This window comes from Durio zibethinus, chromosome 21 (genome assembly GCF_047325235.1).
Source record: "Durio zibethinus cultivar Kanyao isolate XHJ-2024 chromosome 21, ASM4732523v1, whole genome shotgun sequence".
In the NCBI taxonomy this organism is placed as follows: domain Eukaryota; kingdom Viridiplantae; phylum Streptophyta; class Magnoliopsida; order Malvales; family Malvaceae; genus Durio; species Durio zibethinus.
This window is the reverse complement of record NC_143182.1, coordinates 6,634,589-6,777,561: the sequence shown is the minus strand read 5'-3', so window position 1 is coordinate 6,777,561 and position 142,973 is coordinate 6,634,589. Positions and strand designations below refer to the sequence as shown.

Genomic DNA, 142,973 nt, shown 5'->3' with positions numbered 1-142,973 from the left:
TTTATAATTCTTGAAAAGTGGATTGGATTAGATGAAGGTTTGTATATTTATTTGTAATTTTCAAAACAAAAATCTATTATTCTTATTTAAAATTTTAGTCAATTGAATTATTTATTTAAAAATAATTAATAAAAATATGTCATATATCTTAAAATACCATATCAACATGTCACGTGTTATAATTTTATTAAATATTTTCATACGTCACATGTTAGACTAATGATATTAGTCTTATGTGCAAATTGATGAAACGAGTCAAAATTCAAATAACTAATTTAGAATTTTTATATTTTAGATACTAATTCATGAATTTGAATATAGTACAAGTATTAATTGACTAATTATCTACTTTCAAGCACAATGTTGCACATGCAAGTAAAAAGTGTAATAAAGAATTGACAATTAATTTAAATAGTTCATTCATTTCATTTTTTCAGGAAGTGAATTCTTGTATGATTATTATTTAAATTTTAATATTAAAAATATATTTTTTGTATTTTTTAGGTTTCAAATTCTTTAACGTTTATTATTTATGTAACTCTTTCCCTTAAACAATGAATTTTTTTTTTAATATTATTTCCCTTCCTCCTAAATTATTTGGATGTTATTGGCTTTTATGAAATTAAAAAAAAATTACTTAAATGTATTTAATATTAAAATTTTTTTATAAAATTAAAATTTCATGATTTTTAATATTAAAAAGTAAAAAAAAAAATTATAAGATATAATTTTAAAATATAAAAAAAATTTAGATGTTAAAAAGAAAAACATAATTTTTAGACATAAAAAAAAAAGAACAAAAAGAGTATTAAGTAAAACAAATTAAAAATAACATTAGCTTTTGTTAGTGCATAATTTCGTTTGATTGTCACACACCATCCCTTATTCAATCTTTAACGTTTTTATTTAAAGGTATTAATGCATTTGACGGTAACAAATGGACATATATAAAATCTGATATTTTCCTATCCTAGTTTATTTTCAGAGTAGCATTAGTACTTGTTTGGCTTCTTATCCATGAAATTAGTGACGGAAGCATAAGTGGAATGCGTCCAAAGCCAAAGGAAAAAAGAGAAGATAGTGACAAATGACATGTTGCCATGGAAAAAGCCATAAAACTTGTGGATAGAGATAGGGTTAAGATAAGGAATAGGGCTCACACAGCTCACAAATACAAGGACAACCGGCATTCTCATTGCTTCTCCCACCAATAATTATCAGTCCACTTTCCATAATCCAATTGCTCAATACATAAATAATCCCATTGATTATAAACAAAAACATCGATTATTCCTCTCTCATGTTAATAGCATTTCTATATATTTTTAATGATACAGTTATGGTTCGGAGATACCCTTGTACTTTTTCGGATTTTAATATTTTTCAAAGGTGTTTTTTTTTTTTTTTAATATTGTCTTAGAGCATTTAGAATTTTATTCTTTAAATGTTTTTTGTTTTGTACGAAAATCAGACAGTAATTGATAAATATTTTTTTTATCAATTAGACTGATTTTTTTAGGATTTAAATTCAAATATATTTTATAATAAAAATTGGGATCTAAAAAAATTTATAATGTTTATAAAAAAAGAAACTAACGAGATAATAAAAGCATAAACAGCAAAATTTTGATTTTTTGGACTCCGAATGTGCATTACCATTAATTATCAAAGGTATATGGAAGTTGAGATTAAACATGCGGAAATAAAATCATAGTCGAAAACAAGTACAGTTATATTTCAAATTTAACTTAGCCAGTTAGGTACAACGGGACGGTGCCCTTGTTTTTTTGGCTTACAGCTTATGCCATAAGCAAAATAATCCAAAATCCTTTTATTTGGAGTACGACGAAACTAATTATGGGGAAGGGCATTTACCAATGAATTAAAGTAATTTTCAACCAACTTATTTAAAGCTCAAGTAAAGCAATCAACTCTAATCAGATGAATGGGCCCTTGTTTTAGAAAGACAGGTTAGTTGAGACTGTCACTCTAGCATTACGAATTTAAGAGAATTAAATTAATTTCAAAAAATAAGGATTGCGTTATATTGTAGTTGAATTGGATGCAGTAAGGTTTGGATTACTCTCGTCTTGCTAAAAGGATTTTTATGAGTTGCTTACTAAAGTGAGTATTAACTTAATTAAAACATCAATATCAATATCCATTCTAGTTGTATTATAGGAGATATTTGAGAGTTTGTAAGTAAGTTATTGTCATAGATCTAAAAATTTATAGTTAAATTTAATAAATAGATGTAGTCGTCATTAATCTTTTTTATTAAGTGTGATTGATCACTTAAAGAATCTATCATTTTAAGGAATTCATAAGCTTAACGAAAAGTCTATAAAAAAATAAGTTCGGGTCTAGTAATCATAATAGGATTCGAGAGTTCGGCTACATGTGAAGAAAGTTATAGTACCCTCACATATCCATCCGAATGATGGTATTATATTATTTTAAATTTATCCTAAAATCTTGAGTCTAATGGTTTCAAATTTTATGTTAAATATTGAAAATAATTTTTAAGATTCTTTATCAATTTAATAGAATTCTTAAAAAATATTTTTTCACCTCAAGAATATTCAAAAATCCCATTTGATTTTTTGAAGAGGTTCCGTCATCGAAAAAATATTTATTTATTATTTTTTTGTCAAAAATGCATCTAATTATTTCATCATTTGGACCAAACTATAAATATTTTCTATTTTTTAATTTCTAAATTTTTCACAATTTGAGCTTATTTAGAAATTTTTTTTATTATTATCTCTTTTTTTTTTTATTTATAAACTTTTCACCATTTGAGTCAATTTATAAATTTTTTTTTTCAAAATTTCTAAAATTTTCACCATTTCGACTTATTTAGAAATTATTTTTTTAAGAAAATAATATGAAAATTATTTTTATTGAAATTTCATCTAAATTATTCCATCATTTGAGATAAATTTAGAGAAAATTTCTCATATAAAAATTTCTTAAGAATTTATCATTTGAAATTTTTAAGAATCTAATTTTTGAGTAATTATCACATATTTTCAACTAAAATTTTATTAAAAAATAATACAATTACTTATATTGAAACTTCATCTAAATTATTTCACAATTTGGGTCAAATTTAGAAGAAATTTCTCACCTAAAGATTTCTTAAAAATTTACCATTTGAAATTTCTAAGAACCTCATCTTTGGGTAATTTGTATTTAATTTCAAAATTTTTATATTTTTATGTTTTTTTTTTATTTTTTCTGTTTGAAAATAAATATTAATTATTTTTATTGAAACTTTATTTAAATTATTCCACAATTTTGGATAAATTTAAATAAAATTTCTCACCTAAGAATTTTATAAAAATTTACCATTTGAAATTTCTATAAATTTCATCATTGGATAATTATTATTTATTCTCCAAATTTATCTAAATTATTCCACAATTTATGATAAATTTAGATAAAATTTCTTACCTAAGAATTTTATAAAAATTTACTATTTAAAATTTTTATAAATTTTATCATTGGATAATTATTATTTATTCTCCAAATTTATGATAAATTTAGATAAAATTTCTCACCTAAGAATTTTATAAAAATTCATCATTTGAAATTTTTATAAATTTTATCATTGGATAATTATTATTTATTCTCTAAATTTATTTTTTTTCTAAATTTAATAATGAAAAAAATACTAAAAAAGACACATAAAAATAAATAAACAAAATGCTAAAAAAAACCTAAAAATATATAAAAAAATAAAACGGCTCGGTTAAAGCGGCTCAGAACAACTCGGTTGCAGACACAGAAAGCGACTAGAAGGTGCGATTCGGGAGTATGGCTCGGCTCGGCTTAACGATGAGATTCGACTGGAACGCGGGTCATAGATGAGAGTTGACACATGGGTCGGGTCGCCTGCTAGAAAATGCGCGGATCCTGATATTTATTTAGATGCAAAACGACGTCGTTTTCAATGGATATATAAGGCTAAATCTCAACTTTTTCAACATAATTTTTCTTTCCCTCTCTCTTTTCTCATTTGTTTTCTCTCCCATTTTCTCTACAATTCTAGATTTTTGGTTGAATGGTTCATCAAAAACTGGGAAAGATCATCAAAAACTGGAAAAAGTTATTAAAAAATTTAAGTTTTGCTAAAATTTTCATTGGAATCTGAAATTTTTTCAGAAATTTTCAGAAAAAAAAACTTCCAAAATTTCAAAAAAAAAATCTTAAAATTTCTTAAATTGCTCATATCCTTCTAAACACCCTTTTGTTTTGCTTCTGTTTTCTCTACCTCATGTGTTTCTGTTCTGTTCAAGCCTATATTTATAGACTGAATTAAAAGAAAATTTTCGTTTGATTACAAGTCCACAATTTGATGGGATTTCACATATCCCATACTGATTGGGTTCATTCAGGATTTTACCACCAATCGGTATAACCTTTTTTTTTATTTTATTTATTATTCCTTTTTTTTTAAATTTTAATCCTTATTTCTTTAAATAACAATTAAAATAAAATTTTAAAATAACCAATAAAAAAAATTTGGGCCAACTTGCCCCCTATTGAACCAACCCAATGGCTTAGGCTCAAACCCTATTGAACCAGGTCCAATGAGCTTGGACCTAGACTAATTAATATGTCTACAGCTGCCCCTCTTTGTGTATTTCTTGTGTAACAGAAATTATGCAAAGACATAGACACCTTGTAAACGATCATCCCAACACATTCATTTTTTTTTCATTTTTTTTCATTTTTTTTAAACAAAGTTCCTCTAAACATAGACTTAACAACTTTGAAAAAATAAATGCTCATTTCAATAGAGGCACCACACCTTTTGCAAAATAAAAATGCTTATCTAAACAGAGACACCACAACTTCAAAAAAATAAATTGCTCATCTAAATAGAGGCACCATGACTTTGAAAAAATAAATTGCTCCTCTAAATAGAGACACCACAACTTTGAAAAATAAATTGCTCATCTAAACAGAGGCACCACAACTTTGAAAAATAAATTACTCATCTAAATAAAAGGCACCACAAATTTGAAAAATAAGTTACTCCCCTAAATAGAAGCAACTACAACTTTGAAAAATAAATGTTCTTTGACGATCATTTTAAGGCTATTTAACATAAATTAATATATATGTATATATATAGTTGGAGCTTTCAAAAAAAATTTTGGGGATGGCCCTCTCTGGTTCTTGGAGCCATGATCAGCCCCTGCTCCATAGCCTGACATTTTTCTTTTGTGGGTCAAAAGAAACTACCAAGGTTTCCAGTCATCTTTTGCTTTTGCACATTGTAGACTATGGAAATCATTTTGTCCACATTAGGTTTGGATTGGATGTAAATTAAGAGCTCCCCACAATGGAAGAAAAAAAAAGGGGTTCTTATAAAAGTCATTGACAACTTCCTAGACTTTGGAGGCTTTACTAAACTTGCTCAAGTCAAGTGAAAAATATTAGCACTCTAAATATTGCCTTGTCATCTTCTTATTTTGCTTAAAAGAACTGATTCTACTGTTTTAATTTTGCCAATGAATATCAAGCCTGAAAGTCGTAAAGATGCAAATTCTACTCGTTTGATAGTCCTGATAAGATGCCAAATTGATAAGGTATTTTTGGGCTAGATGAAAGCAAGACTTGCTGGAGATTGAACTGATAAACTTATTAAACTTGTGAAAGATAAGGTTAGAGAATGTCAGAGTTAAGATTTTAAAGCGTATACGAAGAAATGGGAAAGAAACACTTGGGAGAAAAGAATAGAGCAATAGAGAGTGGAGTAACTGCATGCTTGTTCTTATGAACTCCCTTTTATGTTTCATGGGTGTTGATGTGGTTGTCTACATAGGTGATGTGTCTACTTTGATGTCATATGTAAGCCATGTTCCGTATTAGATGTGTTATTACTATGATACGAAGTTTATATCCCACAGATAATTTATCATCCTTACACATGATATTCAATGAGTACATTATCCTTAAATGTAAATTAATTTGAGATATGGATTGAACATCCATATAAAATTTAACAGTTCTAGCTAAAAATCTAAATTCACATAAACAGGTTGATGTGTGAGTTGGGTCGCCCGTTAAAAAACATGCAGATCTTGAGATTTATTTAAACGTAAAACGATGTCATTTTCAATGGGTATATAAGACTAAATCTCAGCCTTTTTAGCATAATTCTTTTTCCCCTCTCTCTTTCCTCGTTTATTCTCTTTCCCTTTCTCTCTACAATTCTAAATTTTCAGTTGAATGCTTCACCGAAAACTGGGAAAAACTACCAAAAGTTGGAAAAAATTGTTGACAAATTTAAGTTTTGCTAGAATTTTCTCTGGAATTTGAAATTTTTCATAAATTTTCATAAAATAAACTTCCAAAATTTCAAAAAAAAAAAATCCTACAATTCCTAAAATTGCTCTTATCCTTCTAAACACCCCATTGTTTTGCTTCTAGTTTCTCTACCTCGTGTGTTTCTATTCCGTTCAAGCCTATATTTATAGGCTTAATTATAAAATTTTTTTTTTTTATTATAAGTCCACAATTTATGGGATTTCACATATCCCATACTAATTGAGTCCATCCAGGATTTTGCCACCAATCGACAAAACCTTTTTTTAAAATTTTATTTATTATTCCTTTTTTTTATTTTAATCATTATTTCTTTAAATAACAATTAAAATAAAAATTCAGAATAACCAATAAAAAAAATTTGGGCCAACTTACCACTCGTTGGACCAAGCCTAATGATTTAGATTCAAACCCTATTAGACCAGATCTAATGGATTTGAGCTCAAACTAATTAGAATATCTACAATCATTATTGTATATTTTTCAATATATATGAAGAGAAGGTAATTTTTGAATTGATGTTTCGTTAAAATCAGCTTATGAGATGAATGTGGATTATGAAAGTTTTTAATCTTCTTCGAAGTTTTGTCAGCACTATTATTTTAGAGATGCATGAAGAGTGTAATATCTTATCCTTGTTGCTCTCTCTCTGTAACAAAAAAAAAATGATTCTTTTAAATGTTATGTGGTGCATTTCTAATGATATTAGTTAAGATAATGTTTATAGAAAAATTGCATACATAATGCATTGTTCTAAACAAATTTGGTGAATATAATGTATTAAATAAAAAGCATATCTTATACTAGTAACCATTGTTTATATATATATATATATATCGTTAACCAAAATTTTTATAATTTTACAAAATTGGTCAATTGATATATATATATATATATATTATAACAAATTTAAATAGGTGGTAACAACTACGTTTATTAATGATAAAAAAATAAATGGGATTATTTCCTCTTATAGGAAGTAGGATTTCATCAAATTCTATTAAGTTTGGCTAAGGATGATCATTTATCTCGAAGGTTTTGGAATAATTAAACGAATTCAATTTTAATAAAGCAAAAAGAAATTCCATAAATGTGAAAATGGAAGCCTAAGTGTTTAGTATTTGTTTGCAAATTGCAAATTGGCATGGGAAAGATTACTACAAATGGAGCATATCGGGGAAATAGATAAATATGAAAACAAATTGTTTCAATTAAAAAAAAAAATCAAATGTTTAAGTTGAGTCATTTAAAAATTGTTTTTTTTTTTCCTTAAAAAAGTCATTTTGAAATTGTTCAACAACAAAAAATGGTATAGAAAGTTAATGACATTTTTAATGGTAATATAAATCACATGATTTCTTAGGTTGTCATGAAGTGTAAGGTCCGACATGGCAGAGATTTTGTCCAAATCGATGAAATTATACATGGCAAAGGGACCATTCACCATTAGATGGAGGAGGAAGATTCGGTAAACGCAACAATATCAATTAGCAGATTATGAAAAATATAAAGGAATGGTCCCCATAATTGCAATTAGGCAGGACCCCGAAGGGGACAGATTACATGATAAATACCAAAATCTCGAAAATGGGTTTCAGTTACTATCAAAAGCCAAGGTAATCCTAATTACTAATTTTTATTTTATTTTTGTAGTACTTAAATTAAATTAATAATGAAAAGAGAGAGCAAATACGCCATTTTTGCGTGAAGATGTGGTCATGACCGCAACTGAACTGCGTCCTGTTCGTTTTCATTTCTTCTCCTTTACTCTCAGGTCAGTCTCGTTCAATTAATTAAAGTTTTTGAATTGAACAGAATTCTGTGTCCATTGTAATTTCTATATGGGTCAGTCTAATTTTGTTTAATGGTTTTTGGTATGGTTTATATTTATAAGATTTTAAATTCTGGGTAAGTATTGTTTTTTGGAATTATTTGTGTTTTATTTTTTTAAGAGATAAAACAAAAAGAAATTGGATTTTATTTCTGGGTTTTTTGAGGATTGCTACAACATGGGTTGGTTGAGGTTTTAAGTAGTTATGAAGCTTATTTGCTGATTTGACTCTGTCAAGAAAAACTGGTTTTGATGAGTTCATCTGAGTTTGGTGTTGAGAGTCCTTGTTTGTCTCATCAATCTTATTTTTAAGTGCCCATAATGATACTTGTTTTTAATTAATTAATTTAAATTTGTTTATATCTCTGTTTATGTATCTGTTAACCAGTTTCATTTCCCTGATACAAAGAGTTCTTGTAGAAAACTGATTTTATCTTTTAAAAATGAAGATTCCATGTCTTATAGCTGAATTGAGTCGAGAAGTTTCACAATTTTGTGTCTTTCTAGCACTTAATTTTAACGAGTCACCCCTAGATCTGCTATGTCAAGATGGAAGTCTCACACCATAGATTTGCAAGCATCCATCTTGATCCTTGTATTAACACCTTCAGATATCATAGTTTTCAAATCTTGTTGGAATCAAGTGGTATTAATCCTGTTCCTTTTTACTCTTGTTATCCAGGCTTGAGCATATTAGAGTTTGAAAATTATGAAGTTCAGAAAAGGGAACTTGGTGGAGGTTTTAAGAAAAGAACATGATCCGTGTGGCTCCTGGTTTACTGGTAATATACTTTCATCAGATGGTGACAACTATATTGTTAGGTACAAACTGCTTATGGACCAAGAAAGAAAACAAGTGGTGGAGAAGGTGAAGGGGAAGGATGTTAGACCCCTGCCTCCAAGTGTAAATGGGAAGAGTTGGGCAGTTGGTGATATGGCTGAGGTGTTTGATATTCAGTGTTGGAAGGTGGGAAAGGTCGCAAAGGTGTCAAAGAACAATGATCGATTTGTCATTAAGTTCTTTGGGTCCATCCAACTTAAGGAATTTCATGCATCATGTTTAAGGATTAGGCAGGCTTGGCATGGCAATAAGTGGATGATAATTGGGAAGGTAATGGCTTATATTCATCATCATTCTTTCGCCCTGAGTTCTCTTTTCCTAAATGTTTATCTTTGGAGTTTTATATCAAAAGATCTATTTTCTTTAAATTTAGTAGAGTTCTCTTTCTAGCAAGCATAACTCATGATAAATCCTTTTGAACATATTTGAGAAAAGACCTTCTAACCATATTACTTTCAAATATGTATGAATACATTGTCCTTTACATAGTTTTGAAGTGAAATATTACTTTTACTAATGATTTCATTGCAAAAGCTATTTCAACAGAATAATAAAAATAGAAAACAAGATAGCTATCAAAATGGAAAAAATTACTACTAATTCATTAGTGAGAAAACCCAGAGTGACGTTGCAATTGTTTTTTGTTTTAAAATTTGTGGAAAGGCATTTTCTTGTCAACAGTTTATGAGATCACTAATGATTAGATGCTTTGAATCTCTTAAGAATTTTCCTGGTTGATGATGGTCTGCCAAATACATATACGAGTGATGATCTCTAGAGAAACCTAAGTTCTTTATTTGGCCACTCTATACTTTCAACCGGTAAAAAGTGAACGTTTGATCATTTCATCCAGATCTCTTAGAAGTCAATGGTTAATTTCTATATTCCTATCTATAGAAGTCATTCACAGAAATTACTGGCATTATTGTTAGGATGATATGACTGCCTTTCTTTCTGAATACATTATTTTTGCTCAATGAGCTGTGATGTAAAATCCAACTCTTATCAGTGAGGCCTTGAGGGCAAGTACCATTTGGCTTAGCTGGCTTATTTCAAGAACTGGCTAGGAGAAGTTTATCCTTACTGTTATTGTAATCATAGTAGCTTTTACAAGTTGATATCAGGAGAGAACCTAAGAACAAACTTTGTATAATAAGTCCTCGCAGATGTGTTGATCTGATCCTACCTATATATCTAAACCAGACTAAATGTGATTGCAGGTTGCCAAGGGTAAAGACTTAGCCAACAATTTTACACCAAAAATTCCATACCATGCTGGTGGCTTGCTTTTGAAGACTTCATTACATAGAAGCAAAACTTTACTATCTGGAAGGAAGTATAGAGTGGGACAACATAACGGTGGGGCTGATAATGTCACCATGTGTCTGTGCATGAGAGCCATAAGTAGAGGCCATGCCCATCAATCTGAAGACTGCAATATGGATCCGCTCTTTGGAGGAACCCTCAAGAAAAGGAAATCACCTCCTTGTTCTAGAGGCTGTAATGAAACTCTTAAGGGAGCACTTCCTTTGTTTAAACAGGTAGATGATATTTCTTGCCCACATATAGGGGTTGATGAAAAATTCATTAAGCATTCAACTAACAGGAATAACAGAATGGAAGACAAAACTCCTCACTGTTTATTTGATTCTTCTAGGCCTGTTTGGTCTACTGAAGTTAGTGACCAATGCTCAGTTGCTAGCTGTAGTTATAACGGTGTTGCTAACTATGCTGGCCAAATTTCTCATAAATCATCAGAAAATACACCTGATAATTCTGATGCTGAATCCTCATTCCCTTCTTTGTGTGGCCAAAGAGACTTACGCTTGTCCCCTGTTGACATAGTTGTCGATGTCCATGAACTAGAACTTCATGCTTACAAGTCAACCGTGGAGGCATTGTATGCTTCAGGTCCTTTAACTTGGGAGCAGGAGTCCTTGTTAACAAATCTCCGCCTCTCCCTTAACATTTCAGATGAGGAGCACCTACTCCAGCTGAGACACCTTTTGTCTGCTCAAGTTCTGTGATGTTGTTTATGTCTCTGTTTCTTGCCAAGTGAATGGATTTAATTGGTTTGAGGCTTAACCGCTCAACCATGGAGAGTGTTGAGATCTGTGAGCTATTGCAGCTAAATCTCTTGCAGGTGGCATCTTATGACCTTAACCTTCCGAGTGTGTATAACGTGTAAATTATTTTGAGGAATTGAGTTTTACTTGTTGATGCTTTAGAGCCAATAACAGCAATTCACGTCTCATAAAGGTGATTTGACTGAATAAATTTCTGTATTTGATTTTGTTTTTGTAATATCGATCATATGTAGAAATAACTTTTTCTCATTCTGAGTTTTTGTTATTTCACTCCCAGCTTGCTGATGCCCGTAAGCCTGATGCATATAGAAGTAATCATTACAGTGCTCCAGCTGTGATGCTTTCTTAACTTTCGTGCGAGAGGAAAGCAGCTTCTACTGAAATAACTACATAACTATGAGTTGAAATTGTGAAAGTTAATACCATGGATTTTCATTTCATGAATAGATTTCAGAGATGCATTCATTTACACCCATATCATCGTTTTGCTAATTCCTCACGGTAATTGTATGATTTTGCAAACCCTCTTTTGGCCTTTCATTATTTGGCTCTTATGGAGAGAAATGTAAAATGTGGAAATAACTCGGGGAAGCGGCTACACCCCAAAACGGAAATAGAAGGGCAAAACAAGCACAACCATGATCTGTTTGGAAGCGCTCATATCTGCAGTAGATGATGTATCTGATATACAAATTTCACCCGAACATAAAAAGTAAATTGTACATTCAATTTGAGCTATCCAAAAATTTTGTTATTGCACACTGTGGAAACTGTCAATTGAATATTTGTTAAGATAACTATTTGATATGTAGCATGTTAACATTGTCTGTTATCTAACATATCTTGGCATTAGATTGCTTCAAATCAGAGAATCTGGCATCTGCAACCTTGGGGGTCTTGGGGCCCTTCAAACCATCTATCCCATGATGGGTTTATAGGGCCATGTGTTCTGTAATCAGAATAAACCCAAGATTTAGAGGTAAAAACAACTTTATCTAAAACAGAAAATACGAGAACAACACATGTTGTTGTAATTACACTGGGAGTAGTGGATCAGGTCTTGTCTCCATGCTAAGCAGCAATCTGAGGGCAAAAAAAGACAGATATTAGTCCCAATCAAACCAGTTACCATACAACTTAGGTGCGACAAGCATCATGCCTGACAAACTGACATGTGAGTGCCAATTGTGAGAAGCATAATGACAGATGAATGAGCTAGTAATTAATTAGATCAACAAATCCTGGTCAAGACCACCATCTCAAAAGATTGTTGGTAGAAAGAGAAGGATTTGTGGATCTCCTCTTTCAGGGATTTGGAAAATATAATGATAAATGATAATCTTTTAGATTCCAACACCCTCTCCCTCCTGCCCCTCTTACTTACTACTTTTGCAAGTTCATAGGAAGAAAACTTATTTCTTATACTTACTCCTCACACAACGTTGATACATTATCTGTTCTCTCAAGTTCTTCCATCTCTTCCTGGAAAAAGTACATGAAGAGACAAAGAATAAGACATTATAAACCGTAATATGGTACCTTTCATTAAAACATCATCTTTTTGAATCACTAAATTATGACATTGCTCAAAGTAGAACAAATATCATTGATATAAATGCTGAAATCATCATCGGCCTCAGAAAGCAGTAAAGATGGGCTAAAATGCAACGGGACAAAACCAAAGTCTATAAGCCAATTATATCTACAATTCCATACCAATTAGGCTAGTCATGAATTTTAAAATCTGCAGGCATGCTGGCTAGTTAATAGTTAGGCATTTCTAGGTATGCCTAGTTATAGTACACATAATTTCATATCAAACCAACCTAGAAACAAAGGAGCATTATAAAATTTTGTCCAAAGTAAATGCATGATTGATACTCATAGATTCTATATTCACCTCTATTTCTATGGAGTGGTAATGGATAATGTAATCAAAGGCAAATAGCAACCAACAGAGAGAGGCTTTATGTGGTGCAGGTGCATAACATTGCTAAAAACTTCTTTATTACGATTTTTTTTTTCTACATTAAAATCTTCTTTATTTGACAGGATCAGCAAGTCAAATACTAATTCAACTTTGCCATGATATAGAGACTGCATCAGCACTTTAAGCACTGAATATTGCCTTAATTATTCATAGTAACATATTGGAAGCAATCAAGATTGACGACATTCTGTTTATGGTGTTTATGGTGCCAAAAAGACTAACTCAAGATGATTTCATCAATGAATTTAAGAAAGAAAAAGAAACAAAGAAAGAAAGTTTAGCACATCCCATATAGAGCGGCCATAACATGACTGATCGGGAACTTCGTCCTGCCTCCAAAAGAGACTTCCTAAACATCAGTATACCCTGATGAAAGGAGCATATCTGCGACATCCCTGGCGGATTTTTGCAAGTCCAAGGATTACAATTTTGCAAAAAGATTACAGTTACAGTAGTCCAGCATAACATCCAAAAAATAATGAAAAGCCTATTAAATTGGGATCCCACGTAAGTAGTAAGAAAACTATTAACCACCCAATTTTAAGATCTACCTTGAATCATTTTCCTCCCATTAAATTTGAAGCATAAGATCTTATCTTTCTCTTCCAATGGCTCTAAACCACCACCTCCTTCCGCGACATAGCTCAACTCATCAGTTACATGGATTATCCAAACAATACACAAAAGCTAACAGCTTTGCAAGAAGCCCGAAAATTTTGCTTCCATTTGGATATGGTAATAATAATTTTCTAGAAAAAGAAAAGCTTATGAAAAGTTTACAAAAGGAAAGCAAAATCTGGCCTTTCTTATCCTGGTATATTCCAAGACCTTTCCTCAAGGTTAATTCAGTTCAAGCTCCGCTTTTTTTTTTTTTTTGTATCCTTAAATTTATCAAAATACAAACAAAGTTCTTTTAACTGCATTTCCAAAAAATACACAGAGCAAAAAATAACTGAAAACAAGAACAATCTAAAGGAAAAAGACAAAAAAAAAAAAAAAAAAAACAGAAATATGAAATATGAAAAAAAGATGACCTCAAGGAAACTGGATTCTTGTTCGACACGCTTGAGTTCAGCAAGAATCCGATGCTTGCCTCTGGTATCAGCTGCTGAACCAGCCGCTTGCTGTTCCTCCGCCGACGACGCCGTTTCTGACTCCATTGCTGCTCGCTTGCCTGGCTGCTAGAGGAAAGATTCAAATTCTATGCCAGTTGGTCATTCCAAAACGATGCGGATCATTTCAATATTTCATTTCTTTAATTTATTTTTTTGGAATTTGGAATTTTCATTGCATAATTAAAGTAACCAAGTCTTTTAAACCTGCAGATCTGAAGTTTTCCGTACAAAGCTTTGATCTTTTATTTTATTCGTTGATTTATTTATTTTTTTCCTTTCACTCTGAAAACGGAACAAATAAGCGACTTTTCTTCCTTACTGTTTTCTTCGAAAGCTGTTCTTCTTTTCCTTTCGATTTCTCTGCCGCAATTAAAAAAAATAAGATAAAATAATAAAATAATATTTGTAAAACGGAGAATTTTTCTATTCTCTTTTCTTAGTAACTTGAAAAGACCATTCTAACCTCCTTTCATATCACGCTTCATATTCTTAACGGGGTTTGTTATGTCAAACTGATAATTATTTTAATAATTAATTAATTTTTATTATTTTATTATTTTCAACTAAAGGTTGTTTGATCGGTATAACATCCTTTTTCTTTGTTACTTGAACAAAGAATGAGACAATTTGGTGTCATAGACAATGTCAAGATGTAGAAGTATGATATATATATATATATTTTTGGGACTGTAAATAGCAGAAAAATATTGCTGATATGAATTGAGTAGAAAAATCCAAGCCGAAAGCCGAACAGCAAAAGCAAAGTTTAATGACAAAAAATGATTGCATTCAACAAGAAATTCAAGAGTGAAGATTGGTAAGGTTCTTATTTCTATCGATGAGTGGTGTACACTATCAAATTCATATCTTCCAACCAGTTGCAAGCTATAATTCCTCCTCCCGAAATGTATGTAGTAAGAAACGACAAAAGAACAAAACACTAAGAAAGTGGAAACATTCAGACAAAGCATTGGGTTCCCCACAATATTGTCTTTAATAAGCACCATCAGTTCAAATCAGGCCATTTGTACCTCACCACCTTTTGTGGGTGGTGGGAACTCTTCATAAACAGAATTCAGCTTAGATTCATATTTCTCCCCATCTCCCCACAGTGCATAAGCTTCCTCCCCATGGATTGCATCATCCCCAGTTTGCAATTCGTCCTCAGCTAATCTCAGTGGAACCACCAGATTGATCAAAAAACATATCAAACTAGTCATGATTATGTTGAAGGTCACTACAAATAAGATTCCTAGCAATTGAATTCCCAACTGCTTGAACCCTGCTGTGGTGCGCCCGGTTTGGAATCCGTAGAAAAGACCAATGTAGTGCTCCCAGTCATCTACTAAGTAGAAAAGTCGGTTGAGCTTAGGCACCGCGAACAATCCAGTCAAGATGCCTCCTAGGCTGCCTGCTACCGCGTGCGTGTGGAACACTGCCATGGTGTCATCAACTTGCTTGAGGAGCCATATCCTCTTGTGCAGGACCATCATGGTGTACCATGGGATGCTACCAGACATTATTCCCATCAATATTGCTGCCCAACCTTGCACCACTCCTAACCAACACAAAAAAAAAAAAAAAAAATAAAATTGCTAATGACTGTAAGCATGCATTAGGCAGGATCATAAAATTTGTCCTAGTTAATTATCGAGTTGCACTTAGTTGAATAGGCAGATGATATTCTAGTATAAATAGATATATAATATTGCTATTGATGCATCTATCGCTAATATCGTGAAAATATTACCGTGGTTCGTGGTTTTTACCTGCTGCAGGGGTGATGCAAACTAAACCAGTGATCATGCCCTGTGTGGCTCCAATCACGGAGGGCTTTCCAAAGAAAATAATGTCAAGCATGAGCCATGTCAATAGACTTGTTGCAGTGCAGACGTGGGTGTTAAGGACGGCTAACGATGCATCCGTACTGACAGTATACGGATCACCACCGTTGAAACCAGTCCATCCCATCCAAAGTAGACCAGCCCCTGCCAGCATCAGCAGAATGTTGTTTGGTGGGAACCTCTCCCTGTCCCTGGTCGCTCTTGGTCCAACCTTCACCAATATATAAAACAATTAGACTCGATTACTCAAGTCAAATTTTTTACACAAGTAATCAAGTAGTACTACTATATTACTAGCTTTTTTTATAATTAATCATTGAGTAATTATTATGGTAATTACCCAGTAAGCTGCGGTGAAACCAGCTACACCAGAAGCTAAATGAATAACAAACCCTCCTGAATAATCAATAATGCCATGCTTAGATAGCCACCCATCGGGGCACCAAATACTGTAGGCAGTTACAGTATAGGAAAATGTCAACCACAGTGGCACAAACAACATCCATGCAAGAAAATTCATCCTTCCAAGCAATGCTCCAGCTACCAGAATCAACGTGATAGCTGCAAACACAAACTGGAAGTAGATCATGGTTGCATTCGGTAAATAGCCAAGAAAGGCCTGCTTGATGAGATACTGAGCGTCCAAGGAAACATTGGGCATTCCTAGGAAATGAATGAACTTGTCCCCGAAGGACATTCGGTACCCCCACCCGACCCAACAAACAAGGACCGCGGCAAAGGCGTAAAGGGCCATGAAGGCTGAGTTCACAGCCCATTTCTTTTTCACTATGCTCCCGTACAGGATTACAAGACCTGGAACGCTTTGGAGGCCCACCATGGTAGCTGCAGTAAGCTGCCACGCATTGTCACCTTTGTTCAACCATTCTGGGCTTGCCTCATCAGGGGCCAAGTTCTCCGGCAGAAACATTTGGGTCTGGTTAGGTTTGAGAGCTCGGAGTTTGGTTTTACAGTAATTAATAGATAGATGCAAAGCACAGTCAGGATTGAAGGGAAGAGGGAGAAGCTTATATAGAGCTAGTTCTTAGGAGGAGAGACTTGTAAACTTCTTCTAACATGCCTGGATAACGTCCCCTTTTTTTTATTTTTTTGTAAATTTGTTGTCTTAGCCGGCGCAATTGCGAAAATACATCAATCACCTTAGTGTATTTATCTTTGGGTAAGTTAGTAGACTGTTGCTTTAAGGGCTAAATGTGCCATTTTGAGAGTGATCAGGAGAATAAGATTCATAAAAGTCTTAAAAATAGAAGTTACAATGTGACGTGTTTTTTTTTTTCTAGTTTTTCATGATACGACGGGGAATCCAACGGAAGCAAGGCTGAGCAATGGAATTCTCGACGAGAATTGGTTGGAGCCTAGTTGGGATTTACTAGTATGATACTTTCAAAGAGTCTAGTATATGAGAAACAAATTCATTAGACGTTGTTTTGTGTTTAAAATATTATATTTGCTGCTTTCAATGAACTTTGTCTTATCTGAATTCAGTAACAAATGTTGATCAAAATCCCCCGCCCCCATTTTTCAACAAATCCATGAGAAGTTGAGATACTGAAGGTAAAAACTAAAATGGAAGAAAAGATTGGGACTCTTGAACATTGAAACGAACACTGTTGAGCTGCAAAATCCAGTGATTTTGCCCATTTTTGGGTTCGGAAGTGTGCCTAGTCGTTGATCAATTGTGCTACAACCCTCTTTCCATGTTGTTTTAAAAGTATAATGTCATTACCCGGGTGATAGTATGTGTCAATATTTCTTATGCATTCAATCCAAAACAAAAAAAAAAAAGGGAGCATTTTCTTTAAAATTTCATATACAAAAAGTCTCGTCTTATTCTCCTTTTGAACCCAAAAACTAAAAACGAAAAAGACATCTCCACTATAATACACATTTTCCAGTAGATTATTACCCATAAATAAAGTTTGACTGATTGGTTTCCCTTGCCTTATTACATTATCACACATTTTCCAAAGATGAGGGAAGATGACACCGTACAAGAATTTTCCTGATAAAATGTAGTATTAACGAATGCCATACAAACTCTTTGGGATATATTTTGTGCTTCTTCAATCTCAAAAACAACAAGAACCTACTGTTATTACAAGTGTTAACATTTTTTTTAAATGGATAATCGACGTCTCAAATCTAACCCAACATATAGCCATGAATAATTTAGTTTTACTAAAAAGAAATCTAATTAGCTCTGAAAATTGAAAAAAAAAATAGTATAACTGTTAAAATTTAATCATAAATTTACTTAATATAACTATATAAAAAATAAGACCGAAATAAAAGTATTTTTGATTTGATGGAAAAGGACACCTCAAGAGAAATAGAGAAACGAAGGAGTGGTAGGGTGATAAATAAGAAAAAGAAAAAAAATTTTAAAATTAATTTAAAATTATAATATTTTGCTTCAAATCGAATCAATTTTTTTATTTGATTTAAATTAAATTTAAATATTAAATATATGTTAGATTCGAATTAAATTTTAAATTGAAAGATAAAAAATAAAAAAAAATCAATTGAATTATATATTTTTCTTAATTTTTATATATATTTTAAGTTTTTATAAAATAAAATAAATAATTTTATATCAAATTTTACTTAAATATATTAAAATTTTATATTAAAATAATATATAAATAATTAAATAATAAAAAATTAAAAACTAATAAATCAAATTTAATTAAAATAATAAAATTTAACTCCATTCAAATTAAATAAAATTTTAATTTAAAATCAAATCAAAATTTAAATTTTTATAATATTATATAATATTAAAAAAATCAAATCAAATACCATTTCTATTAGTGTGTGCGGCGGATGGATTGTCCTTGCATTATTCCAAGCTTCATTAATCAATTTAAATTAAATGAGTTAGTCGGAAGAGGCCATGGCCCATGGCCCTTGAGTCCTTGTCTTTCCAGACCCAAACCAATTCTTCGCTACAGAAACGTCTTCCCAAAGAGATAAAAATTGAAATCATGAAAAGGAAGTCTACATTTGTATTATAGTACTTTTTAAGAAACAAAATTGAATGCGTGGTCCTGATTCCTGAGGACTGAGAGACTGTTAGCAATTAAGAGACGAAAGTAAGAGTCCACGATCGACAATAGACATATAGCTGTCTGCTGTCTTCCTTTTATTATTTATTTATGTGTTTGGTTCTCATTTCTCAGCGTTTTAACCATTAATTCCTTGTCACAAATGTCACAAACATAAATACATAATTGAAGCAAAGTAACAAACCCTTAAAAGAAATAAAGCCAATAATTTTATTTCTTTGGACTGAATCCTTCAGAGCCCAGTCCAAATCCAGTGGTGTCGGTTGACACACTCCCTCAACTCAAGTCTTAACCAAATATTATACTTCCTTGGTGCAATCTTGTTCTTATATTTACCCAGCGTTCTTGCAAGCTCATTCTACTCTATGGTCTTGACCTGATTAATAGGCCAACCCCAATCCATAGCCGAACCAACCATTAGATTTGGCTGGTGGGTATTTATCTTGATAGTTGGTAGTTGCCCAAATCTTTCAACTTCAACTAAAGATTGCATCTTTTTAATTTGTGGGTAATTTTGGTTTGCCTAATCTATGGCTTCTTCCATGCTCAATGGAGCAGAAAACTTCACTCTCATGAGAGGGGTAACCCCCAAAAGGATTGGTTTTTTGGGGTCAGGTTTTCATGGCAAACACTTTTCCAGTGTGGGTTTAGTCTCTAGTGCAAGAATCTCCAGGCCAGGAACAACAATGACCACAAAATGCAGCTTATCAGCATCAAGGCCAGCTTCACAACCAAGATTCATACAACACAAAAAGGAGGCTTTTTGGTTCTACAGATTCCTCTCAATTGTTTATGACCATGTGATAAACCCTGGTCATTGGACTGAAGACATGAGAGATGATGCACTTGAGCCAGCTGATCTCAATAACAGGGACATGATAGTCGTAGATGTTGGTGGTGGAACTGGTTTCACTACTTTGGGTATTGTTAAGCATGTGGATGCTAAGAATGTTACAATTCTTGACCAATCTCCGCACCAGCTTGCCAAGGCTAAGCAGAAGGAACCTCTAAAGGAGTGCAAGATAATTGAAGGTGATGCAGAAGATCTCCCCTTTCCTACTGATTATGCGGATAGATATGTGTCTGCTGGCAGGTATATTTTTCCAACCCTTTTGGCGTTATTGGGACTATCTATATATTTGCTTGAAATGCACCAATTATATGTTCTCACAATAAGATGTAAAATTTTTGGTCGTTTTATGGTTGGTTGTTGTGCATGATCGCTTAATTGGTCTTGTCATTATAGATTGCTTTTATTTTTCTTCCCTCTTCGATATGTCTTTGATATGCTGTTGATAATTGACATACTACTGGTATTAAAGCAAATATATAGAAGTAAATATAAGTCCATAATTGTTTTCTTTTCTTTTTCTTTTTTGGTGCTTGCCCCTTTTTGTCAGTAGTCATTAAATTCTACAATTTCCATATTAATGGTTGTAAAAGATATTGTCAATTGGGGCATCCCGGAGTACACTTATAAAAATATGGTAGATTTGCTTATTTGCTAGCTAGTTTGCCTGGATGATTTATTTTGAATTTAAGATGGGAGAACGGGGGAGATAGTAACTTGATAATGTCTCTTACTGGGATTATTCTATCACGTCTTTCAGCATAGAGTACTGGCCAGACCCACAAAGGGGCATCAAGGAAGCATACAGGGTGTTGAAACTAGGAGGAAAAGCCTGCTTAATTGGTCCTGTGTATCCTACTTTTTGGTTGTCTCGCTTCTTTGCAGATGTTTGGATGCTTTTCCCTAAGGAGGAAGAGTACATCGAGTGGTTTCAAAAGGCTGGATTTAAGGATGTACAGCTCAAAAGGATAGGCCCTAAATGGTATCGTGGAGTTCGCCGACATGGGTTAATCATGGGGTGCTCTGTAACCGGTGTTAAGGCTGCATCTGGAGACTCCCCTTTGCAGGTAATCACTCTTTGAAGTGGTCACTGCATCATTTAGTTAATTTTTTTCCTATTGAAATGTTTTTTGTATTCAATGTTACATAAGATGCAGTTATGAGCTCTCTTTTTTGTCCGTGATCACATGTCTGCATGTATTGTATCTCATACATCCATTTTAATGAGCCAAGGATTGAAACCTGGGGTAAGGATACTGTTCATAGTTCCCCTCAAATTTTTTAGGGTTGGCCTTCAGTTTAAGGACTCATAATCATAAGCTACAATTACTGATTGGAACAGCCTGAATTTCCTTTCTCCTAGATTGTTGAAACTCTGGCTCTACCTTTGCTGTTTGCCTAGCATAAACTCACAGTCAGCCATCCATGTATTAATAAATTTACTTTGGTACATAGTCGATATGCTTTTTCTAATATCCCTTGTAACTAACCATCACTCACTCCCCCGCTCCTCTGTTTTTCCTGATATGAATTCATTGTAAGGTACTCTCTGCACGTATGATTGTGCGCCCGTCCAAGTTAGTGAAAAGCGTATCATTTTTCTTTTGATGCTTTGTTAAAATCAACCTTCGCTATTCCAGGTTACTTAATTCTTTTTCCCATGAAGAGTATTAAACTTACAAATTCACTTGAAAACCAAAAATAGTGATAGTAGCCATTTTAGCAATAGCTATTAAAGTGATTCTGACAGTAATTTTAATACATGAATAATGATAAATAGTATGAGGAAAACTTATTAAGGCAGCTCTTAGATATCTAATTTTTAAAATAAATCCCTGTATTTTCATGGCACAGTTTTTAAATGATGCTTGATATAGGGAACAAAAAGAATGCAAAGTTATTCTTCACAGCTATAGAAGTATGGAACGGATTTCATTGGTCCATAAGGTTATCTTATCTTTTAATCTTTAAGGTGCATACATTTTTAACTGATGCTTGATTAATGGAACAGAAAGAATGCAACGTCATCCTTCAGAGCTATAGATGTATGGAACTGATTTCTTTGGTCCATAATCAACTGTTCAGATTTGTTTGTACTTTATTTTGCTCGTTGCTTGGTTCTTTTTTTGCCATAATCAATTCTAGTATAGATTGACGTACATCTTGGTTCATTTCAGGCCCACTCAATTTTTCTGGTACTGTTAAGCTCATGACTGCCTCCAATATAACGGCTGTCATATATTTATTATACGTTTATACTGTCAACATTGAGTCATGGCATGACATATTAAAAAGGAAATCTGACATTTTAATTAAAAATAATTCTTCACCGCAAATTCATGTTGTATCCTTTTGCATTTGAGGCTGACTGGTGAAAATGAATTCATGCAAACAAACTCAAAGTGATCATCATTTAAATCTTTCTTGTATATGATTTAACTTTAGCATTTCATGTGGACATGAGCTCTATTCTGTTGTATTACTCTTAACTCTTTATTTGTTTTTGATTTATCTTTCTTTTTCTAATGACCGGTCTATTCTTGTGCAGCTTGGCCCAAAGGCAGAGGATATATCGAAGCCGGTAAATCCATTTGTATTTCCGTTGCGCTTCATCTTGGGTGCCATGGCAGCAACGTATTATGTATTGGTCCCTATCTACATGTGGGTCAAAGATCAAATTGTACCAGAAGGTCAACCGATCTAAAGAGAGACTGGAGCTGCTGCCCTCCCACTTCCAAGTTGCATATCTTTCTTTACTTATATCGTATGTATGGGCATTCTGCGTTTCTCCAATAAACCTACTTTTATCATCTAATTTACCCTCTTCTTACTCTCTGGTCATCAAGCTTGCTTTCATGTAACAGATTAGCTTTCTGTAACAAAACTAGAGGATAATTGGCAAATGCTTGCGATTGCATTTGCATGGCCATTTTCATTATCCGTTTCCTTGCTATTTCTAAGTGAAGTTGACGATGTAGAATTGTTTCGCTTGTTTAATTTTCATCTCCCAAATTCTTCTGGATTTTAATTTTGTGCATCAAGATTACAATTTTTTTCCTTTTTTGCAGTGGGGTACGGGAGTTTCCTTTGCCTGAAATCATAGTTGCTCTAATTGGTTTGCCGTGTAGTTTCGTTTTTGCCAATCGAAAAGATCAGTGAAAAATTTTCTTGTGCCACACCAAACAGTGACTCGTATTTTTTTCTATCTTTGAACTGCATTTTCAGATAGTTCAAATTTTAGATTTACGCATAGAAGATAACATATTGAAACAAAGTTGACTTATTTGACGTCCGAAGACACTGGAAATCACATTAGAAAACAATTGCACTGCAGATAAGGAATATCAGAGTTTAAAACGTCCTTAGCACAAGGATGGCCAAGTACGCGTCTCTTGCTGTTTCAAATAAGCAACGGAAGTCCAAGCCACCGGTCAAAGAAAACTGGAACTATTTTGCAACTCTAAACCGGCAATCTAATCACATCTGAAATTGGTAACGGCATACAAAACGGCACGCCCTCCCAAACTCTACCCACTTGTGTTGCAAACCAAACACGATCAAGACAACTGGGCATGCTTCTAAGCCTCATCAATTAAATTTAATGAGAGAAGCATGGATTTAATCTGCATAAGACACCAATCCTCTCTGTCCAGAGGGTGAGCTTGATTTTGACACGTTAGGAGATGGAGATTTTCTGTAGCCTTCATTTGGTGGTGAGATATCAGGAGATCTAGAATACGAGGACCCATGACTCCTTGACCTAGAGGACCTGAATCCTGATTTGCTTTTGCGTGGGGAGCGCTGATCATCAATTCGAGGACCAAGACGAGATTTTAACCCCTCGCTTATGGCAGGTCGTTTTTTTTTAGGACTAGGACTTCGAATAGGACTCTGGCTCTGACTACGATCCCTATATCTTCCCCGATAATGAACTGGGCTGCGAGAAAGACTCCTACTCCTACTTCTGCGTTCATATCTACAAATGAAAAGTACATAAATTATTTCCCAGTCCCATACAACATATTAGCTCACAAGAAAATTAAAGAAATTATAGGGGAAAAACAATAATACCAATTGCAAATCTGAAATATTCAAACTTTAGATTATAAATTTAGATAAGCACATGGTTCGTCCCATTTCAACTTGCTTAGTTCATAACTCATAGAATCATATGGATATTAATTTGAGAATTTTCCCTTTTTTTTTTTTTTCTATATTGTTCTTTCCAATTATAACTTTAAAAATAATATCAAAGATAAAGTTAACTAACAATTTGGCTTTCTTTCTAGGATTTTTTTTTTTGAGCTTATAAAATAGTATTACTGCTTTATCTTTTACATTGTGTGATTTACAAGTTTGATGTTAAATTTAGCATTCTTTTCCTCACTGCACCAACTAGTCAATTGACATGGAAATTAATGGAATAAAGATTATTCCTTAATAATTTGTCCCTTTGATGGAAAAATCATACATTATAACCCAAATTTACAAGCAAATATCTAATTCGTCTAAATTAAGTCGATATTTTAGTTCTGAAAGTATTTTTGATTAATTAAAGCTTATATGCAAAATGTAACTACTGGAAAAGGTGTGCATGAATCAAGACAATGATCACTTGATGCAAAACAGATTTGAGCCTTGTGATGAATAATATAGAAAAACAAGTACACAGTGATAGAACAATGGCTGCTTGCATATGACAATTCTACTCAGAATGAATATGTGTAATGCACTGAAAGTAGACAAACTTTACAGTTATGCAAGACAATTTTCACAGGTACACATAGATACACATGAGGGAGAGACAGAGAGAGAACCTGGGAGGACTACGGCCTCTTGGCGGGCTTCTATAACGTCTGCGGGTTGATTGATCAGAATGATTTCTATAGCTAGAATATCTTCACCAAAAAAATGATATTGAGATTCAAAAAAGGGGGGACAGCAGCATAATTTTAGTCAAATTATAGATTACCTATCATGGTTTCTTTCTGGAATATTTTTTCTACCATAATGGTAGGATCTGGGTGGGGAACGCTCAGGAGAAGGTGTCCGGTATCGACGTGCAAAGGAATAGCGGTCAGTGAAGCCACGACCTTTCCTTATGCGCTTTGACCTGCCACCAGGAGATGGACTGCTCGAGGAAATACGCCCTTGGTTAGGTGCAGGGGCTTTCCTTGCAGGACTACTCAAGGGGCTACATGAAGTCCTTCCCTGTTTCTGCCCACCAGATTTTCTGGGAGGGCTTCTAACATCATCCTTGGGAGGACTCTTGCTTTGGCTGCTTCTACGGCTGTTGTTTAGCCTCCGTTTAACGGTTGGACTCACACTCCTGCAAAGCATATGATAAAAGAAACATTGTCAATGAAATTACAAAGTGGATTTAGCAGAGAAACGAAAGTCAAATTGATAAAAATAACCCAAAAATACACAAGCATAGTTAGATAAGAACAGAAACCTTGATCCGTCTAAGCCATCCACATATGTACATTGGTGAGGAGCCTTGTTGCCATGACCATCGTTCAGAAGCTCATCACTTTTTGGCGACAATTCACCTTCTTCATGTGAGTTGTCCTCAGTTACCTTTAACTTATTCCTTTGTAGTCCTGCATTAGCAGCTTTTCCAGAAAGTTGGCTTGGCACATTTTTTGCTACATCTGTAACATCAGTAACATCACAATCTGCGGTTAATAATACCCACAGTATCAATATTAAGAAGCTTGCAGAATCTATTAACAACCCCACTCTCATATAGGCATATTTTTTGTTGCATGTTACCTATACTAATAAATAATACCAGTGGATGACTTGCTGACAACAGTAAGGATTTGGGTAAAAGTGTAACATCCCCATTTAAAGAAGTATGGTGTTGGTCAAAAGCCAATGCGCAAATTCAAGTGCCACTAGACTCATGCATGAGAGTGTGCAGAAAGCTAGACTAAAGAATGAGAAAAAAAAAAAATAGAGCCTAAAACAAGTAAAGAATGAGAAAAATATAGAGGCTAAAACAATAATGAATGGAAATACCAATATTGTTTGGAGATTCATTTTCAACAGGTTTGGTGATATGATTGGTACGAGCAGAAACACGACGAGAACCACCCTTTCCATCATCCCTGCCACTGCTAGTGCTTGTACTCTCACTTTCACTGTCAGTTGAACTATCTGAAGATTCTGAACTCCTGAAATAAAACCACTATCAACAAACATAATAAATAACACGCAGGAAGACAAAATTTTGGAGGATTGTCCTTGAAACCAGGTTTTAATCAAACCATTTGGATTTGCGCTTTGATCTTTTTTCTTGCCGGCTTTTTTTCATGTCTCTTCGCCCATCCTTCCTCTTTTTCCCATGTTGATGCTTGTGTCTTTTTGCTGACCTCCTTCTCCTACTTCTTGTTCCATCACTGGACGAACTTGATTCAGATGCAGAGATATCAGAATCTGAAGAATAGGAATCGGAACCAGAGTCAGAGTCAGAGTCAGAGTCAGAGCTGTATGAATTAGATGAAGAATATCTCCTCTTTCTTGTTTTCCTTCTATCCTTCAAAGACTTTTTGCTTCCTCTAGCTTGCTCGTCGGAACTGTTTGAAGATGGAACTTTCCCTGATTTCTTCCCCTTCCCTGAAAAAATAAACCATAGTGAAAATAACAAATGAAAAGTAGGTAACTGATCCAGAAATCACTACATTAGTACTTAAGACTGCACAGTAATACCCTTTGACTTCCCAACAGCATACTGACTTTTACTTTCAGAGGTTTCACCACAGTCTGATATTTTTACAGATTGGGCAGCCTTTCCATCAGCTGTTCCAACTAGCTCAATTTTCTTCAAAACATCCATTCCCTTAATTACCTTTCCAAAAACAACATGCTTCCTGCAAAGCATTCAGTAAATGAGAAATCCATTGCTAAGCAATATGATATAGAAAAGTTTCATCTTTCCAGTTTTGTCAAGTAAATAACAAATAAGCAAAAGTTAAATACCCATCAAGATGGGGTTGGCGCTTGAAGGTTATAAAGAATTGAGACCCATTTGTGTTTGGACCACTGTTTGCCATAGAGAGAACACCAGGTCCATCATGAGCCAGTTTAAAATTCTCATCTGCAAGGAAACATAAACTTTGATAATTAAATTTCAAACACCTGTCATAAGACACTTAAGTGCTCAAATGCAAAGGCCTACCTGCAAACTTCCCTCCATAAACACTTTCTCCACCAGTGCCTGCAAACCAATTAAAGGTCTTTCCTTACAAGTCTGGGCATACTTTTAGATGTCAAGCAAAGAATCTGCATTCACTTAAACAAATAAAACAAAATTTTAATGCATTGGAAGGCAGGAGCATACCATTTCCCTTTGAAAAGTCACCACCCTGTAGAAACAACATAAAACAGAAAAAAAGGACAACTTTAGTGCTGCCAGGTACATATTTTTAAAGGTAAAATTAAAAGTACCAAGTTTTTTTCTCGAATTTTAGTCACTTTGCAGCCACCCAGACTAACCAGTTCAATCACCAGCAAAAACAAGCACCAAAGTGTTGAAAACAAGGCTCATATGATTAGGTTATAGCACTAAGATCTATCAATTAGCATTCAGCAAAGAAATTACTAAATTAGAGATCTTTGAACATTTTCTAATGATTAAAGGGCAACTAAATTTAAGTCCTAACCTCCCTGTTTCAGGACAAAGGTCATTTCAAAATGTTTATATAAGATTAGACCAAACGATACATGTTTCGCACACAGCAGAGATGAGAAATCAGCATTCTATTGGCAGAAATAAAATATTAGAATAGAAACTGGAAAATCTGAAGCCAACTAAAACTATAACTCCTTAAAACTTAAACATTGCATTAGTAGTAAGACGTCAGTACAAAAAGTAGGAAAAAAAAAGAAGGAAAAATCCGCATAGCAAACATTCCTCAGATTATTAAAACAATTTATAGAAATAATGAGAACATACTTGGGCCATGAATCCTTTGATTATTCGATGAAGAAAAGATCCTTTATAGTGCAAGGGTTTCCCAGTACATTTGCCAATGCCCTTTTCACCTGCAGTTTGACACAGTTCAGAATAATCAAAGCCTGACACAATTGTTTGCAAAGAAAGTTGAAGAAAAAAAAAGGCGAATTTAATTCATCTGGCAGCAAATGCACACAAATAGTTTATAAGATGAAAAACATTGAAGCAAGGCTTTATGTAATTCGTCCTAGTCAAAGAAAAGATTTACAAGTTTATTAAATCATGTATTTGTTAGCTTTATAGGTGAGATGGTAATCTAAGATAGAGGCGAATTGGATCTCTCCAAATTCTTCCCAAACAATGATTTCAAAGTAATTGAATGAAAAATTCAAAACAATATCAAAAAATATGCAAATAACAATAAATTAATAATCTTAAACCAAATGCAAGATAAAGAGATAGGGATAGAGAAATCAAATAAAAGGCACCTACATCTTCTCTTCTTGGTTGTCCACAGCAAGGCTTAAATCCACTAATCTTGAATTGAAATTACAACCTATCTTTTTTTATCTAAGTCTTAAGATAGAAACCTTAGATAGAAACCTTACACTCTCTACTTTCTAGCCTAAGTAGCAACCTCTCAATCCACAAATTCAAGAGGATACCTCACTTCTTGATTACAAAATCACTTAATAAAAATGCAAACCTAAAACACCTCTCAAAGGCTAAGTGTTTGCCTAATAAAATATAAAGAAATTTGACGAATGAATTAACAACAATAATTTGGATACAACAAATACAAAAATATAGACTTTAAAGCTCTAAAACTCTTGATTTCTTTGAGAAAATAAATATATGGCTTGTTTGATCTTGCTCTCTTAATTCATCTAACATTTTTGGTATGTTGGAGTGGCCAACATATAGAAAAATTGAAGAGCTAGCCATTGGGGATGCTTGGGAGAAGAAAATAGCTATTGAAAGCATGAGAAACTAGCCGTTGGAGTTGTTCCAAAGCATACCTGATTGATCCCTTCCATGAGGGGATCGATTAGTTCACTTTTTCTACCCATTTCACACATGGAAAACAAGACCTGATCCTTCCCCAAGGGGATCAATACTGTCAAATCTAGATGGTTATCTCCTGTTTTGCACTCTACTCACTAATTTGATCATATCTTGAGTTATACAAATCCAAATTACAAACTTCCCTGAGGGGATCAATACTGTCAAATCTAGATGGTTATCTCCTATTTTGCACTCCACTCACTAATTTGATCATATCTTGAGTTATACAAATCCAAATTAAAAACTGTTTGAAGATTTAGAAACTAGACTTAAAAAGTTTTCTATCCATATAAAATTCATCACCTAATTTATTGAGTACGAATTATAGTGAATTTTTAAAACTATCCCTTGTGCAGTTTTTAGACAACTGCAAAGTATCTAATAAAAATTCAAAATCTTTTCTTAGAAAATTTGGATTTTGATTTTGTTTGATCAATTAGAAAATAGACTCAAAGAGCTTTTTAACCATATAAAATTCAAATATTAAAGCTTCGTGAATTAATATAGAAAAATAAAACCAGTTCAATGTTGGAAAGCTCAATATGTGTTCAAGCGCCATACCAACTCAATTCCACAACTCAAGGTCATACCAATCTCAATGTCATATAATCATAAAGCAATATACCAATTTCACATGACATCAATTATAAGCCAATTTCAAAGTAATATAGCAAATGACATGATGAAGATGAAATGTATATTTCATTAATATAAACAGCAAATACCAAAGTTTAAGAAAAAAAAATCATACAAAGTGTCAGGATAAATCATTGAGGAGGAGGAGGGTGAGGAAAATGAGGAAAGTGCTGCCCCATTTGTTGTTATGCATTCCAGATGTGTTCAATATTAGCCCTAACTTGTCAAACTTGTGAAACAGCTCATTTTGGGTCATTTCCATGTTTTCCAATCTAAAATTCATATTCCCAACCACTGAGTGTAGATTGTTCATCTAAAGTATAAGCATTTCCAAAGCTCTTTTGAGTGTCAAAAAGTGGGGTAGAAAGTTTCCATTGAGGTGCATCAAGAATATCTGAGATATCATGCTCTTCTCTCTCTTCTTGAATAGCCCAAACTTCAGTTTTTCTAACCTACAAATCAACTGCATTTTGTGTATAGCCCATACTATGCGAAGTATGAGCTCGAAGAATGTTGAATGGATCATTGAACACAATCTCTTTATCACCCTAGTGTTAACTCCCAATTTCTTCAACAGATTATTGATAGCAAACCCATAAACTAAGGTGTTGTCTCTGTTTTGCACTACTCTAATGAGACTACACCTTAGTTTATGATGAGTGATGAGAGTAGTGCAAAACAGAGACTACACCTTAGTTTATGCGTTTGCTATCAGTAATCTATTGAAGAAATTGGGAGTTAACACTAGGGGTGATAAAGAGATTGTGTTCAATGATCTATTTAGCATTCTTGGAGCTCATACTCTGCATAGTATAGGCTATACACAAAATGCAGCTGGTTTGTGGGTTAGAAAAACTGAAGTTGGGCTATGCAAGAAGAGAAAAAGAGCATGATATCTTAGATATTCCTGATGCATCTCAAAGAAAACCTTCTACCCTAACTTTTTACACCTAAAGAGCTTTGTAAATGCTTATAATTCAAATGAACAATCTACACTCAATGGTTGAAAACATGAATTCTAGATTGAAAAACATGAAAATGAGTCAAAATAAGCTGGTTTCACAAGTTTAACAAGTTAGGGCTGATATTGAACACATCCGGAATGCACAACAGCAAATGGGGCAGCACTTTCCTCATTTTCCTTATCCTTATCCTACTCCTCAATAATCCATCGTGATGACATCCCTCAGATGTTTTCTCACATATTTATCTTTTCATGTTTTAATTTTTCCTTAAAAACACTTTACATTATGTTTTCTTCTTAAACTTTAGTATTTGTTGTTTATATTAATAAAATATACATTTAATCTTCATCATGTTATTTGCTATATTATTTTGAAATTGGCTTACAATTTATATCATGTGAAATTGGTATATTGCTTGATGATTATATGACATTGAGATCTGCATGACCTTGAGTTGTGGAATTGAGTTGGTATGGCACTTGAACACATATTGAGTTTCTTATTGCCTTAAATTGATTGCCATCTTACGTTGATTGACTTCATCCTTTTTGCTATGACAAAAATGGTAAGAAAAATTCTTATTTGATTGATGATCTTGATATTGACGGTATGAAGAATTCTTATTTGATGATATTGATATTGATGGTTATATCCTTGTTCTCGGTTCTTTAAAATCTCTTAAAATTTCTTTATGCTTAAATTCATGAGGAGCTTATTTTTAATGGAAAAATGTTTTTTTAAGAAAATTTTTCACTTAGTTTTTTCATATCAAAAAGAAAGAGATTGTTAGCCTTAAATTTATCCTTATTTTGAAATGACAAAACATTAAGCTAAATAAACTTGATCAAGATTTTGAAAAAGATTTATTTAGTACATGTTCTTAAGTTTTATATTTTGATACTAAATAAATAATATGATTTTCAAAGTTTAAACAAACCTTTCTTTATGTTTTCTTATTTGTCAAATCAAAAGTATCTTTAAACATTTTTTTATTTGAGCTTAAATGAAAGTTCAATTGTTGTTTTTAATGTGAACTTATTCATTTTGCACTTAATACATTTTTTATAATATTGATTTTGAGAAAAAGATTAACTTAAGAAAGTTATTTTTATTAAGTGATTTTGTAACCAAGAGTCGAGGTATCCTCTTGAATTTGTGGATTGACAAGTTGCTACTTAGCCTAGAAAGTAAAGAGTGTAAAGTTTCTATCTTAAGCCTTAGAGAGAAAAATATAGAGTTGTAATTTCAATTCAAGATTAGTGGATTGTAGCCTTAGTGTGGACAACCAAGAATTGAGGACGTAGGTACCTTATGGAGAATTACCCAACCTCCATAAATCCTTGTGTTTAATTTTTCTATCCTTATCTCTTTACCTTGCATTTGGTTTAAGATTATCAATTTATTATTATTTACATCATTTTTTGATATTGTTTTTAATTTTCTATTCAATTACTTTGAAATCATTGTTTAGGAAGAATTTGAAGAGATCTAATTCACTCCCTTCTTAGATCACCATCCCACCTATAAAGCTAATAGTATCTATAGAACACAATACAGGAGACATTGTAAGGAAACTATAAAGACCTCAAGCAAATGATTGATAATGTGTTCATCAACACTGATGCACTGTAACAAAAAGATGACAATCAGTGTAAGCCCAAATTCAACAAAACCACGGCAGCCTCACAGATAAATTGTAATCATATAATAAATTTTGAAAATTTTCAGGGATACCTGTACAGAGTGCCCGGAAATTATCAGCTGTCTTGGGAACAACAGCTGCAAAAAGCTGTCAATTTGGGGAAATAAAAAACTTTATCCTTACTGTTAAGTGTTAGTCTCAGCCTTTCAGGTGAGTTCCAAATTTCTTACAGGAAAGAATATAGAAAACAAAAACCAAACAAAATTCAGGTGGTTGGCTTTAGGGTTACCTCAATAACAATTCTTTCCACCGGATCTCCACCAATTGAAACATCTAAGAATACCAAAGGGTTCTTTTTCTTACTCATTTCTCGTCAAACTACAAAATGCCGAAATAACATCTCAAAGTTGGTACATAAACTAGTTTAATAGACTAATACATAACAAAAAGTCCTCCATTTTATGACGTGAGGGGCACATCAAATTTTACTTCATTCTCATATACCAAACATTCACAATCTTCAAGCATTATGCTTTCAATAATTTTGAGATTAACATTGCCCATAGACTTAAAAGGAGCCTTAAAATTTAACGCATTGGAAACTTCCAAGCACATCTTCAGTACCAACAACAAAACTGTTTTTCATTTAGTTAATTACTCTACGAACAAAGAAACACAGATTCAATCGCCAAATACCTAGCAAGCTACAGACGATCTATCTCCTCTAAAACAAACCAATGCTACGTGCCCAACGTTGAAATCTACGAAAGGATACGCATTCACTTCCTCATTTTTATGAAAACAATCTAAATTACAACTAATGTATCGTTTAAGAATTTATTTTAGCGTACCGCGACAAAAAAAAAAAAGGAAACCACAAAACCCTAAACCCTAATTTGACTGTTCAAACTCTTTCTTTTCTGTTTTAGGGGAAAAGAAGCTTGAAATTTAACTAAAATGCTGAACTCGTAATAGAAAAGATATCTATTTACTGTTCAGAATACAAAAAATGGATCGAATTGATACTGAAAAAAAGAAAAAGCCCAGAAAGAAAAAGGTTACATAGATTGAAAAGAGGCAACACGGTGAGACGAGCCGCAACTCGAGTGAGTGAAGCCGAAAATGGCGACGATAATTACTGGTTCGCCGAAGAGAGCGTTAGCGCCCGGCTGGCTGCTCGCTCCTTTGTTGAGAAATTTGACCTAAGTCTAGCACTTAATTTCATTTTGATTTTTTCTTTTTCTTTGTCATTTATCGGGAAATGCCAGTTTCGTAAATATTCTAGATTTAAGTTTGGTCTCTTCTCCTGTCTTTTTCTCGGCTTCATACCAAGAAATTAAAAAATATATATTATTTAATTAATAAAATTTGAATCTAAATTTATTAGATTAAGGCCATATTAGGTTACGGCCACATAACTATAATTACTTCACTTAAGTTCAAACTAAAAAAAAAAATGATAACTATAAAGAGACGTTTGGTTGAAAGGTTCTTTCTTCAAAATTTATTTTTGTAATTTAATTCTTTAATTTGATTTATGAGAACATGATTATTAGAGTTTTTTAAGATTTTCAACAATGTAAAGAAGCATGAAAATAGAAGGAATAAAAACGCTTCCCTTCTTGAGATTTTTTAAGATTTTAAAAAGAAAATAAATTTTTTTCACATTTATTCTCATTTAATTGTATTTTTAAATTATATAAATAATGTTATTTATCTTAAAAAGTAATAATATTTAATAAAATATTATAAAAATAATTTTTTCTTAAAATATTTTAAATAAATATAACATTTTTAATATAATACTATTGAAATTCTCACAAAAAATTATAATTAAAAACATGATTTTTATTGAAGATATAAAAAAATTTATAATTAAATAAAACTAATATTTTTTAAATAAAAACATTATTTCATTAAAAATATGAAAAAAAATTAAAAATTAACAAAAATGAAGTTTTTAAAATTGATAAAATAGTTTTCATTAAAAGGATAATATTTTTAAGATAAAAACACAATATTTGCTATAATGATGAAAAAATATTTTTCAAAATTCAATAAAAATGATATTTTTAATATAAAAATATATAATATTTATTGAAAATATTATGTTTTTAAGATAAAAATATAATTTTTGTTAAAATATAAAATAATATATTTTCCAAGGTAAAAAAATAAAACAACAATTCTAAAATAAAACACGTATTTTTTGTTAAAAATATAAAAATTATAATTTTCAAAATTAAATAAAAAAATATTTTTAAAATAAACATATAGTATTCGATGAAAAAATAACGTTTTTTCAAATAAAAACGTCATCTTTTTTAAAACATAAAAATATAATTTTATTATTCAATAAAAAATACGTTTTTAAATATAAAAACGTAATTTTTGGTAAAAATATAACATTTTTAATATAAAAAATATAACATTTATTGAAAACATTAAAAATATAATATAATATAATATTTTTTTATTTAATATTATTATAAATACTAAAAAAAAATGATTTACTTTTTTTTTTTTCATGCTGATAATATTAAAATAGTAATTAGAATTATAAAATTATATTTGTTAAAAATATAAAAATTTAATTTTAAAATTTATTTAATTTCAACGAAAATAATATATTATTTACGCATTACGTGTTATTCACGTATCAATATTATAAATATTACATGTTATTTATATGTTATAAAATATAATATAATATAATATAATATTTTATTAAGTAATCTTATATTTTTATAAACCAAATACAACATTCTTTTTAAATATCACTTTTCTCAAAATCACTTTTTCTTTAAAAATTTAAGAATCTCTTAACCAAACACACCCTAAAAATAACATTTATTAATCAAATTTGATCTAATCAAATTTGTTTAAATACATTGTATGCCTAAAGAAAAAAAAAAAAAACAATAATACTTTTAATACAGTTTGAATCTTGAATAATTTATCTAGACTCTTTTATTAGCGTTAATTGCGATATAACATATAGTACTGGTATTATATTAATAAATTATATTTTTCATAAGTAGAGTATATAGGAAATTATTAGTATCTTAAAATGTGTTAATCGACTACTTAAAAATGTTTTAAATTAATTAATATTATTTTATAATAATATTTTGTGTTTTTTTTTAATGCATGATATTTGTGTATCAAATATAATAATTGATCATTAATGTGATATTTTTGGTTTCTTATGGTACTATTTTAATATATTAAAAAAATTAATGTGATGTTTTAATATAATAAAAAATTTAATGTGATAATCTCTAGGTATTAGTACTAATAATTTGGACCGAGTTTATCATAAATAGTTAAAAGTTAAAACTTGGTCCAAGCCCACTTATATGCAGCCTCGGTGTGGTCCTGGATGGCGACAGCTTTTGTGGAATGGAAAGGAAGGCTTTAGACCTATATGTATTTTCTTTGAATGAAAGGCCATATTAAAAATAATAGTAAATGTAAAATTTATTATTATAGTAATTATATTAAAATTAATGATAAAATATGTTTGAATAAAAAATAAAAATGTCAGTAAAGTAAAGAATTGAGAAAATAAAATGATAAAAATTAAAATTTTAATTTAATTAATTTTGATATTTTATTTAAAAGATGATATCATGTACATTTAAAATTCAATTTTTAATATTTATAATTAAATTTTTTATTATTAAACAACTGTTTTTTTATAAAAATAAAATAATAATTAAAAGCATTAAATTAAATTTTATATATAATGAAATTTTTAATATATTTTTTATATTTATGGGTTAATAATTAATTAAAAATATACTATAATTATTTTTATATCAATAATAATTTTATTAAAAATTAAAAGTAATGTATCTATAAATAAATATATTAATTTAAAAATATTCTATATTAATAAAAAATTTTAGGCATACTTTATACTTTATTTGATAATTCAAATTATGAAAAAATATTCAACAAAAAACATGAACACATTTTAGAGGGTGCAGGTTGGATGGGGGTAAATATATAAGAGTAAAATTAAAGTAAAAATCAATACGTTGGAATATAATTATCCAATTTCAGATGCAGTGAGCTATCACACTCCTCTCCTTCCTGTGAAAACTAGAGCCAGGATAAGAAAATAAAAACAAATAGTCTAAAATTAAATTGTTTAATAATAAAAAGAAGAAAAAAGAATAAAAAATAGAGCCTTTTGTAAGTTGTATAACGTCTAGAAAGGTATTCTTGTTTGAAACGCGTAATTAAAGAAAGTTAAAAGAAAAAAAAAAGTTGAACAAATAAAAATAGAAAAATCAAAGGAACAAGCTTAGCCTTAACATTAAAGAATTTTTATTTTTCCACCCACATGATAGATGGTGATGGCCGATAGAATTCAATTCTACGATAGTCAGTCCACCAAAACACTTGAAAAAAAGGCTTTTGCGATTCATGATTTGCATAAATTAATCAGACCGCTCCATTGAATGCCCATTATTTCAATCTTTGTAAAGGAAATGGAAATCATCCGTCGAAATGAGATTCTAGAAAAATCTTTATACTATGCTCCCTTTGACTAGAATTAATAGTTGAATTACTTTTTTTTTTAATATATGTTCGAAAATGAAGGAAAAGATAAAACATAACAAAATCATTGAATTAAAAATGTTCGAATATTATTTTTAGAAAAAAAGAATGTTGGAGTATTTTTTTTTATCTTATTATTACTTGATCAAAGATGATTGTGTCCATCTACTTGAATAAAAATAAATGTACTAATTAAGATGAAGTCATGGTCTAGCTGACTTCGAGATGGGATGCCAAGTTCAGGACAAAGAGTTTCGTTGAAAATTTAAACCCCATTTTTGGGAGTTGATTCAAAGCCTCATTAATTTTCTAAAAATTTTCTTGCTTTGAATGGAATTCAAACTCAAGCGTGTTTGACTATTTCCAATCAGTTTGGCTTGCAATTCCTTACCTACTTCTTATTTATGTGTGATATTTTACATATTAGGCAGCACGACAACCTTTAGCATTCTATATTTCTTTGTTTCATATTCATACATCACAGAGAAACCGGCTCCAAATTAAGCTGAAACCAGAATGGCAGATACATTGACAGAAGATCAAGTTGCTGAGTTTCGCGAAGCCTTCTACCTGATTGATAAAGATTCAGATGGTATGTGCTTTAATTTTCTGCTCTTATTTTTTTTTTTCATAGTTAGCAGGATTAAGTTCCCATTTCTTAAGCATCCCCCACTCTTCTTTGAACATATACATTGATCTAAAAATGCAGGTTTCATTACCATGGAAGAGTTGGCATCAGTGATCCAGACATTAGATGGAAACCCTACAAAAGAAGAAGTTCAAGACATGATAAGTGAGGTCGATGTTGAAGGAAATGGGACCATTGATTTTGAAGAATTCTTAAATATTATGACAAGAAAAATGAAGGTAATTAAACCGTTTAATAGAAAAGAGTTAGTGCTCATATTTTCTTCTGTTTATCATGTATGTTTTGCTCATTGTTTTCTTAAGAGTGGAGAATGATGCAAACATGAATCTCACAGGATAATGTGGCCGATGAACTAAAAGAAGCTTTCAAAGTATTCGACAGAGATCAAGATGGATTTATTTCAGCAGATGAGGTAAAAAATAAGCCTGCTAACATTTGGATTAAACGTAATTTCAAATTAACAATTTTAAAATCGGTGCTATTAATGGAAGAAATTGACTGGACTGCCAATTAGATCAAAGTAGGGCTTTGATTCTGTTATTTGTCAACTCATTATCAACTTTCAACACCGTTTTCACTCTTTGTTTCCTCCCCGGTCTTTAATTCCCCAGGGTATGTGAAGTTTGAACGAGTCTTAAAAGTCTAATACTACTTCTCTGACCCAAAATAAAAAAGTTTAATAACATCGGTTTTCTCGCCTATGTTTGCCCTGATTTGATCTCCTCAGTCGTCATATGAGCTTGACAGCACGCAAATATTTGGCTTCACATTGATTTAAAGAGGCTTTTCCGGTTTACTTTTCTCCTACATATGGGAGTGTCTTTAATCACATTCAGAAATGGGCTGGTGCGATGTACTGCACTCCTTTGTCTCAGCAGATGATCTCAACGATCTGCTTCTAAGTTTTGATATATAATATATGGCTGATATTTTCCAAATTGGCCAGAAATTTTTTGTTTTCTTGCCTTTTTTCCCCTCTCATCTGACTACAAATTCATCATTTAAACGTGGGGAAATTAATCTGAATCCATTTACTTAAACACTTGGATTGCAGTTGAGACAAGTAATGATGAATCTGGGAGAAAGACTAACAATGGAAGAAGCAGAACAGATGATCAGAGAAGCCGACTTAGATGGTGATGGACTAGTCAGCTATGAGGAGTTTGCAAGGATGATGATGGCCTTTTGAAAATGAATGCAAACCTCAAACTTAACTCAACTCAACTTGGAATTATTGTTATTATGCACCTTTTTTTTTTTTTCTTTTTCTTTGTTGGACATATTTCCCCCCCTTCATGGGCAGCTTGAGCCGTACTGCAAATAATTGTAAGCATAGTTATTAGAGTACGATCAATGATATACAATTAGACAATTTTCAGATATACAAAAGGAAAAGTGTTAAATTGAACATAATCGACCGATGTTTATATTCGAAACATCGATCAACACCAAGTAAGAGAAACGACATAATTGATATAGGGCAACTTAATATAATAATCGTAAGATGAAAAAATCCAGACAATGCTTAGTGCTTTGAAAAAAAATGCAACTTTGCGGCATATCTTAAATTAATTTGGTGGTCACAAATTTTGACTGGAAAAATTTGGTAAAAGTAAAAATGATTTGAGAAGTTCATCATAATCAAAATAAATGAAAATGAGTTTTGAGGTTGTGGCTACGATTTAATGACTTGTCCCAACACTTAAAAAGGCAAAGTATTTGGTTTATTAACTTTGGGGATGTCATTAAGCACACAAAATTTGGATTCAAATAATTCCTTTAATAGGTTAAAGATTATGATCGAATTGTAGCTGAATGCTCCTCAATTTTATGCTCAATAACTAATATTTCTTTTGAATTGGTAGTTAGAGGGAATTCCGCCGCGCCCTTTTATCACTGGACATCAGGTCTTAATAAGTAGTCGCCACTTCGGTCTTCATCCATCGGTCTGGACGGTGGAAGACATGGACCCTTCCTTACGCCAAAACCTGGAGGGACACTCCAATTCCTCAACAATCTTAAAATTCGACTGCCCCATCCCTTTTGTCCCAAGGCCCAATCTTTGCGGGGCCTTCTGACGACCCCCGTCCAGTCCATACATCTTTTCCTTCACATACCTTCCTTCTTGGGCCGTAGTCCAAAATCATATCTCAATGAGAGGAAGCCCCAGAATTGGGTGCGCCATCACCGCGTCCAACAAGTGTAAAACCCCTTGGTGGCAATCTCTGATTGGCTGGAAATCAATTAAATTAAAGGAGAGAGAGCGCTGCGAAGATCGTTGTTTGATCGCCGCCAAGGAAAAATGTATCAGCTTCGCCAAGGAAAGATGTATTATGCCGTTTTTGGACGCGAGAATTGCAGTGGGGGAGATGGAGGTAAAGATCAAAGTGGTCGGGAGGATGGTGCACGTGGCGTCGATACCGTTGGAAAGCAAGTGGTGCCATTTAATTGGGTTAGATAAGTTGGGAGAATGCGAATTTAGGGTGGCTAATTATAGAGCGAGTCAGTTTCTGGGCTCCGGTGCCCAATTACAGACGTGATATGGCAATGTGGTTGCATAATTTTTGTCGAATTTTGTAGCAGTGACAATTGGGTGTTGTTTCGAATAGGCTGCTAAGCTAAGGTATGTTTAAGTTAAATTTTAATCTGACAATGTACGAGGTTTTATATATTTTTCACTGTTGGATGGGGACTGGGTTGGATATATTTATGTTTCAAATACTTTAAACTCTGATGCCAAACCATTAGATAATGTTGAGGAGATTTTCATAAATTTATGTGCATTTTTCATTAGAAATGCTTTAGCAGACTAATGTTCCTTGCATACTTTTTGTAAGTTCAATGAAATGTTGTTGTCTATGTGGGGTATCTGCAATTTTTAGGTAGATCTAGCTTCCAGGCAATGTGGGATATATTTAGGGAATTACGGTTATGTCTAAGGCTAATCCTTTTTAAATATTCTGCAGGGATTGAAGTGAGAAAGGCATGGTGAAAAAGATTATACCGTTATCGCAACCTATGCTAGTAAAACTTCTCGATAAAAGTATAAACACAGAGGAAGTGCAAAAGAATCTACATTGATGTGGAGACTAACTCAAGACAATCTCAACAGTTTTGTAAATGGTTTGATGTTTGTAATGCATTATGACAGTCTGAGGGACTTTCTGGGGGAAAAATGAATGTTTGATCTGTTATCATGAGTTCTTGACATTCGAATTCAATGGTTTTTGGGTAGTGTATCTGATAGTAAACTAACTTTATAACTATTTTCCTTTTTAGCACCATCACGATATCAACTCTTATTTATTGGTACAATGCACAATAGCACTACTAAATGCTGCAGCCACCTTTCAAACTACTTTCATTGTTATCACTGTATTGCTATTTCATGTTGTCAAGAGTGTGACCCTAGCCATTGGCACTTTATCAGTCACTTCCTCATTATATCCTTTTATTTTGCCGCATTTTTTTTTAATCACTTCACCTCTTAAAAATATTTTTTGTCTCCCTTCTTTCTTTGGTAGATCATAATTGGGTGGAATAGAGAAATCCTTTGGAGGCAGAGGAGCAATGTTGGCTATCCCACAATTCTTTTTGATGGTAATTCAATTTTCCCCTATACTACCATTTGATAATATGAAGACAGTACTTTGATTAAGTTATGATACCATCTTGATTCTTTGAGGTGGTGATCTCCATTCTCCAAGTATTAAATACTATAATACCTTTATATAAATTGATCTAGATGAATCAAGTAATTCCATTTTGTCTATTTTCTGTGTTCTCTACCAATTTCCTTTTCTTTCCTCAATAATGATTATTCTTTAAAAATGCACACACAGGCATACATACATATGCATTATTGTGAGCATTAAGAGGTTTGGCAGTGATATCTGTTCCTTTTATACGACTCTCCTGGGAACTTAGTTGGAAAATGCTAACTAGTTTGAGAAATTGTATTAATTTCAAAATTTTTTAATATATTTTCCGTTTCCCTGTGGCTCAGAACTCATAAGATGAAACATTCTTGCATTATTTCAGAATCGGGGTAGGTTTAGATTCGTTCAACTCATCGAAATGATTATTGGAACTGAAAACACAGGTTTTGTTGCTTGGCTGGGCTTGATGGAAACGTATAAATTACATCATACTAACACTGCACGATTGCCAAATTAGATTCACAAATCACAAGTTTGTTTCTCCCCTCTCTCAACTAGTATTAAAGGAAATTGAGCGCGTAGTTTCTTTCGGTTCTGCTTCGGCCTTTGGGCTTTAAGTAAGTGTACTCGGTTGATCAATATGCTTGCCAATGAATTGGGGCCGAAGGCAGCTTTGTTCGCAGTTGTTAAAATTGAACGTTTCACACAGCAGCCATGCTGTAAATGGTATCTAGTGTGTTATGATGAAAGGTAATTTTAACCTTGAAATGAATTTGAATTGATCATGAAATTAATGGGGCATTTGCAATTGATTTTATGCTTTTACGGTTTCTGGATGAGGGAGAGTTGTGGCAGAACAGTGCCGGTACCATACTCTTTAGACTGCTCTGCCGTCGCTGACTCATTTCGTGATGAAGCGGTGGCATCAGCACGTATAACTAGAGTCTAGAAGATTTATACCCGGTCCTGACCACCAAGAAAAGTCGAAATAACGTAACGCTGGGGTTGCTGGCCAGACTAGAAATCTAACATTGCTTTTGTCAATTGTCGCTCATTGTTATTGAAAGGCTGCTATATGCTATGTTGAAATTTCTAGATGACGAGCGATGGCACTTTAAGGTCATTGTTGTCATGCTTAAATGCTATGCTATACCTCTTTTTTTCACATTATAATGCTTGTCACGTTAAGTTCACTTCTGCATTTATCTTTAATTGCCTTGTTTCTTACGGTCAAATATCATTATCCAATCAATTAAAGACCAAGCTATTAATTATGTCTCTTGCTCTTTTCTTTGCAGATGATAAATTTATTTTTCCGTACAAAAAAACCTAACCGTTATTATTATTCAGCTTTAAAATGGAGAAACCTGTGCCAACTGCACCCAGAAGTTGACAAACTTTTTAGAATAGGATTAAATATGAATGGTACAATTTCTCTGATTTTAATTTAATAGACAGGTTCAGCGTTCCTCGACGAGTTTTATTTAATGAAACAAATGAAAAGAACGAGTTACATTTAATAATTAATTGAAATTATCAAAATAAAAAGGAATATTTTTTTCTATAAAAAGAAGTTATAATTTGAATTGAAGATAAAAAAAAAATTAGGTGTTAGTAATTTGAATTAATATAAATTTTAAGATTAATTATATAAATCAATTAAATTAAAAAATAATAATAATATGTATTCGAGAAATACTATTAATAGGTAAGAAACTTAAAATGTTTTTTTGACTTTGTTGATGAATCGTCGCGTCAATCATTTAAGTTGTGGAATTTTGCACTTGTTACGAATTTAAGAAAATTTTTTTATAATAAAAAATTTTATTCCAAAGTCCGAGCGTAGATATGTAGGTTTCTTCTCTTGCTAACGAGTAATGAGTAAACATTTTGAACAATGCCAACGTACGAAGATGATTATTTTTCAAATTTAAAATTTTTTAAACAAAAAATCGATTAAACCTAATCCCTTATTAATCAGAATGTTTTCCTTATGTATTTTTCTTCTTCCCCTGAGTAATTTTACATAATCTAGATTATTTAGACATGAATCTGAAAAGCATTGATCAGGCTTTTGAGTGGTTTCCAAAGCCACAACGAAAATTTACATATATGTTGTCTTGGCGGAATGGGATGGGGACGGGGCCAACTTTTTCATGCATGCACGTACTTATGAAACTTGCTGGGCGGGTGTAACTGTGTAGCCCGTTGGCTAAGCAGTGAGTGGCAAATATGTGGCCGGTTGTAATTAGATTTTCTGGTTGCTACCCACCTTTTCCACTTTTCAATCTCTTGTTTTTATGCTTTGGTTTTGCACCAACATCCATTAGCAGCGACATGTGGAAAAGGTTCGTCTTAAACACTAACGTTTTTACGTTATAAAAAATACATAGTGTAATTTTTTTACTCTAAAAATAAAATTAAAAGATTATAACTTTGTTGATGGAATCAAAACATTCTTTGCGAATGAGTGTGATAATTTGTCAAAGTAGAATATTAAATAATCATTTGAAATTTAGTATTTTTTCACTCTCAAATAAATCCTTTTAAGAAATGGAACTCTTTCCATTGGTACAATTTTCATAGTGAATTTGGTTCAAATTATACATTATCTAGAACTCATGTTCACCCACGTTAATGTAATGCTGGGGTTTTCAAATTTCAACTCGTAACTCTTAATTTTATGATGGTAGGTCAGAATATTAGAAGAAACAATTTTAAAAAAATGGAGTTTATGAAAATATAAAATCAAAGGTTGATGGGGTCTCACATGTAATTAAAACATCGAATCGAGTGCTACTAGAAAACGTTAAACCAGTACTTACCTTCCAATCCAACTAAATTAATTAATCAAATAAAATATAAAGCTGCTCTTAATGGAATAGTGAAAAAGGGTTTTTCAGTTTTATAATTTGGGGTAATTAAATAAAACACGTCAGATGCAACAGCAGAGCCCAATCCGACATGTTTTCTTCGGCCGATCCATGTCTCGGTAGCAGAAGAGAAGTGGAAAATGCAAGGAAGTTTCACGGGATAGCGATTGATTTGATAAAGATTATCATGTGTTGGAAGTTTACAACATGGTGGGGTCACGGCTACAGACTTCTGACAGCCAGAAAAAACGGGGAAATTTCCTTTTAGTCGCTTTTTGTTCTATATTCAATTGCTTTTAGCCGCCATCACATTAAAAAGGGTCTGAGTCAAACTATTGTCCTTTCCACCGCGTTAAAAAAAAAAAGCCAAAGTAGACGGCGTTTGAATCAAATTTGGACTGACCGATGCCTTGGATTCCAAGGAGTTCTTGCTTTTATATATAAAAAAAAGAGAGAAATCTTTGAAACCTGGTCGGGGCCAGAAAGAAAAGTTAAGAGTGGTGGAATTTTGGGTGGTTAAAGGTTGTAATAAGGGATATAATTGATTAAGTTTGAATTAATATATTATTAAATTTAAATTAAATTTAATATTTGATTTAAAATAAAAATTAAATTATTTAAATTCGTATGATTATATTTGATTAATATATAAAAATAAATTTAATTTTTATATTTGATAAAATTTTAATTATTTGTGTTTTAATTTAAAATATTATATTAATTAAAATAATAAAAATATATATTTAAATATAAAAATTAAATTAAATTTATGAGTTATTCAAATTAAATATAAAAATAATTAAATTTAATTCGATTTATAAATTAAATTATTAAAATTTAAATTCGATTCAATAATAATTAAATTAAATTTAAATTTTATTCTAACCAAACTTAAATAATTTATAAATATTAACATATTATTTATATTTTTAATTGCAATTGCCTAGGAATCCAACCACTTTTATTTACTTGGTTGGAGAAGGTCTTCAGAGTCAAGCCGAAGTCGGTTTGTTTCGTGCTTAAAATATACTTGCTGTGTGTTTGGACTCGGTGCGTCCAGGGAAACAGAGAAAAAAACAACAACGAAAAGACAATAAATAATTGAAAAAAAATGCATAAAATTATTATAGTTTAAAATAATAAAAATATATTAAATTTTTTAATGTTTTACAAATTTTAAATTTTATTGTGTATAAATAAATCATTAATCTTTAATTTACATTCAAATAAACTTTTGATCTTTAATTTCATCCAAATAAATTATTAACTTTTAATTTATATTTAAATAAATTTTTAATATTTACTTTGTATTTAAATAAATTCTTAATATAAATTAATCTTTTGCTTTAAATAAAATTTATTTGGATATAAATCAAAACAAAATAAAATATAAAATAATTCAAATATTTTTTAATATTTTAGCCATTATTATTTTACATTATTATATATCAACTCTATTTAAATCATATTTGGTAATTATGTTCTTAAAAAATTAATTATTTATTACGAAAATCGTTAATGCATCTATTAAAATAAACAATGATTATTTAATTATCTAATATCATGTATATAAATAATTAGCTTTGCTCAATAACGTAGAACAAACGTTTCCTATCGTATACGTAATAACCTTCTAAGTCAGTTTTTGTATTTTCATTTCAAAGGTTTTTTTTTTGGGAATTTCAACCAAAATATATGAAAATATCTTCAATCACACCAGATTGATCAGATTAGTTTTAAACTTTAAACTAACAAAGTTTTAAAGATGTAGTAACTTTCACCATTTGAAGTGAAATTGTTGAATAGAACTGAATCAATAAATCAATCAGAAGATTTTAGCTCAACAAGGTTGATTGAGCTTGAAGTTGTAAAACAAGTTTCTTAAAACACCAAAAGTATGAAATTGAAAATTTTTAAGAACAACATATAATTAAATAAAAATAAATCAATTGAATACAAACAAAATGCTCTTGGATAGCTTGAACAAAATTTATCAAATTTAAAGAACATTGAAAATAAGCTAAACCAAGACTGAAGTTGAGTGTAGTGATAGGTTAAAGTTGTGTCTCTTGCTTGGTGGTTTCCTCCATTTATTCCACGATTTTTGCAACTTCCCAACTGCTTAACTCTCTCGGCCAAAAATTAACCAAAACCGGCTTACTTAAATTAATTCTCCCATAAATCCTCTTAACTAATTCACTGGCTGACTTGAACTAAGTCAGCCGTTATTTAGCTTAAAGAATTTTTTGGTTAATAGAAGTTTAGCGTGAGAAAAGCTTATCTATTTCAGAGTTAAGATATATCGTATATTTTAGAAAAAAATTATATTGAATTTATAAATTATTCGTAAAAAAAAAATTTGCTCGGAATGAGATTTAAATCAAAGCCTTACAAAAGTAGTATTCAAGCTTGTCGTAATGATTTTGAAACTATCAGACGTAAATGAATTTTAAAATCAAAATAAATGAGAGAGTTGTTACCGATTTTTGTTAAGGTGTGATTGATCACCCAAAAGTTTATCTTTTTAATAAAACTATAAAAACGGGTTTAAAGTTTATAAAAAAGATAAATTTTAGTCTACGAAAAATCAGGTTGGGTCCGGGAGTCAGTTACGTGTGGAAAAGGATTAGCACCCTCACAACGCCCATAAATTAGTACCATTTAATTATGTGCTATTTTCGGTGTTTGATAAAAATAGTTTTGACTTGAAATTTAATACTAATTCTCTTCGTTTTTAAAAAATATTTTTGCTAAAATTTTTATTTAAAAATATTGAGAAAATCTTTAAGTTAAAAAATTATCTTAAAATTCTTCAACATTTAGGCATAATTTAAAATAACTTTTTTCACTTAAGATTTAACACAATAATCCTTAAAATGAAATAACATTCTTTATAGAAAATTGTTGGTGACTCTCCAATATCTAGGCAGAGTACCAAGAATTATTTCTTTCAGAATGTTATTTTTATTTTATTTTGTAATATAACAATTTTTTTAAAAAGTATTATTCTGCCTCATCCAATTTTGTCTCCATCAACACCCTCACAGAAGGAATTTTTACCTCAATCGGTAATACAGTTTTCATCCCATACATCAGTGAAAACGGGGTGGCCCCTGTGGAGGTTCGGATTGATGTTCTATAAGCAAGCAAAGCAAAAGGTAACTTTTTATGCCAATCTTTGTATGTGTTCGTCATTTTCTCTAATATTCTCTTGATGTTCTTATTCGCAGCTTCCACTGCACCATTCATTTTTGGGCGATATGATGCTGAATGATGATGCTTGATCTTGAACTGTACACACAATTCTTTCATCATTTTATTGTTCAAATTGCTAGCATTATCTGAGATGATCTTTTTTTAGAGCCCATACCACTATATTATCTCTATTTTTATAAATCTAAACATCACTGATCGTGTAATACTAGCATACGAAGCTACTTCTACCTATTTTGTAAAGTAATCGATTATCACAAAGATAAATCGATGCCCATTTAAAGCTTTTAGGGCTATGAGTCTGATCATATCCATTTCTCACATGAAAAAAGGCCATGGTGGTGCCAAGACGTGCAGCGAGACTGGAGGGGAATAAATTTTATCTACATAAATTTGACATTTGTGACACTTTCTAGCATAACTGATGCAATCATTTTCCATTGTAGACCAGTAGTAACCAGCTCTCATAATCTGTTTGGCCATCATATACCCTTTAGCATGTGTTACACAAATTCTTTCATGTACTTCTTTAAGTATCCTTCTTACTTCCACAGCATTGATGTACCTTAATAAAATTTGATCTCGATTCTTTTTATACAGGACTTCTTCATCAAGCACAAAACTTGCTGCTAATCTTTGAATGATCCTCTTACCATTTTTTGAATCCTGCTATGGGTAATTTTGACACTTAATATATTGTACAATGTCATAGTACCACGATTGTTGATAGACCTCTTCTTTCACATTTGAATAGTGGGCTGGTGAAATTTTTATTTGTACTTTAATGGGCTGAATTCCTATACTATTATTTAACTTGAATATTGCTGCCAAAGTAGCCAAGGCATCAGCAATCTAGTTTTCTTCCCGGGGAACATGCTACAATTGAATCTCTTTAAAACGTTTCCTCAAGCCAGCTATGTGCCTTTGGTATAACACTAGTTTCGAGTCCTGGTCTCCCATTCACTTTTTAGTTGATAAATTACCAAGGCTGAATCCCCATATTCTTCTAGTGTTTCAAAAATTTTTTTAATGGCCATCTGTAACCCCATGACACATGCCTCATATTCAGTGATATTGTTTGTGCAATTGAAATCTAACCTTGCAGTACATGGGTAATAATTTCTTTATGGGGATATTAGCACTGCTTTAATGCCATGCCCCATTATATTGGATGCCCCGTCAAAAAATATTTTTCATACTTCTCTTACAGGCTCTTTATCTTCATCCTGCAAGATTGCCATCAAATCTTCATCTGAAAACTCAAACTTTATAGTTCATAATCTTCTGTAGTTCGATCAGCAAGAAAACCAGTAATAACACTTTTTTTATGGATTTTTGTGTCACATACACAATATCATATTCTGAGAGCATGACCTGCTATCTCATTAGCCTACCTGATAAAGATGATTTTTCAAAAATATACTTGAGGGGATCCAATTTTGATATTAACCATGTCGTATGGTAGAGTATGTATTACCTGAGTCTACGAGTAGTCTAAGCCATGGCACAACATATTTTTTCTATTTGGGGGTACTTGACCTTGTACTCTGTAAACTTTTTACTCAAATAGTATATAGCATGCTCTTTCTTGCAGTTTCATCTCTTTGCCACAATACACATCCTATCAATTTTTCTTGAACCATTAGATATAAAATCAACGGTCTTCTTACAACTGGTGGAACCAACACATTGGTGGGCTTATCAAATACTCTTTAATCTTTTCAAATGCATTTTAGCATTCTTCATCCCATTCACTTGGATTATTTTTGTGAAGCAACCTAAAGATTGGATCATATTTCGAGGTAAGTTGGGATATGAAGCGAGAAGTATAATTCAATCACCCTAAAAAACCTTTCACCTCTCTTTACGTGCGTGGTGCTGACAATTCTTGAATGGCTCAATTTTATCAGAGTCTACTTCTATACCTCTTTTACTGACTATTAACCTTAATAATTTTTTAAATTTAACAATAAAGGTTTCCCTTTCTTGAGACTTAACTATCATATCATCAACATATACCTCTATCTCTTTAAGCATCATATCATGAAAGAAAGTGACCATCACCCTTTGATATATGGCACCAATATTTTTCAGCCCAAAAAGCATGACTTTATAGCAAAATATCTCCCACATTGTCACAAATGTAGTTTTTTCTATATCTTCGTGAGCCATTTTGATATGATTATAGTCAAAGAACCCATCTATGAAGGAAAAAGTAGAGTGTTTAGCAGTGTTATCCATAAGAGTATCAATATGTGGCAATGAAAAATTATCCTTTGGGCTGGCTTTCTTTAAATCATGGTAGTCCACACACATTTTAACTTTTTTATTTTTTTTAAGAACTGGGACTATATTGGCTACCCATTCAGAGTACTTGGCTACTTTTAGGAAGCCAATGTCAAATTACTTTTTTACTTCTTCTTTTATCTTTAGTAACATTTTTAGCTTCATGCGTCTCAATTTTTACTGTACTGGTCGGTATTCTGGTTTTAAAGGTAACTTATGCTCAACCACCTCTGTACTAAGTCTCGACATATCCTGGTAAGACCATACAAATATGTCCATGTACTCTTACAATAAATTCACTAACTTTTTCTTTTCAATCGATGATAGTGAAGTACCGATCATGACTTCTTTCTTATTGTCACCATATCTCAAATTTAATAGGTCAGTTGATTCCTGGTGGGGTTTTATAATTTTCTTCTCTTGTTTCATCCATTTCAACAGATCATGAGGTAAATCATAGTCTTCTGAATCAACATCATTATCAAGCTCGCTAATATGAGTCAAAATTTCAAAATCAAACCCGGTGTTATTGCTTTGATCATCCATAATGTTCATTATTAGAAAACTTGAAAATGGGTATAATCACAAAAAAAAAATATTGATTTTGGCAAGGGCAAAGAGAATAGTAACGAAAGAAAAAAAATGAAAAATATAAAACATGATATAAGTGAAATGCATTGCATTCATCATTTTATTAAGATAATGAAAATAAGCTCATACACTTAACCTCCGCATGTTTTTAGGCAAAAACAATTAAAATTTTTGAGTTAAAGGGTTCAAGGATAACAAAAATGATACACTATTTTTTGAGTCTCTTAAAAAAAAAATTTCTTTATCTTGCTTGACTCTTTCATCTACTTCAACTTGAAATCACGAGAAAGATTCCTTTAATCCCATTACCAGTTCCTTTTGTTCAACTTCTATTGACCCAGGATAGACATGCCCGACAGAACAAAAAGTTTCATACAAATAAAGGAACACCATTTTTCCATCAATCAAATTTTACCCTTTGAGGCATGCCATTCTCTTTTCTTTCTTCTCTAGTATTACATTTCTTTTATCAGCAGCCGTAAGCTTATAGCCTAACCTTCATCTTTTTTTATTTTCAACCGAGCATGGTGCTCTTGTGATTCCTTGTAGAACTTTTTCTAGGCCTTACTCGACTCGCCAACTCTTGCCAGTAGTCTATTTGATCATCATATTCGTAGCTTTTGACAATTGAAGGATCGGTATCCTTGACCCTTCTCTTATATAAGTAGCATTTGCTACTTCAAAAGTTCTGAAAGAACATTTAATCACTTTTTCTACTGCCTCAACGTAGGGAGTTGTTAAGGTCTTTGTTATTAATAAATCCTTATCACCATTCACACAGACTTATTTTTCTTTCATGATAAATTTTACCTTCCGATATAGAGATTAAGGTTTAGCTCCGGTCATGTGAATCTAAGGTCTTTCAAATAGACAACTATATGCAGGAGTTATGTCTATTACTTGAAATATGACATTGAAAGTACCATGATCAATTTGTAATGGGATCTCTATATCACCAATTACCTCTCTTCGTGTCTCGTCAAACGCTCTTACAATCATATGATTATTTCGCATGTGAGAGGGATCCATTGAAAGCTTTGACAATGTCGTCAGAGGCATAACATTAATAGATGATTCGTTGTCAATTAACACTTTGGCCATAATATGGGACTTACATTGACAGTAACATGTAAAGCCTTAACACTACCATATCTTTTCGGAGGGATTTCATCATCATTAAAGGTGATAAAATTCAAGGCTATAATATTTCCAACCATGTGATCTATCTTCTCAACAGAAATGTTATGCTCGACATAAGCTTAGTTGAGCACTTTCAGCAAAGCATTTTTACGCGACTCAAAATTTAATAGTAGCGACAGTAAGAAAATATGAGCTGATAATTTATTTAGCTGATCAACCATACTGTACTCACTGTGTTTGATGATCTTTAAAAACTCACAAGCTTCTTTTTTTAATACTAATTTGTTAACTTTCACTTTCAAGCTTACCACCGGTTGAGAATCTTGGGTTTTTCTTGTGTCTTCTTCTCTTATCATGCTTTTCCCTTTCCTAGCCATTTCTAACATTTTAGGAGTGTAAATTCAATCACTTCAGATCATTCTTCCTATTCTCACTATTTTGACAGTATTTTTTATGCTTGGATTATTCTAGATCATATCAGGCCCTCGCATCACTACATCATAATTGTATCTCCATGGGACTGCTTTGTCGATTTGATAAGAGAATGGACTATAGACATAAATGGTCATTGGTGTCCTAGAAGAGGAGATGGTTTTCTTAATTAGGGGCTCTGATTTCTCATCATAGTAAACAGTGAGAGGTTTGGAGATAAAAAACTTGTCAGGATGCTCGTCACCCACTGTATTCACACTATTTCCATCACATTCGTCATAGAACTCAATGATGGCTTCATCCATTAAGCTATGTAATATTTGTTTAAAGACCTCACAACTTTGGATCGAATGTCTAATTATTTTCCTATGGTATTTAAAAAAATAGTCAGGGTCTTCATGACTTTCGTTATCCAAAAATAATGGTTGAATCATGCCCGTTTCATACAAATAATCGTACACCCATTCAAAAGGGGTCTTCATTTCATCCGTGCATCTTTTGATCTTCACATATTTTCCCTTATCCATTATATTAATTTTTCCTTTAGTGTGATCCGACAAAGGTTTCCACTAATACCTGACTTGAATTTGGTATCAAAAGACAAAAACTCATCATTTATCAAACCTTGCATTTGTGTTTAAGTGCTGTACAATTTTCAGTAGAGTGTTATGTAACTCCGTAATGATAATCGTACTTGGCATTAGGGTTATATCAACTTGGGTAAGGTGGTTTTAATGGTTTCGCATAAGTAAGAGTGACGAGGTGGCTTCTCATTAACTGAAGGTATAAATCGATATAAGACATGAGAATTTAGTCAAAATAAGGTATTTTCTGATTGTTATTATTCTGTGAGTTTTTTTTTATTGCTGTTTGGGTGAGTTGGTCAGATAAATGGTCGAGCTAGAGGTGTAGAGGTATAATTAGATGGTTGAGGGCTAAAACTTGGTCTGGATAGCGGTTGTTGGGGTGCTCGATAATGGTATGGTTATTGAGAGATTTGGTTTGTGGTAGGGTAGTAAGGGGGGTATAGATTATATGGGATAAAAAGATGGTGTAAGGGATTTTTGTGGGTGATAGCATGTGTCTCATGCTCTTTTTTCTTTAAAGTTACTGTCTTCTTTTCAGACCCTTCAATTTTACCACTTTTGATAGCATTTTTTATCATCTCTCTTGAGATTATCATGTCAGAGAAGTTTTTTGTGATATTTCCCATTAATCTGTCATAATACGGGACCTTTAGTGTATTGACGAATAGCATAGTTATCTCTTTTTCAGTCAGTGACGATTGAACATGGGTCGCTGCATCCCTTCATTGATGTGCATATTCCTTGAAGATTTTCATCGAGTTTTTTTTATATTTTGTAATGACAGCCTATCATGGGCTGAATCCAAGACATACTTATATTGATAAGAAAAATTTTGGTCAAGTTTTTTCACGAACAGATCTTGCTTCGATCTAACTGTATATACCATTTAGCTGTTGAACCAGTCAAACTATCTTAGAAACAGTGTATCAATAGTTTATCGTTATAGGTATGACCCGTCATCTTTTTACAAAATATGATAATATGAGCAGAAAGACACTTTATTCCATCGTATTTTTTAAAATCTGAGGTCTTGAATTTTGGTGACATAACCAAGTCAGGTACTAGGCTGAGCTCATTGGCGTCAATAACCATATAAATGTCATTACCTTCAACCGCTTTAAGCATCTCTTCAAGTTGGTCATACTTGTTTTGAATTTTTAAATTTATAACAGGTTTTGACATTTCATTAGACTTCTCTTGTTCATTAAGATTCGGTACCATGATGGGATTGACTGGGATAGGTTTCGAATTAATATTTAAGTGGGTCGGTTGTTGACTTGTAGAATGATTGACATAAGGGTATGGCCGTGCACTTGGTGATTGTATGTGTATACCTCGAGGAACTTGAACTTGCCCTGAGACGAAGTGAATCCCGGAGGGTATAATGACTCTTCCATATTAACCTCATCTCATGTCCTTTATGTGTCAGCAACTTCTTTTCCTTTTATTGAACCAAGCAACAGTTGTCTCAATTCAACCATTTATGCTTCGATGCTTTGTTGTATTTTCATCACTCTTTTTCGTATCTTCTCTTGTGCCTTTTTGACCCTTTCAAATCTGGTTGTATTTTTTTCTTCCATGGCACGAGTCTGAGAACAAGTATTATATCTATACGAAATTGATTGATTTTGATTCTTCAGCTTTGCTATCTTTGAACCTTAGTTTATTAACCATGAATTAGATCGCATGATATAATATCGTTGATATTGTTGTTAGTATTTACAATTATGCATGCATGAAATGAATGAAATGCAAATTAGGGCATTATCTTGGATCGATCAAAACAAAAAGAGACTTTCATTAACCATGTGAGTCTTTATACATCATCCGATCATTTTCACATTAAAGCCATAAAAACATTTAATTTGAGCATATTGCTCCCTAGCTTCATACAAAAAGTGTAATAATCTTTGACTGTGGCTTGGATTGGTACAATTTCTTGTTTCAGTGTTTCTACCTTTTTAACCATATTGCTTGCTTTTCGAACAGCCTTATAGATTTGAGCAGTCAGATGTTCGATATATTGTTACCTCCCTAAACTTTTTACTTTTTACATCTCTCTAGCATCTATCTTTATATTACAAGTGTGAGCCTAATAATCTTCTTTCTCTTACCACTCAGTCAAAATCTTATCTATGTGACTCTGATTGCTTGTCAATTGAAGCTCCAAGCTCATTAATTCATGCTCTAAGGCTTTTTTCTCATTTTGCAAATCGAAGTTTCTGTTTTGTTCCTTCCTTAGTTCAGCTTTTAGCTTCTCACTTTCTCTTTGGTGCTTTGCTACCTTTTCAGAAGCTCCTAAAAGTTTTTTTTTCCATTCATGTTGTTCTTTGGTGAGTGTGGAGATAATTTCTTTATTCTCTCAAGTTCTGTTCTTCCAATATTCCACCATATCTCGTAGTTTTTTCATATCTTTCTTGGATCCTTCAAAGGTTTACTATCCAACTTTAATTTCTTATTTTCTTGATGCAGATTTTACAGATATTCTTTCAATACTTTTCATTTTTTTTATCAATTTTTATATTGCATCATCTTTCATCATTAAATCATATCTCAATTGGTTAACCTGATCCATCATAACCATCTTCTCTTTCTTTAACTTTTTTTTTTAATCTCAAACTCTCGTTGGACGATCTTAAAAGTTGATAATACCGATACTGAAATAGAAGCTGGTAACTTTTCTGAAACATCAGCTGGTAGAGGCCTAATTTCGTTAACTCTTTTCATCCTTCAAGCAAGGTAACTTTTTGTAACATTATCTATAAATCTAGCTGGACTCATTTGGTTGACTTACTTTCATGCTTTGATGATTTCACGAACCCTTTTCACGTAATCGGATGTCTCATAATCGAACTCGAGTGAACTGAATCCATGAGTCATAGGGATAAACTGTCGTGAGTCATATTATCTTTGAACTATAAGGGACGCATAACTCACTGTCCCTTATTTTTCTAACAAAGGTACCCATGACTCATATTCACAACTATACAAGATGATCATCGAAAGCATCCATGGTACCCTCCATGTTACATCCTCGCTAGTGAGCTTCAAAAAGATACCAACCACTGACCTTTTGTCCAATCTTTTCTCTATTTTTTAGCAATAAACTCCTTGATAGGACTAAAATGAATGGAGAATGACTTAAATAATGTTTTTTTTTCTTCAAAAATGGCTTCTGAGCCAGACAAAAAGTAATTGAGCACACCTCATAAATCATCCTTCACTTTTTTTTTGACAAAAATTAAGTGATCTAATAGTCTCTGTCAAAATAGTTGGTTTTTTCTTTTATCTAATTACTCAAAAAAGTCAATCACTGATGATTTTATGTGTCCTAACACCTTAAAAAATATCATCAATCTATACACAGCCAAAACAAACACATTCAATCTCTGATCAGTTTTAATATACTTTTTTATATACTCGAGTAGAAAAGCTTATGGAATGGTCTCAACTCTATTCTTTTCCTTCTTGTGTTTGTCTATCTCTTCAACCTTTACTTGCATAATCTTGGTTAACTTCTTTCTATATCCGATAGTCTTATACTTTTTTTAATAGATCTTATCTTGATTGGTAGACTCTATCCGAAGTAAAGAAAAGTATTCTTCGATCGTGGGGGCCAAGTCTTATTGGTTGAATATAAAGTATCGATAAAATGGATCCTATAATTGTATTACGGCTTTCATCAGCTGTTCATCAACCTTCACTGACATAAGTAGTGCCACATCCTTGAATTTTTTAGAAAAAGATTTTTTTCTCTCTGTTCTTCACTGTTTCCAAATAGCGTCTAATTCTGATATATTATTCTGACTGAGTCCATATGCACTAACTGTGGTAGCACCGATATGTGACCATTTACCAAGCAATCTCCTTCTTTCCCCTAAGTACTTTCTGAGTGGCTCTTGACCTCTAAGTAGCTCTTATACACGGATGACATCCTTTAGGTTTTTTAAAAGTTTTTCTTACTGAAGATTGGTCTAAAATAATACCCTTTAAAAATATGATACCTATATGATGCATGCAACAAAGTTGGAGATAACAAAAGAATTAAACAAATTAATAATGTAAACAAAACAAATAAATAAAAATGAGTAAATGAATGAACAAGTATAACATGCGTCATTACAGAATATACATAGTATCCTAATTTAGGTAATTTTCTCATAAAAGGGACAGCATGGCTCTATTTTAAAGTTGAACCTTACGGCTCACTATATGCCAGGTTAAGATTTACGTGTCTGAAGGTTCTCAGACTATTCCTCACATCATCATCCGTTATAGACTAGTAAGGTTCTCCGATCCTCACCCATTACAGGCTACTAATAAAAATGGTTCAATCTAAGTGAAAGTGTTTCGCTAGTAAATGTGAAGGTTATCACCTCACGAGAGCGTAGCTACTTCACTTCCTTTTAAAAGGGATAGAGCCGGGGTCTAGAGCTCATGCATGAATATGTAAAGTGTGTGCAAAATAATGTATTAATCAAAATGCCATAAACATAAAATTAAAATAAAATAACAACTAACATACAATTTATCTTATTCATTAACGCATATTTTTGTGAAAAATCAAAATAAATGGGATTAAATGAAATGTCAAATAAAAAAAATTAAATCCGACAATTTTTAATAGCGTAATTAAAAGTTTTGGCTTGATTCTCAAATTAAAATCCCTAGTGGAGTCGTCAAGCTGTCATAACGGTTTTGGGATTGCCAGACGTAAAAAAGTTTTAAAATCGAAGCAAATAAGAGAGTCGCCACCAATCTTTGTTAGGGTGTGATTGGCTACCTAAAAGTTTATCTTTTTAATAAAACTATAAAAATGGGTTTAAAGTTTATCAAAAAGATAAATTTTGATTTACGAAAAACCAAGTTGGGTTTGAGAGTCGGTTACGTGTGGGGAAGGATTAGCACCCCAACAAAGCCTATAAATTGGTACCATTTAATTATGCGCTATTTTCGATGTTGGATAAAAATGATTTTAACTTGAAATTTAATACTAATTCCTTTCGTTTTTAAAAAATATTTTTGCTAAAATTTTTATTTATAAATATTGAAAAAATCTTTAAGTTAAAAAATTATTTTAAAATTCTTCAATATTTAGGCAGAATTTAAAATAACTCTTTTCGCTTAAGATTTAACACAACAATCCTTAAAATGCAATAACACTCTTTATAAAAAATTATTGATGACTCTCCAATATCTAGGCAGAGTACCAAGAATTATTTCTTTCAGAATGTTATTTTTATTTTATTTTGTAATATAACAATTTTTTTAAAGTATTATTCTTTTTTTATTATAAAATATTTTTATCATCAAGTAGTAAATAAAAATTAAAGACAGAATAGTACAAATAAATTCTGATAATAACATGCTAACATATGTATGCCAATGAATGTTACGTAGGATGGGATGCAATTTAAAAGTTAGATTCTTAAGTATAATGAGGCCCCGACTTTCCAACATCTAGACAGAGCTTAGGTGCAATTGTTTATATTTAAGATCTCAATTTACTATTATACTTTTTATTTATTAATCTTATTATTAATGCGAGTTAAGAATTCATGTGAAAAAATTTAATGAAGTAAAGTTTCCTAAATACCCCATCATCTAGGCGACATTCGGGAACAAATTGCTTTAAATAAAATTTTCACACGTGTCCTTAGGATTTTTAAGAGGTTTTGAGTAAGGGCTTGAGTAGAGGTTTTGAAGGTTTGGTTTTAAGGTTTAGAAGGTTTTAAGGCTTGAATTTTAGGATATGGAAGGTTTAGGGTTTTGATTTTAGAGTTTAGAGATTTTAGGGTTTGGGTTTTGTGATTTGGGGTTTTGATTTAAGGATTTAGATTTTAAGGATTTTGGATTTTGGGGTTTGGATTTTAGGGGTTTCGAATTTTAGGGGTTTGGATTTAGGGGGTTTTAGATTTTTAGGGGTTTCAGATTTTAGGATTTTGGATTTTAGGAGTTTTAGAAACCTATGGTTTTGGTTTTAAAAATTGAAGTTTCGTTTTTAAGAAAATACGAACATCTTTAAAAATCCCCAATATCTAGGCGGATTTTCAGAGCAAGTTTGATTTTAATGATTTTTGAAATTTAATCAATAATTTCTCATATATCTCTTTTTATGAAAATTTATTAATAATAATTTTCCAACATCTAGGTAAAATTATTTTTAGAAAAATATTTTTATTCCCTCCAACATCTAGGCAAGAAAAATAATAAAAAATAATTATTTTTTGAGCATTTTTAATATATATTTTTAATTATTACTTGTTTTCAAATTTATTATTATTAAAACAATTAAAAATTTATCCTAACAAATTTAAGAACTTATCATGCATAAATATAAAAAATATACTTAAAATAACAAAAATAATAATATATAAAAAATTTAGAAAAAAAGATTTTTAAAAGAAAAAAAATTTTTTTTTACCTAAACTGGACCGGTCAACGATCCAATCAACATTGGTCTGGACCGATCAGGCCGATTCTGCGATTCAGTCAACGATTTCAGCTAGCGATCTACGGTTCGATCCGATTCAGACCTGTTCAATTGGACTGATCAACAGCTATTGGAAGAACGGATCAACGGGTTGGGTTACGTGGATCTAAACTGAGGTTGTTGGTAGGGGTGTGTTTTTTTTTTTGGTATTCTGGTGAGGAGATATCCCGAGAGTTTCAGCTAGCTCTAAAATGAGGGAGAATCGAGTGTTTTATATGATTGAAATAGTGGTTGCGTGTGCTGATGGAGTGAAGAGATTGGACGAGGGGGTGGTATGATGGCTGGGGTAGTGGCAGGCGTGGGTGGCCAGCGGTACCGTGCACGACATCCGCTGGCACCAGCTCTTTCCAGTTTGTTTCTTCTTTTATTTGGATTTTCTGTTTGTCTTCTTTTTTAATTTTTAATTTAATTTTTTTGTTAATTAATTATATTTTTCTAATTATAAAAAATATAAATTCGAACAAAATTCGGTGTCTATAAAGCCTTACAAAATTCTTTTGATTTCTTTTATCATATTGCATAAGGGTCAATATTATTTTGTAATTCTATATACATTAAGTGAAAATGAGATAAATACATAAAAGACAAATTGGGGTGTGATGGAAGATGAATAATTAAATTTCCTTTCTAAAGCTGGCCATTACTTTCTTCCACTCTTGCTACAAGTGTATTTATATGTGTATAAATATATATATATTAATTAATTAATTTGATATTAAATCACGAAACCTGATAGTCAATTAAAAACAAAACTTAAAACAAAAAAAAAGGGTTAGGCAATGAAGTTGAGAGCAACTTATATTCAAACTTCGCTTTAAAGATTTTAAAAAAGAAAAAAAGTTAGTTTCAACTGAGAATCTGAAAGGAGATGAACCTAACCACCTTGTTTAGGGTGGGGGGAAGTTGGGGGGGGGGGGGGGGGAAATGAGGTACGTTTTTATAAAAAAACGACAGTTGGCCGGTGGATGATCACATGTCTGAGAATATAAATCCTTGGGATGCTGTTCCTTCTTACTTTTCCAGTCAGCTTCCGAAAGCTTTTTTTTTTTTTTTTTTTGTGACTTGGAAAACGACAATGCTCCCACCAATTTCGAGTCTCGGTATGTTAATGTATCCTGCATGTAAAGAAATTAGAAAATTCATGGTATTTCCGTGTGTTAACCTATCCTCAAATTTTAAAAGAAAACAAAAAAAAAGAAAAAAAAAACATTTGAAAGTGTTGCTTGTGACTTATGTTGTCATTTTAGTAGTCCAAATTCTTTCCAATTAGAGATTTCGAAATAAATTAGAGGCCTATTGCAAGGTGACTAGCTGAAGAAATGCACCGAATTAATACAAAGCATGTCATAACAGCTTTTGTGAGAAGAAATTTTAAGTAGTTTTGTCTTTGACTAACAAAATCCAACACTGTAAAAGAGATTTTGTAATTTATATATTTTCATCGTATAAAATATTAATAACTTTTATATATACATCATATTTTATAAAAAAAATTATATATTATAATTTTTATGAACATAAAAAAAAAAAAATGTAAAGGAACCTACCAAAGGCAGCTCTTACAGTGTTCTTGATTCATATGATTCATATTATTACTTATTAGAAATAATTAGAAAAAAAGATGTACTAATATTCTTAATAAAGGCGGCTCCCCAAGTCATATTCAGAGTAAAGTATAGTGTATTCACAATTTTCAACAAAGGCTGCTCGAAAAAATGAACTCAATACAAGGGATGTACAAGTTACCATCATGGGAAAATAGTGAAGCCCTTGGAAAATAAGCTACAAACATAGCAAAAAATAATAATAATAATAAATAAAATTCCAAGTATCAATTACCCAATTTTTACTGAGAATTGCTTGAGCTAAGCAATTAAACCTAGTACCGCATAAAAGAAGATACGTGGATCCTGGGTGGAAAGTCTTTCCCCCACGTAAATTAAAAGAGTCAGCGGAATGCCGCGTTTACCCTTAGCTTGGAATTGGATCAGGTTATTATATAGACTAGGAAAGTGCTTACCGCTTTCGTTTTTTTTTTTTTGGTTGCCTACGGATCATCAATCATTCATGATCCAACTACAACGAGCAAAAACATAAACAGGGTACAAATTGCACGGCTTTAAATTAATCAAGAAACTTTTCAAATGACTTTATCTTTATTTTTCACTTGTAATCAAAGTCGAAACCAAAAACATTAAAAAAATAATAATAATAATTTTACTAAAAAAAAGATAAAATATTACTTTTAATGAAATGAAATTTTCTATTATGATAATGCAAAAAAACTTTTAGGGGAGCCATAGCTCCTGCAGCCGCCTAGCTACGCTACTGCTTTTAATATTGTCAAATGATCAATATAAAAGTGAAAATTCAATGTATTTTTTTTATTTGATTTGATTTGATTTGAAGTGTTGTAAAAGATTATGGTGCCTGCTTCCAACAAGGCGACAACGACGTTGGAGTGAAAAAAATTTATATATATATATATTTTTAAGAGTATTATTTACACCCAAAAATTATTCAATACATTTTAAAAGTTTTATTATAAATTTAATTTTTAATAAAATTATTTAAATGTTTATTAATCATTTTTTTTTCACGCTCTCATTTTTTTCTTTTTCTTTTTCTCATAATATCAATAATTCTTTTATTTTCTTATTTCCGGTAATAAATCATATTGTTATCAAAATTTATAATCAAAACTCGTAATATGTCAAAATAAAAAATGAATTTGAAAGAAACAATTGTAACAATAAAAATTTGGATATGATAAATGAATAAATTGATTTTTAAAAATTAATATTTAAAATATTTTAAAAAATTTTAAAAATTTATTTTTGAAAGCTTTTAAAAGCTTTTGGACATTGCAGGAAGAGAATTTTGGAGATATCAATCTTAGTTTTCAAAACCTTTTAAAATTTTTCAAAAGTTCAATTTTAAAAATTTTTATTTTCAAAAACTCTTAAAAGCTTCAAACATTTATTTTTAAAAATTTTTACAAACTTTCTTTCGATTTTAAAGATTTTCATATATTCAATTTTAAAAATTTTTAAAAATTTATTTTTAAAAGTTTTGAATTATACCAAAACAAGATATTTGGATGTTTTGGTAAGTTTTAATTTTAAATGTGAAGTGTAATGACTAAAAATATAAAATTTTGAAAACGATGGGATGTGATGAGTAAATGTCGAAATACAAATAGCAGCCCTCTTTTTCTTATCTTTGAAACTACAAAGAATCTGAAATATCTCTAAGATGATTCGTATACTTGTTTTAAAATATAACATTTATAATTTTAAATTTTAATACCTATAAATTTTTTATCCATAAATTATTATTTCCATTATTAAAAAACCTCTGAAATTTCTATTGAGTTTCATTCGATTGTCAAGTAAATTACGTAGAAATTGACTGAGGCTGAAACTGTCCAATAATATGCCGCTACAGCTAAGGCGGTTTGTTGATCAAACCTTCCAACACCGTATATAAATTAGACATTGCTTCACTTTAGTTGAAAGAAGTTCATTCACAAGAGAAAGTAGTACGGTACTAACTCTCTCCTAAGTCCTAGTAACCTGAAAAACCCTTCAAACAAACCATGTCTAGCAGTGATGATTTTAAACTCTATGATTGTGGCACGTTACTCCTCAACGTCACCACCTCCAGCTTCACTAAAGCTCAAAGGCGTTGGCGCATTGCCTGTGCAGCGATATATTCTGTTCGGGTAATGGTTTCTCTTGCTAAAGAGATGATTTCCAAAAGAGGTAACGAACCAGCCTCTGTGATCTCGTACTCACAACCTTACGTTGTCCTTGATATTGAACCATCGAGCTCTCAACATTGGGGTGAAAACATTTTAACTTCCTCCTTTGCTCCGAAAATTGATAAAAAACAGCTCGTAAATACTGTGAAAGAAAAAGACTTGGTTTCTCTCCGCCAGCTTGGAGGAGTTGAAGGCGTTGCTGCTGCTCTTTGCACAAATCCAGAAAATGGAATCCGGGATGATGATCAAGAGGTTATAAAAAGGCAAGAGATGTTCGGTACCAATACCTACCACAAGCCACCTCCAAAAGGGTTATTATACTTCGTCCTGGATGCTGCCAAAGACACCATAATTCTTATACTCCTGGTATGTGCTGCTCTTTCTCTTGGTTTTGGCATCAAAGAACATGGCGCTGAAGAGGGTTGGTATGAAGGTGGAAGTATTTTTGTTGCAGTCTTTCTTGTGATTGCTGTATCTGCACTCAGTAACTTCAGACAGGAGACTCAATTTGACAAGTTATCAAAAATAAGTAACAACATCAAAGTTGAAGTTGTTAGAGGTGGTCGTCGTCAACAAATATCTATATTTGATCTTGTTGTTGGAGATGTCGTCTTCCTGAAGATAGGAGATCAAATTCCAGCAGATGGGCTCTTCTTGGATGGATATTCACTACAAGTGGACGAATCAAGCATGACGGGCGAGAGTGACCACGTGGAAGTAGATACCACCAGGAACCCATTCCTTTTTTCTGGTTCAAAGGTGGCAGATGGATATGCTCAAATGCTTGTAGCATCCGTGGGAATGGACACTGCATGGGGTGAAATGATGAGCTCAATAACCAGTGATAAAAATGAAAGAACACCACTGCAAGCTCGACTGGACAAACTAACCTCTTCTATCGGGAAGATAGGTCTTGCAGTTGCCTTTCTAGTTCTTGTAGTCTTATTAATTCGTTATTTCACTGGGAATACAAAAGATGACAATGGGAACACGGAGTACATCGGTACCAAGACCGATGTAGACAATATATTAAATGCGGTTGTTCGTATAGTTGCTGCCGCAGTAACTATTGTGGTTGTGGCAATCCCAGAAGGTCTACCACTGGCTGTCACTCTTACACTTGCCTACTCAATGAAGAGAATGATGGCTGATCAGGCAATGGTCAGAAAACTTTCAGCCTGTGAAACAATGGGCTCAGCTACAGTTATTTGTACTGATAAAACTGGCACCTTGACACTAAATCAGATGCAAGTAACCCAGTTTTGGCTCGGCCAAGAGTCCATTGAGGAAGATCTTTCCAACATCATTGACCCAGGTGTTCTTGACTTATTATACCAAGGAGTTGGTTTGAACACAACTGGTAGCGTTTGCAAACCCGTCTCTGGATCGCTACCTGAGTTTTCTGGCAGCCCAACCGAAAAGGCAATTCTCTCGTGGGCTGTCTTACGTTTGGGTATGGATATGGAAAAATTGAAGCAAAAATACAGCATCCTCCATGTTGAAACCTTCAACTCGGAGAAAAAGCGGAGTGGGGTTTCAGTAAGGAAAAGGGCTGATGAAACTATTCACGTACACTGGAAAGGAGCTGCAGAGATGATTGTGGCTATGTGTTCACAATATTACGAGAGTAATGGGATCATCACGTCCATGAATGAAGACAGAAGGAGCAGAATCGAAAAGATAATCCAAAGCATGGCGGCTAGCAGCCTACGATGCATTGCTTTTGCTCATAAGCAAGTTTCAGGAGAAGAAATGGAATATGATGGTGATAGCGGAAAGACTCATCAAAGAATGAACGAAGAGGGTTTAACCTTACTAGGGATAGTTGGTTTGAAGGATCCATGTCGCCAAGAGGTTAAGAAAGCCGTGGAAGCTTGCCAATCTGCAGGGGTGGGCATCAAAATGATCACTGGAGACAATCTTTTCACAGCAAAAGCTATAGCTACAGAGTGCGGAATTCTAGGACCAGATTACCGCGAAGAAAGTGGAGAAGTTGTAGAAGGTATTGAATTTCGAAACTATACACCTGATGAGAGAATGGAGAAGGTAGACAAGATCCGAGTGATGGCAAGGTCCTCTCCGTTTGACAAGCTATTGATGGTACAGTGCTTGAAACAGAAAGGTCATGTTGTCGCGGTCACAGGGGATGGCACTAATGACGCTCCTGCATTAAAAGAAGCCGATATTGGACTTTCAATGGGCATTCAAGGCACTGAGGTGGCCAAGGAGAGCTCAGACATTATCATCTTGGATGACAATTTTAGCTCAGTTGCGACAGTTTTAAGATGGGGAAGATGTGTTTACAACAACATTCAAAAGTTCATTCAATTTCAGCTTACCGTCAATGTTGCAGCTCTTGTAATTAACTTCATTGCAGCAGTTTCTGCTGGTGAGGTTCCCTTGACAGCAGTTCAATTGCTTTGGGTAAACCTCATCATGGACACTTTGGGTGCTCTAGCCCTCGCTACAGATAGGCCAACTAAGGAGCTAATGCAGAAGCCACCTGTCGGTCGAACTGAGCCCCTCATTACTAATATTATGTGGAGGAATCTTTTAGCCCAAGCCCTATACCAGATAGCTGTTCTCTTGATCCTAGAATTTAGGGGTGAATCTATATTCAATGTGTCTGAGAGAGTAAAGGAGACACTGATTTTCAATACTTTCGTTCTGTGTCAAGTTTTTAATGAGTTCAATGCAAGGAAGTTGGAGAAGCAAAATGTTTTCGAAGGCATTCTTACAAACAAATTATTTCTGGGAATTGTGGGGATAACTATCATTCTTCAGGTGGTTATGGTGGAATTTTTAAAGAAGTTTGCAGATACAGAGAAGTTGAAACTATGGCAGTGGGGAGTTTGTATCGTACTTGCAGCTTTCTCATGGCCAATTGCATGGTTCGTGAAGCTCATACCTGTTCCAGACAAACCCTTCTTCAGTTACCTCAAGAGGTCAAGAATCATATTCACAATTGTGAAGCAAGCTATCTACCACAGGAGACCTTCATCCTGCATACTTGGAACTGGATGTGGAATAAGGTAAGACTCAGGACGTGGCTATCAGAATCACAACAGTGGCAAGGCTAACAAAGAAGGACAACAGAGTGAGATCGTAATTCTAGACGTTTTACATTTTTAATCTTGTTTCTTCTTGACCCCTTTTCTTGTCTGCACTATCAATTTTGTTAATAATAAAATATCAAGAAAAAGAAAGATTAGAAATAGAAAACAGAAGAGATCACTCCTGATCGAGCCAAGCATTCCACAAGTAGCTAAGCAACTTTGGAACAAAAAGATTTGTTCACTGTGATAAAGCTCCACAACTTGAATGGTCTACCATTTAGCTCAGTGTCGTCACTCTCTTGGTTGCCAAGACAAAACCAGAAGGGAAGAAGGGATAGGCTCTTCCTGTTTTAACACCTGATTGTCCTAAAGACACCAGGCAAGCTACTGACTTCTTATATAAAATATATGCCTTGGAACCATTGGGTCCCGGATTCAATCTCAACTTATGTTGTTGACTCTAACTTTACCTTGGATTTCTCCAGCTACATGTCGATTGCTAGTTTATTCTTCTTTAAAGATTTATTCGGTTCACTCCTTTGTAAGAGTTTTGACACAGGATGATCTGTGCTAACATTGTACTTCTATTCTCATAAAAAAAGTTCCCCACATGAGTGTCTTCAATTATTCTACTATCAAGCATTTGAAATTTGCAATCTTGTATTCATGTGGTGAAGCTGAGAAGGGAGTAAAACTTTTGTCCCAATTTTCTGTGCACACAAAGAGGAAAAAGTTTGTACTAGTTCCACTTTAAAACTTGGTGGTTTTTCTTATTAAGGGACAAATTATGGTGCATATCTGTTTGATTGCTATGTTTTTTTTTTCTAAAATGATAGTTCTATCCTGGAATATTGAGCATCTATACTATATATCTCTTAGCACTAAGGGAAACAAAAAGCTTCTGTACTTCAATGGAAAAAAATATTGTAATGGCAAACACTGACACATGACATTTCAAATATTAGGCAAAGGAATGTCTAAAGCAGACCAATTGCCACGGTTTAAAGTCCCCAAATAAATACATATGGGCATAGAGCGATCATACAGTGAATTTTCCATTCTCCATTGAAAATCCATGTCCAAATGCTTATGGTCATTGGATGAAGGTTAATAAGGTGGTCCAGCAGCCTAACAACAAGTTCCTTCACAGAAGGTCATGGTGCTAGAGGGGAAGAGTGTATTACCAAAAAAAAAAAAAAAAAAAAAACTTCGTTTTGTCCCATTACAAACTTGGGCAAAATAGACCTCTACTTGTTTGCAGAAGCCGAAGGTTTTTAACAAGGATGCATATTTAGATAGCACAAATCCATATAAACAAAAAGACTCAAATGGATAACTCACACGGTAGGCAAATGAGTCTCAAGAGCAAGAAGCTACAATTTTACCAGGAAAATTGGACATGAAGGAGGAATCTCATGCTTTCGTTGTTTTCTTTATGTGTAAGTTTTAGATTGAATTCAGATTCAATCAAAGTCCAAAGCCACAAACTTCTGAAATTGGTTGCCTGGCAAAAGCAGTAGTTCTCTACACAACCTGGCATGACGTAATTGTGAAATTCAGAACAATATTTGAGAACTTGAATTAAAGCTTTTTTGAATTTATTCATTTCAGGAAAGAGTACTAAAACATGAGAGCTGTCACTGAAAAGATAAACTAATACAACTAAACTATTGAATCCATAAAGGCAAGGATGTTGCAAACAAAATGCCATTGTTACTTTCTCTATTTGGCTTCCTCAAAAATTGTCATAAAGCTAAAGCAAAAGGAAAGAGTAAATAGTGAAAAGCAAAATCGTATCTTGTTAAAAGTGAGCCAATGGCTAATGCAACATCAATTACAACATAAGCGTTCCATGTAGAAGTAAATTTATGCAATTGTTATCCATAAAATTAATTTTTTCATTTTTATCCAAAAATATTATTTGCTTTTTGTATCAAAGTTCACCTTTTGCTTCCATAATCAAAAAGCAAGTAACAAAAGAAACAATCAAATGAAGCATTATATAACAAGTGAATGTAAGACTAAACTAACATTCAAAGAAAACCCAGTAACAACAAAAGCCCAAAAAAGAAATCCCTCAATAGAAAGAATATAAAATCAACCAACAAAAGGAACCATAATTCAAACTAGTTAACAAAACAAACATTCCCATTTACTGTCTTCAGGATTGCTTAGGTTTTTGACAATCAAATAAACACATCCATTTGACAAAACAAAGTTAACAGAAGAGAATAGAATGTCTCCCCGGCTTTCAACAATCTTTACACAAAACTCCTTTTAGTTTTGAACAAAACGGTTATTTAAATCACATTGAAAAAAAAAAAAAAAAAACCTCTGAAACAAATCCATATCAGTAACCTCAAAAACTGGCATTTGACAGTATGGTAATGCAACCTGAAACATGTTAAATCGAAGCACTAAGTCCATCTGTTCATGAGTCTGTGCAATAAAGAAATGGAAACTATAAAAAAAAATCATCCATGGCTTTAAATTGACATTGTAACGATAAAGCAAAGGAAATAAAAAAGGAAGGAAGAACTCATATACCTTTACCGGTAACCATGGATTACTTTGATTTCTTTATTCAATGCAGAGGTCTGTGGAAAATTTAAGCAGCATTTATCTTGATATCTATCCAAGTCTAACAGAGAAAAAGAAAAAGCAAGAACAACCAAGACACAAGGGCGCGGGCCAGTAGCTTAGTGCAGTGGAGTATGGGAAACGGAACCTACTTTTTTTCTTTTTTTTAATTTTATTTTTGAGTCACGATGCTTCCGCGCATTTGTATGTTTAGTGAATGAGCACTTTTTCGAATACTTATTATTGTTCTTTGTCGGTTTATTTGGTTGGTGATGTTTCACTTCTAATTCTTTTACAGTTTAATTATTTAATTATAATAAAAAAAATAATGTAAAATTTCATTAAAATTTTCATAGATATCACATAATATCATAATTTTAAATTATGATTAATTAATTAATTAATTACCCTATAATTATTGTAGATTATATATTTTTAATTTATTTTTTGTCGGACAATAAAAAATAATTTTAATTAAATGAATTCATAAATCAATTTAAGAGATAATATTTAATAAATTTTTAATTTTTAATTTAATATATGTAATCTCTTCTTTTATTTTTTATTATGATTTTTTTACACAAACAAATTATCGAATAATCCTGACTATATGACATACTAATTAATAAAAATAAAAATAATAAATTTGATTAAAAATTAGTTATCGGGTCTTATTTGATTATTGATTCTTTTCTTGTGATTCTTTTCTTGATAAAAGTTATATAGGCTAAAAAAAGCTATTTATATATTTGTAGTTAGAATTTAATCACAATACTTTTTTTTTTGACGTAAATAATTATATAATTATTCTATAATAGTAGGAATGTTTGTTTTACCTATTTTCCTTCATTTTGCAGTTGTATTTATTTATGTCATCATTTACCATTTGCCTTGCTTTCATATGAGCAGGCTTTTATGAATTCCCTGACCTAATTTTTTGGTCCAAAATCTAATACTATTGGGCTTATTGACGGGCGTTTCGTGCAAAGGAGTGGTTCATTTGGAATGAGCTATCTGATCGGCCCAATATCCATACCCTTCATAGGTCTGATTTTCTTGGCAGAAAAGAAAATAAACCAATGATAACCAATGGCCTCATCATTTGTTATCCTTCATAATCATAAAAAAGTTAAAAACCCATGAATTTTTTGTTAATATATATCCATTCATACTACTAAAATATAAGTTTAGTTGAATTTTTCTTATATTTTTTGTTATATACGTTAAAAATTACAATTTAAAAATAAAAAAAAATGAATTGCAGATATTAAAATTCAAATCTTAATTTTATAAATATCATTTCTTAAGATAATTATACGAAACTTATATGAGTCTTGAGTTCTTGCTTTTCCAAACATATAGTATGGCATATTCATATAAAAGATGACAACTTTTGCAATTGCAGTAGCATTTTCTATCATTTAACATCATTTATATATAGCAATATAATAGCTAATTTATATTAATTATTTCGTACTTCTAATAAATAATACTATATGTCTCACACACACGGTTAATATTCTTTCTCAGTACTAATCACTCAGTTATCTTCTAGTGTGAAACATTCATGAAAACCAAACTAATGTTTAGCTTGTCCCCATGAATGTAAACGAAAAAGAAAATGTATAATGACCGTATAAGATTAATTTTGTTGAGACATGGTTCCATTAATGTTAGACTAGCCCAATTCTCATGAGAAGGGACTCAAAGAAGACAAAAAGGCAAATAAATAAATGCCATGTATTAAAAAACTAAATGAAGAGAGGCAGCTGGAAGACTGTTGAAAAGCCTAAAAAGTGTAAGACAGAATCAGATCAGATCATCAGTTTCTGGTACAATGTATATGTTTAGAGATTTGGTGCGTGCTCATAGAATCAGGAAAAGGAATGGGATTCTTGGCCAAATGAAGCTTCCAAACAAGCGGCCAAGGTGTCGAGCCGTAACAAATTCTCATATATAGGGAATCAAGTCTTTTTACTTCTTAAAAAAGGAAAAGTACCCAACCCTGCATCCTTGATCTGGGAAAGGAGTTCATTACCCAAATAGAAATCTATGTTCATTTAATCTGAATTTCACTTTCTAATTTTAATAAATGAAAAAGTGTGCTCTGTTTTTGGAATTTATGCTACTAAGAAATTGAAAAACTAATAATATGTCACGCAGAAAATTTTCAATATTTTGTCCTTGAATGATCTTTTGAACACTTGAAAATTGTAATATTTAATTTATTAGACATTTTTGTTCTCATATCTCTTTTTTTTTATTGAAGGGTTTAGTTACGTTTCTATGATATGAGAACAAAAGGGAAATCAAAAAGAAAAAGCAGTTTCTAACTCAGCATATTCCTTTGAATAAACAAAAACATCCTGAAACATTTTGTTCAAATAGTAAAAAAAAAAAAAAAAAATACTAACGGAGGTTTTTAGTATTAGATTGTGCTTCTCCTTTTAATTAATTAGTTTTATATTCCAAAATGATATGTTGGTAGGGCTAAAACTATACTTTATCAAAGTCAATATACCAAAAACACTTAAAATTATGGTAAAAGCAGTCAATGAAAATTGTCATAGAAAAAAAACAAAAATGAAATGTAGAGGGCTCAATGCATGAAGGGATAAGATGGGATCTCAAAAAGCACCAAACTACGATTTACAGACGAGAGAAACCCTAACACAGTTCAGACGACCCCAAAGAAGAAAAAAAAAAAAGTGAATGGGAATATGATGTGCCACGTATTTGGTCCAGTTGCTTGGCTCAAGACTCCTGATTTTTTTTCTCCCTCTTACAACTGAAATAATGATGGTATCTCATTTCTTTTTAGCAATTTTTTGCTTATCGTGAGAAGCTCACCCAAGTACCCCTCTAGAAGATGTGATTGATACCTGCAACCGGCTGCTGTGGTTGCACCGAGTTGACACTTATGACAGCGAAAAAAGAGATAGTCAAAACCTTGGAAAAGTTACAAAGCAACAAGACTTGAAAGTTGAAACAGAAGGAAATAAACGTGGAAAATGCATGAGGCTGGGATTGAAGACGATCAAATTCTTTAATTTTCACCTATGTGGGAGAAATAGGAATTGAAGCTCTGGGTATTATCAATGAATGCAGTTGAGAGCAGGCTAAGGGTAGTTTTGTTCGTGATCCCAACAGCAGGTGAAGCTACCACATGATCCGATCTATCCTCAACAGAGAAGAAAGTTTAGATCATGCTGGCAGCTTCAACTGCTAGTGGGTGCACCGCTTCGTAGCATATTTTAATCATCCAGCTGATGAGCTCCTCAATCATCAGAGAGAGAAAAAGAGATTCAACTGAGTAATAGTCTGAGAAGGGGAGAGAAATAATGGGATAAATAGAGAGAGAGAGAGAGAGAGAGAGAGAGAGAGAGAGGGATTCGAATGCTTTTGGTGATTTCTTTGTCCATTATATATAATTAAGAGTAGTTCTGATGAAAAAGCTTAAGAAAAAATATATACTAGTATATTAAAACAAATGGGTTGCCTGTGCAGTGGTCCAAAATGAGACAAGATGAATATTATGATAGCTACGCCAATACCATGCAGGCAAGGCGGTGAAAGGTTCCAATATTAAGAGAGGAGGCCTTCTATCAGGTTTGGGTGGTTCACTCTATCCCTCTCATTTTCACCACCCCCCCCCCCCCCCCCCCTTTTTTAAAACAGAAATGGTAAGCACCATTTAGCTTAATCGCGATCATTTACATTGCCTACTCTTCTTTTTTATTTATTAATAATGTAATTGAATATGAATTTATATTTGATATATTACTTTTATTAATGATTAAACATAAATTTTTATTGTCTGGTGAGATAAATGACCTTAAAATATCTTTAATATATTCAAGATTTATCAAAACTTAATTTCCTTTCCAAACCACCGTGAAGATCCGTTTTCTTATACTTAAGCATCTCATAACTCTTAATTATTAACAATATCACGTGACTCTCTCTCTCTCTTCGATCGAATCTTCACCGGTAACTTTGATGGGTACCTTCTTTTCTTCCTTCTAAGCATCCATCCTTTGTTTTGGGGTGAAGACCTTAATTTATAATTCCACCTTCATAAAACATGAGATGCCATTTCATGACCCAAAAGGGAAAAAAAAAGATGCCATTTGCCAGAGGCTCGCTCCTCTTTGCATATAATTGGTGCCAACCACTTTGTAAAGGGATTGAAAAATAAAGAATGTTCAAGAACATAATCTTTGATTAAGCACTTAAGAGTCTAATTAATGAAAGTGAAAAGCAGTGTGATTAAGCTTGTAATGTACTATTTTTAACATTCTGTTTCTTATAATTTGTTTTGATCCCTTTGGCATATAAGTTTAGGCAGAAGGAACCAATAGAGGAATGCCAGAGTCATATCCATACAAAGGTATCTCAATCTGGAACAGGCGATCATATTCCAAAGAAAAGGTTTCTCAGAATTTGGCTCCAATGGGGTGGGAACAAAATCATTAATGACTATTTGTCTACTTTCATTTTTTTATTTATTTTTTATTTGTAAAAAAGTACCTTTTTGCATTTATATATTTGCAATTGTAATATATAACACACTTTCCACATTGATCTAGTACAAAAAATGTTACAAATAAAATTTCATATAAATTTTGCTAACTATATTATTTTTATTATTTGAACTTGAATCCTTTTTTGATTTTCTTAAATTTGTTGAGTTGGAAAGCGTATTCAATGTGATTAGTCGACTGCTAGATTAGATTGCTGTTAACACGTACCGGAAATAGTTTAGATTCCATGGATGATTTAGAAAGGAGGAATCAGCCGACATGGGCCACCTGGTTTTCTTTTTTTTTTTTTTTTTCTTGTTTGTAATAATGATAACTATCTATAGTTTTGACAACATTATTCGAAATGCTACAAGTGTCCATTCATGCTCTTTGTCCTTGAACCCGAAAGAAACATTGAATATTTACAAAGACAGGACGTAACATTACCACTTACACTTGGCTTAACCATCGATCGGCCAGTCCCAATCTCGATTCTCAGAAGGATGATTTTCTGTTTAGCCACAGTAACAATATTTAAGTAATTATAAAAAAAAGGAAGAAAATTCAATCAAATTTGGAAAACCAGGTTTACTTGAGGGGTTTAAGGCATGTTTGATTGGATTGTGAGAGTACAATGACAGACTAATTTGGTTCAGTACCCCCCCCCCCCCCCACAATACATGACTTTACAATCAAATATTTTTGAATTTGCATCTTATATATGTCCTTTCCCACTCAACAGCTTATATGTTTTAATTGTGTTTAATAACCATATAGCTGAACTTTAGAAAGGGTCAATCAGTCCAGCCTCAGGATATTTGTTTTTAAGCCATAATTCATAGCATAAATCGATCAGCAAGCTTTATCCATCCGTTATTATTTTAATGTAATGCTTGGTACAAGTATGATTTGCCGACCATCTAACCAGCCCGTTTCATTACTGAAACATATTGAACAATTGTTAAAACATTCCTAAAGAAAAACATGAAACAAATTAACTTCCTCTGCCCGGCATTCCATCTTTAGGCTATAATAATATTCCATCCCAGAATTTCATTGCCGGATCATCGACCATTACTTTCGACCCAATTACTCGAGTTTTCGTATCATTTTCACAATTGATTCTCAGTGGCCAAATTCGCCCCCTTTAATTCTGCCTTTCTTTCTTTGCTTGTGTGGGAAGCTACAGATTAAAGAAACTAGTGGCCGATACACTAGACATCATTTTATTTACCATTGCATATGATTAAGCAACCGTTTTATTTAGCATTTGACATGCATGTTCCCTACTTGACAAAACGTTCTATACATATACGTTATTAATTTTTTTATTCCGAAGTCACAAAAACACCGTTCAGAACATAGTTAAACTAGAGTTTTAATTTTGAAATCATTGATGGGCGGTGGTGAGTAAGACCAGTTACTTTCCTGATTAGACGTTCCTAAAACCATGCTATTAATGCACTAACCACCATTACTGTCTACAGCCTTTCAGTGATGGTAAAACGAGAGACGCAAAGTATTTAAAAAAAATGGGTGACAACTACTTCTAAATGAACCGTTATTTTACTAAATTTGCCCAAACATTAGTTTAAGTTAAATGATATTGAATATAAATTTATGTAACTCACTCAAAAGTTAAAATTGGTCCAATTTGTTTTACAAGTGGAAAGAAGATAGCAAAAATTTATATATGAATCCCTAGCCTTTAAAGGGCGATTAGACAAAGCACGAGGCCTAATGGCTAAGTTTTCTACACATTTGAAGAAATCTAAAGAGATGAATTCGTGGAGAAATAACAATTGTTAAACTAAACGTAAGTTTCTAAATAACCAAATAAGGTTACCTCTATAATTTATGGATTTAATTTCATTTTCCTAAATATAGAATTTAGTGAATGGCTTCAACAATAACATGCATTAAAAAACCATTACTTATAGTTTTCTTTTCATACCAACATACTCCCATTTGACTGTCAAACTGGACTTTGGTGAAGGGTAGGACCCAACAGTACCTAAAATTTATTTGAATCATCTATTTACAAGCAAAAACTGCATTCAAGTTTTACAGTTCCAATAACCAGTTGACATTTTGTTTTCTAATCTTTAGTGCGTAGCAGAAGAAAGAAGACCACAAAAAAGGTAGCCCATTTTATTTCCTGCTGTGTAAAAACGCAAGCAAAAAAGATAGGAAAATAAATTTCTTTACTCCCATTGGGTTCCTCCAGGAAAAGACGGGACTTTTTTTTCTCTAGATTTCGATTTCCCAGGCTCTTCATTGATGAATAGTAAATTAGTGATACAACATTACAGCTCTAGATATATTAAAAAGAACATGATCGTATGTCCGAAGGAAACACATGCTTAGACTTTGGATAACACTAATCGAGTAACAGTAGTAACAAAATTAGGAAGGGGAAATAGAATGCTTTAAAACTAAGGCCTAACCAGTTCAATTTACATCATTTGACCAGAAAAAATTGAATTTCGGGGACTACGATATGAAATCCTTCCATACGAGCAAGTAAATGTAAAGCTACTAGTAGAACACATGATCAGCTGGTGACATGTATCAAACGGAAGACATAAGACAGAAACAAAAGTTGGTGGAAAAGCAAAAGTTAGGAATGCGTGCTAGAGCCTTGACATTACAAAAAAAAAAAGGCAAAGGAATATACTTACACAGTCGTTTCTTATTCTTGCCCTTGATTTTTCTGGGGTGAGGGGTTGATTTTTTCAAGAATGTTTGGAACCTACTATGTCCCCAAGTAGGAAGAAGTGAGGCTGTCCGAGCATGACCTAGCTAAGGTTAGCAATACAGCATTAGCCTTGTAGACTTCACTCACTAACCGAAGATAGATCATGCTGGCAGCTTCACTTTTTCCCTTGTAGACTTCTCGTTTAGGATTAGAATAAGAGAAATGTTCAACTCAACTGCATTTTATAAATATAAGAACGAAGAATGTATATGTAGAAACTTGCTGGGATATTCTTCCATCTTCATGATGATATGGATTTAGAATAAAATTCAAAACACCAGAAGAAATGAAGTTTACATGTACTAGACTGCTAGATGAGATTGGAAGGAAGTATCTCCAAAATTTTAAAGAATTAGGCAAACTCTGTCTAGTCATGTGTACGCCAAGAAATTTTATGAAGTAAAACGATTGACTAAAGAGCAAGTGTATAGGTCAAATTTCGAAAGTTTTAAGAGAAGGGGTGATCCATATGGCTGAGTAGTAGAACTGGACATTAAAACATGGGGGAAAGGGACAAATAGTTTTTAACATAAGAGAAAGACCGCTTGACCAGGTAGGGCTTATGAGATAGTAAGACATGAAAAGAGAGAAGCACAATAAGGAGAAATATAACAAAGACAAAGCTATGAAGAGTAATTTTCTTTAAACAAAAATAGAAGAAAACAAACCCTTTTTTTAGCATTGAAAACCAAAGCTTATTTGGAGGAGAGGCGGAAGAAGTCCATGTAGTAGATAGAAAAGAAAGATATAGAAAGAGAAGAACCGACCCTTGCCATTCTACCTAAGAAAGAAAAGAGGTTTCCAGAAGAAGAGAGCGGGGAGAATGGAGGTCAGAGCGTGAGAAGCAAAGCCGGGAATTATTTAGAATAAGAGGGGTAATGTTAATAAAAAGAGAGAGGAAGGTAGCTGGGGTAGAAGAGAGATTCATGAAGTCATAACCCACCTGGCAGAACAGTGAAGTAAAAGAAAATCATGAGGACAGCTAAGAGAGAGAAGAGAGAAAAGCAAACAAAGGCTATGGACATAGATGTATAGTAGACGTAACAGGTGGTAGAAAATAGGGCGGCATGGCAGGTGGGGGCTTCTGAGCTCTTCTCTGGATACCCACACTGTAGTAAGCCTAGACTGGTATAGTATAGGAGCATAGGGTTCGTACGTCGTTTCCACTTCGTAAATTGACAGTTCCTCATCACTCATCAGGGGCAGAAGGGGCACAGCATTGCAACTATTGGGATCATTTCAAAAAAAAAAAAAAATTAAAATAACGCTACTAGTAACTCATTTTCTTTTAGAATTTCAATGCGTTTGGACTACGTGGGACCAAACAAGTTCACTTGTGTCTTTTTCTCACCTCTAAATTTTTTTTTTCTTAACCTTTGTTCAAAGTTCAGTTGTCAATTCAGGTTTGCTGGTGATTTTAATGCTTACTTCCCGTCCATCCAGACAAAAAACGATAATCAAAACCCCAACTATGTTTTACTTAATGCTCGTCTATAAGGAGAGTTTAGATGTAAGCTTTAGGGCAAGGAAACAAACGAAAAGACGGTGATGGCTAGCATGAGGTCATGCAAGCGTGAGGTCCAATGAGGTCTTGAATTTTGGACCGTTCGATCATCGTTTTTGTTTCCTAGCCGTTAGATCAATTTTAGAAGCACGCGTGATAAAAAATATGAGTGACCGGCTACCTAATGGATCTAAGACATAGGAAACCTGCGTGAGAGAAAAAAAATTTTTTTTAATGTAATGTTCGTCTATAAATTTTGTAGACGCTTAGCAAATAATATAACGCCACATTATTAATGAAAAAAAAATTAAAAAATTATTAAAATTAAATATACAAAAATTTTATAAAATTTAAAAATAAATACAGGAAAATTTTATATTTTTCATTAATAATATAACATTATATAATTCATTGATAATATATTAATAATATATTAAATATAAATGATAAAAAAATAATTTAATTTTGTTAATTTATCAAAATTTTTTATATTTTGTTTTAATTTTAAGTATCATTTATCAATCATTCAATCTCACTTTCATCTAATTTCTTTACCTCCTAAAGGAAAAAAAAGGAAGAAAAATGTTTTACCGCCTAATCGTAAGTGCGATATTTCTTTACAACTCTGAAGCCTCTGAATTGGAATGGATGCGACCTCAAAACCCCAAGGCTAGTCATGCCGACACAGGAGTAACACAATACAACTTCATATATAATATGAAGCCTTGCCTCTGCTCTCCAATTTGCTTTGAACATGTTTGCTATGGTCAAACCACCCTTCATACTCATTGAATTTTTATTTCTAAGCACACCTTAGAAAATAAAGCAACCCATTGTTCTCTTAATATTAATGCAAAAGGCTGCTATATGTTCCCTGATTCACTCGGTATTTCTCACATGTGCTTCTAAAATTGATCAAAATCGAACGGTCAAAAATTTAGACCTCATTGGACCGCACACTTGCAGGACCCATGCTCTAGGTAGTGCCTGAAATGATACAGTGGCTGCGTAATCACCAAGAAGTTTGAGCTAAAGGGTGGCTAAGGAAATCATGTGAGAGAGAGAGAGAGAGAGAGAGAGAGAGAGAAAGAGGATGACAGAATCACGGAACATTAAAGTATGAAGATGCGAAGATCAGAGTGGAGTGATTAGTGAAGGTGAAGTTTGGTACGTGTTAACAATGCAATGGTTGGCTTCTTGGCTTTTGCGTCTTTTTCCTGTGAGTTTTCATTGCATGCTCAATCTTTTGGACTATTCAGTATTCATTTTCTTCTTTATTCAGTATTCAAGGCTCCTCAGTCCTACTACTTCTACCACCCTGTTCAATTCTAACTATTGTACTGCTCAGTTTTCTATGTTTCTCGTTCCATGTGGACTATCCAGTTTTCTAGGGTTCCCCTTCTCCTGAAGCTTCGCCAAGGTTGCAGATTTTTGTTTTTCTTTTTATTTTTTCTCCATGCCCTGAAATTTTATGAGCACATGGGTCTAGGAGATTCAGTTCGTGGAGCTGGCGTGGCCCAGCTTGTTGCTTGCCTGGATATAGTAACTAACTAACACAGTACTTCCGCTCTCCATTCTTAATTCTAACTCCATGTAAATGCCTTATTAATAAAAAAAAAATGCCGTACAAATAATTGATTTTACCCCTTATTTTTCATTCTAAAAACTCATGCTCAGATCACCAGGATAAGCGACATTTGTGTTTAAGACTAAAAAAATGCAAGTTCCAAAGAATTCCTTAATCTTAATGATTGTTTATTAAAGTATCTATGCTTTAGAGACTTGACATACTTATAGAGCTCAAGTTTTATAGCAGAAAAATATTTTTAGGATTATAATTTTGAAACTGTTGATGAATAGATAAATCCCTGCAAGTAAATTTATGTTCTTACAAGCACATCCATTTAACCAAACTGACTATATCTACCGCCTATAAGCCTTTAGCCCAAGTAGTAGCCTGGATAGAATTTTAAATGAAGATATTATTATTATTATTATTATCTTAATTCTATTTTCATGTACCAAAGCCAAAAAGAAACCCAATCAATCTACTCAAGCGATTTAAACAAGGGCAATCATCAATATCTAAGTAGTGAAAGCGCAAGAAACCCAATTAAGGAGCAGCTTTGTTTTGCCAGCTAGTGTAACTTTTGATTACCTTTATGTAGCCATTTGCATATAAATGCAGCAGCTAGCCATGCTGCCCATGCATCTGTATCTGACTCTCTGAAGAAGGAAGAATTGCTCTGGTCCTATCAACTGTGAATTCCATAGGGTGTCTTTCACCATTATCCTTTGGTACATAAAGTGCTTGATGGAGATAGAACCGGCAAATCTTTTGTGTATTCTTGGTATGATAATACACTACAATACTCATTGCAACAGCAAAAAAGAGGTTAGTTTCAGCTCAATATGAAACATAGCCAAAGTTTCAGGATGTTCGATTTTATTCGAAGAAAGAGTTTTCCCTCATAAGAAACTTCGTACAAGACAAAACGGGCACCAAGAAATCAAATTGATTTTCGAGGGCTTTACACGCAGAATTGACACCCAAAATAAAATGTATTAACTTTATCATATAATCAGAGGCCCTCACCTTCAAAACAACTCAGCCTCTTCATTACAATGATCACGTTCATGATCTATCATCAATCATCATTTTCCATTTAACACAAGTGGCCACTTGCCTCAGAGCAGAACACAGGAGATTGATTGGATGCTGACCAGAAACTATGGCAAGCAGATTCACTGCATTTTCATAGGGTAAATGATGTTAAGGTTTTTATTAATACTCTAGGGGAACAGGAGTAAAAAAATTATCTACAATCTTTTATTAGTCCATAGTTTCCAATCGAGTTAAAATCATAATTTACAACAATTATGAATCCGCCGTGGCATGAACAAAAATGGGAACCAATGTGCTTACAGTCATCCCTTTTTAGGCACTTCTTGTATCAGGGCACACTCAATTTCCATCAGAATCGGGGCTCTATCAATGCCTCCTTACAATTGAATGATTAATTGGCAATCCTTTTAGCAGCTTTGGCATCTCAGGCTTAAACTGGGCCACTGGGACGATGAGATTCATGAGAATAATTCTGTTCTTAGCAGACTTGAACCAGAAGGGGTGATAAAAAGAACCATGGCATGATCATTTGAGAGTGATTCCAATGGCTACAGCATGAATGAAGATGAAATGTCTATGACTTAAATCATTTGATATAACATTTACCAGAAATCCCCACAAGAACAAACCCCACCCTCAAAATGGTGAAATCTATTGGCATCCCTCACAACAAGTTCCCGTTCAAAGAGTTTTGAAACTAGCTTACAAAAAGTATGGCAATCACCACAGACACGGAGATTCTTTGTAATCCGAATGGGAGTTCCCTCAGCAGTCTTAAGCAGACCATATGCAATCGCCAACCTTTCACTGTGCCCATACAGCATCTTAACTTTCTCATTTTCCTCAACATTATGGGGAACAAACTTCGTTTGAGCCACATAACCTCCTTCCTTCTCCAGTTTTTCCGTGATTTTATCCAATTTTTTGCTTATCTCAAGACATTCTGGATGAGACTTGTCGCTTGCCATGAAAGTATGAATCCTGCTCCCCACCTCAATCCAACTACATCCAGGATTTTTCTTCAGACCTCTCTCCTTCATTCTCATTCTAATTTCTTCAGCATCTTTACATCTTCCTCTTGCTGCAAAGACATTAGAAATGAGCACATAATGTCCAGGGTTCTTAGGATCTAACTCCAAAAGTTTCTGGGCAGCAATTTCTCCTAGTTCTTGGTTTGAGTGAACTTGGCAAGCCCGAAGGAGTGCACACCAAATTTCAGCGGTAGGTTGCATCTGCATGCTTTTCACAAATTCAAATGCCTCTTCCAAGCAATTTGCCCGACCAAGGAGATCAACCAGACACGCATAGTGCTCTGGCCATGGTTCCAATTCATATTCATATTTCATGATCTCAAAAAGTCTTCTACCTTCATCAATCAATCCTGAATGACTGCAAGCATATAGAACTGACAAAAACGTTACATGATCTGGAGTGAGGTCTTTCTTCATCGTATTGAATAAATAAATAGCTGCTTTGCCATGGCCATGCATTCCATATGCATTTATCATACTTGTCCACAGGACTAAACCTTTATTTTGAATAGACTTAAATACCTTGTATGCATTCTCTACCATTCCACAGCGAGAATACATATCCACAAGAGAGCTGGCAATGGATCCTTCAAGAATGAAACCTTGCCTGATAATAAAGCAGTGGATTTCTTTCCCATTCTTCAAGGCAGACAAGCTGGAAGCAGCAGAGAGTGTGCTTATTAATGCTACAGAATCAGGCTGAATATTAGTTTTGTTCAGGAAGTGGAACAGTTCCAGAGCTTCATTAGAGAGCTCATTATGGACATATGCAGAAATCATGCTTGTCCAAGACACAACATCTTTAAACTTGATCAACTCAAATGCTTGCACAGCATAATCTATGTTTCCACACTCTCCATATACATCAATGATCATATTTTGTAGCACAACATCAGACAAGCCTCTTCTCATAATGTAACCATGAATTTCTTTCACTTGGGACACGCATGTCAGTTCACTACAAGCAAGGAGTACACTACCTATCATCATGGGATCAGCATCTATACCAACTAGTTGCGCTTCTCGGAACAATTCAAAGGCCTTTAAACCATTATTGTTTTGGGCATAGCCAGCAATAACAGTAGTCCAAGAAATCAAATCTTTGTTGGGCATCCTATCAAAAGCATGGCCCATATAGTTCGCACAACAACACTTTGCATACATATCTATAAGAGTATTTCCAACCTGCAAATCTAAATCAAACCCATTTTTTATTGCATGAGCATGCAATTCCATTCCATTCAATAAGTAACCCAACCGCCCACAGGCTAGAAGGATGCTTATCATCGTAACATTGTCAGGTTTTTTACCAGCATTCTGAAAATCATGGAAGAAATGCAAAGCTTCACTGTACATACCATTTTGGATAAACCCTGTAAGCATAGAATTCCACGCTACTTTATCCTTGTTACACAATTCGTTAAAAGTTCTCACGGCCTCACTCATCTTACAACACCTGACATACATGGCAACCAAAGCACCAGCAACATAAACATCGGAAAGCTGATTTGATTTCAAAACAGCAGCACTTATCTCCTTACCTAATTTCCTAAAGGAATAATCCTCACAAGCCTGAAGACAAGCAACAAAAGTATAAGTATTTGTGTCAAGACCAGCCTTTTGCATTTCCCTAAAAAGTTCCAATGCTTCCATAGATTTTCCATTTGCAGAATATGCTGAAATTATAGAATTCCATGACACAACATCATTTTTCTGAGCCATTCTCTCAAATAATCTCCTTGCAGCCCAAAGGTCATCACATTTCGCATACATAGCAACTAAAGAATTGGCAACACAAACAGTAGAATCATACCCAAGCTTGACAGCCAGGCCATGAATTTCAGCACCTAAAAAGAGATTTTTAAGCAAACCACAAGCTTTAAGCAGAGAAGGAAAACTATAAGCATCAAGAGAAACTCCCAAAACCCGCATTTCTTTATAAGTTTCAAGAACTCCCAAAGGTTCCCCATTAGAAACATAAGCTCCAATCATAGCATTCCAAGTAAAAATACTTCGTTTACCCATTTTATCAAACACTTTCTCAGCACTCTCAACTGAGCCGCATTTCCCATACATAAACACAAGCTTAGTTCCTAAAAACACGGATTCAGAAACAGAGAAAGATTTTATCATGTGGGCATGAATCTGTAGCCCTTGAGAAAGAGCTTTCTTGCCAGCGCAAAGTTCAAGAACCGGGGCATAAGTCTCATCTGGGTAATGATCATTGAAGGAAACCGTGAGTGATTGAAAAGCTTCCATGAGATTTCCTCGCAGGCAAACGTCCTTTAAAGTATTGGTTTTGTTGGGTTTATGAGGAAAAGTTGGGACTTGGAGAGGTGGGTTTATTTGGGTTTGGATTAACATAGTGGGGTGACCCAAAACTGAGGAGGAGTTATAAGTGTAGAAATGAGCGAAAGGAGTTGGCACTAGAGAGGACGTGCATGTGAAGATGAGGAGCGGCGTAGGATAAGACTGTAGGCGCATGATCAAAGTTTGTGGGTTTTTTGCGCCTTTAGTTTTATTCTTGGTATATTAAGACCATGTCCTTTTCAGACACGATAAATTAGAATTCTAATTTTTTTTTTACAAACAAAAGAAGATAGATTGGAAATCACAAGGATCAGATTTCCATCTTTGAATTTCGTCTATTAAATACGTGCAATTTGCAAAACAGAAGCTGATACGCAAGTATACTGTTCATTCACTGGGGGTTTTTTTTGAGTGATTCTACACACGCTTCTATTTTTTTTTAAGTTCCTTTTTAAAAAATTTTTAAATAAAATTATTTTTTCATCCTTCTCATTTCAATTTTAGAACTTTTAGATATATATTTCAATAAATTATATAATTTACTAAAAATGCAATATAATAAGATATAATTTATCAAAATTTCATTATAAATTAGATATATATTTCCAATAAGTTATATAATTTAACTAAAATGCATATACAATAAGTAATATAATTTATCAAATTTTCGTATCTAATAAATTTTAAAAAAATTACATTTAAATTTAAGAAAAAAATTAACTAAGAAAAAATATCGTATAAAAAATTTTAAATTTTTAAATATGTAAATCTGAAAACTTTTAAAAATTTTTAAATTTGTAAATTTAAAAAATTTTAAGAGATTTCAAATTTATAAATCAAAAACCTTTTAAAAGCTTTCGAATTTGTAAATTCAAAAACTTAGAAGTAAAAGGGATGTAAAGACAAAAAGAAAGAAGAAGTAATTGAATAATTTCAATTAAAATGATTTTGAAAAAGGAAAAGGTATGAAGAGAAAAAAATGTGAATAGAAGCTCCATCTCTTTGCATTTTCTAATGGCATTTGCCACTAGAAAAGGAATGCATTCCGGGATAGAGAAGGTCTGAAGATTTTGAGTAAGCCAACGGCTGAAGGTTTCCTCGGCTGATGCCAGCATCTAGGCACATTGCAGATGTGAGGAATGGAGATTAAGGGGAAATACTAATCAACTTATCAAAAGAATTGAAAGTGGCTCAACAATAAAAATGGGCAGTAACCGCCCAATAACACTTGGCAAAAATAATTTTAGCCGAAAGTAATACACTCATCCCGTAAACCATCCCTTCGTCCAAACAAACCGGATCAATTCTACCAAAAAAATCCAATCCCCATGCACTTTTGCTATACAAATTTGCTTACATACTGTTAACAATTCCATCTATTTACATACAAAAACCAGTGGAGTGATATTTTCAAAATCAATATCCTCCACTGGTCAAAAATACAACAAAAGCGTCGCTTGCCATTCCACCTTCACAATGGAGTGCTCAAGCCACCAGGCAAATGCATTTTTATAGCCTTAATGTTTATAATTTTCAACATTTATATGCAAGGTTAGAAGAAATTTCCCTTCCTCATCCCTATAAATTATCCCAGCTTGTCATGCTAACAATACCTGGCCAGCCCCGATGTATTGCCTTTCCCTTTTCATGTTCTCATGAACAAAGAATCAATGTTTCCCTCACAACAAATGCTTGTCATTAACATAAATCCAGGAGCTGATACTATAGCTGAAAATCACACAATAGTTATTTTATCATTATCACCCCTGATTGAAAGAAGATTTCAAGCTCTCATCTGGTAACGTCCAAGACAGCAGGTGGCCACCAGAATCACCACTCAGCAACTGCTTCAAGTCACTAGTTAAGTGAAGGGCGGTAACTGGGTGCTTATGAAACTTTAGTACCTTGTGGAGGACCAATCTGTATTCTGGTGATTTATCCAAATCCAATCCTCCTGTTCCACTGTTATTTGACTTGCTTATGGTGATCTCTTCGTCAGAACAGTGAACCATATGCCAGACCTTAACAGCCCCACTCTGATGACCGGTTACATACCAGTTTGTTTCCTGCCAATCAGAGAAGGTACAGCTCGTCACAGAGAGTATAGAATCAGATGGCAGCTGGGATGTACTAATTACTGCTAGACAGTCCCCATTGATGCTCCAAACAGCAAGCAGAATTCCAGCAGCTGTCACAATTTCCCCAGTTAAATCATTCACATAGACTGCAGAAACTGGTGCTGGGAACTCAGGAAGCTGCCTAACGAATCCTAAGGAGCTGAGGTCCCATATGATAACAGTGCAGTCATCTGATCCACTCACAATCAGCATATATGGCTGACTGACATGAAGACATGTGATTTTTGCTGTGTGAGAGCAAAGCACTTTCTCCAACAGCAACCGTCTTGAGGCACGTGGTCCATCCTTACTGATTCTCCAAACAGAAACTAAACCATCATCAGCGCCAGTGACCAAAATGCGACCATCATGACTAACACCAGCACACTGAATCTGGTTTCCTCCATGAAGATTCTCATGTGTTGAAAGGAGTCGATCTTGGTCATAGCTCATAAATCTCAAGCTGCGATCAGGAAAACTCCATGCAACATACTTGGCATACGTTCTAGGTTTGAGCAAAGTGTTTGCCCTGGCAACAAGAATTTTCTCATGGAAAGTGACAATCTGAGCAATGGAAGAAGAGCTTTTCCGTATTTCATGGGGAACAAGAAGAGTTGAATGCTTCAGAGGATGAGGAGGAAGCTTTCTGTCAGACCGCCTTTTCACATGGGGTTTGAGGAATAGTTGCTTAGGTGTCTGTCCAAAATGATTGATCTGAGCTAGAATGGAGGCTTTCATTGAAGGGTCTGCAACTGAGTCTATGTCTACACTCCCCTCATACGTGTAATGGTAGAAAACATTCACAGCTTCTTCAGCCGCCTGTCAGTTGTAACAACAATATACAGAATTACAAGCAGAAAAATGAGAAGATTTAAGACATATAACCTTGGAATTGACATGGATTTGGGTTTGTGTCAGTACATGAAGTCAAACTAGGAAAATGAAAGAGGGGTAGAAAAGAAGGGGAAAAATGCCAACAGAAAAGGACTCTTTTTTATTTATTTATTTTTTTCAAATTAAAAATAGTTGCCACCAGCAATGGGCAACTCATCCAGAACAACTTCACAGCAATCCAGAAAGGATTAAAGCAAATTATATCAACAGGAATGTCATATGACTGAAACTTAAGAATTTTCAACATCTTTTCCAAGTTTGTGTGTGTGAGTGTTGAAATGAGTAGCAACTTTTAGAAAATTCAGGAATTAAGGTCAAAATATGCTTCACAGGGAATGCCAATACCCACCTTTCCCCTTTGTTTATATCCAAAAATGAGGTCTATCCAGTGGTGCAGATTTTCTGAGACAAAATTGGATTCTAGGGCTTCTCTATGCTTCCGGATGAACTTCCTAGCACTGCCTTTAGCCCAAGGAGGTAGGAGAACATCACCAACCTGGGAAGGGGAATACGAAGAACAGAAGCAACAGAAATAAGAAATTTGTGAGTCTTGAAGAAACTGTATTTTGGCACATTATCAAACAAAAAATTAAAGATCAGACTACACAACTCAAAGTTAAAAACTTTAACCAAGACCAACCTTTTCCCCCGACTGTTTCTCCCCCAAGTCAAGATTGAAACGATTTTCCAAGAACTCAGGCATGTAGAAGAATTCTGGAATCAGTTCTTTCACATCTGATGTGTTACCCTTCCCAGCAGCACTCAACCAAGTCTCTCTTATGCTATTGAAAAGACGATCAGCATGATCAAACTGGCCCCCCTGCAGCTTCTGATTTTCAGCACTAAATGGAGGCAAGCGAAGAAGATAAAAGAGAACAATGCCAGCACTAGAATAATGAGAACCATAATGAAATTTTGGGACCTCTGGGTCATCCCAGCTCTCATATCTGAAAAAATAAAAGAGAACTGGAATGGTAAGCAGTAAATAGGCATACAACTTAATACATACATTTTAAAGACCATGTTAAACAAACATGCCTCATATGATATGATCATTCATAAAACAGTGAACAACAGTGAACATTTACAGTATAATTATTCATTCAAGACTAAACGGCATGTGTAACAAAGACAGATATTTATTAAATAGTTTTTTCTTTTAATAAATAAGGATTTTGAATAAATAAGGATTGACCTTTTCTTAAATTCCTCTTCTCCCTCTGGTGTCTGACAGCCCATTGGTTTGTCAAGTTTGCGAAAAGTTTTGGGATCAGACAAGTCCAGATTTTCACTCTCATAATCAGCAAGAACCCATGGAAAGACTGGGTATTGGGTAAGATCGCTGTATCCACGTCCCGCCAAGGTATTAAGATGCATAAGGTACTGGAAATTGCTGATTTCTCCATTTTGCCACCTCTTCGAGAAAGATTTAGCTGTTATTTTAAAAAGACGGCCACCATCATTGCTTTCCTGTTTTGTAGATCCTGAAATGGTTGTGTCCAACCTGATGCAAGGAAAAGAATTACAAAGTAATCGATCTTTTCCAAGATTCAGAAGATAAGAAAAACAAACACTTCAAGAGTTGCAGCATAAGCACAGCAAAGAATAGTATATGAAAAAAAAATCATTGGTCCAAACATAGATGATGAAGGAAAGGGTAAACAGTAAACAATTTCAAAATAAACACGAAAGACAAGTGGATACGTCTTTTTCTTTACTATGATATCACAGCTCATTTTCTGACAGCAGCTAATACCACACCATAAAGCCACCAGAAAAAACAAAACTAAAAAGAGAATAAAAGAGTTCCAGGTTACATACATGCTGTTCCTTGGTAGATTCATCGCAACCAGATTTTTGAATACATCATCTCTCTCTCTTTTGTGAAACACCAGGAGATCATTGCATCCATCCATGCTGAATAACTCAATAGCAACAGGACGTAGCTGGTAATCGCGCTTCAAAATCTCATGAACGCTATCAAGCTTCCACATATGCCAAGGATGAGGTAAATTGCCACTGCTAACCATTTTCTCCTTTCCCCATGCACCACCATTGTAGGCCCAGGCCCTTCCCCCTACCAATGTCTTTGGTGTTGTGGCCCAGGATGAAGTTGATTTTGACTGGAAATCCATACTGCTAGTAACGTCCTTCTTTACACCCAATGCCTGATCAATAACAGAGAGCTCATCTTCACATTCCTTCTCACATAGGCAGCCAGAATTGTCAATGTAGAAGTTCTCTATCACATACAAACAAAGTTCTCCTATCAGAAATATGCCATCGTGTTTATCAAGACCCACTACTCGCTCACAGTTATATCTGAATCGTATCTTTTCAAGAGGTTCCAGATAAGGTCTGATTAAATATTCACCATTATCATGCAGTTCCTTATCTAATTTATCCTCTGTGACTTTAACTTCAACTTCATCTATTTTAACAGATGATGACTGCCTAGGAGATCCAGATTCAGATTTTCCTGGTATGCTCTCTGATATAGGGACAGAGACTGCACTAGATTTCCCACCAAACTCAAGGGCTGAGTGAAGACTAGCTTCATTTGCACTGCTAGCTCTGTCATCATTCCAACTATTTCTAACCGAAGTTACGTCCTTCACATCATCTGACTCTTTATACAATGATTCATCATATAGCTCCGTGTCAACACCATTCTGTTTAAAACTATCATTAAAAAGATTGAAAATTGCTTCAGAATCAGAATCAGAAACATCTAGACCATCCTCATGTTTGACTTTAGAGAGCTCTGTTTCACCTAATTCCAGCTGCCCATCAAGAACATTTCGGATACTATCAATTTTTAATTTACAACGCTCAAGCTTTTTGCGCATCCTGTAGGGACCCTCGATGGGGCAAAGTTGCCATTCAAGATCTTCAGGCCCAGAGGATTTACGAATTGGGAATATTCCTCGTTCATGTACAAGTTGTTGGAGATGGGTTTGCCATTCGCTCTCAGCATGGAGAACCCATCCATACTTATCCTGACGGACAACTCTCAACTCAGTAGACATTGTATCACGAACCACCTCCAATGCATATCTCCTTTCATTCACTTGCTCCCAGTGTTTTAGGTCAAACTTTGAAGTATCTCGCGATCTTCTTCCCATTTCCCTCTTACGACGACCCTCCATGCCTTTAATTCTTACTCCAGGAAATTTTGCTGAGCCAGCAATATACTGCACCCACATTATTGCCGCACATTGCTCAAGTACTTTATTTACCATCTGTTCAGAGCTCTGAAGCCAATCAAAGAAAGTAGATAAACTTCCAGTCAACAATTTGTCAAAACCTCCATGCAGTACATCTAGATGCTGTCCTTGGTTAGGTTTAGAGACAAGTAAGTCTTCCAGAGCAGCTCTTCGATGAACCAGTAAATACTTGACAACATCAATTGCCATGTTCTGTACATTCCGCCTTTGGTCACGAAGAAGAGAAATCAAATTTACACAAAGACAGCAATTTAGATCAGTATCAAGATTGCTAGGACAGAAAATGATTTGTCGGTGAGCAACCAATAACTGCAAAACTGTGCAGATATCAATTCCTGGATCTTCTTCTGAAGAGTTTGTGGGTGATCTTTTCTTGGGTTCCATAAGCAGTCCCAAGGAGGAAAGGAGATCATCTTCCCCTAAGGTTATCAGGAATGTCGGTAGGAAGCAGTACAGTATCATCCTATTTGTATTCTTAAGAATGGAATGTACATAAGCATCAAGTTGTCTGCTTCCTCTTGTAATAGACAAAAGACCCTTGCCAGTAGGAGCTGCTTCTTCAATTCGACCATCTTTGTTTGCCAATTGCAACATTGATAACAAGAAATCTAGAGTTTTCAGTACACCAGCAGGTTGGGGGAAAGCACCCATGTAAACACGATCAACAATCATCCAGCATAAAGCGTCTAAGTTTGAGGACCATTTTGGCTTATCTAGCTTTTTCTCATCTTCTTCATCATCACGCAAGAGATGCCTTTCAAGAAAGTTCATTAGTCTGCTAAGAAACAAACCTTGGAAAACCAACATAGATTCAGCTTCAACATATAGCGGAACCATTTCCAAGATGCTCTCCACAACTTGTGCTGCTTTTATTTGCTCTGTTAAAAAGTCAGCCAGTACTTCAGCTATAAAATCCAACATAGCAGTTGCCCCAGCAGAACAAGGACCACCACCATAGCCAGAATCATCCATTTCCAGAAGAAGCTTTGGAGTAACAGAAAATGTCATATTTGCAGCTGTTGGCCCTTGAGAGCCAGACTTCAAGTCCGAGGATTGATCAAAATCACTAACAGACAAAGAAGACTCCATGGAAGGTGTGGCAATTATGGGCTTTTTGGATTCATTATGATTTGCACTTAACCAGGAAGTCAGAGCAATAATTGGAGATGAGGAGGGTGTGAGGGGGATTTTGGAATTGGATTTCTCGGATAAAGCAGGAGAATCTAGAATAGCAAGAGACACAGAACTCTGGGAATCTGGTGGTTGAATTGAGAGATTGTCTTTCATACTATGGAAGCTGAATTCATTTGTGCTTGAGGTGGCAGAAACCTGATCAACACTAACACCATCTATGCTCTGAATAACTTGGACATCTTCCTGCAAGGATTTGTTCAATTCCTCCAGGAATGTAGTAGACTTCATCTCTTCTTTATCTTCAGCTGTGAAATTAGAAGAGACAGGCATTCCTTCAGAACTTGAACTGACCTGTGCTTGAGGGAAGCTTCCAGCACTAATAGAAGTCTTGGCTGATTGCTCCTGCTCTACAGGCAAGCTAGAGAATGTATTTTGTGAACTAGCATCATCACAATCATTCAAATTCTTCACTTCTGTCTTTGCAGAGAGCTCTCTTGCCATCTTCACTGTGTGAGCAGACCTGCAAGACAAAATACAAACAGAAACAAGATTAAAGATTAAAGATCATATAAGCATTATATTACATTATATAAACATATTCTTTTATGGAACATTACATAAACATTAAATATGCAATTAATGCAAAACAAAATGTTTAAGTATAAACTGAGAATGTAGCTCAAGACAAACCTAACACAAGAAAAATAAAGGTCAACACAGCTTTCTAGAAACTCTGCTCGTCTGGAAACAGCAGAGAAGGAAGGGCACATCTTTGCTAAATCAACCATGAACCTCAGAACTGAGGTTGCAGCAGCAGGAGCAGATGCCTCCCCACCCATTAGGCGTGCGGCATATGTCTTGTGCATGAGAGCTTCACCCTGAAGCTCCCCAGCCATGTCTGTGTTTTCCATCACCAGTTCTGCGACAAGATGGGAAAGATTTCCAGTTTGGTGGGCAAGTATTGACTGCATGCTCAGCTTATCAAAGGTGGATTTTGCCATAGCAATTATAGATTCCAATAGTTCTACAAATTTCAACTCCACATGGCCTCCATCGCTTGGCATTAGTGCATGAAAGTCCAGCATACGGACCTCTGGCAATCTTGGATAAACAGGCTTCCCAAATATGAGACAGAACAAGATATAATATATATCGGGAGAATCATAGAAACTAGGAAGCACACGCATCAGACCTTGATAACCTCCACTTGAGCGAAATTTAAGAGCAAAAGTGGGAGAAGAAGCCAGACACACACCAAGAAGAGTCATGATCCATCTCATACTTGTAGGATGAACAGCTTCATCAAGAAAATATGTTATTAATTTAGAAGAGACAATTTTATGCCACTGCTCAATCATCTCTTCCGATTTGATGGTTACTTGAAGATCAATAAGCATCTCCAAAAGCATATTCCTAACAATCACGTGCTTTCCCATGGATTCACGCATTATTTGATGCTGCGGTTTCAGCTCAGGTGGATCAAATGTCATAATAACAAACCTAACCACGTTTTCTAGTTCAGATGCCAGGAACCCATCTTCCAATATGACCCCAAGCAGTACAACTAATTTTTCCAAAACAGGAACTTCAACATCACCACGCTGCAAAGTCACCAGTAAATGTTGAACAAGGTTGATTCGACGAAGAACTGTAAGGTTGTGATTCCTGTACCAATGCATAGAAACAAGATGCTCTAGAAAATTTAAGAGTGCAATTTGAATGGAAACTGGGGCAGTTACCCACAGTGTCCAGTCCAGCAAAACGTGTTCTACCATATCTGCGTTTGACAAGACAATGCAGTTTGAAGTTTCAACTGGCATATCAGCATTTTCTAGCTCTGAAACATGGCTGAATGAATCCTTCGGGGCAGAAAAATCATCCATGTCAACATGAGATCCAACTGAAGATGTTTCATCACGGAACTTTGAGAAATTAAGATCCTCAAAGCTTGTTTCATGAATAGTTGCGGTAGGTGATATAAAAGTTTGAATACGTTCCAATTTATTTGGTTCAGAAAATGACGCTTCACATGCAGCAATCTGGAAAAATATCTCAAGACACTGCATATCAAATAATGACATCCTCCGATGCAGGAATAGAGCTAGTAAATGGTATCCCCTGTATGTTTGCATGTCTCTTACATTTTGAGGATTATGATGAAGCGCGCAGGCAAGAAATGAAAGGGCCATATGGAGCATATCCCTAGTCTCAGCAGCCTCAACAAGGGCCAAAATGACAGACATCCCACCGATAGGGCGGATGGTATCACCAATCACACATTGCCTACAGATATAGATATCACCATTAAGACGCCCAAACCGTGGTATACCTGCATAGACAACAAAAGAAAGAACAATTCAGATATGATGAATTGTCACAATGATTACTCATACAAGGGAGAAAATCTTATTCACCTCCAATGGGAGAAGCAGCAGCTGACAAGGGATCAACCAGATTGAGCATGAAAGATGTCCCAGATGATCGAACAGCCTCCACACATGTTCCATCAAATGCAAATATGAGTTTTTTACCAGAGAGCTGAAACGAAAGGTTGCCTAATCTATCCAAATCCCAAACAATTCCACTTCCATCTGCCTTCGAGTCTCCCTGCTTGCTTGCACTTTCAAGCTTCTGCATGCCAGGAGGTACAGACAAGTCGGCATCTAATGAATCTAAGATAGCCATGCTACCACCACCACAAGCCTGGTTGGGAACAAATCGGAGAAGATCTGCATCTTGGAAAAGCCCTCTATATCCTCTACCAAGGATGTACATGAGACAAATACAACCCGGCGTGAGCACTTCCTCAAAAAGATAGCAAGAGCGGAGTCTCCATGTCAAGTTGCTAATACTTGCACAAGTAACTGGAGTCCCAATAATGACCTGCAAAGGTTTTCCAATGGGAGAGGGTGAATATCCTAATCTTCCTGTGTGCCTTAGCTTCCCATCAAGATAAACATAAGCAACACTAGCTTGGAATAGTCCAGCAAGAGCATTTGGTTTGCTATGAACAACAGCAAGATGATGCCACCGGCCTTCTGCCAGTTCTAATCCAGAAAATGACAAGGAGCAAGAGTTGCTGGTGGCAAGGGTAAGAAAACCATCCTCTTGAAGATAAAGTTCTGCATAGAAAGTATTCTCATCATTTACTGCACCAACCGAAAATATCCGGAGAATATGCCGGTCATTATGCTGCCCATTTGAGCCACTTTTCTTCTTCGAAGGACCAGCTTTGGCAGGATCAGTTTCTTTTGCTTGTGTTCGCAAAAAGTTTTGGAACTGAAACCAACAAACAAATGAATAACCAGCAGCAGGAGGCCAAGATCTTTCTCCCAGAGACACCTGAACAGAAGCATGCCCAATCTTTCTCATGTCCATCTCAACAAATGGAGCCAAAGACACATTTTCCAAGGCCATATCTTCCATGAGAATTAACCTCTCCATCATATCAACAAATGTATGATCTGATTTCATCAGCCTCATTTGCAAAATATATCTTACAAGTGCTCGGAGTTCAGATGTGGACAACCTATCACCAGAAATACAAACCTCATTTCAGAAAGAATAAAATACAAACAAAAATAAAAAAAATACTGTGCAAATGTAATGGTTCCTAGACAAGACCACATGGCCTACCTATATGCACCTAGAACCTCTACTATCTTCAAAGCATAAGAGAGTAACGACGATGAGCCTGAAAGGAAGGGGTGAATTATCTCCAGTAGAAGTTCCACACAACCTAAACACATTGGAAAAGCAAATATTAAGAAATTAATGTCTGATACAGAAAGAGCATAAAGGCAATAGAAGATTATATCTCACCTACAGAGGTGAGATTTTCCTGATTGAAGGGGCCAGAACAAGCAAGCTTCCCAATGAGGTTCAGCACTTCTAACTGCACCTTAGGAGTAAAAAGCAACAATGAACGGATCAGAACTCTAACAGCACCAGCATTGTATACTCGTTCCTTATCAGGATTAACCAAACCAGATGGAGTGGTCACGAGAAAAATAGCGGACTCATTTTCAGCCATATCAGCTGATATGGCACTCTCTGGTGTCATGAAAGGAGGAAGGACAATTTCAAGAGCAAGTTCCAAGAACAACTGTATCACTTGCTTCTCATAATCCACACACAGCAAACCAGACTCAGATAGAAGATCATAAAAAGTTTGTGATGATATAATAGCATGCAATTTTGTCCTATTAATGGCATTACCACACACCCCAGCTGTCATAAGGCGCAACAAATATGTGAACACTTTGATATAAACTAATAAAGAAGATTCTTCTGAGTGTCCTTCATCACCCTGAAAGCTGTGAAGGATGGTCAGCAGAAGTGAAAATCCAGTGGCTTCACCAAAGACTCTCTGAGCTGCATTATTTACTCCCAGAATGCGCCACAAGGCTCCCATTGTATCACATTTTGCATCACTTTGAAGCTCATATTGATGTCCAGAAACACTTGTAACCATTCCACTCTTTAAAACTTCAACAAGTGCTCCTAATTCTTCAGGATGACCCTGGAAAAAAGGAGTATCCAGTTTGGTGTGACAAATCATAAACGCAAAATAACAGTTTTGTATGTGCAGTTAACTCCTGCATGAAAGCATGCAAAGGGACAAGGACATTTAACAGTACACCAATTGGAAGTTAAGATTGAAAATGCTCATTATGGTAGGAAAAGAGAAAAAGTAAAATGTTAAAAGGGGAGAAGAAAAGCCTTCTTGAATATAAGATCTATCCAAATTTAAACCTATCAAACAGAAGAACATGCATCTCGACGAACCTGCATGGTGTCTTCAGTGATCAAACATGACAATATCCGTAGGACCCCAGGACGATGAATATTGGACACCAGGAAAGGGAGAATAGTGGTCAAACCATTCGCGGATCGGAATGAAGCTTGGTTGGCTTCAGCTTTCTTTACTAATGAAACCATACAATCCCAGGCAACTACAACTGTACCCTCAGCTTCAAAAATAGGAAACTTCCCTGATCCAGATTCCATGAGCTTGGGTGAAGTAATAATAACATCCTTATTGCCCAAGTGTTTCTTGAAGCTGCTGGAGCTGGATTTTCTCTCCAACTGATTGGCACTACCACCATGTTGGTCTGGACCCAAAAGAAACTTATGTTGCTTCAAATCATCTAACAAGACTTCCAGCACACCTACTTCTCGTAGTACTTTCTTGTATTGTTGATCAAAGGATAGGAGCTTTACAAAGAAAGAAAGGATGGTGAGCTTTAATTCTGATGTAATTGGTTGCTGTAATAAGCAACATAGAGACAGCAGTTCTTGCTCAGGAACGCAATTCACCACAGTCACAGCATATTCAAGAATTTTCAAAATTATCTCTTGCAACGATGAAGGAAATCCAGCCATATTTAAGATCAAGAGAGGAACAGTCCTTAGTTGCTGGCACAACTTATAGTTTTCAAGATGACTTGAAAATATTTTAAACATTCTGTTTAATACTTCCGCCTGCAAATCCCTGCTGTCTGCCTTGAGAAAAATGTCCTGCAACATCTGGACAGCTTCAAGGTCTTTAACTTTAGTATTTCCCTGTTCCCAAATTTCATCACCAAGCCTGTCAGTAGATGATGTTCGACTTCTGCTATGGCCACTGGCCTTGGTGTGAGAATACTTGGATTTTTTGCCTTCAGCAGGACCTGTTTGAGCTAGGTTAACGAGGACATCAAGTAGCCTACTCAAAGTGGGTGAGAGATGTTCAGAAGAAGGGTCCTCTTTTTCTATGAAATCCTGTTTCCGTACATTGTCAGAAGCATGAGCACTATCTGAACCACTATCTTTGTCAGCCTGAGGCTTCAAATAAATAGATTGAATGCCTTGATTCCGTGGCATGGAGGACAGAACTAGAGCAAACTGAACAAGGAAGTGATAACCATGGGCATTATGTATATCTTCCCTAAGCCTGACACCACCAGCCTCTACAAGTCAAAGTTGCATGATATCAGCAAATCACACAAGACAAGGAAAAATCTCAAATAAGAATCATCAAACAAAAGAATAGCTAAAATATTAATTCTTTCAAAAGCCAAGATCAAAGAAATTACAATTCATTGACAAAATCCATACACTAATCATAGCCTTCTTAAACAATTCAACAAGGAAAATTCACGAACGAATTACCTGGTCTATAGGACAATTCCACACATTCAAGTAACAAGTCCACAATTCCAACAGTATAGGCAGGGTCCCCAAAATCTGGATTAAAATCTTTCACAGCCATTAGAAGAACTTTAATCTGCACAAAAGAACAGCATATGAAACACATGTCGAAGGACATATTTGATGAATGACAAGGCACCAAGGAAATAATAGACCAAATAGATACTTGAGAAACTTATAAAATATAAATAAGAAAATTGATGAAAGAATAAGAATACGAAAAAAACAAAATTAACAGTTAAACTTGGTTGCATGGTGAGCATAAGAGATGTATATTGCAAACTAAAGGAAAACCTTAGGCTCAAAAGACATCCTTCAGTAGTGTTTCAAATGTTGAAAGGTAGATAATATACACCTGTGGCAGCCCTGCCCCAGGTGAGATGAAATATGGACTGTTTCCTTCTATAGGTCATATAAAACAAATCCAAATAATGCAGAAAGAGAAGCAGACAGAAAGACGACACTTGAAAAGCAGCATAAACCATAAAGGCTCCTAAAAATAAATATCTCAATCTCTCACAAGTCACCCACTGCATCTTATGAAAAGCTTTAATATTTCTCTCAGTTCAAATGAAGAAAACAAGAACAAATGAAGCTGTTCCCAAAGACACCATTTAAGATATTACAATCAAGAATTCCTTCTTCAGAGTATTTAATAAGACTTATGCAACAAGGTGCAGCTATAAAACAGTAAGTAGGCAATAAGAGAATGACATGTAAGCACTATATAGAAACTATGTACTGAAGATTCAGAAAGGTAGTATAAGAGAAAGTAAAAGCCCTCCAACTGTACGATCAGTTTAAGAGAAAATAACATTTTCAAATAGGTAATGAAGGTTTAACTCCTTCAGGATTTCCATTAAGCCTTTGTCATCAAAAAGACCACATCAAAAAATTATGGAAGTTGATATCAATCAACATTCTTATTTTGCTCACCAGATCTTCCTCTCCAATGAATCAATGTCTTAGCCACCATTATACCGAAAAGAAGTCAACAAACAAGGAAGCATAAACTCTACAGCAATGATGTAGCCAGTCGATTGAGTTACCATCACCACTGGATTTGAGTTGATGCCAAGGCAAAGAGACTTAAAGAAGCCTACTTTTTTATATACAAAATTGCACATTATTTTAAATTCCTAAAAGTAGTCAACTTAACCTTTCCACTCTTAGTTAACACAGGATCCTACGCTCACTTAATCATGGACTATGCTCCCATCCAAAATTTTGCCTAAATTGCTCTAGTAATCCCCAACATGATGCATAATTCCTTTCTTGCTGCCTATATAATTCTTCACTATTCCACCCGAAATCAACTGTAAACAAGCCTTAAATGTAAAGACAAAAATGTAATCCAATGACTAAAGATCCTCTAAAGAATAGGAAACAATATTTAGAAGAAGAAAAGAAAAGAAACTACATCTAACAAGCAACGTATGTTCTTCAGATATGCCCTTAAAACTTTCCACAAAGGTACATACCAGATGATGTTTGTGTATGTATTTGGCTGTGCTTCCATTGTCATTGACCAAAAGAAGTCCAAGGATCTAGCAGAACAAGCAAATTATAAGAACAACAGTTAACAATCGGCACATGAAGGTCATATAAGCCTCCTTCATACCAGTTATTAACATTTAAATAGCAAAGCACAACAATTTACCTGCATAGCATGTCTATGTAGTTGTATGATATGCAGTGAAATAAGTCCTTCCTTATACCTAGAGAAGACAGTTAAAGAACCATTAGCAACCATCTGAAATAGCAACATCAGAGAATCATCCTCGATCAAACTCTGTGCTGCTGAAGGATGGCTTGCCAATGCTTTCATAATATGAACGACACTTCCTTCTACCTGAATGAATAGCAATAAGTTTAAAGTCAAACCAAAAGGCATTATTCAAGTCACCTGTTTTCCAAATATACAACTGGTTTACAAGAGAGTATAGTAGATAGAAATAAAGTGGGGACCACAAAATGGGAAAGAAAAGATGTATGATTAAATTGAATATTTAAAAGTATAAATAGTCATAAATGAGAGTAAAAAATAAGTTTAACAATGTGCAATAAGATTTCTTTTTTTTTTTAATTTTAAGCAGTAACTATAGACAGCAAAAGTACCAATATACATGCCCGAACATACATACATATATATTCAGCATATGTAAAAAGCAATTGGAAGTTAACAGAATCCAGGAAAGAAAACTACCTCAAGTAGGCGGGCTTGCCCAGCATCATCAATTGAATCCTTTTCAGCTAGAATTAATTCTTCAGAATCAGTAATTTTTGGCCTCAGATATGCCTCATCAGGACTCAAAAGAGCATTCAGGATACGTATGAGACAGCAAAATATCCCAGAATCAAGGAGAGATTGTTTATCGATAGGCTGCAAACAACAGAAAAAATAACAATAATAACAATTAATGGTGTTTCAATATCAGAAAGAACAGATTTCAGGATGCAACTGTGATGCAAAATTATAAGAAGTTAAGTACCATTCCAAATCAATCACATTACTTCAAAAAAAAATTCAAAAGTATATTGGTTAGTTTTTCAATAAATTAATTCAAATATCATTAGAGGTTGTAGTATCTATCTTCTGATGGGAGAAATAACACAAGCTTGTTCCAAGCAATAAATATAATGACATGATTCCACCTACAGAACATCAATTAAGCTATTAAAGATTAATGAGATATATACCCCAGACACAAGGACTTCAACAGCAGTCAACAAATTTGAACCGGGACTGAAGCCACCCTGCGGATCAGCACACATGAATGTAACTCCAAAAAGCAACCCACATACAATATGGACAATAAATATATTGACATATAAAGCACTTGGATCCCAGCGCCAAACCTTGGTGACCTCAGAGAAAAACTGCAAAACTTTCAGTACATCCAAAGATCTTGTTTTGCTGCTAATTTTTAACTTTTCAATATCTGTTACAAACGCTCTTCCCACAACAAAAGAGAATATATGTGTTTCTACTAACCTGTAATTAATTAGGGCCCTTAATATTAGTCAACATGGTCAAAGTTGAAGAAAGAAAGTCACAATATCATTTGAATAAAGACAACCAATTCATAGCACTAGAGATGCACAGTACAGAGCTAATAACTATTCAGCAAACAATAAGCACAGATATAATCTAACAGTTTTCTACGGAGAGAAAAAAATTATTAATAATTCAAATGGTGCAACAAAATTGATTAATTGACGATTTCTTTATGAGATTTGAAGCAGAAGCTGATGTAAACTTCATAAAATTACAAAGAACTAACTTTAAGTACAGCAATCCTTATTAGATGTTAATATTTGGAAGGAGAAAACTGTATCAACTAAATAGCTAGTGTCTACATAGTTTGAATAGTCAAATTTTGTATTAAATTGCATAGTATGGGTCTTACCTAATAATTAAAGCCAACACCATCATAAATCTAAATAATGATAGAAAATAGAAAGAACAAAATCATTCTAATGGCAACCAGATCAAGTCAAAACAAGAACAAATCATAAAGTATGACTAAATATCAGGAGAAAGAATTTAGATACACAGACTTTAGAGTATAGCTAACTCTGCTTTGAAATATTTTCTGATGAAACATGAAAAGAAAGTTATAATGTTACTGAAGTAGAGTTTCCCAACAACTCAAACAAGTATATGAAGACTGGATGGAACAGAGCAACCAATGGCAACAGTGCTCAACAATGTCAAGGGGTATAAAAGTTTTGGTCAATGATCAGAAAACAGTAAAAGTCCTTGACAAATATTTCAGACAAAATAAACTATGCAATATTAAGAAAATAGTCTGGAGTATCAGCATCCATACAGGGCAACTAATTGAGAAACATTAGAATGCTGCTTGACTAATCTACAAAAAGCATCAACGGTCCAATTCAAGGCCACTTCTTTCTCCTGCAAAGACACTACAAACGTGAGGGAAATCGAGAAGGTACATAAAAGAGTGCCAGGAATTAAAATATAGATGAGAAAGAACCTTTTCAGAACTGGATGAGCGGAACTCTTCCCAAAATCTCTTGAAATCCAACTCCAATTCATGTTTGTCTCTGCATTCACAAGAAAAAAAATAAAGTCCAGAAGAAAGAAATGTCACATCCTTAGTGCGAAAGATGTGGAAGAAGAGAAAAGGCACTTTGCAACTTTTAAAATGTAATTTAAGTAACAGATACGAGTGAATTAAAAAAATATGCAGTCAATTAAATCACAATAAAACAGAAAGGAATTACGAGTATAATAATATGATTAAATACAGTACAACAACCAAAAAAAAAAGGTATAGTGCAATAATTGAAAGTTGAAACCTAATTTTAAACATCAAATATTTAGCATAGTCTCACACTCAACGCATTGATGTAACAGGACTAACAAAGAGGCATTAGCATTATACTATTATCAACTCCCTACTTTAAAGACAATAAAATAGAAGGGAATTACAAGTACAATCATATGACTAAATATTGCACAACAACAAAAATAAAGGTATAGTACAATAATTGAAGGTTGAAACCTAATTTTAAACACCAAAAATTTAGCATAATCTCATACTCAAAAATTGGTATTACAAAACTAATAAAGAGGCATTAGCATTACATTATTATCAACTCCCTACTTTAAAGAAAACAGCAGGCAGTAGCACAGAAAAGGATCTTCCACTATCACACATAGTTTCGATAGCAACATAACGAAATTTAAAAAAAAAAAGAGAAAATGGACAAATTGCATGACTTATTTGTAACTAAACAGCATCCTAACATCTTTGATACCCATGATAGATGATATTAATAGGCTATTTTATTACAACCCAAACATAAAAATTTCAGTAAACAAAACATATATGCACTGATAATCCAATCATCCACACTATTCCAAGCAGTAAATGCAAGCTTGCACCTAAGCCTGATTTCAAAATTACCTGCCATTTACCACTAGACCATAGGTGTCAACTCATCTCAAAATGCCGAGGAAGCAAGTTCACGAACATGGATTTCAGAAGTAAGCAAAACATTTCAACAGCAGAAACAAAGCAAAGACACAACAAAAGTTCAGATGCTCAAGACTTTGAAAGATGCAAAAAAAAAAAAAAAAAATCCCCAACAAGTTAATAGAGAGGTAGCATTCATCATATTGCAGGCCATCATCCTATTTTCAATAATTGCCAACTGGATTGTTATTACTCTTCTCATTACACTATAAGGCCTTCACCACAGTTTTGGTCCAATTCTCCTTTATACTACACTTACCTATTCATTTGCTTATAGAACCCATTATATGTATCTTTGGGAACTTCTATAGGATCATTTCTAACTCATTTTTTAGCTATTTTTTGCTACCTGTTTGCTTCTGTCTTCTTTCTCTTGTTGCCTTTTAGTGGAAACAGCAATCCAGAACTAACCAAACTTGCATGACTTAGGCCGGTTATACAACCTTATACTAACAAAGTAATAGTTGCCCTAGCAGATAAAATACTAGCAATCACAAATGCTTGCCACAAGACCACACATTGGCACCTGAAAATTTAGTTCCCCCATTCATAATACTACATCAAAAAGTATAAAAAAGCTATTAACAACTAAATTTAAACCTTTCAATCTAATTTGTTGTAGAATATACTTAAGAAAATCTCATCAAAGATTATCTTATAAAAAACATTAAAAAATAGAAAAAGCACCCGATATAACTGAAATTATACTTCTAATTGCCCAAAATACATTGGAGATCAAAGTTAAAAGCAAGCAACTACAAGTCAAGGAGATGAAAGAATAAATAAATAATGCGTGCAACTATGATTCTACAAGTTCCTCTGATTAATTTAATTATCATTGATTAACTAATGGAAATAAGAGCAATGAAAATCAAAACAAATTTTAAAATATAAGAAAGAGCCCAAATTTAAATCGAACCTCGAAGGAGAGGAAGCAAAGTCGTAACGAGTTGAGGAAGCATTGCCATCGCGATTGGAAGAGGAGGAAGAAAAAGAAGCAGTGGTAGCAGTTGAAGTAGCAGTAGGAGATTGAGTTAAACCGACCTTTTCCTTAATGTCCTTAAGCAATGATACCCATTTCATTGTTTTCCCTCCCGATCTTTGAAACATTTACATGCGCCTTCCTTCTCTCATCCGACAGCGCCACAAGCACCAGATCCCTGCCTTCTAGAAATCTCGTCTAGAAGGATCTCATTCCACCTCCGTTTCCGATTATTCACCCAACCAACAAAAGAATTCCAATACAATAACCCCCAAGCCAAAAAAAAATCAAAAAAATGGAAAGTGAAATAAATTATAAATTTGAAAGAAACAGTGTGAATACAGCTGGAAAATGCGACTAACGGAACGATCGGAATAGGGTGAAGAAGGGGATCTGCGATTAATTTGTGCTTTTTCTTTTTGTGTTTTCCTTTACGTCGTCTTAATTTTTTCTATTTTTCAAATTTCTAGTCGTTTGTGTTTTTTGAAAAAAATTTGTATCTTTTTCCTAGCCCTAAAATAGAGGAGAGTTAACAACGAAACGCGACTTCGGTTGAGAAAAATAAAATGATGATCATCAACACTCAATATTACTCTCTCTCTCTTCTCTGCTGTTTTTGGACGGCCACTCCGCGCCTTGTTTCTCGCTCTATATATTTCCTTCTCTGCAGACTTTTTTTTTAATTAATAAATAAAATATAAACAAATGGAAGTATTTTTTTTTTTATATTTACTACTTCTACTTATTTACCGTTTTATCACGTCAGCGTGGGATCATGACCACCACAAATTCCACGTGGCATATCGAGATTGACGGACAAGACGTGATGGCGTTGTTCCGATCCTCATTTGCTCCCGCAAAATTGAAGGCACAAGATTAAGAGATAACCCGTTTTGGCGGTTTATCAGGTTTTTTTTTTTTTTTTTTTTACTTTGATATATACGTATTTTTGTTTGGCTTTATAGTATTCCTTAACAACAAAGGCATATCAGGGATAGCGTTCTTTAAAATGTGTCTGTCAAGCTGCTCTACTTAGAAATCCAGGGCATGCTTTTGTTTTTAAGTAAAAAAACTGTTATTAAAATAATTTAATGGATAAAGCTGAATTTGAAGTTTGAACTTTGCTTTTCGTTGCATCCACTCCGCTAAAGCAATGTAGTTGATACTACAAACTACATTGATAAAAGCAAGTAAATTTGTTTATAAACAGACGGATCAGACTCATTTATTCAAAAAGTTTTGCTTATGGCCCAGTTGAGTTTAAGAGGATTAAATTTTTTTAAATTCACAATTAAAATTAAATAAAAATGAAGTTTATTAATAAATAAATTTTTAAATCGAATTTAATTTAGATATGATGGCTCAATTTGTTGAGTTTAAAATGATTAAATTTTTTTAAATTCACAATTAAAATCAAATAAAAATGAAGTTTATTAATAAATAAATTTTTAAATCAAATTTAATTTATATATGAATTACAAAATTTATGTGCAAAATAAAATTTAAATTAATCTAAATCTATTGATCAAATGATGATTATATTTGTAAACAGGTGTAAGTTAAAGAAGAAAGTACATCTTTAAAAAAAAGTGAAATTAAATAGTAATTTAATAAGTAACAACTAGCTAGATTTTATTTTTTTATTAATCATAGTTGTTACAAAAGAAAAAAAAAAAAAAAACAATGCCTATATCAAAGACAGTTGTGGCTTTTAAAACTCGGTCATTGCATTGATTATTATATGTGGTTATTTTCTTCACTTTCCTCGTGACATGAATATACACAACGGAATTGAGCAAAAAACATAAATAAACTTTAATTTTGCATATATTAGTTTTAGAAATGGAGATTTCCTTCTCACCTATCAATTCTAAAGGAGAAACTTGGGTGAAATTGAAATCAGACAGAGGACCTAATTTAGGGTAGCAGCAGGCAGAAGTAATTACCCTTTTAAGCAAGCCGTAAAGACAATAAAAAATAAATTGCACCGAATGGATTAAGTCCATCTATTTGACACCAAGTTACTTTTTTCTTAATTTCCACTGTAGTGAACAGAAAGGGGTAGGTAGGATTTGAGAACCAGTCCCTTAATATTATTTCTAGATTTTGACATTTTTTATATATAAAATATATATATTTAATTAAATTTCTTTTGATACATGTAGAGGTAAAAAAAAAAAAAAAATTCAAACCTTAAACATTTTAGATTATTCAAGAGAAACTAACAACGAACAATCAGAGTCTCATCACATGCACATGATTATGGGATACAAAAAATTATTAATCTTGAATTTCAATAAGAAAAGTTTCAGAGATACCAATCTGTCAAAAAAAGTTGCAAGCATGTATTTGAAGAATTAAGAGGTGAGGAGGTGCCACCCTCCCCACTTCCTCACTAAATAAATTTATAAAAGTGTTAGACATGAAATGCTTGCCCTAGTATACTTTATATACAAAGAAGGCAAGAGAGTAATCAAGTTTTGTTAATAGATTAAGTGATCTTAAGACGAAGCATGTCTTTCCCACATATTTTCTGCACGAATTCTGAATTCTAATATTCCGCCAGCCTCGTGATATTGGCCCAATTAAGAATTAAAATATTAGCTATAATTGGGTCGTTTTTCTCCAATTGCTTCCACCGGCAGAGAATATGATGTTTTTGGTAGATTTCTTTTTGTTTGGTAATGAATTTTATTGTTATTTACAACATAAGCAAATATGGTACTCTTAGTATAATGATTTTAATAAAACAATACTAAAATTTAAAAAGGATCTCCACGATTTCATAAAACTTGTATTGATTTTTGAAAACTTGAAGTGTTAAATATGCCAAGATGCGCGTATGGAGGTGATTATGGAGGGGGGAAATTTGAATAAAATTTTATTATTAGAAAAAAAAAAAAAGTGTGGGGGGGGGGGGGGGAGAAGATATCAGTGGTGAGGCCCACCAAAAATGCAAAGCGCGTGAAAGTGGAGCCCACGCCATGATGTTTGGAACTTGAGATCGCGCGGGAGTCGCGGCCTATAAAGTATAAAAGAAAAGAAGCAAGAGACTGGTTCTTAGCTTTTTCATATTTGCTGACTTTTTTTTTAACTTTTGAATGTTTCCCCCTTTAGCATTACTTGCGCAATTTGCAAATACGGTGGCTTAAAAGATTCAATTTTTTAATTAGATGATGTTAGAATTTGAATTGGCCTACCTTTAGCTCTTAATTTTATCAACAAATTGGTGACATCTCCATTGACGTTTTCATATTTGACCATAACCTATTTGGCTGTATTTCTGTTGCTACTCACCAATGCCATGGTACCACCAGATCTAGTGAGCCATTTGTTAATTTGGTAAGTCGTTGACTAATTACATTGACACCAACTTGGGGAGGAAAAAGGTTGAAATAGGTAGGCCATGCACTTTGGGCCACCTAAACTTGTTCAAAGAAGCCTTGAAGTGATTTTGTTAATGGAGTTTAGTTTACATTTTATTTGAATATCGAATGACATTTGTTTTTATTATTATTTGAGATAAGAGAGATTTGAAGTACCTTATAATATCAGAGATACGTAAACTTATGGTTAAATCAAATACTCAAATTCATATAGAAATATGACTTTAAGATAAAGATTATAAAAATTCTCAACCTAATACTATAGCAATATATATATATATATATGTAAAATGGTGCACAATTTTTTTTATAATATGGTAAGGGATATTTTCAAGTTTTATTTAAATTTATTTTTTTAGAACATACTTTTTCACATTAATTAATGCATTTATAATTTTATTTTTTAAATACTCCTCTTAATAATTGAATTCATATTGAAAAAAAAAACGAGTTCCTCCTTTTACAAATTCGACTAATTTTTTTAAACACAATGATGCACACTCACAATATTTCCATAAACTCATATATATATATATATATATATATATATACATTAATGAGTAATTGGTTATATTTTAATTAAAGTGTTAAAAAGTCATATAATATCAAATTCACACACTAACTCAAAACATATGATACTTATCCGTACCAGGATCTTAGATAAAAAAAAATAGTAAAATGAAAAATATATTGAGATGTAGGTGGAAGAATGACCATGTGATGACACCTAAAATGAATGGAATGACATTTGTGAAAAAAAAAAAAAAAAAGCGGAAAACTTGGTGGAAGAACCTTCAAATACCCGATTTGGATTTTAATTGTGGGGAAAAAGAAAAAAATAAGGAAAAAGTGATCACTTTGCGACGATGTTTAGACTGCCCGTTAAACCCAGCTTCTTAGTTGACCGTGGATGGCTAAGCCACCCGCAATCGTGGCATTTTCTTTGCGTCTGTTGTATTAGCAGAATAAAGGATAGGAATGCTTGTTTGAATCACGTGCAGGGCATAATTATTACAAACAATCATCAATTTTTGGTTCTAGTGGGGTTAATGTTGGGTGATCTTGAGGTAGTTGAGTTGAACTATAAACAATTAAACATACTTCTTACTAGTAATATTCATATAATAGTCTCATCTTTTTGGCTAATAATAACATAAAACAAGAGTTTGAAAAAAAAAATTTACTTTGTAAGTTAGACTCTGTTGCAAGCAACCGTCAAACTGAACAAACGGCGAATAAACATAATTTGCAGCACGCTTGAAGCAGCTAAAAAGAGATATTCGATAAGAGTATACAAGATCACATGTTTCCATGTACTCTCACTAGCTGCACTCACCAACGAAAGAAAAGCAAGATCGTATTTTTTAGAGTTAGAAAACATGTTTCAATACTAACAGGCTCCCCACTGCATATGGGCTGTGAGAGCTTGGGGAATAGAGGTTCCGTGCAAGTGTGTAGAGGAGTCCAGGGATCATGTTTTCTTTGGATGTAACTTTGCAAAATGAAGTTTGACAAAAGGTTCTTCAGCTATGTAGAATCAGTAGGGGAGTGGGGACTTGGACTACAGAGTTAAGTTGGGCAGAAAAGAGATTGAAAGGGAGAGCATTGATTTCTATTATACTATGCTTAGCATGGAATGCGTACATATGCGTGATACAAAGGGAAAGAAATAATCGACTATTTAAGCAAATGGAAGAGACCTCAGCGCAGGTGATGGATCGAATAAAAAATGCTATTAGAATTAGGTTGCATGGGCTTAATAGGATTGCTAGGGATGTTATTTAATAAAGCCTTTTGTGATGCATGGAGCCTTAATATTATTACGGTAGAATAAGCAGATAGTAGAATTTATTATTTGATTACTTGTAAAGTTGTGAATTGTTGTTTACTATAGCATATCACTGCTATCTTGGATGAATGAAATTTCAGATTTATAAAATTAAAAAAAAAAAAAAAAAGACATTGGACACAGATAAAAAGGAGATAAGAAAAACAAACTATATATATCTATGGCGAGCATCGCGTGCTTTCAAATACTTCTGCTTGACTATAACAGACTCCAATGCCTCATTCTGCTCAGCAATCTTAACACGTACAGTATCAAAATGTTCCGCCCATAAGGTCACACTTGACAGTCAAATAATCATCAAGAAGAAGAATGTAACCTGTGCAAAATTTTTTGGATATATACATATATATATATATATATATATTATGGAAAACTAACCATTTTTGGCAACGTCATTTTAATCAGGGGTGTGACCAACATGAAGGTAGAAGGCGATGGTTTCTGGAGGGGCAAGAGGATTATGAAAACAAAAATGATAAATTCCTCGTCTTGTGGCTTTGAACTCAAACTTATCTCCCGATGTTCCTTTCAGAGAGTGCACTAGATTACCACCTAGAGAGGTCACCTGCGCATAAAAGCCCTCATTAGGACGACAAAAGATTAAAAAGTTAATGGTAACATACTGTTTAGAGATGCAGGGTTCGTATGTGTCTTCTGCCAAAAGTGAAGAATGTGACAACTTTTTAATTAGTTCACGCTAAAGCTTTGAGACTTAAAGATTTGATTACATATATACATATATATATATATATATTGTGTTTTAGGTTGCGAGTATTATTTTGACATATCATACTATTATTAATATGACCCTTTTATTTTGCATAAAAAAAAAAAAAGAAATTCAATTGGCTTATGAATCTCTAAATCATGATTTTCAAGCTTATTTCAAACAAATCCTGTGTGCAAAACTGTAACCACAAAAAATACAATTTCGAAGAGGAAAAAATGAAGAAGACAATTCAAGTGGAGCTTACGGTGAAATCTATTTCAAGATGTTCAGAATTCCAAAAAATTTCATGATCCACGAATACGAAGCTTCCAGAAATTATATCTCCTTCAGAGAGGACGAGCTCGGATGCACATTAGACTTCCACTACTGTTACATAAAGAGAAAAAACATGGGAGACATAACAACTACGAAGAAATCCCAAGACAAAAATGAATTTTGCAAACACAAATTTGATAAATGTCTCCATTTGATTTTTTAAAATCTTTACTATTATTAGTTTACACGGATTGAGTTCTATTAGTTTCTTTGAACGTATTTAATGAATCTTGAATGGCACAACGTTTGCAATTTTGAAAAACAAGTTAAGGAGTTGGGTAGTATGGTTTATTATGGATTCATAATTAGTTCCACCATCTTACAAACAGAGCAGATCAGAACCACGATTCAAATGTAAAAACTTAGATGATGACAAATTTTTTTCTTCCATATTTGTAAAACATATTTAAAATTAATTTATAGTAACATGAAAGATGTAATTAAATAATTGATACATATTTTTCAATTCAAAAAGTTAAATTCGAATCTTTTCATCTCATATATACGTATATGTACGCATATAAACTTATTTAACTTGATAAATTTTGAATATAAAGAAATAAACACCTACAAATTATTTCTGTTATTTAAAGAAAGTGACAATATATAAATAGAATTCATTGATTTACGGAAAATATCAAGAAAATTAAAATAAATATTACTATAAAATTCCATAAATTTATATATTTGATTTAATTATTAAAAAAGCAAAAGTTTAATTTATATAAATACATATTTTTATTTTTTACCTATATTATTTTTTGTTCTCTTCAAGTTTTTATTATATAAAAACTTTGCCCAACGGTTAAAAAGCTAGAAGACGCTCTCCGAATTTCCTCTCAGATTGAGTCCCTAAATGTTCCTACTCTATTCTTCTGTTCTCTCAACTCTTTTTTCCATTCTCCGTTAGATTTTGAAAAAAATTAGACCCAACTTTTTTTCTTCTTTCGTTTTGCTAATTTATACAGTGGCATTTGCTTCATTCTTAGGTAACCGATTTGTTTTTGTTTCCAAAGGTGTTCGTTGGACGCGTTAACGACTGGAAATCTATTTGCGAGTGGAATCCTTCTAATGGCGGCCTTGATATGTGGAGGTTTTCTCTTCAATCCTTGCTTCTCTTTTTATAAATTTATATAATGAACTTTTACTCTGTAATTGTTTTAATCAGTTTCGTTTCTTTTTCTCCTTATTTTCTTCCTAGTAAAAAGAATGTTTATTTTTAAATTTTGCAGTGAGTTTGAAATCCAAAAAATTCTCTGGATTTTTATTCTGGGCATCTTTCAGAACATGTTTCTTGCAATGGCGGCTAGTTTGCAATCTCCTACAAATATTATTACACTTTCAGTATATTACTCTTTTAGTATGCGCCTGGAATTTTCATCAATGCTATTTTGAATTTTTTGAAATTGGAAACTATTTTCCTGAACGATTCTTCCTATATTATTATTCGTATTTAAAATTGATAAAATTATGTTAAATCTTAATGGCACCCACTGGATGGAACCCTTCTGCAAGTCCCAGTTATGTCCCATGCCTATATATGGGGAGGCCTCAAACAATAGGTATGCTACTTTGCTTATCTTCATCAAGGACTTAATTTGCTTTTATTTTCTGTATTTGAGTGGCTCTGATTAAGAAAAAGAAACGTTTTTGAAATCTTGCGTGGCTACATGATCGACTGTCAACTGCAAATTTTTATTTCTTTAACAGTATCGTAGCTCCGAGCAAAACGCAAAACTCTCTTGGCAGTTCTGTGTCTTTGGAAAACCCTGAGTTTTCAATTCATTCAAGAGCAAAATATTCCATGGAATACTCTCAGAAGGTTATTCTTCATGCAGGTGATGCACTTTTTTTCATGTAGGCTGGTAAGGTTAAGCTCTTACTTTCTATGAGAGTATTGCTAGCATTGTTAGCATGCTTCCCTTAACTTTCTTTTTTTTATCTTAATTGGCCCTTAAGTTTCAGAATAACACTGGTCTTTCTTTCTCCAATATCAATTCTATCTCTCTTCAAGTTTAGTACATCTTATTCATAAGTGACAGAGAGCATCTGCCCTCTTCTATAAAGTTCTTTTATTTTAGATTTGATTATGAGTGTAGCCAATGTAGTGCTGTCAGTCTGGCAATTATACTTTGAATTTGGAGATAAGAAGTTAGAAATTTCCAACAGTGATTTTGATGTGGAATTTACGCATTTTTATGAAAATGGAAGGCAAGAGTGATACTGACTAGGATGTGAGTGAGTGTACATTCAATAATACTTCCTAGCTAAATGCGATATGTGCTTTTTCCCTTTTACTCGGGTTGGTGGGTCACTTGATCATCTCCTATTTTATAAGATTGAGTACTTCATTTTATAATATTTGCTTTTTTTCAGTTTATTTGCCCATTTGAAATTATTTCTCCTTTTGACCAGAAGTTCAAAGCTATTTAATCCTATTGAATGTGTTGTCCTTGAAGGAAAAAAAAAAAACATTGAATCTTTTTTGATACAACAAATACTTCTAATCTATTCTCTTTTCTCTACAACCAGTTTTGGAAACTCTCCTTACCCTAAGGGAATTGTTGAAATTTGGAACCAACCAAATACTTGGATGCCTTAGCACTTTGATTTTGTACTATAGCCACTGTTTTAAACAGGAAAACCGAACCTTAAAGTAAAGTTGCTTGGTGCTTTGTGAGTTGACTTTTCTGTTGACAGCTGTTCTAGAGAATCATAAAAGACATAGTGAGCTAGTGAAGCATATACTGTGAGGGCATCTGTTCATAAGACAAAGTTATAAAGTAAATATTGTGAAGGAGAATTTTAGCCTTTACAAAAGATTTAGGAACTTTATTGTCTTTTCTTGATGTCATTGAGTAAAGGCCTACCTTTAACTTCATTTTTAAAACTTAAATGTTGCTTGCTTTTTTCATCACTGCCTGTTTGGTTTATAATACAAACTCACTAACCATTAGAAGTTTTATTTTTCTTTTTCCTCTTGACAATATATTCTTGTTGGAGCTACAGTGTTTCTTATAGACCATTCGGTTAGGTGATTTTCATTTCCTATTGATACAGGTTCCACCAAGTAGATGGCGATGATTTGACAATTGTTGTTAATTATTGGTGGTGCTCCAGCACAATGTCTAGCTTTGCAGACCATATGAAGGCATATTATTTGCACAAAATGTTTTTAATATTTTTGCTTTTTAAAATATTTTTTATCCTTACCATATTTGCCTATGAAAATGATTCTATTAATCACTATTAATATTGTAAGCTAACTTGAGTTTCTGTTTCTCATGGAATGAACTTGTTATGTGAAGGTTGACAGACAGAGAAAAGGTATGCATGCTGCTATGCTTTTTGCTGCAGTTATGTTTTTGATTCTTGGTTGGGCCAACACTCCTCTTGTCTGGTCATTTCAACATTCTATGATACACTGTATGCTTATTGGTGAATCTTTATTCTTGATTGTGACTTCTATCCGAATTGTAGTCTTTGAGTTTGCAGAACTTTTACCCATCTCCAGAATTGTAATTTTAGATATTTTTCTTTGCATTAATAGCTCATTTAAAGAACGGAAACTGTTTTCTTAGAAATTTGGGTTTAAATCATGTATTGGTCCAGGCAAATCCATTATATGTAAAATAAGAGATAAATAAATCGAAATGCTTTTAATGATCTTATTGACCCGACCAGGAATTTTTATCTTGTAGCTGTATCTTGTACGGAAGCTTGAACTTTTTGGTGGAAGATATAATTCTTCATCTGCTTTCTGAACTGTTTTTTAATCTCATCAATTCTTAGGGAGATAAGCAGCACTGTTCTTATGTTTTACCACTTTTTCTTTATTTCTGTGGATTGAAATGTACTACATTATTTGCTTGTTCAGTTGTCCCAGGTCCATCAGCAACTGAGTTGTGCATTCTATCAGGAAAGGACCAAGTACTTCTCTAGGGTTCTTCTGCTATGTGGAGACAGGAGAGAAATATACCAGAGAAGCCATGTAACAAAGTTCAGTATCTAATAAGCATGCTGACTTTCTTAAAAAACAAGAAAAGATAAACATTCTGAGAAACCTATGTTATGTTTTTATTTGGTCATGTTATTCTTTTAATTGATAAGGAAATGAAAGCCACTGATATATCAAATTATCTCATCAGAGTTTTATAAACTAAATCTTCAGTGAACTTTTGATATCTTGTTGCTTATCTCTAACCAGTGTGGACTAGAAACATGATAGATGATGAATTAGGCAGCATTGGTTAATGTGATAAACAGCGTTGTTCTTATGTTTCGCCACTTATTCTGAAATTTTGTGGATTGAAATGTACTAGTCTCTGCTTGTTCAGTTGTTACTTTCCTTTTCATTTTCCTGGGTCCATCAACCACTGAGTTAGGTATTCTATTAGGACAGGACCAAGTACTTCTCAAGGGTTCTACTGTTATGTAGAGACAGCAGAGAAATATACCTGAGCAGCCATGTAACAAAGGTCAGTTTCTGACAAAGCATGCTTGACTTTCACCAAAAACAAGAAAAGATAAACATTCCGAGAAATCTACTGTTTTGCTTCGTCATGTTGTCCTTTAGATTTTTCTTTTAATTGATAATGAAATGAAAGCCGCTAATATTGTTTTGCTTGCATTCTGTGTGAATTAAACTTGATAATTTTTTCAGTAGATCATTTTGATTATAGCTTGGATTAGGCTAGCCAGAGAAGGGATTTGAAAGGGAAGGAACAACAACATAGCCTTCTTTTGCATGAATTGGAACCCTATGCTGTCCAGGCTTTTCATCAACTAGTTGCTCTAGCTCATGACCAGGTTAATACTTCTGATTAAAGCCTACCTGCATTGTCTACTTCAACAAATGGTTTGATGTGTTATGCAACAGATGAGCAAAATAAAACTTTAATTACTGAAACATTTCATTTAGAAGATGATCCAGTAGCTAAAATTTTCTGGATCCTTGAACTGGGCATCTTTCAGGATTTGTTTCTTGCAATGGTGGTGAGCTTGCATTCTCCTACAAACGTTGTTACACTTTCAGTATGCGCCTGGAATTTGCACTAATGCTGTTTTAAATTTTTTTGAATTTGGAAACTATTTTTCTGAGCTATTCTTCCTATATTTTATTTTTATTTTAAAATTGAAGAAGTTATGTCTAATCTTAATGGTTGGTGGCATTGGTGCTTGTCCAAGCAAGGATTCTGTCCTGTTCTAACACTTGTTGTGGAAAACAAAATATGAAAAAATTGGATTCTGCATGAAAGAACTTGAAACAATAGCTTGATGAATGGTTACCTATCAAATTTCATTGCAAATCGCACTCTATTATTCTTTTTACTATAATAAATTGACTTGATTTCTTTCATTCTACCTTGCTGGATTTCTTTGTTCTCTTACTTTTTTATTAAGAAATAGTTAGTTAACCATTTGTGCTGTATCACTTTCCAGCACAACTTCCCCCGAACTTTGGAAGCTCTAATGCTTCTGATCAAAATCAACCAGTGTTGTTTAATTCAACAAATGGTTTGATGTGTTATGCAAGAGATAAGCAAAATAAACTTTAATGACTAAAGTATATCATTTAGAAGATGATCCGGTACCTAAAATGCTCTGGATCCTTGAACCTGGCATCTTTCAGGATTTATTTCCCACAATGTTGGTGGGTTTGCAATCTCATAGAAACATTGGTACACTTTCATTATGTGCCTTGAATTTTCATAATGCTATTTTGAATTATGTTGAATTTGGGAACTATTTTCTTGAGCTATTCTTCCTATATTATTATTTTTGTTTTAAAATTGAAGAAGTTATGTTGCATCTACTCCTGAATTGGTGCTTGTCCAAGTAAGGCTTCTGTCCTGTTCTAATGCTTGTTGTGGAAAACAAAATATGAGAAAATTGGATTCTGGATGAAGGAATTTAAACAATAGTATGATGAATGGGTTACCTGTCAAATTTTATTGTAACTCACCTTCTATTGTTCTTTTTACTATTCTAAATTGACTTGCTTTCTTTCATTCTACCTTGCTGGTTTTCTTTGTTCTCTCTTCTATTAAGGAATAGTTATCCATTCTTGTTCTATCACTTTCCAACACAACTTCCCCTGTACTTTAGAAGCTCTTATACTGCACTTCCTTTCACCTGTGGGGCAGAAGTCCTTACACAAAAATTTGATGAGATAGATAAGCAGAACTCTTAAGAAGATCAATCTGTACATGTTAATTTTTGCAGGGTGATCTCGAGATAGTAAATTGATGATTTGATTCCGCATGAAGGAACTTAAAACAATAGCTTGATGAATGGCTTACCTATCAAATTTTACTCTAACTCCTCTATTGTTCTTTTTACTATTCTAAATTGACTTGCTTTCTTTCATTCTACCTTGCTAGTTTTCTTTTTTCTCTTTTTTATTGATGGAATAGCTGCCCATTTGTGTTCTATCACTTTCCAGCACAACTTCCCCTGAACTTTTGAAGCTCTAATACTGCACTTGCTTTTACTGGTGGGGGCAGAATCCTCACTCAAAAATTTGATGAGATAGATAAGCAGAACACTAAAGATCAGTACATGTTATTATTATTATTTTCTGAACAAATACATGTTAATTTTTCTTGGGTTATGATTTAGTTTTTCATTTCTAATTAATGTAGTGGTTTTTGGCATCACTATGTTATTCATATTCATGATTTCAGGAACAAATTCTACCAGGTCTTCTATGGTGTATTTGATAACCAATTTGCAGCTATGGATGCCATTCTAAACAGGAAAGAAACATTTGCACATCAGGTGATGCTTTGACCTTGTATAACTTTTTCTTTCAGAACAGAATATAAGTAGTTATCATTTTATGGTTTCTGAGATTTGAGATATAAGGAAAAATTTTCTGCTCAAATACAAGTCCAAGAAATGTTTTATTTAAGTTTAATTTTCTTATGTGGATGGGGAGAGGGAGAGGTGGATGGGTAGTTTGAGCTGATTGGAGGAATAAATACAATCCTCATCCAGAACTACGTGTTGGTTAATGTAAATGGTTTTTCATATCAGTCCATCATTGTGGTTTACTATGACAGGCCTAATTGGAATTGCACAAAGGATAAAAATTTTGTTGTTCAAGGTTGGTTTTAATTCTTTGGTTTTCACATTTTTTTCATCAGCAAGAGATTCAAATTTGTTAGTAGATGGGTGAGACAATGCAAACAACATGGAAGCTTGCTAGGTTTATTCTCGCCATCCTTCTGCAATTATTATCTCTTTTGCTGAGTTTTTCAGTTATGAGTCAAGTGTTGAAAACCCTGTCCCCTCGTGGCTTTGATAGATGAAAAAGAGGTCATCATCTGATTCTACTCATACTGCTCTGGATTATTTCAAATAAAGTTGCTCTTTGGACCTTTGTGCCCAATCATGTTAATTTTTATTTTTGTGCATCGTCATCAAAATTGCGATTCTATTAGGTATTGTTTAGGCTTTGTCTTTCCCTTCTTACAGCTGTGCAGAATAAATCTGATTTAAAACTTTGAATTACTTAATTATGGTTTTCTGATCCATCACCTTTCACCACCCCCTCCCCCCCCCCCAAACAAAAAAGCTGGAGTCTTTAACTTTCCTTATAGCTGCACTTATTTTCATTGTCCTTTTTGTTCTTTCCCATCATTATTACATCAGCGTTTATGCATGTTTATTGCTTTAGCATGTTTTACAATGGCCATGTTTGCACAAGGGCACACATCAACATCATGCAGGTTGACTGTAAATTCTTCCAAGCTTACCAAATAATATTTTGGTGCATATGTTTTGAAGGTTTTGGAATCTTTTCTGTGAGAAAATTGACAATCCAAAGTATAGTAAATTTTATTGAATTATGATGCATCATACTCCCAACAGAGATTAAATTCTGAACTTTTGCATTCTTAGTCTTATACTTTTGTGTTGAAGGCATTCAAAAATTTATTGGATAAATACTTGGGAGGGAATTTTGATGTACCAAACCTGTGTGTTGGGCGAGACATCTCGTGACACATTCTTCTTTAGAGAATTAGTCTCAAGGTGATCTGGAAATAGCAAATCAATGCATATTTAATCTCAGATGCTTTCTGTTGCAATCAGTACTTTTACATGTAAGTCAACAACTATTTTGTAGAATATAAATCATGACAAACCTTGAATAGAGCAGCATATCTCGGTTAAGCTTAGATCCTGTATGATTCAAATTACAAAGCTCTTCCCGTTGCCTTTTCTGAATGTTTCATTAAGATTGTGTTGCTAGCATAAACATTTTTAGAGAAAGAATCCCTTGTACATGAACTAGATGAAAATGGTGAGCATGATGCCGGGTGTAGTTAATTTAACTTGAGATAAGTATCTGCTTAGTGGAACACTGATGTGCATTAAGGAGAAGAAAAGTAGGGGGACAGCAGTCTTCCTAGAAGTTAACCACATCCACGCACAATGACACCAACCTGCATTATTTTATTGTTGAAATGGGCATTAAGATTGCCATGATGCGGTGGACTTTCCTTAATGAGTTTATTAGAAATGACCATTAGTAGTGAGGAAATGAGGACCCCTTCTACTCATATTGGATCGTATCTATTGTGAATCTCTTTGTTGTAGTCCCTTTCTTGTAACTATCTTTTGCTGAGCTTCTATTTGCTAAGTTTTAAAGTTTTTATTCATGAAAATAGCAAGTATTAATGAAAATGGGCTTTTAAAGTTATTGGCTTTAGCAACAGGGTAGAAAGGTGCTTTTATTTTTATATATTTAGGATGAAGAAAGTCATACAAAATATCTGTTTCATATATTCATTTGTCGTGCGAATGTTAATACTGAGAGGGAGGGGAATTGCAGCAGAGGGTAAAAGAAAAGAAAAAGCACAGAAAGGAAGGGTTTGTTAATCATTAGGATTGGAAGGGAAGCCAAGGGAAGGAAAGAGGGCAAAAGTAAGGTTTACTGAGATGACACATGCAAGTGCCGTTGAGAGAGGAAAGGGGAAAGAGGAAAGAAGTGGGAATAGAAGAGAAGCTTTTGGTTTTGCGCAGAAGGGAGATAATAATAATAATAAAAAAGAACAAAAAAAAAGGGCAGTCTTTTTTAGTGGGCAAATGGCATGTATATTGTATCTTAACCCTGCAACTATCACATACTTCCCAAAAGCTTGGATATACCCATGAGCACTGAACTTCTACTTTCACTAATCCCAAGGCTCTCCTCTCTCTCAATGTCTGGTTGTATATACTAACAAGGATTTGCTATAATCTTTTTTATTTTTTTAGGAGGTTAAAGTTGTTAATGAATTGGATTGATCTCCTAACAATTGACAGACAACCCATTTGTTACTAAGCAAAGTTGAACTGCTCTCTTTAACCTGAATTGATGCTTTTAACTATTTGTTATTAGGCAAAGTTGAGCTACTCTCTCTAACTTGGGTTGGTGCATTTTACTAATTACAGCTCTGGTCAGTAGCCCAAAATCAATTTCATGCTTACCCTTCAATCTCATAATAAATAATTTTGTGTAGACGTGTAAGACCTCGAAACATTCAGATGCCAGATGCAGATGGGATGGATCGGGTGGGTCACGCAATCAAAGCAGGGAAGCAGATGCCTAATTTTATTTGGATTTTGGACTTCATATCATGTAAGTTCAGCTGCCAGCCGAAGGCTTGTGATATGGGGACAGGCACAGAAACTGATAAAGGTGCAACAGGGAAAAAAAGACTGAATTATTGATTCAAACGTTCAAAGTTCCATCGAGCATCTTTTTCATAACCGTTGACATTTTTTCATCTCTCATTCATTCCTCTTCTGTGTCCTTCTTTTTATTTATTTTTTTCTCTTTTGTTTCCTTCTGGTTTAGTACCACTACGTCCTGGACCACCAAAACGTAAACGCAATTTCACATAACCTTTTCACTCACGCTTACAAACAAGTTTTACAGCCCCTACCCAACCCTCCCTCTTTAGAAAAGGCTTCATACTTCTTTAGTATATAGTATTTTCCAATTTCTTTCTTACTATCCCAAAAGAAAGTGATTGGGGAAAATTTTTTTCTTGGAAATTGATTACCAACCAGTCCTTACGTGGAATTCGAATTGTGAGGAGGAAAGGAAAAAAAAGATGTGATTGAATTTGCAAAGAAATGGTCACATATCATATGGTTTGGTAACTCTGGTTCTGGCAGTCAATTACGTTCACTTGCATTAGTCAATAGATTCGATATTAATGATCTATTATATTGCGATTAGTTATTTTATTTTAATTCCATCTTTTAAATGTTCTCTTTTTCTCAAGAGGTTTTTGTAACTCTTTGGAATTGGACCTAACTTTACATATACAATTTCCCAAAAAAAAAAAAAAAAGAGACATGAGTTCTTGCCTTGTTGAGTCTTGATTTAACTTTATTGTAATTATAAGTTGTAATTTTCTACCTGGAAATATCAAAAAGAGAGTTTCGAATGTAGTATTTGTCCGAGAGAGTACTTTTTGTGAACAATGGAATTAAAATTAAACTCTTTAATAACAACATTCCTTATTCATTGGTGACACGTATATACCATCAATCATGCATGAATGCCTGTAAAGTGAATTGAGCTTTGACCACCTTGCAAGGAATAGGCAATGTGGGGAATAGAGATGTCAAATCGGCTGCCATGACATGGGATCGTGTTTAGCATGATTTATTATTATAAATATATTTGTGTCCTGTTTAATTAAAATTTTGAGTTCATTGAGTTGATATTAAAAGTTAATGTTAATACGTGACACACGGATTAATATGATATGATATACAAGTATTAATATGTTGTGTTATATTAGTTTATAAATATTATAAATGAGTTTAATCTGTTGATTTTTAGTTATGTTTTATATTGTTTTTATTATGTAATGAATTTTTTTATCCTTTTTATATTTTATGTTAGTAATTTATAAAAATTAAATTGTATCAATAAATTTATTTATAAAATATTTAAATTATTAATAGAATTATAATTTTTTTATTTTGATTTATCATTTAAAAAAAACTATGAAATAAAAATTACTTAAAGATTGATTATGAAAAATTTAGAATAAGACAAAACACATATGTGAATAAATCATCATATAAGCCTTACTAACAAGGCAAATTAAATAATAATGTTAAATTAATACAACCCATTCACATATGAATTAATTTTTTAATGAATTATACTAGCCCAATACAACTCATTTAATACTTCTTATGGGGAAGACCTGCATTTGTTAGTTATATGATGCAATATAATTCAGAATTAAGAGCACCTCAAAACATTCAAATTTCTTGTTATTTGTGATTCGTGTTGAGCTTTCTTCAAGAATTTGCACATTATTAATTAATAATCATTATTATAAATAAATATGCATATATATATATATATATACACGCACGCATGAACTTTTACACCATCATTTTCCTTTGGTGCATATATAAAAAAAAAGAGATAACTCTAAATGCATCCATTTTTGGCTGTGATATTAGAGAAATAGAAATTTCAGAAGCAGCCCTACCACCAGATGTGGGTTTGGTTAGATGATCATATGATTAAATAATTTTTAATTTTTTTCTAAATATGGGCTAGCTGTCAGTTCTGTGCTTCCGTCAACTAGGTTAGCAGGGAGAACTAGAAGGGCGGGATCGTCAATCCAAAGAGAACAATGTCTGGCCTTCCACCGACATGCTTACCTCATCTCTTTCTTCTGCTCCTCCTCCTCTCGCTACCTTAATACTGTAAAATTCTTAATTCTGTTGCTTTAAACGAAGGGTACAATGGTAAGTCTATTGCGTGCATTACAGGCATTTCAATCCATGAAGCGTACGTGTAGGGTCATCATCATTGAGAGAAGAACGAATACTCACGTGCAAGACTGAACTAATAGCGGATGAATGAATATTCCTTCCTTTATTCCCTTTTTTTTTCTTTTTTTTTTTCCCTTGAGCAGATGATAACAGCCCATTTGAAAATAAATTATTGCTTGTAAAAAATATTCTCTCAAAGAAAGAAAAGATATAAAATTGTACATCCATTCTTATTTTCCAAACTTACGATTTCTATTTAAATTCCTTATAATTGATCTTAGAATAAATGAAATTTCGAGTTATAATTTCCACATCATGTCAAGACGTGAATATAGAGTAGAAAACAAATCATATCAATTGGACCGCTCTTTGCAAAGTTACAAAATAAATTGAAATCTAAGCTTGAGACCTTCACTTAAGTCCATGACTGAAGGGGAATTAACCAATCTTTTATCTCAAAATGTCAAAGATATTGTTTGAAGGGGAGGTTAGGAGAGAGGAGACTGAACAAAGAAATGAATATTTTTTAGATTCATTCGATTTTTGCTGTTTATAGTAAAAGTAAAAAACTTGAAAGTTAAAACTTTCTCGATGGATAATTCATAACCATTGGGCGTTTTCTCCACTTGGTGTATATTCTTTCATGGAGTCCACCTCACATAGCTAGTCAAGACAAATGCAACTTAATTGTGAAAGAAAAAGACGGCAAAATTTTTTATAAAAATTAATAATATTTATCGATAAATATTTCTTGCCTTTCAAAAAAACAAAAAGACTGGGGAAATTTTTTTTTAGTATAATTTCCCTCAAACTCATATAGTAGTTAAAAAAAAAAAATTGTGATCCATGTTCAATAGCTGTCATGATAAAAGATAGGACATTACCAATAAAGGAAAATTTGAGAGGTACTTGTATAGATGCTTTGCGTGTGACTTTTTTTCCTTTGTAAAGAAAGTAACAATACCACCGCCATCCACCATTCACACACCTAGCAACTAATTTTTTTTTTTCAAGAAAATAAAATGTATGATTTATTTATATAATTATTTTGTGATATTTAATAAATTTAAAATTTAAATCATACATTAATAATTTTATTTTTATCATCAAATTACTATTTATAAAAAGTAAAATAAAATATATTATGTACAAAACCAAAATAGAAATATTTCTCTTAGGAAATTAATATTCCCTTATGATGAACAAGTTTACTACGTACCATTGAACACTAGTCGAAAGATTGACAGGGACTAAATTAATTTAAACAAAATGCAGGTAAACTACTAAGCTTTTTTTTTTTTTTTTTGGGAAATTAAAACTCAAATTACAATTTTTTTTTCTTTTTTGCTGAAAAGAAGGTGACTAGCTACTCCATGGATTATATTATGGCCCTTCTTTCTCACTCTTTTTTTTCCCCCTAAACATAGAAAAGGGCATTGATGTCATTATAAGAAGGGCTATCTCTAAATTATTATTTTACCCTTTTCTTTTCACTGTTTTTATCAATTTCTTTTTTTTTTCTCCTTCAACAGCCACCCCATGTTTCCGAGGCAGGTTCAGCGAATCCAAAACGTTGGGGTTTCAACTGCGAGGGGTCTCTCCCAAGGTGACGCAACTCCACTCCCCCCGCATAGGCTAGCACATCGCTCACGTTCATGCTAACGTTAACATTCCCATTGCCACCACCGTTATGGTGATGGTCTCCAGTCAAACCTAGAAAGTCCCTGGTGAAACGTTCGCAGCTCTTCTGCCACGTGGCCAGGTTTCCAGCCGTGAAGCCCAAGAACTCCGGGGAGAGATGACTCGACATGTTGTTGTTGTTGGTGTTGTAATTGTTTATTTGCGAGGCGATTGGACCAACGGTGGCAGCCTTTTGAAGGAGAGCTGTGGCTGACAAGTGAGGAGTGGCCGACATGGCAGCATTGGAGGAAGGGTTGTTGTTGACGTGGAGATTTTGGAAGGGTGAGGTGATGAGGGCCTTTGGAGGTGGCGGGGGTTCTTGGAAGAATGGCGCGAAATGGAGAGTCTCAGGCCTGACATGAAGTGGGTTATTAGGGTTAGGGTTAGAAGTTTGAGTAGGGTCGACCCATGGGTGGAGAGAGATATGGGATTGGAAAGGGAAAGGAGAAGATGAGTTGGGGTTGGAATGGGATGTCAAATGGTGGAGAGCTGGATTTGTGGTGGCTGTGGAGGCAAGTTGGTTGGCTGAGAGTCTTGCAGTTTCTTCAGCTAATGCATCGCAAAATGCTCTGTGAGTTACGAAGCTGTCCTTCCTACATAGGTTTCACAAGAAAAAATTTACAAGGTCGTAATTAATTGCATTAGCAAGCAAAAGAAGAGGAAATGAATGACACAGATGTGTAATGGTGGATCAATTAAGGGGTTTTAGATTGTAATGGTTTAACAGATGGAGGTTTGATTATCCCTCAAGAAAGAGAAAGTGAATGTGGGATTTTGACAAAAGATAGAATGGATGTTCTCGCTTATGGAATAGAAAGAAGAAAGGGGATAGACTTAGGATCGTGCATGCGCTATGTATCATAATAAGTTTACAGAAAATTAAAGGAGAAACTATCTTTGTTGATCAAATATAAAGGAGGAGAGAGAGAGAGAGAGATGAATGACAGTTAATTGAAGAGTATGCATGCAAAGATGGCTCAAATTTTCAAGCATTTGGTAAATAATGATGGATACTGTTAGTATTTTGAAACTAGATCTCTTCATCCATGTAGCAAAGATATGCAATTGAAACGTGAATCTAATTGATAGAGGGGAAGGAAAAAGAAAAGCAAAATCGTCTGCAGATATTTTTGCAGATTTATTCAGTTTTACTCATGATGAAAGTTTCAGAGATTCAGTATTTTCTGCAAATTAATGATGGCATGCTATATGAAAGAAGAATATAGGAAAGAAAAATAAAGTCAAGAACGCTGGTAATAATGCAGGCTTAATAGCTATTGAATCGTGAAGAATACGATAAAATACTAAGGATTATGATGACTGTTCCTTATCTTTTTACTATATCGTTTATTTTTCAGACATGAACATGGCAGCTGGTTCAGATTTCAGAGGCATTGCTTTCAGTTTCTCTTCACAAGGTCACCGGTAACAGACACTTGTATTAATGGTGATTAGTGTCTACTTCGACGAAACGAAACCTGCCGCTGCATTTAAGTTCCAGATATATTCCATGCATAGCTTACCACTCTTGTGTAAGAGAACAACTAAAAAAAACCCACTAAACCAAAAACAAAAACGGCCTTAAAGACACTTCCCACTTTGAACTAAAGACCAAGAGTTCTATGAATCCCCCATTAGAGTCCATAAGTGATGAATAGCATAGAAAAGAAACATCAAAATTTATAAAGAAGGAAAGGTTGGAAAACTGAGAAAAAAAAGAAAAATATAAAAAAGATAATTAAAAAAGGATCAAACATCTCAATTATGGTTTTTTTTTAATATTTTTTTAGGAGAAAAAAAGAGATATAAAAAATTACCTAGAGAAAAGGGTTCCACAGTCACATCTGTATTCTCTTGTTCCACAGGTCTTAGAATGAGCCTTCCAATCTGATTGAACAGCATAGATCTTTGAGCATTTCTCACACTTCCACTTTTTCTCTCCGTGTTTTCTGCAATAGTGTTTTTTGATTCCAGTAAGGTCACCTAAAGCCCTTAAAGGATGGTGGTGGACACATGTAGGCTCAGGACAAACATAGGCTCTCTTTTTTATCTCTTTGCTGTTTCTTTGCTTCAGCTTCCATGGAAGGTTATGGCCTCTTCTATGAAGCTGAAGATTCTGATCTCTCTGGAAACCTTTGTTACAGATCTCACATACAAATCTGTTGGTAGCCAATAGCGTTTTTGGAGATAAAGCAATCACTTCAGCATCTGGATCTGTAAAAGCACCAAACGATTAAAATAATGGAAAATTTGAGAGAGATGGGAATTAACAAAGTCTTACCTGGGTTCCCTGGGAGGCTTCTCTTCTTCTTAATTTTTTCTGGCTGCTGCTGAGGAGAAATGGTTGAAACAATAGGATTTAAGCGACCAAAGTCTTCAACTCTTGTACCAGAAGAAAAACTAGCCTCCTCAGACAAAGAAGTAGAATTGGACATAGCTGCAGGAAACATGCCTGAGAATTAAGAAGCAAACTTCAAGACAGAAAAACAAGAGAAAACCTCAGAAGACTAGTCTGATCTCTCTCTCTGTTTGTTTGATATCTTGTTCCACTTTATTATTAGGTCTTGTTCAAAGAGTGACCACTTTGCACCTTTGAAAGAAACAACAAGAAAGAGAGCAGCAAAGAGTAGCCCAGAAATAGAGAATCCCTAGCTCTCTGGACACAAACTAAACACAGGTTTGTTAATAAACAGGTGGCAGTGACATGTAGATACAGAAAGGCATCATTCATTGGGAGGAAAAAGCAAAATATCGTGAAGAGATGATGATGATGGGTTATTCTCCAAGTCGCTATCTAGCCATGGATTGCTTGTCTGATCGACTCTGCTACGAAATTCAGATCATATATATCTCTTTCCTATCTATCTCTTAGAAAACCAACAAGAGCTGAGAAATATTTCTCTCCCCATGCAATCAAAACATGAGGAAAATACAGACAATAAGATGGTTTTTTCTCTAAACCTCTCCACTACCCAGTAACCCTCCCCTTTCTATCCGTTTATGTGTATATAAAGATTCACAAATAGATTGAGAGAGAGAGAAGAGAGAGACCTTCAGGACCAGGGTTCTGTAGATAACAGAGTACAGCAGGTGATGATTACACTGGCAGACTAAGGAGAGATGGGGTGGTAAAATTAGACCCCAAAAATAAATAAATAAAATTTCAGGTGAGGAAAAAAGGCTAAGAAACCCAAAGGAAACGCTAGGAATTTTACAGAGGGAAGAGAGAGGTGGCTGCTCAAAGCAAGGACTAGGCACCAGCTCACTTGATTCAGAAAAAAAAAAATTTTCTCCATTATAGTTTTAATAATAATTTATCTTTTGAACTCTCTGACGTTGGCACTTTCTGTCTTTTCCTTTGTTCCTGTTATAAAACACCCAACAATCTTCAGTTCATATATCAACATTTTTGGCTTATGTTATTAAGCTTTTAGATTGTGTTCTTTTATATCCATAATTGAACTCTTGATTTCTTGCATCATGGCCACTAATTCATACACAAAAATTATCAATTTTTTGATGATTAGAATTACACACTTCTAGTTAATAGTAGCTATTAACATTGTCCATTCAAATGTTGGAATGAGTTTTTGAAATCTTAATGAATATCTTTACATTCCACTACGCATGTAATTGATGATTTTTATACCCCTTCTGTCTCTCTTTCTTTTGTTATTATAATTCTCTCAAATCCCTATTGTGTGTAGTGAAAGAGCTCAACTCAAGCAATTGGGAAGGCCTCTCTTCTTTTTCTCTCTTCTTTATATAATTTTATTTATTTCAAACTCAAATTTAGACACGATAATTTATATATTTGTATTATGTAAAATATTAATAATTTATATATTTACATTATTTTTATACAAAAATTACATATTATAGTTCGTATCGACATAAAAATATAAAATATATATTTTTATTTTATTAAATTTATTTATAATTTTTGTTAAAATTTTAAATTATATTATTTTTTTATTTTTATTTGTATAATTTTCGTGTAGTGTCACATGTTATGTTTGAGATATAGCATCAAATTGACGATTTTATTCCCTTTCATTTCGTCCAAATCAGGTGACTTCTTAGGTATTTTCTTAGCATGAATTGATATAAAAGTAATTGCATGTAAAAATATAAGGGGGATTCCCTTCAGAGGGCATGCAGTGGGCTAAACATGGCCTGGGCAGCTCCTTAGTCCTAACAGCTGATGATATATCTCCATTATCATATACACTAACTAGACATGTGTAAGAGATAGGTTATGGCGTTGGGAGAGACCCTTCGAGAAAACAACTACTAGCATATATAATTATGTTCTTGAAGCACTTCGGAATCCTATGTGATATATATGAGCCGGGGTCGTTCTGATATCCAAAATCTATTGAATCATTTGGCTTCTGAGTGAGATTCATGCTCCATTTCTTTTCGGCTAAGATGAGATATACGCTTCATTGATTCACCTTTTAAGGCCGGAGAGTCTTTTGCGTTTGCTTGGCGTGTATACTATAACTATTACCACCATTTAACATAACTACATAACTACCCTCAATCCCTCACGATCTCTCCAATTCAATAATGTGGCTTTTTCTCATAAAAAAAAAAGGTTAACTCAAAACCATATTTATAACTTAAACAAGATTAAAATAAGAATTTGAAAGATTATCTCAAGGTATAAACCTGGATTTGATATTTTCTGTCCAAGATGGCCAAAAATGTTCCTTGTCATAATAAAACAATAAAAGCAAAAGAAAGGGAAAGAAAGATTAGTTGGGACAAGAAGTTACTCTAAAACATGAGCTTCGATACTGGTAATTGGACAAGAAGGAAGATAGATACACAGCAAGAGAAAGACAAAAGGAAACCCCATTTGGCTGACTTGTTATAAAATCTTGAACTAGTAGAATACAAAGTTAAATAGGGTGGTCTCTGATCTAATATTATAGTCTTTTGCAAACCTAACTTTATTGAATGTATGATTCGATTTTAAAATCTTGACTAAAAACAAGTACCTGAAACCATTAATGCTAACAAACCAATTAGACTAATTCAACGTTTGGGTTTTGGTCTTAAGAGGAAAAAAAAATAAATAAAAGATCCCATCAATTTGGGATTGGCAGTTGGCACATGCTCACGGCCATTGGCCAAAATCCCAACAAAACAAATATAAAAGATCTTACCTTTTCAAGCTATTCAAGTACTCATGCAGAGGTATCATAGCCATCTAATTATAGTCTTTCAATTGGCAATGCAATTTTCTGATTCTGATTTTCTACTTTTTTCTTTCCTCTGTTTTAATGCATGCAGAGAGAGGGATTGGAAAAGAATAGTGAACCCTAACCAAGGGGCCCATGCGCTTATTCACGGGTTCTTCTATTACCAGATTCTCGCATGCGGTTTTGGCTCTTTTACCGCGCAAGAGCACAAAAACAGGTTTTTTTTTTTTTTTGGTGCAGTAGGGGACCAATTTTTGGGGTCTTTTTCTATGTTTTCCTGGAAATTTTGTTATAATTTTCTCCTTTGTCCTCTTATCTTATCAAGATTCTGTTACCCAAACTCAGCTATTTATTTGACTATCTAATAAGCTCAAAGATTGTTACCCTTAAGGCATAGTGGTGTTATAACTATGTTGGACAAGTTACTAAATTAAGAACGTTAGAAAACAAAAGATCAAAAAAAAAAAAAAAAAGAAGAACCAATTCCCTTGTTCTGAATTGCAGTCTTGCTATGACCAGTAAAACTTGATTTTTCCATCTCTAGCTTGGTTCTATGCTTACTATGTCTAGCAACATCATTGATGGCACCAGCTTTCACCCATTAAATAAGGACGTTGCATGTCGCCAAATAGGAGCCATCCAACATGTTGAGAGGTCCAAATAATTGCTTTTAAGGATAATACCGAGTGTCCCAATTTACTAATTCATGAGCCATTATTATTATTATTATTATTCATCTCTTTTTTTTAAGCACACACTTCTCAATCTTTTTCCATTAGGATTAAGTATAAAATCTTTTGGGTGATTATCAGCAGTTTTATGGTACAAATATTACTAGTTGAAGATCTTTCGAGTTTCCAACAACCTGCAAACTACGATTACTAGGCTTCTAAATTGAGGGGACCATGGGCCAGAACTGAGCTCAAGTCGGACTGAAAGTTGAGGCCTTAAAAATCAGAGCCCAAAAGATCAGTAGGTCCCATTTAAATTCAACAAAGGTGGGACCGAGAATGATGATAGGGCCCACATTAAAATCGTGACCTCACGAGAAAGATAGACAGACTGAGTGAGGCCTTTTTTTATATTAAAAAAATATTACAGTTGTTCCCTTTCACGAGCGCTGACTTAGACAGTTGGACGCAAACCTTAAAGCCCGACCTCGATCCACGTGTTGGACTCACGTATCTCCTTGGGAGATTGAGAGAGGTAAAGAAAAATTTTTTTTGACAATTCAATGATTATACATACTCATGGAAATTCGTTTTTGTATTTCTTACTCCAACTTTACCTCTCATTTACAATTTTCAATCGTGAAAAAAAAAAATTATCGTTGAATACATACAAAAATATATAGATAAACAGCCAGACATAGGAGAGTGGAGGGTATAAAAATAAATAACTAAAATTCCTCATTTTACACCATTCACACATGATACAATTCTCACAGGCATAAATGAATGTAAATAACAATGTACATTGGCACTTTAGAAAATTTTAGCGAATTTGAAATACTATATAGCTCAGAGAGTATGATAAAAATTACTACATTTTCATATCAATAGGTGGTAAAAATAGAAATAATTTGTCCTGAAACCAATGATCGTTCTAAGAAATCTCATTCATCTTCATTCTTCGACTCTTTCCAAACAGTTGTTAGGTATAAAACAATAAGAAATCCCCCATAGTAGTTAGAATGGGATAGAGCCAGTGACAATGGGATGGGTTACACTATAATCCTTGTGAACAGCCAACTGGAAAGATAAATTAGAATATATATATAAATGATCTTGTGATTGAACTAAGATGATGGCTTGTTTGTCTTGACCATGAAATTAGAGATTTTCCAATTTTCTTTTGCCTTAGGGTCAACTCATTAGTGTGAAGTTTGACACCAAGAAAAAAAAAAAAAGCAAAAAAACAACACTGTGGAAGAAGAGTACATAAATAAGATTTTAATCATTGTCCTGAATAATGTTGTGTCTGGTGATTGAGTCACGGATGAGAAGACGAAAAAAAGAGAGCAGAAATAGGACCATGCGATAAAGAGTATTATCATGGTAATAATAATTAATGATGATGACGTGATTACCAATTGTTGATTCCTTCTTGATCATTCATCCTCAGTGCTGCTCCTGCATTGTCCATGATTTAACACAGATACAAGTATGAACTTCTCTTCCAGATCCATACCTATGACAAATTTGAAACATTTAGAGGTAATCAGACTAGCTGCAACCAAATACAGATCAGAAAATTTAAACTTTAGTCTTCATTTAATCTACTTCATCAAATATTTTGCGGACTTAAAACAGCGTATGTTATTATACAAGCAACTGTAATTATTTATTATGAATAATTTATGACCAAAACATGCAGAGCTATTCCATAGAGAATTTCCATGTTTCCATCTTTTAGAACCAATTTAGGACCCCTCAGCAATGACAAAATCCCACTGTTGTTACTTGTTAAATATACTTTGAAGAGGAAGCAAACAGGGAAGCAAAATGCCTCACTCTACAGAAAATTGGTACTTGGATGCTTGCAAGGGAACAGTTAAAATGAAAGAGACCAAGCTCAAGACAACTCTATACATCATGTCGACCTGCCAATCTAGTGCGGCAGACTTACTACAGTGTGGAAGTGGGAATCTGTCAACATTATTTCACTGCTTGCACTTATATTTTACTTTCTTCCAACCAAAAATTTCCAAAGAGTTTAGAACTATTCTACTTATACTTCCCCATAAGACTGAAAGAATTAATCTTTCTGCAGCCGTTGATTCCACGAAATGACTTGAACACGGACCATGTGAAACTACATTTATGTTTACCCTACCATAATGCAAGTTGGGCATTTAGGCACAAGTAAGCAACAACAACATCATCAGATTCATATCAAAACAAATGAAGCCCTCATAAGAAAAAGTTAGAGAAAGTTGCAAACTTTTAACAACTAGGGCTTATGACATGCTTTCTTAGTGAGGTTATGGCCAAGAATTCAAGATTAATATCATTTCTGCTCTGCTGCTTAATGTACTCTTGCCTCCTTGACCCAGTGTCTTTTATGGTTCCCATTAACTTGCCCGCAAAGTCATGGACATAAAAAAAATTACCTTGTCAAATGGTAGCCCCCCAGACCAAAATCACATGTCATGCATTGGACCTTGGAACAGAACCGCTATGCATACATAACATAAAAGGATTTCTCATCTAAAAAGTGATGAAAACACTAAGAGAAGCAATTTTATAGTACAACTAAGAAAATGGCAACCACCCTGCTCACAGTACTTGAACTTCATAAAGTTGAGTAATCCATCCTGCTTCAATTGGAGATGATAAATCTTGTTTCCAGCAGGACTCTGCCATAATGAGTCCAGTTAAAATTGGCAAGAGCCAAAGACCATGGAAGTCCTATGACAACATAACAATAGCAGAATGAACAAAACTTGGCGACTCCATGCATGTCATATGGTTAAAATGGTAAACAATAACCAAGGCAAGAACCAACATCATGTTAGCACAGATGAATATAGAACAGATTATCACTCCTAATCAAGTCATACGATGCTCCACCAGATGTATACAACTGATATTTTGGATAATCTATTTCAAAAGTTTTGGAAACTTCTGGATGATATTAACCTACTGGCAAGAAATATATTTGCTTTGCATTTTCGAGCAGCAGTAGGTCCCATTCATTATTGTCTCCCAAAAACCATCAAAAGGTTTCAAAATTTTGTCCATACAATGAGAAGCATCTTTTGACAGATGTTCTCAGGAAGCAAATACTCGTATCAGTCCTATGTACCAAGGAAATTTTGCCACACATTTAACTGACCAATTTAATTCAAATTATGCTCCTATGAATATAACGGCCTTTTGATTTTAAGAGGTAACTTGGTGCGCCAAAAAAGAAAAAAAAAGATTACAGAGGTGTAAGTGGAAGTGCTAATACAAAACAAGTTATATACATAGAAAACCAACAAAACAGACAATGGTTAATATAATAATATTTTGTGTAGAGCATAAAACCTGAATCTCCAGAGAAATGGTGCTAGGCTTTGCTTGATAGGAAGTTGAAAAAATTGTTAATCTAATGAAAATGTTTAATAACTACTTTCCTACTTTGTAGCTTACCTTTTGGATTAATTTTCTATTCTTACCCCTTTTATTCTTCCTGCCATGCAAAGCTTAAAAGAATTATAACACCTAAATTAAGAAGTTGCAAAAGAAACATTATTATTTGTCACATTACTGACAAGTCAACCATTTGCATCAATGTGAGGTGACATTAACCTTGCATAATCATCAAAGAGTAAAAACTATAGCATAGGTTGGATTACAAACTAGCTTTAATTGTCGGCATTTTTTTGGTAACTCTTTAAAAAAATGCCAGGCACTATTATTGAGTAATAATTTAGGGTTTTAATCAGGTAGTTGTTGTTGATACCATTTTGTTTATTTATTTATCTTTTTTTCTTTTTTTTTTTTTCTTCTTTATGTCAGCTTACAGCTTGAGAACGAAGATAAGAGTTAATACAACTCTTAATGTGATTATTCCAACTATAGTTAGTATCATACAAGTTAAAATTATAGTGGGGATCCTCATTGTCAATCTCAAAAATTTGATTTTCATTATTAAAATATAGAGAATAATTATCCTTATTACTGTTTTTTGTCGGCTGCCGGCAGTCGCACTGCTAGCCACCTACAAGTTGCCCCGGCCTTGACAGCCACCGGCAGTCATTTTGACAGTCAGTGGTCACCCTAATACTAGGCCACCAAAATTTTAAATTTTTTGAGATTTTGGTCTTCTTTTTGTTTTATAAATAGAGCAATGCAACCGGTGAAAAAGAAGGGAGAAAGGCACAAAAACCTTGCAAAAAAAAAAAACAACAAAAAATAGATAAAAAAAAAGACAATGCTAGGTTATAAAAAAAGAAAAAGCTTCTTGCAAAAAAAAATCAAATACCAAAACACAAGCAAAATCACAGTCCCTGGAACGGGAACCACACGCCAGTCTATAAAAACAAACAACAAAAATAAAAAAAGTCACTTTGGTCGAATCTTTCAGGTCAGATTTACGTGGTTTAAGGCCTTTTTTTACGAAATTAAACTCGAATTCGTGTTTAGGGGGTGAAAAGAAGATTCTGGAAGATTTTAAATTTTTTCGATGACCGACAGACAGTGGTCGACGTGACGAATTAGTCATCAGATTTTGAGTTTTATAGAGAGAGAGGGGGAGTGTCTAAGAGGAAGAGAGAGAAAAAAAAAGAAGACTGAAAAAAAAAGTTGATTTGGCCTTTAAATAGGCCTTTAAAATGACGTCGTTTAGGAAGATAGCAAAACGACGTTGTTTCGACCCCAGAGGATCTTTACGTCGACCTGCAACCTGACCTGGGATCGCGCACCTGACCTGATGACTCGTTCTCCCTTTTACCTCTCAACCGATCCAGTTGAGCCGGACCAGACCTAACCAAATCGACATTGAACTGTTGATGCCAGACTGAACTGAACCAGACCAAATCGTCGGACCAAACCGCTTGTTGATCGGATCGTTAACCGGTTCGATTCAGGTAAAAAAATTTTTTTAAAAAATTTTTTTAGATTTTTTATATATTATTTTTGTTATTTTATTTATTATTCTTAATATTTATGTATGTTAAAATGTTAAAATTTACCAGAATAAATTTTTATTATTTTATAATAATAATTAATAAAAGTAAATTATGAAAAATATAATAAAATTTTTTGATAATTTTGAATAAACCTTATAAAATAATTGGTAAAAAAAATGTTATAATTAAATAAAAATAATACAAAATTAATAAAAAATATAAAAAAAGAAAATTTTTATCTGACGATGAGATTCAAAGGTATTTCGAGTAGTGATACTTACGAAATCTCTAGGTGTAAGGATTTTTTTTAATACTATTAGTGTATTGGAGTATTTATAAAAAAATTTTAATATAATAAAGATTTTTTTTTCTATTAATAAAAATAAAATTAACTAATTTATAAAAAAAATAAAATAAAGTAATAAAAATGAGAAAAAAAAAATTTTATCTAATGATGGGATTCTAAAAATATTTCAAATAAAGATGCTTTAAAAAATTTTTAGGTGACAAGATTTTTTTTTTAATATTACCAGTGTATTGGAATATTTATAGAAAAACTTCAATATAATAAAAAAAATTTTTTTTCAAAAATTTAAATTAAAAATAAAATATTAAATAAAAAAATTAATAAAAATTTCTAAAAAAGAGAATAAAATGTTTGCATCCACATGATAATATTATGCATTGCATGCATGACATAGTTTTTTTACAAAAAGTAAATTTGAGCCCTCAAGGATGAGATTTTAAGGTATTCCGAGAAGTGATGCTTAAGAAATCTCTAGGTGAGAAAATGATCTTCTAATATTACCAATGTACTGAAACATTTTAAGAATTATTTTGATAAAATGGTTCTAATTTATTTTTCTCGAATAAAATTCGAACACTAAAAAAAAATTATAATAAATAAAAAAATCAAGAAAAATATTTTTCAAACATCGAAAATAAAATTATTTTTATTAAAATCATAGGATAACACGTAGTTAAGTGGTACCGTTTCTAAAAAGGTACTGTAGGGGTGCTAATCCTTCCTCAAACGTAACCGACTCCCGAACCTAGATTGTTTTGTAGACCATAAAATTATCATTTTAATAAATTTTAATTAATTTTAAAATCTTATTAAAATGATAAATTTTAATAGGTGACCAATTGTAGCTAGCCAAAAAAATTGATGGCGACTCCATTATTTTTTATTTTGTTTTCAAATTCATTGGGCGGACACAAAACCGTTACGACAGCTTGATGACTCCACTGGAGATGCCATTTGTTTTCAAGAGTCAGGCCAAAATTAGCTACGTCTTATCCTCAAATTTTGATTTAAACAGTCTTAATCGATTTCTTAGATTTTTATTTTTCACCTTCAACAAAAAGTCAAAGAAAAAAAACAAATCAAAAATAAAGAAAAAATTCATGCATGTTTTTTTTACTATGTTTCTTATGCTTTATTTTTTTGTATATATTACTCTTGATAAATTAGAAAACATATACACACATAATGACACAATACATCTCATGCATGAGCTCTATACCCGAGCTTCATTCTTTATAAGAAAAAGTAAAGTACCTATGCCTTTGTGAGGTGATAACCTTCGTAATAGCAAGCGAAATACTTTCACTCAAATTGAACCTTTTTTACTCATAGCCTGTAATGGGTGAAGATCGGAGTGCTTTACTAGTCCAGCGTGGACGATAGTGAGGAATAATTTGAGAACTTTTAGACACGTGTCAATCTAAACCCAGCATGTAATAAGCTTAGGAAGCTAACCTTAGGTAGAACTTTGCACACCCTCTTGTAAAAAATACCTAAGTCCAAAGCGCATAAGAATAAAGTTGTGTAATACAAAACAAAACAAAACAAAAAATCTCAAAACTAAAAATTTTTTTTTTCTTAAATCGCATCCTCACACTAACTCAATTTTATTTTGTTTTTTTTTCTTTTTTGCATTAATCATATCATACAATTTTACATCAGATATTTGCTCTAAGACATATTTTTCTTAAGAAGTTTTCATGAATCTCATAGAACTACAAATTTGCTCATCCTCAGTCAATGTCTCATGTGAGCCATATAATGAAGTACATGTTTGGTTGAAAAAAGCTCAACAAAAGAATAGAGATTGCTTGCCTATTGGTTATGTGTCTGAGTTACTTGAAAAGGTGCATTTAGATCTCACATAGAATGATTTAGAAGACTTAGCCATCATCTGGGATCAATTAAATAAAAAAAAAAAGCTTTTGCAAGAAGTATAGGTTGATTGCATCCCTTATTTCAGTAGTGATCGATGAACATCTGGTCAGGACAATTATATAGTTTTAAAATTTATCCTATAGATGCTTCACTTTTAATCAAAAAGATTTGGTACCAACTATTAAAGAGTATTCAATTTTGCTTGGAATAGAACTACAGTGTCCAGATAAAGTATTTACCCGAAAGCTAAAATTAGGCTATCGTAAAAAATTGGCCAAGCTTATAGGGGTTAAAGTGAAAACTATTGATTCTTTTGCGAAGCCTAAAGGTGAACATCTTGGCATTCGTTGAGATTTTCTTCGAGAGTTTATTTAAGAGCATTTAAATGATGATCAAGGCATGGCTGTGTTTGCTATATTATTATGTGGTATGGTGATATTTCTAAAAATTTTAGGTTACATTGAGATAACTGTGATAGATTTTTTTTTAGCAAATTAAAATCCAAGTAATTAATCCTGCACCAGTAGTTCTGGCAAAAAACATTCGATCATTGAATTTCTATCGACAAAATGAAAGGGGACGATTCATAAGATGTGCATCGTATTATATGTGTGGGTTAGAAGTCATTTCAAGTGCGAAAAGAATACATTCTCAAAATCGTATCTATGAAACAAAGCATCAATTGAAGAGTTCTGTAAAAGTCAATGGCCAACATTGAAGACCAAGAAAGAGTTGGTCTTTTTTTTGCGAAGGCTTATTGGCAATGAAATTGAATGGATGGTGCCTTGGATGCTTTGAGTGCCGTTGTTATATTATGGAAGAAATGAGCCGTGGATATCGCTATTAGGGCTATAGGGCATTGTAAGTTATGCTCCATTAATGGTGCTTAGGTAATTTGGTGCAAAACAATTTGTTCCTGCCACTCATGGCTTGACTGAAGTAGAATTCATTTATAGGGAACCAAATCCACCAAGAACCTCAAAGCAATTGATTCAAGCATGGAAGAAAACATAAAAAATGAGATTAAAGCCTCTCATCGACAAAGTCACTCCTGATTACCAAATTTGAAAAGCAAAACGGCTTAGAGACAATACTCTTTCTTGGTGATAGCTTACACTAATCGGTTAATCTTTCAACAAAAGTGTAATTATCAAAAATTAAACTTGTGAAGAAAGATTTAGAAGTTGAAAAAGAAGAAATAAAAAAAGAAAATTAGAGACTTCGCGAGAAGGTGAGATAATTAAAATATGAAGCAAAAATCCAAGGAAGCAAATTGGAAAAAGCCATAAAAGAATGAAATGTAGCCAATAATGATTTGAAATATCTGCATCAAAAAAATAAGAGGTTACGAGTTCAATTTAAAACTGAAAAAGTTACCTGGTTTTACCTTAGTCAACAACGCGAAGTGGATGAGCTTCAAGAAGAAATGAACCAATGAAAAGATAAAGCTCAAGAAAAGCAAGAGAAGGCCATCAAAATTTTTTAAGAATGTCAGAATTGGAAGGGGTTATATACTACGACTTCAGCAAGATTAGTAGAATGTCAAAAGAAAAAGGAAAGGTTGAAAGCTACAGTCATAAAAGAGAGAAAAAAACACTTTAAAGTGTTGGATGAAAAAGAATCACTTCACCAGGTGATCCAAGGGTTAGAAATGCAACTGCAAGACCACAAAAGTCATATTTCAGCAATAATAGATGAGTGGCACAAAAGAGAAAAAGATTGGATCTTCACATGTGATTCAGAAATGGATGTTCACATGAGATAAAAAGTAAAAAACTTAGGAAGACAACAGTACATAGAGCACCTAACTAATCAAGTTTGCAAGAAAGTGAAAAAAGCATGAGAAATGGTTGAAAAGGTAAAAGCATTAAGAAGAGAGATCAATCCTATATGAGAATATGGACAACGTCTAGTGAATTTTCTAGACGAGGTGAAGGATCATTATGAATAAGTCAAATACTTTTATGGATATAATTCTAGGATGGTAAAACGTATATAATAAAAGTTGTATGGAATCAATAAAAATTTTTAGTATTAAAATTCGTCCAAAAGTAAATATCTCCCACTTGCATTCATGCATCATGTACATCATTTTCATAAAATAAATAAAATAAAATTTTTAACACATGGTATTTTGATTTTTGATTTTTTATTTTTTTCAAAAAAACTTTGTGGCAATAAAGGTTTAAGAATAGTTCGTCCATCAAAAATCTTGACCCAACCTACTCGTCATTCATACAATATTATGACTTAAACAAGAATCATAGAGCAAGAATAAGCAAGTCGATTTAAGAGAATCGAAAAAGTTTAAGAAGAACTGAGAAGGGATCTCAGTACAATAATGAATATGCTCAGGAAACTTAACAAGAAAAAATAGTGAAAGAAAATCTTAGCTTTCAAGAGCAATTACCAGATATGGTAAATCATGTTTACTCTTCAGAGTTTGAGCGACAATTAACCCAACCTTTTCAAGGAACTAGAGTATAAATTTTTACTCTCGATGGATATCTCAATCCTTATTTAAGAATGACATCCACACCTACTTCAGGATAATTTTAAAATTTTGTTAATCTCGTTATGATGGAAAACCCACTTGAGCCAATCTTGATCCCCGACTTAGATGATCCCAATGAGAGAAAAAAGCTAGGGATGAAGACACTCGAGAAAGTAAAAGATACCAATGCCCAACTGAAGATAAAAGTATTAGAAAAAAGACTTAGGGCCATAAAGAAAATGAATTTTTATGGCTCTACAGATGCTACCGACCTTTGTTTGATCCCAGATGTGGTCATTTCGCCTAAATTCAAGGTCTCAAAATTTAAAAAATATGATGACACAAAATGCCCAATGACTTGTATCACTATGTATTATCGTAAGATGACAGCACATACTCGTGATAAGAAGTTGTTGATACACGTATTTCAAGATAACTTTACGAGATCTGTAGCTAGATGGTATGTCCAACTATATAGAACTCATATTCATTTCTGGTAAGAGCTCATAAGGGTATTTTTACACAATATCGACATGTCACGGATCTGGTTTCAGATCGTTTATCTCTACAAAGTATGAAAAAAAAGGCAACAAAAAATTTTAAAGAGTATGCACAAAGATGGAGAGATGTGCTTGTACAAGTTTAACCTTCTCTCATCGAGAAAAAGATAATTGTCTTATTTGTGAACACTCTAAAAGTACCTTACTATGAGAGATTGATAGGTAATGCAATCAAAAACTTTACAGATATGGTGATATCAGGTGAGATTATTAAAAATGCCATAAAAAATGGTAAGCTTGATGCAGGAGAAAAGAGTGGAGCAAAAAAATGGGAAGTTCCCAAAAAGAAAGAGAATGAAGCTCAAGTGGTAAACTATGTGGGACAATAGTTCAGAGATTTCACGCCCTACTCTGCACCAATCTACCAAACCCATTACCCTTTCATAAATAATTTACATCCACTCCTCATCCATATCAATCATACCAGTCATTACCACAACTAGCTTATCCACCTCAATTTCAGTTATCTTTTCGGACATCCACCTATTCTTAGCACCTACCAAACCAGAATGAAAACCTAATAATAGTCCAAGAGCCCTAAGAGATATCCAAAAAAAACCTACTTTCGATCTCATTTTTATGACATACACAGATTTATATCCCCAACTTATTGAGAAATATTTACTTGTTCCTTTTATTGTGGAACCCTTGAAACCTTCATTTTTCAAATGGTATGACCCCAATGCGCATTGTGATTATCACTATAGGAATCTAGGTCATTCCACTGAGAACTATATTACTTTGAAACGTAAAGTGCATGGGTTAATTAATGAAGGGGTGTTAAACTTTGATACCAACCAACAAGGGACTCCAAATATTAATGGGAATTTTTTACCAAATCATACCAGACCATCAATAAATGCCTTAATTGATGGGCAAAAAAGTCATGTGAAAGAAAAAATAGATAAAGTTAAGACTCCGATGGCTAAGGTGTTTGAAATCTTGGTTAAAGTTGACATATTGAAATTAATAAAACTTCAAAATTGCTTTAATGCGATTAACTTAATTGAGAGCTGTAATTATCACAAAGGTGCTTTGGGGCATTTTATCGAGAATTGTCACTAATTCTATTAAGAGGTGCAGAAATTGATGGATATGGGCTAGATAGAGTTTTACGAAGAAAGAGAAGAGTTGACGAAAGCTAAAGTGTCTACCATTGATTCAAAAAATAAGTTTATGCGTAGACTGGTCACTATTTATTACGATGAGAAGTTGACACTAAAGCTAGAAAAGCTCGTCTCCCGACCAATGATGACAATTAAAGTTTCTGACCCTTTTTCATATCAGAATGATAAAGTAGTATCATGGAAGTATGATTGTGATGTCATAGTCAACCCAGATACTGCGAACATAACGGGCTTAGGAGGCATAACTCGAAGTGAGACATGTTATACCCCAGAGGCTCTAGAAAAAGCTAGAAAGGATAAAGCCAAGGTAGGAGAAGAAAAAAAAGTCAGAGTAATCCTATCACAGCCCCAGAAAAAGAATGTCAAAAGCCAATCTTTAGGAGTGAAGCTTGTGAATTTTTTAAGTTAATAAAACATAGTGAGTTTAACGTGGTAGAATAGCTTAACAAGATGCCAGCTAGAATTTTGCTATTGTCATTATTGCTAAGCTCAGAGTCACATTGTAATGCTCTGCTGAAGTGATGAAGAGATTTCTCTTAAAGGTCGTGAAAGTACCAAGGCTCTCCACATTACTGTCAAATATAAAAGTCATATAATGACTAAAGTTTTAATTGATAATGGCTCATCCATCAATGTTATGCTTATGACTACTCTAACAAAATTTCTTGTTGATGAATTTTATATGAAGCCTAGTCATATGATAGTGAGAGCCTTTAATGGAACCCGAAGAGAGGTGTTGAGAGACATAGAAATATCATTACAGATTGGCCCGTGCACTTTCAACGTGAAATTTAAGTCATTGATATCTCTCATTCATACAGTTGCTTATTAGGTAGGTCGTGGATCCATATGACATGTATTGTTTCATCTTCATTACATCAAAAAATTAAATTCATTGTTGAAGAAAAGCTAACATGTGTGGTAAGAAAAAAAATTTATTGATAATTCAATCGATAAATACTCTTTATGTGGAATCAACAGATAAAGCATTAGAATGCTCTTATAGATCTTTTGAGATTGCCAATGCAACATATGTGACTGAAAGATCTAAATTGTATTTACCACACTTATCTACAATAACTAAAATGATTGTCAAACAGCTTACCAAGATGGAATGGTGACCTGAAGTCGAACTTGAAAAAAATTTGCAAGAAATTACTAAGCCATCGGTTGTATATGAAAGAGAGATAGATTCAGCTTGGGATATAAGCCAACAAGAGGGAACAAAATGAAAATGATAAACGAGAAAAAAATAAGAGGATAGCTAATCTTGGGGGATATGAGTCAGAATCAAAGCCTATGGTCATTCCATACCTTTATAATTTTTTTTCGTTCGAAGGATATATTTACCTAGATTTGCTTGGAGCCCTAAGTGTAGGATTCGTGAAAGAATTTTCAGAGTTAGCCATTCAAATGATGGATGATGGATAGCCATTCAAATGATGGATGATGGAGAAAAAAAAAGTCGAAATGAAGAGTTGTTCGTGTACCCTTATCCTTCATGTTTTGAATTGAATAATTGAAAAATTATAGAGCTGTCTGTTATCTTTAAAACTTTGAAAAAGTAATGTATTATAGAACTTTAAATCTCTAATTGCTTTTTATGAGCATTATGAGATCTTTTGTGACTTGTTTATGTTTGTCGTTTTAATAAAAGGCTTAGAAGATGCATCCATATTTCTTTTATTTATTTCACTTTCACTCATTCGAATCGTTTCCCTTTTTTGCCTTAATCATTTTCTTACCATTTCATTTTTTTTGTTGTGCCAATGTTCTCTTCATTTTACCCTTTGTAGGGTCTCAAATAATGAATACGAGGATAATCATTACAATAATCTCAGATTCAATTTTGAAAACTTAATTCATGTCGACGAACTTAATAATGAAAAAGATTCAGATAATTACACACTGCCTTCTTATTTGTTAAAATTAATAGAACATGAAGATAAGCCAATAGAGCCCCACCAAAAAATTATCGAATTAGTGAATTTGAGAGATAATGAAAACAGAATAGAGGTCAAAGTTAGTGCATCCCTTTTACTAGTTGAAAGGCAGAAGTTAGAAGAGTTACTCCAAGAATATGTGGATGCATTCGTATGATCTTACTAGAATATAACAGGACTCAGCACTATTATTGTAGAGCACAAGTTACCTTTGAAACCAGAATGCAAGCCAATACAGTAAAAGCTACGACGCATGAAGCCAGAGGTGCTACTAAAAATTAAAGAGAAAGTGAAAAAATAATTTGATGCAGGATTTTTAAAAGTGGCAAAATATCCTAAATGGGTAGCCAACATATTGTCAATTCCCAAGAAAGATGAAAAAGTGAGAATGTGTGTCAACTATCGAGATCTAAATAGGGTAAGTCCTAAAGATAATTTTTTTTTGCCTTATATCGATAGTCCCAAGGATAATTTTTCTCTGCCCATATCGATACTCTAGTAGATAATACTGCTAGACACTACATATTTTTCTTTATGGATGACTTTTCAAGCTATAATCAGATTAAGATGGCTCAAGATGATATGAAAAAAATTACATGTGTGACTATTTGAGGGATATTTTGTTACAAAGTCATGCCTTTTGGGTTGAAAAATACTAGTGCCACTTATCAAAGAGCAATGGTGACTCTCTTTCATAATATGATGCATAAAAAAATAAAAATGTATGTGGATGGTATGATCGTAAAATCTCGTGAAAGAGAGGATCATGTAGTCAATCTCAAAAAGTTGTTTGATAGGTTGAGAGGATTTCAATTGAAATTGAATCCTAACAAATGTACATTTTGTGCTAAATCAAGAAAATTATTAGGCTTTGTGGTCAATGAAAGAGGAATCGAAGTTGATCCAGATAAGATACAGGCTATTCAGAATTTATCCCCTCCTCATACCCTGAAAGAGATGCGAGGTTTTATGGGAAGATTGAATTATATTGCTCGCTTCATCTTTCAACTCACTTATAAGTGCGATTCCATTCTCAAGCTTCTTAAAAAACATGATCCAAGAGAATGGAATGACGAATATCAAAAAGCTTTTGACAAAATCAAAGAATAGATATCGAATCTGTCCATGTTGGTGCTACCCGTTCTAGGGAAACCTTTGATTTTATACTTAATAGTGCACGAAAATTTAATGGGATATGTGTTAGGGTAAAGAGATGAAACCAACAAGAAAAAACAAGCAATCTACTACTTGAGCAATAAATTCATTGATTATGAGTCCAAGTATTCACCATTAGAGAAGATGTATTGTGCATTGACCTGGACAGCTCGAAGGTTTCGACAATACGTGCTTTATCATACCACTTGGTTTATAGCAAAGTTGGATCATATTAAGTATATCCTCGAGAAGCCTTCATTGACAAAGAGAATAGCACGGTGGCAAGTTATGCTTTCAGAGTATAATATTATTTATTTGACTCAAAAGATTATTAAAGGGAGTGCAATAGCCAAATTCCTTGTTGATCGTGCAGTCGAAGATTATGAGCCAATGAAATTAGATTTTTCTTATGAAGATGTGATGTTCATTGAAGAAAATAAACCTGTTGTAAAGTCTTGGATAACGTATTTTGATGAA

General features: G+C 33.4%; 12 protein-coding genes, 2 long non-coding RNA genes and 1 pseudogene across 55 annotated transcripts; 7 read left to right on the top strand and 8 right to left on the bottom strand.

The window, feature by feature from the left end:
* The first annotated feature begins 7,710 nt into the window (after positions 1–7,710).
* Positions 7,711–11,573, top strand: LOC111305234 (uncharacterized). Of its 4 annotated transcripts, none has more exons than XR_002691970.2 (4): positions 7,711–7,955; positions 8,853–9,281; positions 10,232–11,270; positions 11,376–11,573. XR_002691970.2 is itself a non-coding variant. In XM_022902573.2 (3 exons), exons 2-3 carry the CDS (start codon positions 8,880–8,882, stop codon positions 11,036–11,038), a joined length of 1,209 nt encoding a protein of 402 aa, XP_022758308.2. In that variant the 5' UTR covers positions 7,711–8,113; positions 8,853–8,879; the 3' UTR covers positions 11,039–11,348. The 4 variants fall into 4 exon arrangements, 1 of the variants encoding a protein (XP_022758308.2); XR_002691969.2 differs by having other exon boundaries at positions 7,711–8,113; XR_002691971.2 differs by lacking the exon at positions 7,711–7,955 and adding an exon at positions 8,124–8,247.
* Positions 11,574–11,827: 254 nt separating this feature from the next.
* Positions 11,828–14,559, bottom strand: LOC111305236 (guanine nucleotide-binding protein subunit gamma 2-like). Its single transcript, XM_022902574.2, has 4 exons — positions 14,123–14,559; positions 12,528–12,580; positions 12,137–12,181; positions 11,828–12,047 (listed from the first exon to the last, which is right to left on the bottom strand). Exons 1-4 carry the CDS (start codon positions 14,246–14,248, stop codon positions 11,963–11,965), a joined length of 309 nt encoding a protein of 102 aa, XP_022758309.1. The 5' UTR covers positions 14,249–14,559; the 3' UTR covers positions 11,828–11,962.
* On the bottom strand, positions 13,228–13,772 carry LOC149512819 (uncharacterized). Its single transcript, XR_016331103.1, has 2 exons — positions 13,640–13,772; positions 13,228–13,483 (listed from the first exon to the last, which is right to left on the bottom strand). It is a non-coding gene; the product is annotated as an uncharacterized LOC149512819 (long non-coding RNA).
* A 510-nt stretch (positions 14,560–15,069) lies between the features above and the next one.
* On the bottom strand, positions 15,070–17,957 carry LOC111306100 (ammonium transporter 2 member 5-like). Its single transcript, XM_022904005.2, has 3 exons — positions 16,388–17,957; positions 15,973–16,258; positions 15,070–15,761 (listed from the first exon to the last, which is right to left on the bottom strand). The coding sequence occupies exons 1-3, from the start codon at positions 16,973–16,975 to the stop codon at positions 15,220–15,222; spliced, it is 1,416 nt and encodes a 471-aa protein (XP_022759740.1). The 5' UTR covers positions 16,976–17,957; the 3' UTR covers positions 15,070–15,219.
* Positions 17,958–19,355: 1,398 nt separating this feature from the next.
* On the top strand, positions 19,356–23,008 carry LOC111305232 (2-methyl-6-phytyl-1,4-hydroquinone methyltransferase, chloroplastic-like). The gene is made up of 3 exons (XM_022902571.2): positions 19,356–20,223; positions 20,741–21,047; positions 22,529–23,008. The coding sequence occupies exons 1-3, from the start codon at positions 19,661–19,663 to the stop codon at positions 22,682–22,684; spliced, it is 1,026 nt and encodes a 341-aa protein (XP_022758306.1). The 5' UTR covers positions 19,356–19,660; the 3' UTR covers positions 22,685–23,008.
* A 236-nt stretch (positions 23,009–23,244) lies between these two features.
* LOC111305231 (peptidyl-prolyl cis-trans isomerase CYP63-like) lies at positions 23,245–33,471 on the bottom strand. Of its 9 annotated transcripts, XM_089749991.1 has the most exons (15): positions 33,311–33,471; positions 32,538–32,626; positions 32,341–32,395; positions 32,191–32,232; positions 27,941–28,029; positions 27,326–27,350; positions 27,164–27,202; positions 26,965–27,082; positions 26,695–26,855; positions 26,253–26,601; positions 26,005–26,159; positions 25,436–25,634; positions 24,953–25,309; positions 24,798–24,878; positions 23,245–23,956 (listed from the first exon to the last, which is right to left on the bottom strand). In XM_089749991.1, exons 5-15 carry the CDS (start codon positions 27,947–27,949, stop codon positions 23,599–23,601), a joined length of 1,851 nt encoding a protein of 616 aa, XP_089606117.1. In that variant the 5' UTR covers positions 27,950–28,029; positions 32,191–32,232; positions 32,341–32,395; positions 32,538–32,626; positions 33,311–33,471; the 3' UTR covers positions 23,245–23,598. The 9 variants fall into 9 exon arrangements, with proteins under 9 accessions (XP_089606117.1, XP_022758301.2, XP_022758303.2 ...); XM_022902566.2 differs by lacking the exon at positions 32,191–32,232; XM_022902568.2 differs by lacking the exon at positions 32,191–32,232 and having other exon boundaries at positions 24,798–24,836.
* Positions 33,472–37,068: 3,597 nt separating this feature from the next.
* On the top strand, positions 37,069–38,838 carry LOC111305233 (uncharacterized). The gene is made up of 4 exons (XM_022902572.2): positions 37,069–37,409; positions 37,527–37,684; positions 37,801–37,878; positions 38,521–38,838. The coding sequence occupies exons 1-4, from the start codon at positions 37,334–37,336 to the stop codon at positions 38,653–38,655; spliced, it is 447 nt and encodes a 148-aa protein (XP_022758307.2). The 5' UTR covers positions 37,069–37,333; the 3' UTR covers positions 38,656–38,838.
* Positions 38,839–39,619: 781 nt separating this feature from the next.
* Positions 39,620–40,405, top strand: LOC149512818 (uncharacterized). Its single transcript, XM_089751088.1, has 3 exons — positions 39,620–39,968; positions 40,085–40,089; positions 40,349–40,405. Exons 1-3 carry the CDS (start codon positions 39,620–39,622, stop codon positions 40,403–40,405), a joined length of 411 nt encoding a protein of 136 aa, XP_089607214.1.
* Positions 40,406–40,433: 28 nt separating this feature from the next.
* Positions 40,434–42,290, top strand: LOC149512817 (uncharacterized). Its single transcript, XR_016331102.1, has 2 exons — positions 40,434–41,066; positions 41,569–42,290. It is a non-coding gene; the product is annotated as an uncharacterized LOC149512817 (long non-coding RNA).
* Positions 42,291–62,249: 19,959 nt separating this feature from the next.
* LOC111305230 (calcium-transporting ATPase 12, plasma membrane-type-like) lies at positions 62,250–65,638 on the top strand. Its single transcript, XM_022902564.2, is given in 2 exon segments — positions 62,250–65,455; positions 65,457–65,638. Coding segments are annotated over 2 exon segments (3,195 nt in total). The 5' UTR covers positions 62,250–62,338; the 3' UTR covers positions 65,535–65,638.
* Positions 65,639–80,052: 14,414 nt separating this feature from the next.
* Positions 80,053–83,276, bottom strand: OTP86 (Tetratricopeptide repeat (TPR)-like superfamily protein). Its single transcript, XM_022902563.2, has one exon. The coding sequence runs from the start codon at positions 83,063–83,065 to the stop codon at positions 80,153–80,155; it is 2,913 nt and encodes a 970-aa protein (XP_022758298.2). The 5' UTR covers positions 83,066–83,276; the 3' UTR covers positions 80,053–80,152.
* An 802-nt stretch (positions 83,277–84,078) lies between these two features.
* LOC111305227 (protein SPIRRIG-like) lies at positions 84,079–102,934 on the bottom strand. Of its 4 annotated transcripts, XM_022902555.2 has the most exons (19): positions 102,381–102,934; positions 100,457–100,526; positions 100,289–100,374; positions 99,315–99,450; positions 99,156–99,212; positions 98,662–98,838; positions 98,116–98,307; positions 97,937–98,002; positions 96,417–96,531; positions 95,052–96,214; positions 94,086–94,785; positions 93,900–94,002; positions 92,678–93,792; positions 90,954–92,592; positions 87,724–90,783; positions 87,098–87,406; positions 86,543–86,849; positions 86,252–86,398; positions 84,079–85,827 (listed from the first exon to the last, which is right to left on the bottom strand). In XM_022902555.2, exons 1-19 carry the CDS (start codon positions 102,569–102,571, stop codon positions 84,652–84,654), a joined length of 10,809 nt encoding a protein of 3,602 aa, XP_022758290.2. In that variant the 5' UTR covers positions 102,572–102,934; the 3' UTR covers positions 84,079–84,651. The 4 variants fall into 4 exon arrangements, with proteins under 4 accessions (XP_022758290.2, XP_022758292.2, XP_022758294.2 ...); XM_022902557.2 differs by lacking the exons at positions 99,156–99,212; positions 99,315–99,450; positions 100,289–100,374 and having other exon boundaries at positions 102,381–102,704; XM_089751145.1 differs by lacking the exons at positions 84,079–85,827; positions 86,252–86,398; positions 86,543–86,849 and having other exon boundaries at positions 87,300–87,440; positions 102,381–102,704.
* Positions 102,935–107,021: 4,087 nt separating this feature from the next.
* LOC111306432 (transmembrane emp24 domain-containing protein p24beta3-like) lies at positions 107,022–109,114 on the bottom strand (annotated as a pseudogene).
* Positions 109,115–109,494: 380 nt separating this feature from the next.
* On the top strand, positions 109,495–118,505 carry LOC111305226 (uncharacterized). Of its 27 annotated transcripts, none has more exons than XM_089750424.1 (9): positions 109,538–109,816; positions 109,956–110,285; positions 110,434–110,561; positions 111,784–111,874; positions 112,032–112,050; positions 112,610–112,722; positions 113,121–113,201; positions 115,426–115,503; positions 118,233–118,505. In XM_089750424.1, the coding sequence occupies exons 6-9, from the start codon at positions 112,678–112,680 to the stop codon at positions 118,320–118,322; spliced, it is 294 nt and encodes a 97-aa protein (XP_089606550.1). In that variant the 5' UTR covers positions 109,538–109,816; positions 109,956–110,285; positions 110,434–110,561; positions 111,784–111,874; positions 112,032–112,050; positions 112,610–112,677; the 3' UTR covers positions 118,323–118,505. The 27 variants fall into 27 exon arrangements, 8 of the variants coding, with proteins under 8 accessions (XP_089606544.1, XP_089606550.1, XP_089606548.1 ...); XM_089750422.1 differs by having other exon boundaries at positions 112,601–112,722; XM_089750418.1 differs by lacking the exons at positions 111,784–111,874; positions 112,032–112,050 and having other exon boundaries at positions 109,495–109,581; positions 109,740–109,816; positions 113,126–113,201.
* Positions 118,506–121,687: 3,182 nt separating this feature from the next.
* LOC111305225 (protein indeterminate-domain 12-like) lies at positions 121,688–125,465 on the bottom strand. 2 transcript variants are annotated; one of them, XM_022902552.2, is made up of 4 exons: positions 125,257–125,465; positions 124,487–124,642; positions 124,023–124,419; positions 121,702–122,798 (listed from the first exon to the last, which is right to left on the bottom strand). In XM_022902552.2, exons 2-4 carry the CDS (start codon positions 124,638–124,640, stop codon positions 122,051–122,053), a joined length of 1,299 nt encoding a protein of 432 aa, XP_022758287.1. In that variant the 5' UTR covers positions 124,641–124,642; positions 125,257–125,465; the 3' UTR covers positions 121,702–122,050. The 2 variants fall into 2 exon arrangements, with proteins under 2 accessions (XP_022758286.1, XP_022758287.1); XM_022902551.2 differs by having other exon boundaries at positions 121,688–122,798; positions 124,487–125,465.
* Between the last annotated feature and the right edge of the window lie 17,508 nt (positions 125,466–142,973).

Excerpts from the sequence above, each read along its gene's own strand:
- LOC111305234 (XM_022902573.2), top strand. The coding sequence starts at position 8,880 with ATGAAGTTCAGAAAAGGGAACTTGGTGGAGGTTTTAAGAAAAGAACAT. Across the intron at positions 9,282-10,231 it reads AGTGGATGATAATTGGGAAG|GTTGCCAAGGGTAAAGACTT; the intron begins GTAATGGCTTAT and ends ATGTGATTGCAG.
- LOC111305236 (XM_022902574.2), bottom strand. The coding sequence starts at position 14,248 with ATGGAGTCAGAAACGGCGTCGTCGGCGGAGGAACAGCAAGCGGCTGGT. Across the intron at positions 12,182-12,527 it reads GTATCAACGTTGTGTGAGGA|ATTGCTGCTTAGCATGGAGA; the intron begins GTAAGTATAAGA and ends TTTTGCCCTCAG. Across the intron at positions 12,048-12,136 it reads CCTGATCCACTACTCCCAGT|AACACATGGCCCTATAAACC; the intron begins GTAATTACAACA and ends TTCTGATTACAG.
- LOC111306100 (XM_022904005.2), bottom strand. The coding sequence starts at position 16,975 with ATGTTTCTGCCGGAGAACTTGGCCCCTGATGAGGCAAGCCCAGAATGG. Across the intron at positions 16,259-16,387 it reads GTTTCACCGCAGCTTACTGG|GTTGGACCAAGAGCGACCAG; the intron begins GTAATTACCATA and ends ATATTGGTGAAG. Across the intron at positions 15,762-15,972 it reads TTGCATCACCCCTGCAGCAG|GAGTGGTGCAAGGTTGGGCA; the intron begins GTAAAAACCACG and ends TGTGTTGGTTAG.
- LOC111305232 (XM_022902571.2), top strand. The coding sequence starts at position 19,661 with ATGGCTTCTTCCATGCTCAATGGAGCAGAAAACTTCACTCTCATGAGA. Across the intron at positions 20,224-20,740 it reads AGATATGTGTCTGCTGGCAG|CATAGAGTACTGGCCAGACC; the intron begins GTATATTTTTCC and ends CACGTCTTTCAG. Across the intron at positions 21,048-22,528 it reads CTGGAGACTCCCCTTTGCAG|CTTGGCCCAAAGGCAGAGGA; the intron begins GTAATCACTCTT and ends ATTCTTGTGCAG.
- LOC111305231 (XM_022902566.2), bottom strand. The coding sequence starts at position 32,615 with ATGAGTAAGAAAAAGAACCCTTTGGTATTCTTAGATGTTTCAATTGGT. Across the intron at positions 26,602-26,694 it reads TGCTGTTGGGAAGTCAAAGG|GGAAGGGGAAGAAATCAGGG; the intron begins GTATTACTGTGC and ends TTATTTTTTCAG. Across the intron at positions 26,160-26,252 it reads TCAAAGCGCAAATCCAAATG|GAGTTCAGAATCTTCAGATA; the intron begins GTTTGATTAAAA and ends GTTTTATTTCAG.
- LOC111305233 (XM_022902572.2), top strand. The coding sequence starts at position 37,334 with ATGGCAGATACATTGACAGAAGATCAAGTTGCTGAGTTTCGCGAAGCC. Across the intron at positions 37,410-37,526 it reads GATTGATAAAGATTCAGATG|GTTTCATTACCATGGAAGAG; the intron begins GTATGTGCTTTA and ends CTAAAAATGCAG. Across the intron at positions 37,685-37,800 it reads TTATGACAAGAAAAATGAAG|GATAATGTGGCCGATGAACT; the intron begins GTAATTAAACCG and ends TGAATCTCACAG.
- LOC149512818 (XM_089751088.1), top strand. The coding sequence starts at position 39,620 with ATGAGAGGAAGCCCCAGAATTGGGTGCGCCATCACCGCGTCCAACAAG.
- OTP86 (XM_022902563.2), bottom strand. The coding sequence starts at position 83,065 with ATGCGCCTACAGTCTTATCCTACGCCGCTCCTCATCTTCACATGCACG.
- LOC111305227 (XM_022902555.2), bottom strand. The coding sequence starts at position 102,571 with ATGTTTCAAAGATCGGGAGGGAAAACAATGAAATGGGTATCATTGCTT. Across the intron at positions 98,308-98,661 it reads GGCAAGCCCGCCTACTTGAG|GTAGAAGGAAGTGTCGTTCA; the intron begins GTAGTTTTCTTT and ends CTATTCATTCAG. Across the intron at positions 93,793-93,899 it reads GAGGTTCTAGGTGCATATAG|GTTGTCCACATCTGAACTCC; the intron begins GTAGGCCATGTG and ends TTCTGGTGATAG.
- LOC111305226 (XM_089750418.1), top strand. Across the intron at positions 112,723-113,125 it reads CAGAGAAGCCATGTAACAAA|GACCAAGTACTTCTCAAGGG; the intron begins GTTCAGTATCTA and ends CTATTAGGACAG. Across the intron at positions 113,202-115,425 it reads TGAGCAGCCATGTAACAAAG|GTCTTCTATGGTGTATTTGA; the intron begins GTCAGTTTCTGA and ends AAATTCTACCAG.
- LOC111305225 (XM_022902551.2), bottom strand. The coding sequence starts at position 124,655 with ATGTTTCCTGCAGCTATGTCCAATTCTACTTCTTTGTCTGAGGAGGCT. Across the intron at positions 124,420-124,486 it reads AAGCCTCCCAGGGAACCCAG|ATCCAGATGCTGAAGTGATT; the intron begins GTAAGACTTTGT and ends GTGCTTTTACAG. Across the intron at positions 122,799-124,022 it reads TGTGGAACCCTTTTCTCTAG|GAAGGACAGCTTCGTAACTC; the intron begins GTAATTTTTTAT and ends AAACCTATGTAG.